Source organism: Telopea speciosissima, chromosome 7 (genome assembly GCF_018873765.1).
Source record: "Telopea speciosissima isolate NSW1024214 ecotype Mountain lineage chromosome 7, Tspe_v1, whole genome shotgun sequence".
NCBI classification, from domain to species: Eukaryota; Viridiplantae; Streptophyta; class Magnoliopsida; order Proteales; family Proteaceae; genus Telopea; species Telopea speciosissima.
In genome coordinates this window covers 25,429,159-25,550,062 of record NC_057922.1, presented here as the reverse complement: position 1 = coordinate 25,550,062, position 120,904 = coordinate 25,429,159, and the positions used below count along the sequence as shown (strand labels likewise).

General features: G+C 39.1%; 4 protein-coding genes and 1 long non-coding RNA gene across 10 annotated transcripts in view; 3 read left to right on the top strand and 2 right to left on the bottom strand.

Annotated features, from left to right (window-relative positions):
* Positions 1 to 8,276: 8,276 nt before the first annotated feature.
* LOC122668961 (dynamin-related protein 4C-like) lies at positions 8,277 to 10,534 on the top strand. Its single transcript, XM_043865561.1, has one exon. It carries the CDS (start codon positions 8,390 to 8,392, stop codon positions 10,430 to 10,432), a length of 2,043 nt encoding a protein of 680 aa, XP_043721496.1. The 5' UTR covers positions 8,277 to 8,389; the 3' UTR covers positions 10,433 to 10,534.
* Positions 10,535 to 23,992: 13,458 nt separating this feature from the next.
* On the bottom strand, positions 23,993 to 33,386 carry LOC122669618. Its single transcript, XR_006334055.1, has 3 exons — positions 33,245 to 33,386; positions 24,284 to 24,285; positions 23,993 to 24,006 (listed from the first exon to the last, which is right to left on the bottom strand). It is a non-coding gene; the product is annotated as an uncharacterized LOC122669618 (long non-coding RNA).
* LOC122669617 (phosphatidylinositol/phosphatidylcholine transfer protein SFH9-like) lies at positions 28,805 to 36,998 on the top strand. 3 transcript variants are annotated; one of them, XM_043866416.1, is made up of 14 exons: positions 28,805 to 28,965; positions 29,061 to 29,364; positions 30,646 to 30,745; positions 30,851 to 31,117; positions 31,217 to 31,294; positions 31,395 to 31,496; positions 31,579 to 31,628; positions 31,753 to 31,852; positions 32,152 to 32,259; positions 34,317 to 34,401; positions 34,842 to 35,236; positions 35,375 to 35,446; positions 36,477 to 36,656; positions 36,760 to 36,998. In XM_043866416.1, exons 1-13 carry the CDS (start codon positions 28,959 to 28,961, stop codon positions 36,528 to 36,530), a joined length of 1,722 nt encoding a protein of 573 aa, XP_043722351.1. In that variant the 5' UTR covers positions 28,805 to 28,958; the 3' UTR covers positions 36,531 to 36,656; positions 36,760 to 36,998. The 3 variants fall into 3 exon arrangements, with proteins under 3 accessions (XP_043722351.1, XP_043722350.1, XP_043722349.1); XM_043866415.1 differs by having other exon boundaries at positions 34,308 to 34,401; positions 36,770 to 36,998; XM_043866414.1 differs by having other exon boundaries at positions 34,308 to 34,401.
* A 5,195-nt stretch (positions 36,999 to 42,193) lies between these two features.
* Positions 42,194 to 85,858, bottom strand: LOC122667225 (chromatin modification-related protein EAF1 B-like). 3 transcript variants are annotated; one of them, XM_043863469.1, is made up of 24 exons: positions 85,700 to 85,858; positions 79,029 to 79,244; positions 78,762 to 78,816; positions 78,569 to 78,666; positions 77,007 to 78,477; positions 76,747 to 76,866; positions 76,255 to 76,530; positions 70,826 to 71,011; positions 70,249 to 70,329; positions 68,940 to 69,000; positions 68,278 to 68,855; positions 68,151 to 68,204; positions 66,848 to 66,905; positions 66,549 to 66,745; positions 66,367 to 66,420; positions 66,196 to 66,276; positions 65,863 to 66,000; positions 65,610 to 65,726; positions 47,035 to 47,135; positions 46,649 to 46,864; positions 46,175 to 46,547; positions 43,091 to 44,645; positions 42,707 to 43,042; positions 42,194 to 42,562 (listed from the first exon to the last, which is right to left on the bottom strand). In XM_043863469.1, exons 2-23 carry the CDS (start codon positions 79,169 to 79,171, stop codon positions 42,795 to 42,797), a joined length of 6,261 nt encoding a protein of 2,086 aa, XP_043719404.1. In that variant the 5' UTR covers positions 79,172 to 79,244; positions 85,700 to 85,858; the 3' UTR covers positions 42,194 to 42,562; positions 42,707 to 42,794. The 3 variants fall into 3 exon arrangements, with proteins under 3 accessions (XP_043719404.1, XP_043719406.1, XP_043719405.1); XM_043863471.1 differs by having other exon boundaries at positions 47,035 to 47,123; XM_043863470.1 differs by having other exon boundaries at positions 70,252 to 70,329.
* Positions 85,859 to 98,794: 12,936 nt separating this feature from the next.
* LOC122669712 (high mobility group B protein 15-like) overlaps positions 98,795 to 120,904 on the top strand; it is a 23,386-nt gene continuing 1,276 nt past the window's right edge. The window contains exons 1-6 of one of the 2 annotated variants that reach the window (XM_043866550.1): positions 98,795 to 99,095; positions 99,468 to 99,737; positions 117,886 to 117,964; positions 120,311 to 120,473; positions 120,609 to 120,734; positions 120,882 to 120,904. The exon at positions 120,882 to 120,904 is cut by the window's right edge and continues 378 nt beyond it. In XM_043866550.1, coding sequence (XP_043722485.1) covers positions 99,496 to 99,737; positions 117,886 to 117,964; positions 120,311 to 120,473; positions 120,609 to 120,734; positions 120,882 to 120,904 — 633 coding nt within the window. In that variant the 5' untranslated portion in view covers positions 98,795 to 99,095; positions 99,468 to 99,495. Of the gene's footprint in view, positions 99,096 to 99,467; positions 99,738 to 117,885; positions 117,965 to 120,310; positions 120,474 to 120,608; positions 120,738 to 120,881 lie in introns of both variants that reach the window. The other variant, XM_043866549.1, reaches the window with a different exon arrangement.

The window sequence follows — 120,904 nt, the reverse complement described above, 5'->3', positions numbered from 1 at the left end:
AAGTGTTAATTGCAAAGCAATCCTAATACACTCAAGTACAAATCCTTGAGGTGCAAATGTAATCGGAAAGCTGTGATTAGAATATCGAGACCGATAATAATCCAAATAGGCTTTTACGATTGCCCACGATTAATGGTTGTAATTTTTTGTTTGGTGTGATCCCATTGTTGCACCAACAACCGAGCTTGTGCGAATCCCACCCCCGATTTACAAGAGTTGCAGGAGGAGGTGCGGGTGCTACGAGAGGAGATACGGGTTTTGCGAGAGGTGTTACGGGGTTACAACAGGGTGCGAAGTGGAACAATTAGAATGGATGAAACGGAGAAGTTTGTTGCATCAATGAAGCTTGGAGTTTATTTTGTTCTAGTTTTCTTTGTTGGTGTAATTGTATCGTTATGATTGGCAAATAAATGTGAAACTGATGTACTTTTTTTTTTTTTTTTTGGTGAAAGTGAAACTGATGTACTTAAATCCCAGCATTAGTAATGAAAAATTGTACAACATCATTAGCAAATGATTCTACAATCATATTTAATCAACAAGATCTTCTAATTGGCTTTTTCCTCAAGTGATCATTATAGGACTTTATATTGAACTTCTTTCTCATCATTAAACTGAGCCAAGCAGCAGAACCACTATCACATACAATTTTAGATGAATTGCTGAAACCATCACACGGTGTATTCACAACTCAACTCCACCACCTCACCGCCCCTTACAAAACCATTTATGCAAGCTTTGGACAGCATTCCCTTGTATTAGTCTACTGTACCACAACATCTGGATATTTGGACAGCAATTCCCTTGTAAATAGGCTTTTAAAAATCTGAAAATTTGGACAGCATTTCCCCTTTAAATAGGCTATCTTAAACCTGGAAATTTGGACAGCATTCCTAAATTATCCAAAAAAAAAGTCTATGCTTCCAAAAGTATTTGTCTACCATACTTCAACATCCAACATATCTAAAAAAAAAATTTGTTTGGATCATCCACATCCAACTTAACATCATGTCCAAAATAAAAGTCTACCACAAAATCCAACATATCCAAAAAAAAAAAAAAAAAGTTTACAATCATCCACATCCAACTTAATATCATATCCAAATAAACATAAAAATCATCAAATTACAGCCTATGATTCTAATTTCTTCACTGCCTCCCTCCCCTCTTTGAACTTATTTCTTCTTCATTTCTCTTGCTTTCCTTTTATCTTCCTTGGCTTTCCTTTGTGCTTCAATCTTGGCCTGCATATTGTCATAAATGATGGTAGAAGAAGCTTGAGATCTGGTCAATCTTTGAGAGGTATTGACATCACATTTGCTCCCACTTCCCTTCTTTCCCTATACAAGCATGAATTCAATATTAGAATCCTTGTAATCATCACGATAACATAAAATAAGTATGAGTACTTAGGATAAAATCTTATGATTATACCTTTACTTCCTTCCCTTTAATTGGAGCTCTTTCGCATTTCCTTGAGTTGTGGCCTACCTCCTTGCAGCTGCTACATTTGACACTTCCAAATCTTTTTCTAAACTCTCCAAATGCTCCTTCATCAGGTTCCTTCCTCCTATTGATATGTAGTCTTCCCGGTAACCTCTTCAAGGGTGGAGGCTGAACAGCCCTAGGTGATGCTCGATTTTAACCGCTCCAAACCAGTAATGGGTGGATTATATCCTTGTAAGCATCCAAGTATCTTTTTACACTATAGTAATCATCACAATAGCTTTCCAATGTGTGCCTCTTGTAAAGAATACAACAGGTTGCATGCTTACAAGGTATTCCTGTACCTTCCCAAGCTCTGCAACCACAAGTGTGATTTTTCAAATTAACCTCATAACCGCCATCCCTATCTCGAGACTTCATACTCATCTAATCCAGCGACGGAGAATACACCCTCTAGATTCTTCACCGAGCAAATCCAACTTTCTCTTGATCTTTGGTGTGACTATTCCCTTAAAGGTGCAACCCAATTCATACCTTTTATGCATTGTTGACATCAATTGTTTCCTTATCTCATCAATTACAATCAGAATGGGCTTGTTCCTAAAATGGTTAATCCACTTGGTTAAATGATTCACTCATATTATTTGTTATATGGTCACTCTTGCATCTAAAATCAAATGCATGTCTAGCCCACATGTTGGGAGGATTTTTACTCAACCAATCATATGCTTCTTTGTTCTTGTCTTTCATGTCATTCATTGCTTTCTCAAAAAGAATGAATTAGATGCCTTAGATGCTTGACCAAAAAAGTCTTCTTAGTAACACACCTGGAAACCTTTTGTTGAAGTTTTGATACGATGCCTCTTGCAACATCTATGGTGATGGCCTGCAAATGTCTCATTAATGGCCTCATGTAGCCCCTACACAACATAAACAAGCAAAAATTGAGTTAATAAAGTGTATTTATTGTATAGTTTAATTTCTAAAATTCAAAATGTAAGATGGACAAAGAAAATACATACTTTTTGTTTATCGTATAAATGTGATGGTCATATCATCCATGTAAATGTGTAGAGCGGCATATAAATTTGTTAAGAAAACTGCCAACTTTCTCTACCTTCACTTTCAACCACACCATATGCAATGGGAAACAATCCTTTGTTTCCATCAACAACTATAGCAGCCGTGAGAACTCCTCCATACACACCCTTGAGATGGCAACCATCAAGACCTATAAATGGTCTACAACCCTCACAAAACCATTTATGCAAGCTTTGAAACAAAGAAACACTCTCTTAAAAATTGGAGGCCTGTGAATACACGCTTTGATGAAAATTGAGTCTAAAAGACTACCTGGATTTCTATCTCTCATCACTTCACCATAATGATTTAGTTTGCCAAATGACTCTGCATGACTACCTTCATTGGCTATACGGGCTTTCTTTTTGCTCGTACAATGAAACATAAGGGTATTACATTATACTTTTCCATAATATAAGCGCCATTGCCTTGGTCTTCATTTCGGATCCATCTTCAAGCGATAGGCAAGTTCTTTAGCAATCCAACCAGATGTAATAGACTTATTTGTGTACTTTCCGCACAACTATGCTCATTACAATATGACTTAATCATGTATGTGACTCCATCACTACTAGGTGAAGCATGCACTCTCCATGTACACTCCGGTGCCTTACACACAACAAGAACTCTTGCCTTTTCATTCTTCACAAACAGCTCTCAAAACCTTGTTGAATAACATAATCGTGAAGTACATGCTCGAAATGATCAACATTATCAAAAAGCATCCCAGTCTCTAAACTTAGTTTTCCATCATGAAATTTATCATTATCAAAGAAATGCCCATAATAGTCATCGACTCATAACCGAGATAATACATCATTATCATCACATTTCTCAATGTTTTCCTCCTCGAGACTTCTCCATTCCCTCATCACCCCCAAGGTCATCACATGACATGTCTTCCTCATCAAGATCCACATCCGTATCACTCTCTTCCAAACTATTCTTACCATCGCTTGAGCATTTCCATTCATCATCCATATCACCGCACTTGACTCATGAACCACAACATGATTCTTATTAGTTGCCCTGGTCTCTGTATCGGTCTTACCACCCCTTGTGTTAATGGCATAACTACTAGCTACCTGGGTCCTTGGATCACTCATGTCACAATCTCTATTGGTGGCTTTACCGCTAGATGCCTTGGTCCCTTTAACACTCATATCACAATCTTTGTTAGTCACATCATTACTAGATGCCTTAAAAGTAGCACCACCCCTTCGATTCGGTACTTTACCCTACTACCAAATCCACACCGATTTTGCCGATGCCACTACCAAAACCATACCGATTTTGTTGAATGCCACTACCAAATCCATATTGATTTTGTTGAATCCCACTACCAACCCCACATTGACTTTGCTTGGATGTCACCACCAACCCCACACGACTTTTGCTGAATGTCACCTTGTTGTTCCTTTCCATATTTGGTTGATTTTCCCAATGATCGATTGCACCAGGGAAGCCATTGATTGTATAAGTGTAGGTCGATTGATCATCAACATTAAGATCATAAACATACAAATTAATGACATCCAATTTTTCATTCAATGTAAACAATCGATATGCACAAACATCATCAACCACTTCCAAATCCTGGTTGGTAGGGAGTATACACTTGACTTTGAATGTCACAAGATGACCTACCGAAACATGCTTGATGACTATTGTATATGTCACATACCATGTCCAGAGATAGCCATCTTGATCTGGGTCTACCAGGATAGGTGTCGAGGTGTTCATGTCATAATGATAACAGATAGTTGCCCTAATCTCCATTGCTTGAAATTAAATAACCCCGTAATGTTTTAACGCATGGAAAATAATAAGAAAACAATTTGAAATCATATTCTTACAATTTATGGGGAAAAAAGAAGAAGAAGCAAGATGGAACATGTACAATCTATAGACCACAAGTATTCCTAGCTAGACATCTATTGACCATGCATGGTGATATTATATACATTTCTATAGGAAAGCATTGTCGGATGGCGATTGCCGTGCGATAATTGGTGCTGCAATTGGTGGATGGATGAACGATCGATATGGCCGCAGGATCTCAATCCTGGTTGCGACTCTCTCTTCTTCAAAGGAGCTATTGTCATGGCCTCTGCTCCCAACCCAGCTCTACCGATCGTTGGTCGTATTTTTGTGGTCTCGGTGTTGGTATGGCATCGATGACATCTCCATTATACATCTCGTAAGCTTCTCCGCTAAAGTCCGAGGTGCCTTGGTTAGTACCAATGGTTTCCTTATAACAGAGGCCGGTTTGTCTTACCGATCAACTTAGCATTCACCAAGGTAATTAAGCCATAATCTCGTAAAGTAGTAGTAATGATCTGGTCTTGTTTCTTTTGGTTTAGTGTTAATAGACAAGACAACTTTAACTAACCCATCGATTTGATGTTTCGTGCTCTGGGACATGGAGGTGGATGCTTGGAGTTGCAGGTTACCGGCTATGTTTCAATTTACACTAATGTGGTTTCTTCCGAGTCACCACGCTGGCTTTATAGAAAGCTTCACACTTATTTTTATTCCCGCTATTTTTGAGTTCTTCAAATGAGACCTTTTCAAACAATTTTTATATTATATATCTAGATAAGTTGAAACTTGAGCTCCAATTATCTCATAGATGATTAAGAAAACCAATTTTTGCTTCTTGTGTATTTATAATGTTATACGGGAAGGGAAGATGAAGCCAAAGCCTTACTCAAAAGAATCTACCCCGTGGATGAGGTGAAATGGAGATACAAGCTCAAAGAGTCTATTGAGACAGAGATCAATTGCACTACTATAGGTGCAAATCTTACCTAACCGTGTGTAGGATCAATCTTTTGAATGAGCTTTTATCACATTTGATGTAGCACCACCCCTTCGAATTTCTGCAAAATGGGTTGTCCCCAAATATTAGGGTTTGTCAATTTGTTTATCGATGGGATTAGAGATAAAAATTAGGGTTTATCGATTGGGCTTACCTTCGATTTAGCCGGATAGCATTTAAAAGAATATGGCCGGAGCTAACCGCTAACTTGTACGATGATGTTCTCTCGATTCCACGAGAAAGAAGATAATGATGTGTTCGAACAAGAAGAAGAAGAGATACATTTTCTCTTTCTCTTTTCTCTCTATTTGTTTTCTCTTCTTATTAGGCGGGGGTATTATTGGAATATTATAAATATAAGGGCAGTTTGGGGTTTAAACGAATATAATTAGGGTGATGTCATCACTTAACAGCCCTTTTTAACGGCAAGGGTACGGTTGATAGAATCTTGGGAATGCAGGGGAGGGGAGAGTCATTTCTCAAAACCCAGGGGAGGGGTTTGTCATTAGACCATAATCGAGGGGAGGGGGGAGTAATTTACTCTTATTTATATGATTGGGGTAGGTTGTTTTCAACCCAAGGCTATTGAACCTAACCCAATCTCAGGCCTAGAATCTAGAGCTAACCTAGCTCGAGGGCTGAAAATTCCAGTCTATCCCTGTCAAGCTCAAAGCTGGCTCATGTTTTTTGGGCCAAACTTGTACCCCTTGTATAACCCATCCTTTGGCTTCTTGGTGGTCGATCCATAGCCTCGATCGATTGTTTCCCTCTAGGGCTGCAAGTTTGGCCCTGACAGCTTGAACCCACCCTGAGTCCGAACAGGGCCTGGGCTAAAGATTTCTGGCCTTGAGGATGGGTCAGGGCTAGAAATTCCTGGCCCTGATCGGGCCGCGGTAGGGTTGAGGCCTTGGGCTCAGCCCAACCCTGATTTTGGGCCCTGATTTTGACCAGGATTTTGGCCTTGATTTCGATCCTGGTTTTTTACCCTAGTTTTGACCTTGATTATATATAATGATAATATGATATTAAATAGTTGTTCTCTGTGCCGTAGCCCAGCCTGCGCCCAGACACATGGGCCTACCATTTAGGGGGGCAAGATGGTCATTTCGTCCACTTCCATGTGTCTGGGCGCAACCTGCGACCCTGACACTGAGAACATTAATTTGGCCTTAAATATATTGTCAATGTAAAACCTAACATAGGTTTGTTATTTATCGAAACATAACATGACACTAAGACCTGACCAAAAAAAAAAAAAAAATGACACCACGACACCAACTACTGTTTTGGTTCTTTTTCTATTATTTTGATTTTTTTAAATAATAATAGGGTTCATAAATTTGACCTCTAAGAACATTATAACGGTTTGTGCCTGTTCTTCATCAACACATAATAATTGTATCCCGTCGTAGGATCTCTTGTACAGGATACCTTCGAGGAGAATGAATTATATTGCATATCTTCTCTAGAAGGGCCTCTTAATCAGGCTAAAAGGTATAGGGGACACAAAAGAAAAAATTTGACCTCAAATACAAGTCAAGGTTAGGGTTAGGTTTAGGGTCAGGATCAGGGTCAGCCCGGCCCTAGATGGCGAAATAGGGTCAAGGACAATCAAGGCCAACCCGACCCGGCCCTGACCCAATCAGGGCCAATCAGAGCGGGCTTGGGTTGGGCTTGGCCCGTTAGGGTCAGGGTTAGGGTTTTTAGGCCGTGAGTCAAGGTCAAGGTAGGCCTAGGCCCTGACTCATGGTTGGGCTGGATTTTAAAAAGCCTGACCCAACCCGACCCTGTTGCAACCCTATAATCCCCTCTGAATAAATTATCTTGAATTGTATAACGACGAAGAAACTATGTATTTTAAGATGAGGAATTGCGGTTCTATCATGCAGATGTTTATGCATCCTCCTTTCACATATTCAAATGTAAAATAGCAATGCAAATAAATTTACCCAAGTGGCAAAGTAAAGTTTTCAAAATTCAGGACTAGAGGAGAGTGCAAGATAGTGGTTGAAGGGTCGAAGCCTTGCATGGCAGATATGTAGATGCACATCAAAGGATATTTGATTCTCTTGATTGAATTAGACTATGAAAATTGGCATGTGGCTGATTTAGGCCATATACTATCTTTGCAATAGACAAATTTGCTACATTATCATTCCACGTGGCATAATGAGGATGGTTATCAAAGAGTGAACTTTTCCCATATAAATATAAAAGGAAAAAGAATGCTACCTGGTCGTGTGCAACGCGTGACTCCTGTGCCTATACATAAGGCCGCACGAAATGAGGAAACCACAGCCATGTTTTCCTTGGATTTTTTTAATCATCTATGCTAGAGACCGCAACTTAAAAGCCACACTTTAGGGCCCTTGTCCTTTGGTTTGTAATCCTTCGTTATTGTACCCTGCTGCTTCTTTTCTTAATTGACGAGGTTTTCTTTAACTGAGGCTCTGATGGTACAAGGAATCCCCGAAAGTAACTCACAACTCACAAAGAAAGTCACTCAGGATAAAAGGAGCCAACTCAAACTCTTGGCGGTTTCCTTTTGGTGACAAATCAAATGGAAAAGAGCAGAAACATCGTACACGCATTAAGCTCTATCATTTGAGTTCATCATCTAAAGAACAAAAAGGGCGGGGGGGAAGAAGAAGAAAGAAATCAAAATTAGAGTTTCTTGGTTACCAAGCAAACGCAAAACTAAGAGTAAATACACCATCAAGCAAGAGTTCAAGTCTTCACATAACAAAATGCCATTATTTACTATCTCCATTTTTCCATACTGTACTACCAGTCCTAAATGCTAACCCAAACCCAATAAGTTCTTCATTTCTCCACACAAAGAGAAGAAGAAGGTAGCTTTTTGACCTGGCTAAGAAAACTCTAAGAAGACCTATATAAACCCCACACACTAACACTAGATGGTATGAGAAAACCTTCCACTACCATTCCAATTCTTTCTCTACCTCTTCCCTCCACAAGCCCCAACTTGCATTCTCAGCTACTGCAGACTCTCTATATCTCTCTTACCCTTTTAAGGTGTTCATGTCACAAGACTCTGTGCCAAGTGGAACATCTCTTGAAAACAAAATGGCGAGGCTCGGTCTGGGTAGCTCCACTGATGAAGATGCAGAACTCATGTCCGAATCCACACCACTCTATGCCACTTACAATGACCGGATTCGGCCTCTGCTTGACACCGTCGACAAATTACGTCAATTAAAGGTCATGAAAGAAGGCATTGAGCTCCCTACCATCGTCGTCGTTGGTGATCAATCCTCTGGGAAATCCAGTGTTCTTGAGTCCCTTGCCGGCATTAGTCTCCCTCGCGGTATTGGCATCTGCACTCGTGTTCCCCTCGTAATGAGGCTTCAACAACATTCATCACCAGACCCAGAACTTCACTTGGAGTATAACAACAAAGAAGTCCCCACAGATGAAGCCCATGTTGCCCAAGCCATTGAAGAAGCTACTAAAGAGATTGCAGGTGATTCTAAGGGAATCTCCCATACCCCTATCACTCTTGTTGTGAAGAAGAAAAGTGTCCCTGATTTGACAATGGTTGATTTGCCTGGGATCACTAGAGTTCCTGTTCGTGGTCAGCCTGAAGACATCTATGAGCAGATTTCAAACATAATTATGGAGTATATAACTCCAAAAGAAAGCATAATTCTCAATGTCTTATCTGCTACTGTGGATTTCCCGACCTGCGAATCGATTAGAATGTCTCAACGCGTTGACAGGACCGGCGAGAGGACATTGGCTGTGGTCACCAAGGCTGATCAAGCTCCTCAAGGTCTGCTTGAGAAGGTAACTGCAGATGATGTCAACATTGGGCTTGGTTATGTCTGTGTAAAGAATCGAATTGGAGAAGAATCATATGAGGAAGCAAGAAAGGAGGAGATGAAATTGTTTGAATCACATCCCCTGCTTTCAAAGATTGATAAATCTATTGTGGGCATTCCTATTTTGGCTCAGAAGCTTGTGCAGATCCAAGCAAGTAGTCTGGCGAAATGCTTGCCAGACATAGTGAGGAAAATCAATGACAAGCTCAGTTTCAATGTTTCTGAGCTGAACAGATTGCCCAAGCATCTATCCAATGTGGCAGATGCAATGACTGCTTTTATGCAGATTATTGGGTCTTCTAAAGAATCTCTCAAAAAAATACTCATCAGAGGAGAGTTTGATGAGTACCCAGATGAGAAGGACATGCATTGCACAGCTCGAATGGCTGATTTTCTCAATGGGTGCTCACAAGAACTTGATCGAAGTTCGAGGGACTCTGCAAAGAAATTCTTAATGGAGGAAATTAAGGTTTTAGAGGAAGCAAAAGGGATTGAACTTCCCAATTTCCTCCCTCGCACGGCCTTCCTCGGCATATTACAGAGCAGAGTCAAGCAGATATCAAATACTCCAGTTGAATTCGTTGAAAAGGTCTGGAATTACATCGAAAATGTGGTTGTTCGTGTCTTGACATTCCACTCTGAGAGCTACCCACAACTTCAATCTTGTACCAGAAGGGCTGCACAGAATTTGATTTCAAAGATGAAGAACCAATCTGTTGATAGAGTGACGGAGATAACAGAGATGGAGAAGCTCACAGATTATACATGTAACCCAGATTACATGTCAAAATGGACCAAGCTCATGGCACAACGACCGAGCTTCATGGACAACTTGAAACGGAATCATTCGAAGTTGAAGATAGAAGATGTAGGTGAAGTGGAGGTTGAGCATCTTCGTGACTACAATCTGGCCATGTTGGAGAAAGCATTTGATATGAGAATGAGAATCATTGCTTATTGGGAGATTGTGTTGCAGAGATTGGTAGATAACTTGGCTCTTCATCTAGTGTTCAGTGTGCAGAACCTGGTAAACAGAGAGATGGAGAAGGAGATAGTGAATGAGCTGATGGGACCTAGTGGTGGTGGCATTGAAAGGTTGCTGGAGGAATCACCTTCAGTGGCCATCAAGCGTGAGCGGTTCAACCAGAGTATAAAGCTACTTAGGGAATGCAAGGAAGTTTTGGGGAACATTATGGATAGAATTGAAGCTGCTACCATCCACCATGTTGATGTGAGCTTCTGAATTCTGATAACCAACCCCCTTCATATTTCATCTCCTCCAGGGTGATCTACTATTAGTATTTGTGATGTGTTATTTGGTTTGCTAGTATGGTGTGTTTACTATTGTTTTCTGGTAAGATTTATTATTGTGTTTAGTTTTAGTTAATTACTTTTGGTAATTGAAATAGTTTATATGTAATAGCATTTTGAAGGTTTGGTTGGCTACCAGGTGGGTTCGTCCCAAATAGATTTGTGTTTGAAACTTTTGCCCTTTTTTTTAAAAAAAAATTCTTTATGATCTTAACCCAAGAATACCAGAGTATAGGGTTGTCAATTTTCCAGGCCCAGCCCGATCCGATTAAGCTCGACGTGTTTAATAATTGGGTGGTCCCGGTGTGGGGTCCTAGACTGTCGGGCGCCCAACCAATTACGAGCCCTAGCCCGCCTGGTTAAAACCTGATTTATTTTATATATATTAAAAATAAATTAAAAACAGTTAAAAAGGAACACACCTGAAAATACACATGGATTACCAAGAAAATCCATGGCATCAACACTTATTGATCTTAGAGTAAAACATTGAAGTAATCATCAATTTCAAGAAATAAACAACAGTTCTGTGAACTTAATTGTAATAGATAGCCTTGTCTTTCTAAAAACTTGATCACAAATTTGGGAATATAAAATTGGAAGAAAATAAGATTAATTATAATCATTCAGATGTAGGGAAAACGTATTTACCAAACTATATCTAGCTGTTAATCATGGGCTAGAAAGATATCAATGAAAGCTTCCAACAAAACACCTTTAATTAAGACTGTTTAGTTAAGGTCCAGTTAGGAGTTAAACAAGCCCACAGCCCAGTTAAGGTCTGAGACCAATCGAGCCGGTCCAGGCCCAGACCGATTATCTAAACAAGCGACCATGGTGCAGGGTTTGAGGGTTAAGCCCGGTTAGGCCTGACCAAACCCGACAGCTTGACAACCCTACCAGAGTATACGGGATAACAACCTCACAGCTATCAACCGCGTTATAACAATGGAAAATAGTTAGTGCTACTTTATTCTTTAAACCATGCTTCTCTATATTGATTCTTTCAGAAGACATACACTTCTTATTCTTATATGAGAGTCTTATAATAAGGTAATCATTATTATCCTAAATAATCCCAAAAATAAAGAGAACGAGGGAAGAGACTCTTAGAATGAGAAGCAACAATGTCACTTTAAAAGAAAGGAGAAACCAAATACAATTCTGGTCAGCATTGACCCAAAGAGTATCCCCCTAAACCCAAAAAAACAACAAAGACAAAAACAAAAGGGGGAGCGTAGGGCCCATGCATGCGCTGGTATCTCGAGGGGTGGGATGGGATTTCACGTGGCGTGGGGTGGTCATTCCCCCTCCCCCCCACCAAACAAAAACTGTATTTGGGTATGCCCTTGTGTCCCCACAAAGAACTTTTCTCCAAAACAAAATTATAAGACACTATATCGGAAGTGCCCTAAGTTGCATAGTTGGATGCCCACTTATGGAGTAAGTAAAATACCAAGAAAAAAAAAAAAAGAGGTTTAGAAATTCAAGACTATTCATGCAATAAACAGGAAGGTATTTGATTGGATTAGACTCTAAAATTTTAAAACATGACCGACTTATAACCACCCAACCTCTCTCTTGGCATGATATTATCAGTTTTGGCCCAATGAGCCTCACAGATTTAAAAGCACCATATCAAGTAGAGGAGGCTACTCTTTATCAATAACTCAGGATCTCCCTCTTTAATCAATGTGGGACTAAGTTTGCATCCTTTCACTGATCTCCCAAACGCTCTAGTATTAGGTCGTCTCTTGGTTGGGACACCTCACCGATCTCCCAAACAGGCCGGTACTATACCGTTTTCTTGGAGCGTTACATGACTAACTCAGATTCATTTTCTATCAAATAAACTATCAGAATTTCCACATCATCATTCCACATGGCATAATAAATTTTCTTTAACAAGAAATAATACTTTTTGAAGTTAAAAAATAATAATTTTATTTTTTGTTTCAAATGTTAGGTAAGAAATTACTAGCATTTTTCTAAACTTATGAATTGAAGAAAGAGATCAAAATTTCTTCCCAAAAATTCGTGGGTATTCAACATTTCAACTCTTTTAAAAAATTGTTTATAGATATGGATATTTTACGCAAATTTTTATAGATTATAATTGTGAATAACCATTAAAGACGCTGAAGCTTTAGAGCTGTGATAGACCTTAGTGCAGACACATATAATATAATACTAACTAGATGATGTTAAGCCCACATAATGAATAACTAACCAGTCCTTCATTTCATATGATGATACCTCTAAAAGAAATAGCTAATGTGGTTGGGAGGAGGGTGGGGGGCGATGTGCATCATGACACAAAGTTTTATAACTAACTATAGGTAGGCCTCCAATAATGAATAGTCATAATGCATATGAAAAAAATTTAGAATTTTTTAATGGGTTAAAGGTTCCGTACACGGCAGTGCGTGGTGCACGACAGTGCCTTCAAGGTTGGATTGGGATGAGAACCTATTTAATGTATACGGTCATGCCCATCCAATGGTTGAAAACACAACCGTGTACCATGCATGACCGGGTACAAAAACCTCTTCCTTTTTTATATTTTACTATTTTGGTGGTGCTATGGTTTTGGTAGATCTCCCTTCCTCATCCTACTATTCGAGAAGAAAGAAAGAAAAGAAGAAAAAAAATGTCTTGCGTTGAGTTTGCACGGTTGGATGAAGCTTCTTCCATGTGTTGAGCTCTTAAGCTCGCATTGCAGAGGATTTTAATCCAAGATTAAAGCATCAAAAGTAGAGAAAAATTCTATTACTCTTGAAAACAAAACCTATTCAGTCTATTCGATCACTCAAATATCAAAGATAACCCTAAGTCTGTACTATTGGATTGGTATGGTAGTGTAAATGATAGATTGGTAGTTTAATCCTTAGGATACAAAATATTCAATTAATTTACCCCAAGGGGTCAGATCAGTTGGCAAAAGACCAACTCCTCAAATAAGTGGTCATGAGTTCAAACCACCTTGGGCCTATCCCCATCCCCTAATTCCCCCCCCCTTATTATACAAGCTCCTAATCCAAAAAATATTCAATTAATTTTTAAAACCACAACTCTTCAAGTACTTAATTTATCTTATTTATTACCTTACTAATAACTCATATAAACATAAGTTTGACACCTACCTTCAACCCCTTATTTAGGTTGCTGAATTGAAATCCAACTAAATGGGCTTTCCGTTCATAGTAACTTCTGCTTCTCTTTTGTTTGTCCTCTTATATAGTAATTTTACATGTAAAAAAATCTTACTAGGCGTCACTATGCCTAGTGAAGTATAAAGCTTCACTATTTACCATTTGACCATAGAGGACTCCACATACATACCAATAATCAAATTTTAGTCCAAAGTAAATAAGAAAAGTTGCTCAAACTCATTCAAAGTTTTAACATTCCAACCTCCTTAGAACAATCCCATGCAATCTAGTCCAGCCCCCAGTATGCATAACAGATAAGCAAAATGTATTTTTAAATACTCGAATCGACAACCCCCTCCTTTCGTTTTTCTGAACATTTTATGAACAATTCCGTGATAAAATTTATCAAAGCTTTTTCCAAGAAAAAAATGGATGATCTCTTGTAGAATCTTCTCCCATTAATATTTTCTAAATTATAAAACAAATGATAGTTGATTAATTTTACAGTACAATTTTTTTTTTCGATTATTTCATACCAAAACAAACAGAGCCAATAAAATTGATTAAATTATCGATCAAATACGTACCCAATTGTTAAGAAAGTCTGTTTATACCTAAACTTTTTTTTTTTTTTTTTTTTTTCTGATGATGATATGGTTATACCTAAACTTGGTTAAACTGTTCAAATGAGAACTATAATCATCCTAGTACCCAATTTTTTTTTATCTCAACCCTACCTAACAATTGAGTCTCAGTATATCTCTCTAGCTAGTCATAATCAGATAATTGGGTATCAATTGATAACCATGCATGCAAAATGTTTAATAACTTTCTTAAGTAAGTAAATAAAAATTGTAGGTTGGGTCACAAGGAGAGGCCTAACAAATCCTTATCAAATTAAATGTGATTAAGAAAAAGCAGAGGTTGGGTAGAAGGGATAAGTCATTTCACAATTGATGTTTATATAAAAAGAACAATTTGTTGTCTCCAAAGAGGTGAATTATAACCTTCTTTTAATTGTCTTTTGTTTTATAACTTTCTTTTAATTGTTCTTTGTTTTATTCCTATTAGTTAATTAATAGAATAATAAAAAAACTTCAAAAGTTCTGATAAAAAAAAAAATCTTCAAAAATTGAAAGTTATTTAATACAATTTTCATGAAAAATAATAAGACTTACTCTTATTGAAAAAAATATGAGGAAAAGTTCTCCCTTGAGGACGCAGGGGCCACGCCCAGACACAGTGTGTGTGGGGGTGAGGGGTGTTGGGCAAAATGACCGCCCCACCCCCTATGACAGGCAAAAATCCCGCCCCTGAGATGCCAGCACGTGCTCTCATTGGTTGCCATGCACGCATGGCCCCTATGCTCCCCCCAAAAAATATATATGTTATCTTAAAAGGACAAAAAGTAAGGTTACAACTTACAAGTTCTTAATTCACCATTTTGATTGCAATGAGATTTTGTTTTCTTAATGGGAAAAAGAAGGTTGCTTGGTCAAGTCCCTTATGCCCAGACACATGAGTGGCGAAATGACCACCCTACCCACCAGATTGGATGCGTGAGCGTGTGCTTCCATTGATCTTTGCACTAACGCAGGAGCCATGTGATCAAGTTGCATTCTCTCTCCCTTAATTTAATTACCGCTACTTGATTTAAATTTGATATTTTTACTCCCAGTTGCATACCATTTTTTCCACAAACAAGGCGAGCTTCTGAACACAAAATGAAGATTTTGGGAGAGATGTTGTACAGTATATATTTTCAGGAGTGGATGACTTGGTCAAGTAGTGGACCTATCTAAAGTCTAAACCATTAAATGAGAAGAAGGTATGCATTAATCACATGCCGACTTCCATACCTTAATTTTATGGTACTTCATATACTAAAAAATATTTTTCTTATACTTTGAACCTAACTAATCATGCATTGATGAAGCATGTAAAATGGTGTTTTGAGTTAATCTATTTTTATACATATGGCTTGAAATTTAAGTATTTTGTTGCAATTTGTAAAGTAGTATCAATTCTAATTTGGGCAAGAGATCTTTTACTCTACTTGATCATATAGTCTCTACATCAGCACGAGGACAATGAGAGTGTGCGTATAGACATCAACATGGATGGGTTTTTTTTTTCATGAATGGGACGGTAATTTTTCATGATCCTCTTATCTGGGTGCAGGATTCAGGCAAACAAGCAACGTTTTTTTCCTAATTCTAATTTACCTAAAACAACTCATATTAGGGGAATTTAATAGGATTCAACAAACAACCCATTTACCTAAAATTAATATTACATGATATGCTAGCATGTTTTTTTTTTTTTATTTTTTATAATGGTAATCAAGAATATTATTCGAGAAAGAGGCATGAGGAGCTCAAAGCATCCAAATTACAGAGATCTAGAAGCCAAGGAGAGGAGATATGCCATCGTTAATTGATACAAACATTACATGTCGATAAATAGGTAGTATTATCAGAATTGGGATAATTTGACGTAAATTGTAAATAGCAAGACCGGATTTAAGGGTCTCAAAATTCAGCCCAAATCAATCAGGTCGACCAAAATAGACCAATTTAGCCCAAATCAAATCAAATAGAATCCTTTCATTTTGTTTTCGGGTTGGGTTATATGAACTGGTAGAAATCGAAACCAAAATAGATCGATCAAATGCCCCAATCGAATACAAAATTCAGGCTGAACCCGGTAGACAGTAACCTGATAAGAAATTGAAACCTCAAAAATATAAAATTCCCATTAATTTCCTTATATATACATGTTAACCTGAAACCAAACAGGACCGAACCCGTTAATAGCCCGATTACAAACTATTAAAAAAAACACTAATACACTAGGCCAAACCGGACCGAAAATTTTAAAAAAACTCTTTAACAATTTGTTTTCGGATTGGCTCAGTAATGGATTGAAACGATTCTTCTCAATCAAAACAGAACCAAATTGATCGATTAACACCCTTAACCCGACATATTGCCAGCTCTATATATAAGTAGCAAAGACTATGGGCTGCTCACCAGTCATTCTCTTCATCTTACTTTATTCCATGCAATATGGGATATTTTGAGAAGAAGTTTTCTGTACGACAGTGTGGTCTACGCTATCATTCCCATGTGTGTATCTCTTTCTTCGTCAAAATAAGGAGGCAGAGGTGTCTTTTCAAATGAGGAAGAGAGAGATAGACTCATGTAAGTGCTGGCATAGGCCACACTCCCGAACAGAGAACTTTCTCACATATATTAAAGGGAGAAAGTTCTTTGTAGGGGAGTGTGTGTCTTGCGCTCAAACATAGAGGGGGGCAAAATGACTGTCCTACCCCATGAAAGGTGGTAATGACCGCCCTATTGATGCTCTCATTTGCCCCGCATATGCGCAAGGGCCACACTCCCCCACAGAGAACTCTTGCCTATATTTAATTGAGAAAAAAAAAAAAAAATGTTGGACTCCAGTAAATTTGCTTGATCCTCCACCCTTTAATTAAGATAATGTGATTTAAATAATTCAATATTTAAAAAATATATATATTTAACCCTAGAATAGCATTCTCTTTAGTTACCATCAAGTACCATTATTAAAACAATATAAACGGTTGTTGCTACCTGGCATTGCAGCCATTAAATCATTAATTTTTAAACCCACTATCTAAACTAATCCAAAACATGTATGACAATGAAAGTACATGTTCTTTGGACAACTTTAGTTGTGACTAAATTAATGCAACTTTAGATTGATCTCAAAACAGGGAACCTTCCTGACCCAGTTCTCAAAAGTCGATCACCAACTTTATTTGTTTGGTATTTACCCAAAAAAAAAAAAAAACTTTACTTTATTTGTTTGGTTGGGTTTGGCAGTTTTAACATCAGCTAGCCTGAAAATCTTTATAGAGTTACATTAGTGCATGGTTAAGTTATTCCAATACAAAACAATCTAGATCTAATATTGCACCGGTTGATAGACTTTCTCATTTTGCTAGGATTAACTCCTTATTTTCTGACTGTTTGGAGGATCTTGTACATATTATGTTTGATTAGTACTGATTTTTTATCATTATCAAAAAAAAATCATTCCAATACATAGTTAAGGAGTCAATCTAGATTTGGAGGGCTAATTCGCCAGCGTACGGCCTCACACAGACAAGGGCAAAATGACCACCCCACCAACTACCCGAGCACCTTGCCTGGGTAGGGTCCATGCTCTGCCTGTGTGAAGCCACACTCCGACCGCTCTGCTGCCCAACTGTCGAGGATCCCGATTGGTAATCGAGGGAAGTGCAAAAGGTTTGTTCCCCGTCACTATGTCTAGTGAAGTATAACGCTTTACTATTTATCACATGACAATACATAGGTGAGTCCATCTTATAGAAGACTAGAAAATCATCTCATTGGTACAATTTTGGCTTTAAATGAATAGAGCTAGGAAGTAGTTAAAAGGGGGAATGTTTCCTGTGCCGAGGCGCAGGCTACACCTAGACACATGGGGGTGGGTGAAATGACCATCCTACCCCCCTAAATGGCAGGCCCATGTGTCTGGGCACAAGCTGCACTGCGGCACAGAGAACATCAGCCTTAGTTAAAATTATAAAAGATGTCATTTTGTATTTTATATTCATTCCCGTTTGATGGTATTTTGATAATTTTACTAAAACTTTGAATCAGAGCTTGAACAATTTTCCTTGCTTATTTTGGACTAAAATCTGGCCATTGAGATGTATGTGGGATCCTCTATCATATTGATTAATCAATGTATTGTCAAATGGCAAATAGTGAAGCTTTATACTTCACTAAGCATAGTGATATTGAGAGAGACCCAAAAAAAGAAATAAGGGAGTTTACCTAAATATAGGTTTACTTTCAAGGATTGACATAATTTTTTTTTCTTTGAGTAATAATTTTTATTATCCGAGAATGCAAAATCGACCTAGAATGCATTATGAGAATGCATATCAAACACAACCTTAATTTAATGGGTCTCAGTAAAAGTATAATTCATTTTTTAAAGGGTAAAGTACACGTACCCCCTCAGAATGCACCCAATATTCCTCGTACACCCCTAAGCGGCTCAATATTCCACGTACCACCCCTCAATATTCTACGTACCACCCCTGCTTTACAACCCAAATGCCATTTAAGTCCACACCAGGTATTAAATGCTATAAAAAGACCAAACTACCCTTTCTTCTATCTTTTCTAAAATTTGAACAGACCTATTTGCTAAAATTTGAAAAGACTAAAATGCCCTCACTTCCCCAAATCCTCATCTTCTTTTACATACCCCCACCACCACCACCATCACCACTCCAAGTTCTGAACTTCTTAATCGTACCTCCCTCCCCTCCCTCAACGGCTCAACCTTCTCAACTTTCACAGGTACCGATCTGTGTCACCCACCATAGTTCGTAACCGAGAACATTGCTTGAATCCACTCCTTCATGGGTTCAATTCCTTTACTTCCTCAATCTCCTCTAGATTTTTCATCTTTCGAACCCCACAATCTCTTGATCATGCTCTGCAAAGATTCATTTTTTTCCCCTTAAGAAAACTGAGTCATTTGCTACTTAACCTAGATCTGCTTGATTACCAGGATCGGGGAAAAAATTACTCAAAAGGGGAGAAACCCTCAAATAATGAAGGAGATCAAGACAATGTTCACTTACGATGGCAGCGAGAAATCTAGGTGGGGGTTGATTAGTAAGGGATCCACCAACATGGTTAAAGCCGAGGGGGAAATAATCTTGAATTGCTTCAAGCAGTACGAATCATGGAAGGAAACCTCTGGCCTGAAGGATTTTATGGAGATAGTCACTGATTACGTGAAAAAGTAGGAAATCAAGCTTCACTATAATCGCCTCATCTTACCGGTCACCATCGGTAGGATTCCGAAGGAGATGCCATGTGAAATTTGTCTTAATGGGTTCGCTTACAGCAACGGGAAAGTGAGGAAGAAAATTGAGAAGAGATTGTACCGTATCAGTCGTTCGGTTAGTAATTCCTTAGTGATGCTCAAGAAATTGAATATCGCCAACATCTCTTCCACTTCCAAGAGTAAAGAGGCATTTTTATTGATTTCACTAAAAATACCTAGCTAATGCACTCACTCTACCCGATTTCCAAAACCCACTCCCAGACCTGATTATTGAAACAGAGACCCTATTTTGAAGATGGGATGTTGTTGAGAGAGTTCGAAGATTTTACCCTAAATGTTCAATCCCTCACATTAAATTACATTGAAGCTTGAAACCCATCTTTAAAACCAAGCTTGTTGCCCTTCCTTAGGCTCTCATCATATGCTTCATTCTATCTTTAATTTCTCCATTTTCTAATGAAGCTGGAGAACAAGATAGTGTTTGGACATAGGAGATCTATTGGAACAGTGTGTTTGTTGCTGGAAATCGATACAGAGACAGAAAATGAGAGGAAAACCAATTTCAGGGAAAGCCATATTGGCTCTTTGCATTGTGAGCTTTCTTGCAGGATCACTCTTTGCAAAAAGGAAGTGGAATCATGTGGAAGGATCGAAGGTTGTTGCAGACATCGATCAAAGCAACGAATTACGATATGGTTGTGGCTAAAGATGGGAGTGGGAACTTCATTACAATCAGCGATGCTGTGGCTGCGGCTCTCAACTCAATGAGAGGGGAGGAAGTGGAGGAGGGGAGGAGAGACAGTGAGGTGGGGCTTCACGGTGGGATGGTGATGGTGTTAATGGTGGGGGGTGGTGGTGGTGGTGGTGGTGGGTATGTAAAAGAAGATGAGGGCATTTTAGTCTTTTCAAATTTTAGTAAATAGGTCACGGCAATTAGGTCTTTTCAAATTTTAGAAAAGATAGAAGAAAGGGTAGTTTGGTCATTTTATAGCATTTAATACCTGGTGTGGACTTAAATGACATTTGGGGTGTAAAGCAGGGGTGGTACATGGAATATTAAGCCGCTTAGGGGGGTACGAGGAATATTGGGTGCATTCTAGGGGGGTACATGTACTTTACCCGTTTTTAAATAGAGATCTAAAATCCATCTCACGTTCTCATTTTACTAGGTTAGAACTGAAATGATATTAATGAAATGGCATTCTTGTAATTTATAAATCTTTCAAAAGTAAGTTACTCCTCCCTCCCCTCGATTATGCTCAAATGACAAACCCCTCCCTTGGTTATTGCGTAATGACTCTCCCTTCCCCTGCATTAACAAGATTCTATCAACCATACCCATTCCGTTAAAAATGGTTGTTATGTGTTAGTAAAAGACCATATTACCCTTTGAAAGTTAAGTGTTAGAAAGAGACCATATTACCTCTGAGAGTTAAGTCTTACAAAAAGACCATATTACCCTAGTGTCTTAAGACATTCTACTTCTTTCTCCTTTCCCTATCGTCTTCAACCATTGGAAAAGAGAAACTCGAAGATGAGGAGTTGAAACCGCCAGCAACTTAAATCTCTTGGACCTACAACTCTTATCGGCTTGGATCTGCAACTCCCATCTCGACATGGACCGGTATCGCCCTTGATGAATCAAAGCAGTCCTGGCAAATGACGGCCTATTGACAGCGATCCAAATGCAGGCCATCGTTGTCGGTAAAAACGACCTGAATAATCCCTTTGTCCCTTTGTCAACTCGATTTCAAAACCCAAAACCACCATGAACAGTGGCAAAATTGGCTACTGCTGGCTGCAGAAAATGCCAACGACCCTCCTAGTAGCATCCTAAAGGCTGGAACAGAGGAAGAATCGTCAAAGCAGAATTCTACACTGGAACACAAGACTAAATCCAAATCTGATAACGGTGAGCCGAGATCTAAGAAACCCATTTCGCTCTATCTCTGGTCTTTTATGGGTTTTCGTTCTTTTAATCCCTTTCCTCATGCTTTGTCGTACCAAAAGGTTACGAATAACTATGAATTCCTCATTTCCTGCGATTTTACCAGTGGGTTTTTTTTTTTTTTTTTTTTTTTTTTTGTGAATTCTATTAAGATTTTGGTGCGGCATTTCCTGATCTATGCAAAACGAGAGAAAATTTTGTGGGCCTTTTGAGAATCCTTGGTTTTCGAAGGGTTACAGGTGAGGGTATGATGAGAGTTCTTTAGGATTGGAAGGATTTAGGGTTTTCTTGGATTGAGGAAAATTATTAGTGATGTAGTTAGATAAAAGTAGGGGCAGTGGAAATGGAAATCACCAGTTTGCGTTAGATCGAATGTGTGATAGCAGGGAGGACAATCAGACGACATTGTCCAATAATTTGCTTTTGTTCCCTATGTCATCTTCTTCTCTGACGGTGGAGTTAATTATATTGAACATCATGTTTCTAAATTTGATACCCCTACAGGCGTGGCGATCAAGTATGGTGTCGATGGAAAAAACAAAAACTTGGGTGGAAACCAGTTGGTGTTGTTTGATTGTTCAAATCATTTTGTTTTTTGGTTTCTTATTCGTATAGTTCATCTGGGTTGGGGGCAAATGGCGTTGCAGGTGGAAGAAGAAGAAGAAGAAGGGCATTAGGGAGGGTAATCTTGGGATATCACAATCATAAGGGTATTTGTGGGTTTAAATGAATATATTTAAGGTGATGTCATCACTTAACAGCCATTTTTAACGAAACGGGTACAGTTGATAGAATCTTGTTAATGTAGGGGAGGGGAGAGTCATTACGCAATACCCAGGGAAAGGGTTTGTCATTCGAGCATAATCGAGGGGAGGGGGGAGTAATTTACTCATCTTTAAACATATTTTTTTAAGGCAAAAGGTTTTGTGCACGATTTTGCATTGTACACAGACCATGTCTGTAACCGTTGAATGGAAATGAAGAATTGTGTATTGTATATGATCATTGCTCATCCAACGATCGAAAACACGATCGAGCACTATTCACAGCTGTGTACGAAACTCCTCCCCTTTTTTATAATGACTTACAATTCTTGGTTAAGGGTGAAATTTGATCATTGAGATGCTTTTGTAACCTTAATTAATAAAGTGGGTTAACCTATGTACCTATCTAAATTAATCTACCACGTGGTAAGAAATATTATAACCTGGTGATATGAAAACGGCAAGGACAAGATCCTATTATATTTTTTTTATTAATATAGTGATTAGTGAAAGATCACATTTGTGGTACATATATGTAAAACTAACCCTAGATTAAGAACATAAGCATGATCTGACAGACCACTTCCCTACTAACGACAGCATAATTAGGTATATAATTAATAACACTAAAATACAATTACTGTCTTACTTTGACCAAACAAATTAGATTTTTTTTTGGTAACGACCAAACAAATTAGATTACGGTTAAAACAAGATGCACGGTCCATTACTCAACATTTTTAATTAGGTCTTTAAATAATCTTGAAGCTCACAAATCACGTTAGCATCACGCGCTGTCTTCTTCAATCTTTATTGATATCTTAGCGTTGTTAATAAGCGTTTCTATTGGTCTCTCTTTTAGAGAATATATTAAAGAATAGAATCCTAATTGAAAAATCCATGGGTTTTTTCTGGAACAAGGTGAAAATAGTAAAATCAAACCCATGACTTCCTGGGAGTCTGTATTTTATTCGTAAAACACCAACTAATTGAGCAAGCAGTTGTCTTTCACATAGGGAAGTTGGGTCGAGGGCTTCTATCGTATTATTAATTTTTTGGGAAAGAGATCGCTATCTCGGCCTCTAGAGCATGCACGTTGTGCTGGCCAATGGAGAGCACGTGCAAGCATCGACCTAGGAGGAATTTTAGCCTTTTCATGGGGGCAGCGCGGGACTTTCACCTGCTTTATTTTGTATTTAGACGCAAAAGCTACACAGGGCACGCGACTAGATTGCGTTCTTTTTCCTTAATTTTTTTAAGGAAAAACAAAATTAAAGAAGAAGAAGATAAAGAAGATAAAGAAACTCTATTCTCCTCTTTCTACATTTGATGTTCTAGAAAGGCACCCTTTGAATCTAGCTGTATTTAATTTAAGGGGGGAAATACCAACATAAAAATGTTGTGTTAAGAAATTCCATGTATTATTAAAAAAAAAAAAAAAAAAAACTTAGTCTATTTTTGGAATGCAAAATTAAGCGAAAATTTTCCTTCATCATTGATTCACTGGTGATGCAATCATGTGATGAGATTCCCACTCATTATTAGGGGTCAAAACTACCCCTCTCCTTGGGCAACCAATTGTATCGATGCCCACGGCGGGTGAAGAAAAAATCCGTCCCAAAATTAAAAGAAGAAACTCTATGCTCCTTTTTATGTATTTAACGTTCCAATAACATACCATTTAAACCTAGATATATTCTATTTAAAGGGAAAAAAATGTCTCCGATTTTGACATCCCATATCAATACTTATTTTTGTCAAGTGCCTTCGGATTATTCTAGTCAATGGATGGTTTGTTAGCTCACATGCCAATTTTTTCTTTTGAGAGATTCTTCAAGGGTTGCTGTAATCATTTCATATGCCTTGTGTCTAAACGCAGGGTAACGCACCACACGTGTCCAGATAATGTTCTCTTTCTTTTAAAAAAACAAAAGAATCTATTTTTGTTTATTCAATCAAGATTTATTATGATACAACTAAATATTCGTTAAATGACAATATGAACAAAACGTTTTCAAAGTTGAAATGCTATAGAATATTACCACTTGATAGAAATAATTGATGGAGTCTAGAGTAGAAAACTCCTACGGTTGCAACAACCGCCCATAACTATATAATGTTTCTACTAACATGCATTCTTCACTTTCTATGAGGTTTACCGTCCCTTTTTTTTTAGGTTTTTTGGTGAAGGTTTACCATCCCCTTATTGTTAGAAGAAAAACAGGGAAAATTACATGATTAGTTACTTTTTGGTTTTCATTAATAAAAGTGTCAATCTCATGTTTGAGTTAACAAAAATAGACAAAAATGAGTTTAGTTTTACAAAATTAGACAAAATAGTCTCTCCCTCCCACACTTACTTTTTTAGATATTTTTATCCCTGTCATTGCCTTCTCGCCCAGGCATCCTCCGTTCCCTGCAACCCTACCCTTGTCCCAGCCACCGCCATTCTCTGCTACTCCAAGTAACAGAGGAAAAAAAATAGAGATTTTTTCAGAGGGGAACTGCCGAGGAAGGAAAGAGAGTCACTGTTTTGTCTAGTTTTGTAAAACTAAACTCGTTTTTGTCTATTTTTGTTAACTCAAACATAGGGTGGACAGTTTTGTAAATGAAAATCCAAAAATAGTTAATCATGTAATTTTGCCAAGAAAAAAATTAACATTGTCAATTTGTTTGGCTAACTTTGCCAGAATCCTAGCGTGCTGATCCAAGGCTTGCTCCTTTGAGAGAATGGTCATAGACTTGATGAGTGGATCATATTCTTTTGATGACATCTTTGGTCACAAAACTATTTTATACTCTTTATTTGCTTTCTAAGAAATGTATAGTTTTCGATTCCATTCCTAGCCTCTATGTGGGTCTATTATTCGATGCCTGGTTTTAGTGCACGATATTGGAAACGGGTATCGATGACCCGCAAAACTAATACGATACCGATATGGTATCGGCCTGGATAAGTTGTATTGAACACAAATGCCCCTAAATTTTCTTAAAAGAACGAGTTTTTTGACCATTTTATCTATTGTCCATATCGTACTATCGATACGATATTGGTACAATATCAATATCGATGACTAGCAAAACCGATACATATCGTCCGATACGAACAATACGATACCAATACTTAGAACCATGATTCTATGGCCCTTAATGGGCGACCTGCACAAATTTATTTTTTTACAACACAAATAACTGTAAAGGACAGTTCATAGCATTTATGTCCATTCATTAATTCGTAAAGCTAACATTTTTCTTACTAGGAATCTCAATTCTTGATTGATGTTTGTGTCTCACGGGTCCGGTCCACCTCAAAAGGATGCACGTATTAAGGATGATTGGATGGGAAGACGGGGGAGGTTTCCTTTTCCCAGTTTAATGCCCAAGACACCTAAAGGCTGGTTGTCCTCTGTGGCGTGATAGGGTTTGTAGCGTACCATTCGATAGTCTACAGTGTTTTGATATGCAGCCCAACATACAAGCTGTAGCCCCAAGCATTACGAGCCATTAGATGTGTGCTACACTTCCTATCGTGCTACAGAAGAGTCCAACACGATTGATATGGGATTGAGAGGAATATCTAAGACCATGACAACTCCACCATTCAATTTAGGTGACCTCACCATAGGGATCCACACCCCTACATGGGACCCACACTATACTGCCCTGCTCAATTTTGGCCCCCTCGCTAGCACACCCATATCTCATGAAGTCCATACAACAATGCCCATTAACCTATATCTCTTTTTATGTTGGTAATGCTTGAGAGGCACAGAAACACGAATTGTTGATTAATAAATAAAGGGTGTATGTTCTCTGTTTGGAAGCGTATTTGGGTACATGCTGCGCCTATAAACATAGCATGGGATAGGGCCAAGTTTGAGTCATTTAAGGGGTGAATCGATCATTTCACCCACCCGCATGTATTTGGTGTATTCTGCGCTCCCGGTGCAGAGAAATTTATCCCATAAATAAGTAACTTGTGTGACAAGCGCGGATGTTGTAGGAAAGAAATCCGTGACAGTAATATCCATGTGTTCCAAAGTGTTTATTGTATTTATGTGTGTATGTGTTGCCCATGTGACATGCTCTTTTGTTATTACTACTAATGTGATGGTGGACAAGGTTGACAGATTCTCACTCCCTCCCTCCCTCCCCTTTTTGTGTACCATAAGCCTCTTCATCATTTAATAATCAAACCGAACCTACCAATAAACTATTATGCGAATCAGGATCATCACAGCTTTGCCATGAAATAGGCCCCCATTGTATAGTTGTAGACTTGTAGTATATTTGTACCCTCATCTAATTGTGATAATCTTAATTTTTTTGGGATCTTTTTGTCCCTCTCAATTTATTTTGTAGGTAGGGGATCACTGTCAGATTGCATGACCCCTACACCAGTGTGGGAGCCAATGAAAATGCATGAGGCATCCAATAGACATGGGAGTTTTCATTTTATGGAAGTGGGGCAATCATCTTGCCCTTTCCGTGTCTAAGCACAGGGACCACGCAAACACAGCCTGATAATCATCTTTTTACCTATTTTTCAAATCTCCCAATAATTTCGGATTTTCTCTTTCTCATCATTTTAGAGCAATTAGGTATTCAAAATAGATATGTTATCAATACAAATAGGCATATATTAGACAGTTTTGCCCTTGTTTTGCTTTAAAAATTGGTTTTTGACTATTTTATCCCTGCTCTGCCATTCAATCGATACATGATCGACATGTTATTGGGATCAGTGGCTAGCGATATCGATTAGGTGTCAGGCGATCCGATATTGATATTGATACTGATACTGATACTGATACCTCAAAGTCTCAAACCATGCTCTCTGTAAGTGGCTGGAAGTATACACATTCATGGTTTGAGGTTATCGGTATTGGATCACCTATATTGGTGGAATGGTACGAACCAGAAGTAAAAATGTCCAAAAAAAAAAAAAAAAAAAAACCTATTTTTTAGGAAACCCTAGGGTATTTCTGTCTGATATTGGTGATCCGATCTGATACTGTATTGATATCATATTGATTTTTTAGATGGCTGACACGATGGACTAAATCCATGATATCTAATCTAACAGACAAGAACTTAATAGGATAATCTCCATATTTGATTTTGTCAAGTGTTTTGAAAATCAAATCGGAAACTGATGGAATTAGTCAATTTGACTTAATCCACCTATATACTCATTCCAATTAACACTGATTCTTCGTTAAATAGATTCTGGCCGGTTGATCAAACCTCACACAAATCTAAAACAAATTCTGGTCCGACCAATTTCAAATTGATGGAAACTAATCCCATACCATCATCATGAGTTTTTGAAACCTTCTTCATTCTAATCGTGCCTCTTCCACCCTCATGTGCATAGAGAGATTATCCCCATCATTGTGGATTCATAATTTCCTCTTTTACTCATTCTGGATTATACATACTAGAATCTCGAAGCCACTCCTAAGAAACAGAAGTTACAGTTCCAGCCGTCGGATGCGCGTTGCACTCATTGACTTTATAGAGCATACACATTTGACTCTTGAAGTCACACAAAAGCCGATTTGGCTCTCCTCCAATCGTGGCGGGAACTGAAAGATCTAGTCCAGCAAAAATAGGGGGTTTTGGTCATTTCATAGGTGAGATTCGCATGTAAAATGATTCAAACACCCCTATTTTTTGTTGGGCTGGATCTTGCCACAGTTGGAGGAGAGCCGAATACGTTAAATATAAAAATTCATAAGAACAGTTCCAACCGTTTGATGCGCGCTGCATTTATTGACTTTTTCAAAGGGGTTTTTTATCTTCTCATTTAAGCATCCAATCGTCCACTCCAATATTTAAGAAGATAAAAAGACGTCACTGCCCATATTTTTTCGATCGAATGCTCAAGTCAGGTGCAATGGATAAAAAACCTTCCCAAAGACGTAGGGTGTAACAACGCTACAAGTAGCACTGTTGGAGTGCAGTGCAGGACAGAAAAGAACCAAAAAATCCAAATCAAAAGCATGAAACGAACTCCACTCACCCTACGGTTACGGACGGCGGTATCTGACCATCACCCCCCGCAATATTTTCTCTCTCTCTCGAGAACGACGTGACCTCTTAACGGGGGAAGCTAGTAAGCTACGCTCACGCAAAGCTTTTTATAATATCACGCAGGAAGCAGAGTAAAAAAAGAGCGAGCTTAGTGCGCGCACTCTTCACAGACACGACACGTTCCGACAGATCGGAAACATCCAAGAGAGCGATTGAGATTTGAGAGAGAGAGAGAGAGAGAGAGAGAGAGAGAGAGAGAGAAGACAATTTACTTTCTTTTTCATTCGATTTGCATTCTGAGTTTGAGACTCTGAGACCTGCGGCTGATGATTTATTTCTCACAATTCTCTTCCATCTATCTTTTTTGTCCTTCTTTTATTTCTCTCTGATCTTTTTTTTTTTATTTTTCATGATCGATCGATTCCTTTGGGTTTCTAGATCGTATCTCACAACGAAGAAAGGCGGTGCTTGTTCTTAGTTTCTCATTGTTGATTCTTCTTCAAACGTTATTGAAGCTGGAACTTTCTTCATTGGCCTTGTTGAGCTCCTGGTGAATTTTGTTTGATTTGAGAGCCATGAAAAAAGAGAATCTTGTGGCAGATTGATGAGATCTAGTTCTTACATTGCAGCTTTTCCTTCTATTGCATTCTTTAAAATCGGATTTTTCGCGCAGAGTTGACAATGCCAGGTAATTCGAGTTTGAAGTTTTTAGTCTCGAATGGGATTGAGTTAAAAAGATCGTATTATTCTGATTAGCTGTACATTGATTATTTTTCATTTTAGGCGAGGGATTTTTAATTCAAGAAGATGAACGGGTGAGAAAATCCGATTATGAAATATCTGAGGACGAGAGGAGAAGGACTCGGATCGGATCTATTAAGAAGAAGGCAATGAGTGCTTCAACCAGGTTTTCACACACTCTCAGGAAAAGAGGCAATAAGCGAGTCGGCGACTGTCGGTTTCCATCTGTATCAATCGAAGATGTTCGAGATGCAAAGGAGGAAGAAGCGGTGAATGTGTTTCGTCAGGCTCTGCTCAAGAAAGATCTTCTTCCATCCCGCTTTGATGATTATCATACAATGAGAAGGTATGTAAATTTATCCATTTCTTCTCTTTCTCCTTCTGCTTCTTTTAATTTGATATTTACTATATCATACCAGATTAACATTGGGAATTTATTCTTTCTTTTTCCGATGATTGAAAAAAATGAATTCCTCATCATTTTGGTAAATTCAGTTCTATGTTGCATTATAATTGATAAATCTGATACCAGAGCATTATAATAGGTGAAGAAACTGACATGAAGCAGACCCCTCGCAGTCTTTCTATCTAACTATACCTGTACTGTGGTTTGGGTATTTTGCTTTCTTAGATCTAATTACTGTTCGTTTTATACTTCTGGAACAATCAAACTTTCGTTTTCCGCTCATGTTTTCTATTTCATCTTTTTCCTTTTTGCTGCCTTAAGACCCAAGTCTTATTGTTTTCCAAGTCCTCATCACTTTTAATGTAGAATAAGTAGGACGTCCCTCAATCCTTCGTCACGGAAAAACTATTCCTTGTTTTCTGATTTTCAACTAATCTCAAATGTGGAACTGAACTTGAGAAAACCTTTTCTTTTCCTAATAATTGATGAAAGTTTAATTCTTCTAATCCATTACCCCATCCTAGTGTTTGTTTTTGTCGACTGACTATGGTGTTTAGACTTCCTGAATGAGATAGCATTGGATGAAGGCCGTCTTCTGCTGTTGTTCCTATAAGTCATGGTTCATTCATTAGAAATTAGAAGTAGTTTGATTGCTAACTTATGAATGCAAGTGCCCATGCATCTGGAAATGGTAATTCCTATTCTTATTACTTGTCACATCAATTTCTTCAGTCCAATCCACCACCAAAGATGATGTTTAACTATCTCCCTGAGTCTGCAGAGCTCTCACATTAGCATGTACAGGAAGAAGGTGATCTGCTCGAGGTCTTCAAGCAACACACCTTCTCTTAGGGATCTATGTTCCATGGTTTCATGTGCTTCTATGTCTTTGGAATAGCATATTTTTTGACTAATTCGTTTAAACTCATTCTCCTCCCAAAGTTTAGGACCAGAACTAGAAATATTTCTCCCATGCTTTTGCTTTTCATTTTTTGTCCCGCAACGCATTCATTGACTTCTGTAGATATCTGTGGTGTGCATACTTTGATGAGATGCATGGATTCTGTAGGTTATTAATGCCAAATTGTATAGAAAAATAGCAGTATCTTAACCAAGTTGACTTTGTAAATGAGTAAGTTGTTCAAGGTTTAGTTCTTGTGCTATGTGCCATTTTCTTTTGTTGTTTTCTCCTAATTCACGGAAGGGTACTTGTTGATGCAGATTTTTGAAAGCAAGAAAATTTGATCTTGAAAAAACTGTCCAGATGTGGTCAGATATGCTGAAGTGGAGAAAGGAGTATGGGGTTGAATCTATTGTACAAGTAAGTTCATTCAAAATCTCATTTATTTTCCTTTATATTAGTGTAAAATCTGCAAATTATTTTCTACGCTCTAATGGATACTGTTCTGCAACAAACTGTGGTTAGGATTTTGTTTATGATGAATTTGAAGAGGTTCAACGTTATTACCCTCACGGTTACCATGGGGTGGACAAAGAGGGAAGGCCTGTTTATATTGAGAGACTTGGCAAAATTGAGCCTACTAAACTTATGGATGTTACCACCGTGGACCGGTTTTTAAAGTACCATGTTCAGGGGTTTGAAAAGAACTTTTCAGAGAAGTTTCCAGCGTGTTCTATTGCTGCAAAAAGGCATATTAACTCATCAACGACAATTTTGGATGTACAAGGACTGGTATGCTTTAAGGCTAATCACTAATATGATTATTCTATTGCCATGTGGCATAATATTTCGGATTTATTACTGATTTGCATGGCTTGATCAATTGGGCAGAACTGGATGAGTTTCAGCAAGGTTGCACATGAATTGATTACACGCATGCAAAAAATGGATGGTGACAACTATCCTGAGGTGTCTGATTCATTAAGAAACTGCTTCAAAAGTTCAAAATCATTTCGAGTTCTAGAGGAGTTCACCCTTTCTGTTACTAATACCAGTTCATCATATGCAGACATTGCATCTGATGTTCATTGTTAATGCTGGAAGTGGTTTCAAACTGCTATGGAACACTGTAAAAGGATTTCTTGATCCAAAAACTACCTCAAAGATAATTGTAAGAAGGCCTTGTCTTACTTCTAGTGTCTTCAACTTATGCTGGCTTTCTGAAAGTAATTGGCATTGATCTGGTTTCACAGGTTTTAGGAAATAAATATCAGAACAAACTGCTGGAACATATAGACCCAAGGTCAAGTTTTTTCCTTTATCAATTAGTTACTAATATTGTTTCACTATCTTCTGTTTGGTACATAAGAAAGAGCTTTTTGGACTTCTTTCCCCAAGATTCATCCTGTCATTTTGATTCTCAACAGCCAACTGCCGGATTTCCTAGGTGGCTCTTGTTCATGCCCGAATGAAGGAGGGTGCATGAGATCTAGTAAGGGACCATGGAATGATCCAGAAATAATGAAGGTACGATCCTTCTACTCATTGCTACTGTTAATTCATAAACTATGACACATGAACAGAGGCCTCAAGTACTCTCTTTATCACGTGTATGATCCCTATCAGCACAGCTGTTACATACTGGAGAAGCTAGATATTTAACAAAAACTAGCAGTATTTTTATGGGGACAATGTCTAAGTTTTAAGTACATGCCTCTAAGGTGACATGACAAAAAAATAAGGAAAAAAAAAAAAACAGTGGAGTTTGTAATTGACTATCTTTGCTTATGTTTGAGTTATTTAACCATTTCTTTATTTTGTTACAGATCTTAAGTAATGAAATATCCTCTGCTGAGTCAGGATCAGATGTTGAAGTCTCATCAACTGGGCTAAGAATTTCTAGCTTCACACAATTAACAACACTCCGTGAAGAAGTGAGTTTATGTCCCATATTTTTTTTAATAAGCATATTTATGTTTTATATTTTCCCTTAGGACCAACATTCCTATTTATATTTGCCATCAGAATGCAGGTATCATGTGTCAAGTATAATATTTAGGGAAAGTTTCTCTGAGCAAGTGGCGGAGGATACGTTACCACCCTCTCTCTAGTCTCCGTCTCTATCTCTCTCTTCCTCACATAAAATGACCTCTCTGCCCCTATTTACGAAACTCTTCCGTCGCCCCTCATTGGTGCACTACGCTATGCCTCTTGCTGAGAGAACCCTCTCCCTATGTTTATTTCTGATACTTTTTCTTTTAACATTTTTTCAAACCCCATTAAGTTGGGAAAAGGCTGAGGTTTTTTTTTTTTTTTTTTTTTTTTTGGGGGGGGGGTTTAATACTCGACCATATTATTGGTGTAACAATAACCAAGATTTGTAAAGTAGCATCAGCATAGGATGGTTTAGTTTAGTTTGAGAAAGTACTCATTGGGGAATGTAAGCTTTTCCTTGCATTTAGATATTCAATCCATCAGCAGACCACCTGTAGCTCTGCATCTTTTGTGGTTTGCTACTTGTATTGGTGATCCTTGTGATCTCCTAGCAAGCTTTCTACTGCTGATGCTGTTACCTTGCCCGAGTAGCCTAGGATGTTCAAGTTGGGTTAGTGCAATGCAACCAAGAAGGAACAAATCATAAAACATTTGCAGATGCTGGTCTTTGCCTCATGGTTCAGATTTTCAGTCACAGGACTGAGAACTTCCTAGGTTTCGGTACTTTGTATGAATTGTCATATTTTATGTCTTTCTCCCCTATCTCAATGAATAAATGCAGATATGAGACTTGGATCCCTTGTGTGTAGTATTGCAATTTCCTCAAAGAGTTGGTTCATTGAGTTATCAGGTTGTGCCTTCTGTTTCCTGAATGATGACTTTTGAAGGGAACACACCTACCTACAAGGAGATCTTCTGTGTGACTATTCAGAAGAAAAAAAAAGTGTATATAGAATTCATAACTTTATATTATTTTAATGTAAAATCCATGCTTTTACAATAAGTTAAAAGCATCATCATACCATGAGTAAGACTTAATATACCAACTTATATTCTCAATTGAAGAGCATGAACTTCTCGCTCAGTTAGTTGATTTACATACTGAAACACGCAACCTGACACTCCTCTTTGTGATCCTACCTATTCCTACTAAATTATTTTAAGAAAGAATAATCTGTCAGCCCCTAGATCCCGTTTACATCCCTCTTTCAGGTGTCAGAATTTGCACACACTGTCAATTAACCTTGAGTATTGCCACTGATTAGGCATGATACCATGCAACATTGTGCCTCCTATTCCTATTCTATCATTAAAAAAAAGTTGTTTCCTGTTGCCCCCTGCATATCTGAGAACCTTTCAGGTTAGGGGATTGTTTAGGTCACACTTGATGTCATGATTGTACACACAGCGAAGGTTGTAAATGGCTTACAATATATGTCAGCTATTTTCTGAAGGAAAAATAAATAAATATTCATGTTTGAAAATCGTCGGTTCCACGACTCAATTTGAACTTAGTAATTCAACAAAGCCTTCCAAACTACTTGCAATTAGCTCTAACACCCTCTTCTGCCATTTCACATCTTTAAATAGGTGAGTGAGGGTTTACGTGCCCTGCCAATACGACAAAATCTGCCTTTCATCTGGTTTCAGATCAACAGGGCAGAACAAAACATGGGCTGAGGTCATGTGGATTTTGAAGAGAAATTTTTTTGAAAACTGACTGGCCCTTATTTTGTAAACAATGTAGTGCTTTATTGGAAACTGACTGGTTTGCACCCAGTTGTATCATAAGACACATGTTGAAAAAAATTGTACAAAGTACTGATCCTATGCAAATGTACAGTTGGAAGCCTTGCTAACATCTTGAGTACATTCTTGTGATACTGAATGGTTACACCTCTCTAATTTCTGCATCTCCTTTACACCCCCCTCCTCCCAAAAAAAAACAGGAAAATAAATAACATCTTCTTTGCTGTTGGTTCCTACTGTTTCTCAGGAAAGAATAGATGATCTTTTAGCCCTCCGCAGCCAGGCTGAATCAGTTGGCATTGCCACCACAGTTGAAGATGTCAGTTCAGCAGGTACATGATCACCAGGAAACTTTTCATTTAATCAATCATTTGCTTCATGTTAATGCTTGCATCAAACTATGCAACATAATAATCTGCATAGATCATTATAGTTATTAAATCCATAGGATTTACTCCCCACACTAAGATCTGAGTGTTTTGCTTGACAATCATTTTTATCCTGCATAACTTGTTAATTATTGTTTTCTCCTCTTGGCGAGCAGCCAGGGTTTGGGGGTGCTCAGAACTTTTTATTGTAGGCTTAGGAGGGGATTTTCATTTGAAGTTTGTCCCTCTGTATGACCTTTGAACTCCATGGTTATTCTTTGTCTAGCAGTTTTTATTAAATACTAGTATAATGCTTTTGATATTGTCCTGTGTCACATACAATGTTTTCTTCCATGCATGCCTATTGCACATGTTTCTTATAGATTTTAGTTTTTTTCTGCCAGATGCTTCAATTGATAATGTCACGGAAAGAAGGCTGAAGAAGTTCATTTCTCGTTTAACAACTTTAGTGGCTCGGTTCTTACTTGAAGTGTTAGCTGTCCTACATATTGTACGTTTTGGGTTTGGGAAGATTGTTTCAGTGAATAATGCCAGTGAGCGGTTGGAAAACCAACGTATTCCAGAATCAGCTAATCCAAATTCTGAAGACCAACTTGCTTCACAGGCTGCCAGGGAGGACTTAATCCGTCCTTGTTTGCAGAGGCTACAAAGTTTAGAAGCATTGGTAGCTGAACTGACCAATAAACCAGTGAAAATCCCTCCAGAGAAAGATATCATGCTTCTGGAGTCATTGAGTCGTATTAAATCCATAGAATATGACTTGCAGAAGACAAAGAAAGTAAGAAATTTTCCTTCTCACCACCTGATTTATTGTTTAGTCGGCAGTTTATGATAATCATAGGTTTCAGCAGTTTCTTCATTGGAATTTGTTTCAGTCTAACTTCTGGAAATCAACTCTCCTCTTTATGTTTCATAGGCACTACATGCAACAGCATCAAAACAAGTGGAGCTTGCAGAGTCACTGGAGAATATAAAGGAAACTAACCTAGTAAGTTTATGTTCCTTTCAGGCCCAAAAAAAATTCCAGATTCCAATTCCATGAGTGCAAGAGATGTCTGTGCTCTTCCAGTGTGAGTTTAGCAGCGCTGTAAATGAGTTGGTCTAAGCAAACCAAAATTTCCCCTTCATGGCTTTCTGCATGCCAAGGTTTTCTGAGGTTCAGGCTCATCAGCTACCAACCAAAGCTCAAGCTTTGCTTAAATGAGCTGACCTAGCTAGGCTCATTAACAACTCTAAAGTTTAGATTTGGCTATGGGTTCACCACAAACTGGCCTTTGACAGAGTTCGGTGGCAAGACATGATCCATGCAGCCAACCCCATTTAGTTAGTGAAAGTGCTTTGCTGAATATACCATTCCCTCTACAAATTTTATAAGGAGTAGAAAGGGGGATGGAGAATGTTTTACTGAAATGCAAAAAGTTAGAAACAAACATGTTTTTCCAAAATAGTGATGGTATGTTGATCATTGCTACTCTTGGCTCCCATGGAGAACTCGATCCCAATCATATGGCTGGATTGTTTCCCTCAATCATATGTTCCAATGTACAACCAAAGAAACGCCTAATGGCAGAATATACAAAATAAATTTTATAAATATTAATTATGTTCCCTTCAAATATTTTATGATTAAACAAACACAGCGTAAGCGAGATGTAAGTACTAAGTACCCTTCTAAACAGTGGCCAGATTTCTCCTCTCTCCTAACTCTGGAACTAAGGACTTCTCTTAATTCATTGGATTCTTGAAAGAAAGTAGTGGACAACATCATTGTCAAAAATCATGTTTCCTTTTGTTCTGTAGAAAGTTTGTTCGGATGAAATCTGAAGAACAATTGGAAAAATGGAAGGAAAATCTTGTCAGCAGATGAAATGGAGAATACCTTATTCCTAAATGTAGATCTTTTTTCATTATTAATTCTGGTTAGAAGATAACTTTGTGGCATTTATCACATATTTTATTTCCCCAACACCCCTACCCCACAAAGAAAAGATTGCTGACGATTTACTTGTCAACCACAGAGAAAGAACTCTTGCTGGTTTAAGAATTGCAGACCTCCTCCCCCTGGAAGCTGAACACATTTGGAAACAGGATGGATGCTCCAAGCTGCTGCAGAGTTACCCTTGTTTCAGATTTTCCGAAATGCTGGTGGTGGTAACGAGCCTTGATCGAAGTGCCTGGATGAGTTTCACTGATTCAAGGTACATAAATCTGTGTAACTCTGATCTCTTGTTTTTAGTTGGTAATTGTTGTTTCTTTTCTTCTTATAAGTTATAACCCTTGTTTTCATTTTCAACTTTTCAGAATTTTTCAGGTGTTTGAAGTAGGCAGGAACACATACACATACACACACACACACACGCACACGCACTAACTCAGGGGCAATGAGGTGTAACTAAAATGATATACCAAGCATTCACGGTCATATGATGGCTGACTCTGCATCAAATTTCTTTGCGATGTTGTACATTTATCTTGACTCACTTCTTTTGTGTTCATTAAAGCAAAAGGGAATGGACTAGTTCACCACTTCCTGTTGACTTGTCTTTCTGTATTTCTTCCCCTTTCTCTTTTACTCTCTCCAGGTAGTCTGATGTGCCCTATGAAGTAATCTCCCGTCTCTGACCTCTCTCTGTGCGCACAAGTTTCATTTCCACATCACTCACCCTTTTCAACTACCAGGGCGTTAAAAGGAAGTCAGCCTTCAGCCTTTGCTTGGGCTCTTTTTTAATTTATTGCCACTACCCTTTTTTATTACCTTCTGAATTTTTATTTTTTTTTAAACTGTATGTATTGATGACGATAGATCTGTGCTTTTCCAGAGTTCAGAGCAACTTTAAATAAACAAAAAATAATAATTGGCCCTTTCCAACCAATAATTTAACTCCATCTTGACAGACTGAGCAAAGCTGATTGTTATATACCAACGTTCACTCGCGGACGACCTACACGGATTATTCACAGAAAGGAAAATTCAGATTTTGGGAGTTCAATATGAAAGATTTTTATAGGCAATCCAAGCATCAAATTTGAAGCCATAGCGATTCTATTTAATGGGCCAGGGTATGAACAACTGTTGTCTCCGTAAGAACTTCATAACATATGGTCGTCGAACATCTTTCATTACCACAAAATAAAAAGGAACATCTTTCAATTGATTTTTATTTTTATGATGTTCTATACCATGAGGTTTGACGAAGGATATTTTATTCCCAGGTTTGGAAAATTTTGCGTATCCCTTTGAGGTTTGCAAACGGTAACAGATAGGTCATTCCGTCATTAATGTACGATGTTAAAAACATGGGGTGAAATGACAAAATTACCCTTGCACCCAAAAAAAAAAAAACCCTGCAACTACTCATCTTCCCCACAAAAATCTGCAACTCACATATCTCGATCCTCAAGCACACCTACCCTGAAACCAATCAAATTGGATGGTAACTGTAATGGATTAGTTGAATCAACTGTTACACTATCAACCTCTTCCTTTTTTGGTTTTAATTTGTTCTTGTTTTCTGGGTTTTGTTTCATTTTTATCTATTAATCACAAATTCTGGATTCTTGATTTTTTATTCTGATTCTCTTCCAGTAGTCAATAATGGAAGAAAACGATACCCGAGGTTGTTTCGTTGGTGTCTTTGATGACGAGTCTGGTATCTCTCGGTTCATCGTCGTCGGCGGAGTCAGATTCATTGGTGGTCTTGTCGACATCGAGGACCGCTTGGCCGTCGAGATCTACGACCCTAGGATTGACATTTGGGAGCTTTGCCCTCCATTGCCGGTGGATTTCAGATATGGAACCTCTTCTCAGTGACTCACATCTGCTCTATTCAAAGGAAAATTCTTCATCTTTGGCATCTACTTCGATCTGAAGTTTAAGAAAATTCCTCTCTCTTTCTCTTCCTTCTAAACCTAAACCATGGGTTTAACCAAACATTTAGGTTACGATTGATCTTCAAAACAGGGGTTGATTTGGATGGTGGAACCCTTGGATTATGATTATCTATATGGATACTGCCTCCAATTAGGATCTCAGGTCAAAACCAAAGAGCAGCAAGGAGTTCAATCACTTCCTTCTCTGCCTGGTATTATCAACAGTAACACAAACAGTAGCTGGGTAGAAGAAGAAGAAGAGAAGTAGAGAATCAGAGGAGGGAAGAAATGCACGCAAGGCTCATGGCAACCATTGGTTAACCTAACAAAATTTCATTCCAAAACTCTCAAATCTAATTTGTCCAACGCCTATCTGCATCATTTGGTTTCCTAACTAGAGTAGGACTCTCCAATATCTCAAAATATTAGTCTCAGGTTTCTGATTTTGCTGAGATATTCTACTTACATGATCGAATTGTTTGGGTTGAGTTTTAAACATCTCTCTTTGAAACCTAATTTAGGGCAGAAGCAGAAGTGGAATGGGGAGCAAGACGAGTTGCAGGTGAGCAAAGGGTTCAGAGTTGGGGTTGGAGTGGATTCCACTTGATGACTAGGATGACAAAAGGTTAAAATCTCTCTTTTTCATGTCTTTGCTTCATTCCTGATGAGATTTCTCTTAGGAAGATGAGTTGCAGGTGGAGTGGATTTGAAAATTTTCCTAATTTCAGTGAAGGTTGAAAGGGTTTGAAACTGCAACTCATCTTCCCAATCGATTGGGGAGATGAATTGTGTTCAAGATATCCTTAATTAGTAACATTTTTATCATAAAAGTTGAAAGGATGATTTAATGGACGCCCATTGGATGATTCATTAGATTCCATCGTACTTAAACTATGGAATCCTTGATTTCCTATCCTCCAACTTGAAACACGGCCGATCAAAATTCCTTTAAATTTTATCCGTCTTTTACCCCCTTTTTTTTTTTTTTTTTTTTTTATCATAAAGTTGAAAGGATGATTTAATGGACGCCATTGATGATTCAATCGTAGGAATCCTTGAATCCTCAACTTGAAACACGAATTACCTAAAAATCCGTCTTTACCCCTTTCTTTCTTTCCTTACGAGAACAACTCCGTACAAAAGCTACTCTGAAAGATCAGGATAGCCATCAAAAACCAAACAGTATTCGATTCGCTGAACAAGATTGGTTGGTCAATTCGAATTGGGTCAAAAGCATAGAATCCAAAACCTTGTTTTGATACAGGTAGACATGGAGTGGATGAGCACAAGTTTTAAAGCCAATTTGAGGTGTGAAGAAGCCCTCCCCAAGAATAGTCAGATGTGCAAATGGGGGGATTGAATATTCTTATCTAAGTAATAGGCTATTATTATCCACTCTGATCAGTTGGAATGAACTTATTGATGCTTTTCATGAAGGTACTTAATTTCTCCTTTGTTTTTTTAAAATAAGATAAAAGATTTTAAAAAAAGTCATTTTTTAGACCAATTCGAATTCAATGACACTACCCTTAATAATAATACTTATCCCAGTTGGGCTTCAAACAAAAGTTCCAACTTTTGACTTTGACCGGTGTACTGTGCGCCTGTGCACGCTTAGCAGCGTGCTGGCTTTGGCTCTATTCACAAGTCATTGAGGAGAATAATATCATAAAATAAGACTTTTGCGTATCTTCAGCTCTGACAACCCCCACCATACTATTATTCACTTATTACCATCATACCCTATACAAACGAAAACAAAAACACACCATGAAGCATGGAGGGACCACCCACCTTGGTGATGTCGTTTTGGAATAATTAATCTTCAGATTCTACTTTTGGATTATCTAAATTTACTACAGGATTAAACTAAAGGGAGGCATTGGTTGTTGGTTTTCACCTGTTGACTCCATCTTTCTCCTTAAACTTCTCTTTTCTTTTCAATGTATGGTTCCATGACCTCATTGTGTGTTTGGAGCCGTAGGGTGTCAAAAGTTGTCCCTCTCCAATTGGCTTGATTTGACGCCCAAGATTGATCCAAAAAATGATTAAACGTATTGGGTTCAAACATTGACTGATTAATAATCAGGCATTTTCGGTGCAAGGTGACCTGACGGTTGTCTGATTTTTGGACTAACCAAATATTGTGATCAACTGTTAACTGACCATTTTATAGCCCGACTAATTGATTATCTGGATTGTCTTAAGCTTGATTATATATTGGAAACGAATCAACCTAATAAAAACATATCCATGCCCTGGCCTATGAAACCCCCCGATTACCTAAACAGATGAAAATGGTACAAGGCCTTAAATTGGTGGGGACCAATTAGGCCCAACGGCAATGGACTCACCCAAAAAATCAATGGGATCTTGAAACCCTACTGCAATCAAACACACCCATGCCCATAGAAATAGGTACATTTTTGTTTTTTCTTTCCTAATCCACACACACACACACACACACCATCATATCATAGGATTCGAATCTTGACTCTCCACTAACAATATCTAGAGACCGTACAACAAGGTCAAGGACAGTACCCTAATAGCAACGGAAGTAGTTGACCATCCTTTTCCATGCATGCAGGTGGAGATATATAGAGATGAAACAGACAATTTCCATGAGAAACCCGATCGTAGCATGCATCATTAATCTACCCATGGCTCAGGCCTAGCCATGATTCCATGGCCTGATAATGTTTTGGAATAATTAGGACAATATTGGTTTCTTTATTAAAAGTATGGTCAAATGTTCTCTGTGCCTAAGCCCAGACACATGGGGGTGGGCGAAATGACCATCCTACCCCCTGAATGGCAAGCCCATGTGTCTAGGTGCAGCCTGCGCTGCGGCACAAAGAACATCTACCCAGATATTATTACTTGGCCTTGTTTGGGCCAGTCAGTCCTGATCTTGACATTTCTTCTTAAATTTTTACTTTAACATTGCTGGTGTAACATGAACATGCAAAGCAAAAGCCCCAACCAGAACGACCCATACACAGACCATTGAAGAAACAAATGGAGAAGAGCTAGCCATTGGTTCTGATGGACCATTAAATTTGGTACTTGGTCCAGTCATGAGTCATGTCCATAGTTTCAAAAATCAAGAGTGGGATGAGAATTGGTCGTGACTGATATTCCCCCCCCCCCACCACCCCAATGCCGGTCAATGATGGTCAATTATATGGATATGTGGCAAAACTAGGAAAGATAAAGTAAACAATAATCATATTAAAGCTGATTTGGGAATAGCTCCGATACATGATAAGGTACGAGAAAACCGTTTGAGGTAGCATAGTCATGTTCAATGGAGACCTTAAGATACTCTAATACAAAGGAGTGATTTGATTCAAATTGAGTGAACTAAAAGAGCCAAACGTAAAACCTAAAATGACTCTAGGGAAAGTTACAAGGAGAGACATCTATAGCTTAGGTCTAGTATCAAGTCTTACCTTGAACAGAGCTGATTGGAGGGTAAGTATTCGTGTAACTAACCCCATTTAGTTGATGCCTAAGGTGTATGAACCACCCCCAACAAAAACTGCCACATGGTGGATAATCTAAACACCGAAATGCCCTCTCACACTGGTGTGTGAAGCCAACACCTCTTGAAATTTAACCCAACATTCTAAAAATTTTGGGTGGTAATCCGGGCCAGAAGCCAACGTTTTGACAGTTCCCGCCTATATGAGATGGAAATAAATTTACTATATGGGTTTGAAGCATGTCAGTCATGTTGGATGATTTACACAAGAAAATGTCACACTGACACATGGTGGCAGGCTGAAGCAGTGGCCATGTTAAACCTACTTTGGCTGCTGTCTGGCTGCCATGTGGAAGATTCTTGGCTCATCTAAATATCTTGCACAAATAACCCATCTACTTGAAGAAAAGCTTTGCTTAGAACAATTATCACTACCAGCTTAATCCAAAAACATAATAATACATTCACTACTAATGGGAGTCAGAAATAAACTAAGACTCCCTCCCTTCCCCTGTACACAGCAACTCGGGGCTAAAAGGGAACAAAGAGAAAAATAGGAATGAGACCCCTGTACATGTACCTCTCTGTAACCCTCTCTCCGACGCCTTTTATCAATAGTAATGTACAAGGAAGAACAATAAGATTTCAAAAACAATAACCCCCATTGCCTCCCTCCAACTCCGGTAAACCCCGCACCAGGACCCTCCTTCCATCTAACCAGTCCGACAGGGAGTAAACAGCCTCCATCTGTACATAACCCCATTACCCAATTAGTACCACATTTTCCACGAAAGTAAACAAAAGAATCCCACCATATCCCTTGTGTCTGATTTACTGTGGACATGTTAATATACAATTAAAAGAATCTGAATCATGAAATTAACTCTTTACCTGTACATTGCTGTTACATGGGCATGCAGAACAAAAGCCCAACCAGACCGACCCACAACACTGAGGACTGCTCAACCACTCCAGGGATTCATCCTGCTGATCCAGAATTGGTAGGCCTGGCATGCAGACCACCCTCCCCTGCAGGCAGATGCTGTAGTTGAGACTCTGGCGGTTGTGGTAGCTGCTGCTGTTGGGGTGGTTCCTGCTGGTGTTGCGGGGATGGTGGGTTTGCTTGTGAGGGTTGGGATGGGGGTGGTGGTGCAGGGTGTGCTGGTGGCTGCTGTTGTTGCTGCTGCTGCATCTGTTGCGTTTGTTGTTGGGGAGCCAGTGCTGGTGCTGGTGCTGGTGCTGGCGGGGGTAGTGGTGGCAGCGAGGGTTGTGACTGTTGTGGTGGGTGCAACCACTGTGTCCCAACATTGTGTCCATGACTGGACATGCTGCCTGAGAATTGCCTCTGAGCAAAACCTCGGCTAGGAGAGGACATGGACTCGGTTCCTTTAGTATTTGGCAGAGATGAGTTTCCAACAGCAGCCAAGTTGGTGACTGCATTTGGCGAACCTGCATCATATAATGGTTCTGGTGCCTTCCACTGTGAAGTGCTTGCATTGGAAACAACAGGTACGACACTGCTCAATTCAGTAGAGGACTGAGGCATTGCTGTGCTGGTAGCCATCTGAAATGCATTGTTCCCAGGCTGCTGGGTAACTTGAATATGCTCAACTGGAGACTGCAGAGGCGGATCAGAGTTCATTTGTCGACTCTGTTGAAGCATTCTTTGGATGGCATGTGGTGGTTGACCTGCCTGTCTTTGCTGAGGCTGTGAATGCTGCTGCTGGTGGGAAGAAGCCATAGACAGTGGAGGAACTGGTTGTTGGGATGGTAATATATGACTAGAAGAAACTGATGGGACCTGTCCTTGATTGCAGTTATCCGGATGAGAAGGCACCTGTGACAGCTGCTTTGATGAAGGGGGTGGTGGATGAGGAAACATCTTTTGCTGTGGCTGCAACTGATTTGAAGATTGGGGCATCAACTGTTTACCAGGTTGAATGGAATTGGAACCTAAGCCAGTATATAAGCCCTGTCCTTGCATCAGATGCATGACCTTTTCACCCTTCTCAGCAACTTGATTTCCTGGAGCCGTAGGAAACCCGTTCATATGGGAGGGATCAATAGCAACGTTCTGATGAATCATCATATTTCCTCTACCCAATCCCTTCATAAGTTTAGCCTGCTGCTGTTGCGATTGTGACTGTTGCCGTTGTTGAGGGTGATGCCTGCTAGGCTGTTGAAGCTGTTGCTGTTGCTGCTGCTGCTGCTGCCGTTGCCGCTGCTTCATCATCTGATTTGGGAGGCTAACACCACCAGCTTGAGGGTTTCGACCATGCCCATGAGGTTGTAGGTGATGTTTTTGCTGGGGTTGCGAAGAGATGGGATTCATTGGAGAAGATGGAGTCAAGGGATGCTGGGATTTCAGAGGGGGCATTGATACTGGCTGAGAGGATACCTGTTGCTGAATCTGAGAACTATTTTGTATGGAAGATGATATGGGATGTTGAGAGTGTGATTGGGGATGCGGCATCAAAGGATTGGAGGCAGCAAACTGGTGCTGTTGTTGATGCAAATACCGTTGCTGCTGATGCAAATGCCTCTCTTTAGCAAGCCGAAGCATATAGGCCTGCTGTTGTGGGTTAGTAGCATGGCTGTTTCCTTGGAGGCGAGGGTGGTGCGGGTTGCTCAGAACATGGGATTGTTGTGGGGGCATCTGATGTTGCTGATGTTGGACTGGAAATGGCTGAACTGGTGGAGGGATTGTCTGATTGGAGAATGCGGTACTCAGCCCATTATAAGGGGGCACCCCTTGGCTGCTCCCTTGGGTGACCTGCATCTGAAGTTCTTGCATCATCATCTGCCTCTGATCCTCTGGATTCTGACCAGGCTAAAACAGAAAAGAAATGCTATAATCAGGGAACTGAAACTCATATATCAAAATTCTGACATCAGATGAACGATTGATCGACTAGTTCAGGGAGAAAAAGACACAAGCTCGGAACAGAACCACCACAAAAATAAGCATTGTGTCACCATTTACAGTGACAATAATAAACGGTATAACGTTGCCAAGCAAATTTAGTGCTGCAGATGCCATCAACACAGCTTTAATTTTTATTTATCTTGATGATTTCATATTTTCAGATGCCATCAAGTCAGCTTGATTTTGTGTTTATAATAATGATTTAATATTTGGTTAAACTGTGGCAGCGTAGATATGGTTGCCAAACATCCCAGTTTATCTTGGCGTGTGGCTGATGATGTGGCAACTTCCAATTGTATGGATACGAAGGGCCCCTTATGGATTAGCCATATGTGAAATTTTCTGGTCCAATTCAATCAGATGACCAAATTGTATTTATTTATTTGTGTATTTTGCATGTCCTATAATTTTAGATCCTAGCTTTGACCTTTTAACCATATTTTGAACTGTTCTCCATGTTATAACTCAAACTGAGCTGAGATTTTATAGGTAGAAAGGGAATGGCATGAATATTTGCCCCAAATTTGAGAGCCAGATGAATTTACAAGTGAAAGATATTTGGTCTTCTGGATATTTAGTTATCACTTTCTTTTCCTGATAAGTGCACAAGGTCGCTGACATGTAAGAAAGGGCGAACTTCTAGAGATATTTTATAAAAATAATACAACTTAACAGTCAACATGTTTTGTCAGACAATCAACATGGATAATGGTCCTCTCAGGCCTGAGTTCAGGTTATCAGACGACAGGCCTCGACCAGCATTGAAACTGGAATCAAAAACAAAATTTCAACAACATTTCATGATTTAGACAAAAAGTCCAAAGAATTCCTAGCCATCTTCCACCTTTTACTGCTTACAGTCTTTTGTTTTTGTCTCTCTTCCCAACTTTTTTCTTATTTCTTCTATCGCTTCTCCTTTTTAATCCCTCTTCATTTCTTCCTACCCCATAAAAAATTCATATAATATATCCTTTATATCACTCTCATCACCCTCCAAACCAAGGAAAAAAAAATCCCAAAAATTTTAGGAATGGTCAATATTTGAACATTTTGTCTCACTTGATTGAATGAGTCAGGAGTTTAGTAGCATCCACAAAACTCTTCCATGTTATGTCAGCACATGATACCTATATATGCTGACATAATATGCAAGAGTTTTGTGGATGCTACTTTATAGGTTTCCTGGCGACTATGCACCATGTTCTGTGACCTATTTCGAGTGTTGAGATTTTCTGTTTAATGCATTGGGGCCCCTTTCATTATATTTTATATATATAGATTGGAGCAGACAGTAAGAATCTTTCCCATAGTTGTAAATGGGGCCGTTATATATATATACCGATAATGTTAACACACTTTTATTTTTCAACCCGAAAAGGTATTATCAAACAGAAACAAAAAAATTACTGTAGTCCAGCAGAATTTAAACATACCCGCATCAAATGCAAACCATCACGGGGTCCAAGCATAGAGTTTCCTGGTGCAGAAACAGCTCCAGTGTGCATATTTACAGGGCTTGGCATCCCTACCCCACCAGGAGGAAGCATACTTCCAGAGTTCAGCATAGCTGCTGAACCTATTCCCTGAAATCCTGGTCGAGGCATTGCCATGCCTCTATTCATTCCACACATCATACCCATTCCATTTCCACCAGGTAGCATACGAACACCACGATCTGTGCCTGGCATAGCTCCAGGAACGCTCATGGCAGGCTGCTGGATGTTTCTACCAGAAAGCATTTGATTATACTGTTGAATTCTTTGTTGTTCATCAACCGGTAGAGATGCTGCTCTTGGAGCACCATATCTTTGACCATCCCAACAAATAACAATCAATCAATACCAGTACAACAAATTAGAATTGAAAAAAGGAAAAAAGAAAAACTGATAATCCCAAGCACAAAGTACCTCGTAGGAGCACTCAAGCCAGAAGATGGTGATGGCAAGCTATTGCCAAGAGTCATACCAGAAGACCCTTGTAGCATGGTATTTGCACCAGAAGTTGGGAGAACTGGTGCAACAGAACCCTGATTTGAAATCGCTAAACCACTATTATGAGACCCTTGATATCCAGGGGGAAAAACATCTGAGCTGGATGTAGTGGCATCGCAGAGATCAAGAGGCCTTCATCACATTCAAAGGAATCAATTAAAAATCATATTATTATGAGAAAAAACACACATGCAGCAATATAAGTGCATCAAGTGCCCAAAATCATGAATGAAGGAGTACGTGAAGCAAAAGTTCAAATTCTTAGCAATTTTGTCAACTCAAATGCACAACACCAAACTTACGTTAGAGGACCTCCATTCAAGTTATTTGGGCAGACTTGGGAAAGTGCAACAATATGAGAATTGTGGACTGGTGCCATTTGCTTCCGTTCCTGATTATCATTCTTCAAAAAGAAAAAAAAGGCAATAAAAATAATCAGTCAGTCAAGAACTAGTTTAAGGGATGTAAATGAAGGTAGCATCAAATAACTCAGAAGCCACCTTAGTACAATTGCTCGCAGATCCAAAAACTAATGAATCCACACATTGTAAAACTATTAATTCTACACTTTTACAATGTTTTTATACATGTTTTAATGCAAATACTTAGAGAGCAAACCACTTAAATCCATGTTGCCCGAAAACCATGGAAAGAGGAATTCTCAGTCTGAGAACACATGGAGCACGGACAATTGGCAGTTCAGGAGTTACAACGTTGGGCCACTAACAGTGAGCCAATTAATCATGCAGATGGAAGAGAATGCATAACTACATATTTAATGGCTTAGACACCACAAATATACGAATGCCTTATACCGTCATAGACAGTGTTGTCAAGTCATGTCTGTAAATGAATTTCATTTACTTAAGATATTATTCATAAATAAGCAAATACACCCTATTTGAATCCACCCTATTTGAATCCAATAAAAATAGTTAAAAAATAAAATTCCAAAAGGATAAAAAGTCAACCCACCAGTTCAAGATCAAAAACTGGATTTTCAGCGGTAGGTAAAATTTTCAAACTTTTTAACACTGGGGTTCTCTCAAGTCTAAAAATTCTATAAATCTTAATATGGCAAAACATTGCTAAAAACCAAAAAGTGCAGTAAAATATTCATTTGTTTTGATATCTAAAAAAATAATTTCATTCAGAGTGATTTTGACAACATTCGCATACACCAAATAAGGTTTGACCGGAACATAACTCCTTCAATATAAATCAGATTTAAGCAATTTGTATTAGTTGGAAAGCTGGTTTTGTGGTCTACCTAATACAAAAAGTCTCGTGTAAAAATCAAATCATTTGACTAGTCAAACTTCATAGAGAACAAGACCATTTCTCTAAATCGAGAGCAGTTCAATTACTTATAGATCATATTTTCTAAAAACAATATAAACCAAATGTGAGACTAGGTATACCAGGACAATGACCAATTCCAAGAACACTATAAACCAACTGAAAGTTTTGATTGTTTCAAACTTCCAATAGCTTGTTTCTTCAGTTTTGTTGTCTTCTAGTTCTATGTTAATTTTTTATGACTTGATGTGGCTTAATATTGATTTTTGATGACTTGATGTGGTTTTATGTTGATTTTTTAAGTTATAAGGTATACATTGTAGCATACTTGTTAAATTATTTATCCACCTATGTCCCCCTTTGGATAGTCCGCCGTGTTAGAGCTCCTGTATGATATACATATTGTTTCCTCCCTTTCCTAAAAGGTCGGCCTTTTAGAGGAAGCGGTTTCTACATGGTATCAGAGCAAGCAAGGGTCACGGTATCGAGTCCCCCTGGGAGCGGACAGGTGTTAAATTATTTATCCACCCGTGTCCCCCTTTGGATAGTCCACCGTGTTAGAGCTCTTGTATGATATATATATTGTTTCCTCCTTTTCCTAAAAGGTTGGCCTTTTAGAGGAAGCGGTTCCAACAATACCATATAGAAACCGTTTCCTCTACAAGGTCGGCCTTTTAGAGGAAGCGGTTTCTACATTGTATCAGAGTAGGCAGGGGTCACGGTATCGAGTCCCCCTGGGAGTGGGCAGGTGTTAAATTATTTATCCACCCATGCCTCCCTTTGGATAGTCCTCCGTGTTAGAGCTCCTGTATGATATACATATTGTTTCTTCCCTTTCCTACAAGGTCGGCCTTTTACAGGAAACGGTTTTTACAATACTAAATAATATTAAAAAAGAGGGGAAATAAAAAATAACACTTGGTCGCCTAGGTGGACGCGTTTGTCGCATAGGCGGGTGCATTGTCGCCTAAGTGCTTAGGCACCCCTCCACCACCTTGGATCGCCTTGCCTCCTTGACAACTATGATCATAGAACAAAGCATGGAAAGAATCAACTAGCCTGAGAATCTCAGAGTGGTTATCAACCCAGATTTATTATGCAGATTGGTTATCAAGAATGAAGCATGTTAATTTATTATGCAAATGGGCATATAATATAGAAATAAGATAATAAATGGCCTAGAAACCACAAAGATTGGATATATATTGAAGATTTGAAGGGAATGCTAGAGAACTTCTCATTATCATGTGTAAACGGACTACAATGATGAATGGAACTGAAAGTTGGGCAATGAAGAAACAACATGTAAATAAAAATTAGAGTAGCTAAGATGAGGATGTTGAGATTGATGAGTTGTAAAACTAAAAAAGATAAAATTCGGAATGAACAAATTAATGTAATTTGAGAGTAGCTCTGAAACATGATAAGAGAGGGTCGTTTAAGGTGGCATGAAGCATGAACATGTGCAAAGAACATCCTTGATGATTCCAAATGGAGGAGCTAAAAGAGCAAGGAGTAGACCTGAAATGGTCTTGAGAGAATTCATGGGTTAGGTATACAATTGAATGGTGAAACAGGATCTGGGTAGCCACCCCCAATTTAGTTGGGATGAGGCTAAGTTGAGTTGACATCGGACACACTACCAGCAGCTTAGTTACATAGGCACAGAAAATATTCTGATAAATTTGGAAACACTCATAATTATTTATATGGCATAAAAATATATTTAAAATATTTGAAATCAAAATTTAGTATGCACAACAATGTCCAAAAATCATTTTTCTTTTGCTTTTGCTAAGTGGGTGTTCATATTGCCAATTCTAGTGCCTTTGTGTCTGAAGCAAGGTTTTGACTTCATATCCTTATCCATGAAATATAGCAACTATGGGAAGTACCGGAGAGTGAGAACTAGCCAAAGTAGAAGTTAAAAACATGCCAATTTTATCATGATTCATGAAGTTGGGCAGCTAAAGATCAAGAACTACAAAAATGGAATATTAAATGCCAAACAAACTCTCCTCGACAAATAACAAGACCTTTTATTTAAACTCTTGGAACGTAATCCAATTACAAATAAAAGGTTGCTGACTTATGTGTGCAAATTTTCATCCTAGGCTTTTAACTCAGTAAAAAAATCGATCTATATAAAAACAATGTGATAATCTGTCCTCTAAAAAAGAAATTATTGAATGAATTGATCGTAAATTACAAGATTATTCAAATTTCTAACAAATTATATCCTATTTTGGTTATAAAAAAACAAAAGGAATTAGAATTCAGAAATAGGATTTTAGAGACCCTTTCTTAAACCTAAGCAATCTTTTCGTAGGGGTTTGCCCCAATTAGATCGAGGGAGATTAAAACCAAATCAGAAAGAGTTCCCAGATTATAGTAAGATCTTCTATTTGGTTGATCCTATATTTCATTATAGTTCTATGACTCAGAGTTTCAGTTCCTATTGGATCCCTTTGAATTGGATCTATTCATCAAAAAGAATCGATTCGATACATTTCTTATGTATCCATGGCGACTCTCGTTAACTCTACTTGGGCTTAGTGCAATTTGAAACTGGGATTTTCTCAGCCCCATCGGCGAACAAAAAAAACAAAGACAACAAGGAACTCAAGCCCACAGATCAATTTCAAGGAGCTTCTTTCTCTCCATTCAAACTGCCCAGGCAACGACAGCTTCTGCCTTCCTTTTCTCTCACTCCTACAAGAATAGTACTAGGTGAGCTATCTTCTCTGTCGTCTTATCAACCCAGTCGATTAACCTTTGTTACCTTTATGAGCTAGGATGCAGGTTGCCCTTCCAGAAGCCAAGGGCTTACTCACTCTTCGGTCTTTGGACTGATCCGTAGGCGGGGACTGATGCAGGTGCACTACCTTGGACCAACCCAAACCCATTTGGGTATCCAGACAGAGATGAACCAGGTCCAAATTGGGTCTTTGGCTAGTATGATATTTTAGGGTTTTTATTTATTTCTATTTTGGGATTAACATGCAATATTTTATTTTGATAGCTCAAGTAGAAGATAGCTACTAGGATATAATTTCCTAATTAATTTGAGTTTCCAAATTAGAATAGGTTTCCTTTTCATGTTGGGTTCTTTTTTATTTAAGTACACATAACCATGTAATTAGAACTCAAAATAGAGAACGGATTGAATAGGTTTTTATGAAGAGCCTGCGTGGCTAGGTGTGTGAGCGAACTCTCCCTCCCCATCCTTCCTAGGAAGAATAGCGATTTGGTTGGTGATTCTGAGTTGCCCTATTTGAATCAGCAGCTTGGAAGGGTTGATGGATTGGGCAAGGCTACAGAAATGGCTTTAGCTCACGAACCCACTCACAAAAGACTAACTCAATCTCGCTCCTCGTCCTATCTTGAGGCTCATGCCAGGCTTAGTCAAACTGTCGAATCCCTTATATGAATATGAGCTAGCTCACTCATATGAACTCCGGAAGTAAGCACTATGTTTGCTCATATACGAAATTGAGATTGTTGGACCAATGCTAGCGGGATGTGAGCTTACCTCTGCCCCTCACCTCCTGTTCCTTGGAAGAATAGCGATTTCGTTGGTGATTCTGAGTTGCCCTATTTGAATCAGCAGCTTGGAAGGGCTGTTGGATCGGGCAAGGTTAGGAGGGGGGGGGGGGGGAGAAGTTCGCTCACACACCTAGCCATGCAGGTTCTTCACAAACAACTATTCAATCCATTCTCTATTCTGAGTTCTAATTGCACGGTTACGTGTACGTAAATTTTAAAAAAAAAAAAAAAACCAACATGAAAAGGAAACCTACTCTAATTTGGAAACTCAATTTAATTAGGAAAATATATCCTAGTAGCTATCTTCTACTTAAGCTATCAAACAAAATATTGCATGTTAATCCTAAAATATCCTACTAGCCAAAGACCCAAATTGGGCCCGGTTCATCTCTGTCTAGATACCTAAATGGGTTTGGGTTGGTCCAAGGTAGTGCACCTGCATCAATTCCCCTGGTGTTGAGAAAAACTCGACCTCAAGTTTTGTAAAACGAGAGAATCAGCACCACTCAATCGGCATCCACAAACATTGGCTTGATGGGGAGATGATCCAGCGCATGTCATGATCAACCAACACAATCTTCTAATGGTCGTTAGCAAACGACATCTCTTCGATGGGAATCTGATTATGGGATTTCACAACTGAAATGACCATCGATCAATTCTTCAACCGCAACCTTGATCGGATTGTTCACTTCAGCTTGATTGTCACGTTCTTTGACCACCTCTGATCTGCCTTCTGAAGATTCTATCATGCTTGACACCTTGTCATAGAAGGTGTTATTATTATTAGCAAGCTCCCGACAACCTATCTTCAAATCAAAAAGTGTTGTTTGCAATTTAGGGAATCCACCTTTAATCGAAAGGAGCAAATCGTATCGATCAACCTCCACGATGTAGCCTCAGGTTAAACTCTATTGTAAATAAATAGAATCTCTAAGGGCTATTGGGACTACAGAATAAGGACGGACGAAATAATTTTAAGAATTAAAGATGGAGGGCAAACTCAAAAGTAAAATTAAATAAGGGGTAAAAGAATAAAGGAGAACATAGGCATAATTTGGGGAAAAGTTAAAGAAATTAAATAACAAAGGGGAATCATGGGTAATGTAGTCCTAGATGGATGATAGAATCTACTAGGAACCAGGTAAAATCAGACCCTTGCAACCAACTAGCCAATTGGCAGTTTTGGGGCTGTTTAGGTCAAAACCAGGGTTAGGTTTTGATGAATGGGGGTAAATTTTATATGGTAATGCTAGGCAGGTCTAGGGGAAACTAACAGTGAAGGTTTGATCAAAGTTTGAACAGAATTTCAAATTTCAGAAAATTAGGGTTAGGGTTTCTGGTTTTGGGAAATAGGAAAATAGGTGAAATTAGGGTTTAGGATGGGAATTCAGGCAGGGGGTTCTGGTCGAGTGTTAATGGTAGGAAGAGAGAGATTCGGTTGTAGTTTGATGAGGTTTGGGTGGCTGGTTAGGGCAGGATGGAAAGTTTAGGGTTTTGGAGTTTTACAGAGATGAGGGAAACTAGGGTTTAGCTGTTGGGATGGGGCAGAGGCTAAGGTTGAGTGTAGGGAATGTTGAAAAGGGGCTGTGGCTGAATTATGGATGAGTTTTGATAGTTGGTTAAGGCTGTAATTACATTAGGGTTTAGGGAATTCAAATAAAATACAAAGGGGGATGTAGGGTAGGCTGTAGAGGATTAGGAGAAGAAGGTTTAATACTGAAACAGTAAAGTACTCACTGGATTATGCAGGTTCTTCAATGGCAGCAGCTTCGAAGAACTAGAAGAAGGACCTCCCGATCTACAAGATGCAAGGAGTCGATCGGAGTCCACCAATCCCTTCACCTTGATGTTACTCACAAGGCACACTCACGTGGAGCTCAACAGCAGCAGCAAAACAAACGAAATTTTCGAAGTCTAAATTGTGGGGGAGCCTCCCACGTTTTCATTAATAAATAATATGGCCCAAGGCCCAATCCTATTACAAATCTAAAAGCTCTCCCTCAAAATTGTGGAGGGAGGCTAATTAAATTAAAAAAAACAAATAACTTAAAAGATCCTCTAAGGACCAATAGAAATAAAACAAATTCTAGCCAATAGGTAAGAGTCACTTAAATTGAACCAGTCAGACCAATGGCTCAATTTAACTACAAAAAAAACACCTAAGTACAGAAACTGAAAACTGAAAATTAAAACTAAAACTAAAATAACTAAGGCTCCTAGCTAAGACCCTATGATTAGGGTGGCTTCCTCAGCTCGTGGATGCTTGGCTCTGTATCAATGAGGGGCAGGGAAAGGGAAATAACGAAGAAGAGGGGACTTATCACAGTGGGGGAGAGCTCACGGTAATGGAGTTCGACTGGGAGTGGGCTTCGTCAGTGGAGAAACTCACGATGATGGAGAACTCACGACAGAAGAGGGGTGGAAAACATGAGGAGCTTGGTCCTCTACCAGCAGAACAATCAGCAGAGACAATGGCATAAGTAGCAAGCTGTGACAAGAGTTCGAGTTGTTCCAGCGGTTGGGGAGCTTGACCCGCACTTGGACTTCAACAAGGGACTGCGACATCGACCAAAGAAGGGATCTGCGAATTCAATGGTGGAAAGCTTTGAACCAGGTATGTATCCTCCTTTTTCTTTGGGTTTGCTAATTCTTGTTCTCTCTTATTCTTTCGCTCTTCTTTTTCTTTTTTTGTTTTTTTTCAATCTGTGGGAAGGGGGAGGGAAGGTTCGAAGAAAGGTGATGGTGGTGATAATGCTGGAATCGACGGGAGGGATTGGTTGTTGGAATCGAAAGGAGTAGTGGGTCTGGGTTTTTTATTCGACCTCTGTTTCCACATAGTCAACTCCTCTCTTTTTTTTTTGGTGGGAATTGCTCGGGGGTTGCTGTGGTTGGGGTTTCAGTGGAGTCAAAGGGGAGGAAGAGGGGTAGTGGTGCTGCGGAAGATGGGAAGGAGATGGGGTACTGATGCAGATCGAAATATAAAGAAAAACAGACCAAAAACTGTTCTCAGTACTATTCACGTGAACAGTATCATAGCCCATATTTGCCTTGTGTAGGGATGCTTTGTAGAAGATCTTGTGGGCCCATCAAGTGGAGAAAGATTCTATCTTAATGCTGCCATAGTTTAGTTTCTATTTTCAGTTTTACAAAGTATATTTTATTTTATTTAGGTAGCTTCTATTTCAGTTTGTTACTATTTTTGTTTTTAGGAGTTTCTATTTTGATGTATGGCAGCTAGATTTATAAGAAGTTACTAGTTTGGTTGTAAGCTACTTGGTAGCGAACACTTTCGATTTTGGGCTCAACCCTTGAGTCTATATAATGTAATGCCCTTAGAGACCTCCAACGGTTGAAGATTGAAGAAAATAGAGAGCTATGGCTTGACGCTGTGGGAGGCAGTGGCTGTGGGATGCAGCAATGGTGAGAGGCCATGGATGAGATCGTGGACTGAGAGAGTCCCATATCCCGCATCTTCTTCTTCCATACCCTTTAATGTTCTTCTTTCATATGTAAACAGAAAAGAAAAAAAAAAAAAATTTAAAAAAAAAATTCAGCTGTTCAATTTTGCTCTCCCTTATTTTATTGATCCTGCTGCAATTGATCTCACACTGTTTTTCCCTGGTTCGAGTTCGAGTTTGCATTAGGTACTGGTGTGACGGTAGAACAGAAATGGGGAAAAAAGAATATATGGAAGAAGGAGACTGGGATGAGAGAGATAGAGAAGGTGATGGATCCTTCAGCTCTGATACCAAATTGAGGGAGGGCCAGTAGGGAAGAAGGGGGTAACCTTAGAGGGGTCTCAAAGTTGCAGGGGAGGGGAAGAAATCACATAGGAGGAAGGGGGGGGAGAAGTTGGCACACAAAGCTAGCCACGCAGGCTCCTCACAAACAACAATTCAATCCATTCTCTATTCTGAGTTCTAATTGCACGGTTACATGTACTTAAATAAAAAAAGAAATCCAACATGAAAAGCAAACCTACTCTAATTTGGAAACTCAGGCTGTGTTTGGTACGCATTCTTGGAATGCATTCTAGGCCAATTTCGCATTCTTGGATGATAAAAATCGGTCGAGAATGCATACCAAATACTGCCTCAAATTAATTAGGAAAATAAATCCTAGTAGCTATCTTCTACTTAAGCTATCATAATAAAATATTGCATGTTAATCCCAAAACAGACATAAATAAAAATCCTAAATATCCTACTAGCCAAAGACCCAAATTGCACCCGGTTCATCTCCGTCTGGATACCCTAATGGGTTTGGGTTGGTCCAAGGTAAGGCACCTAAATCACAGACTAATTATTGTAATTTGTTCCAACCCAAGACATAAACAAAGACAAAGATAATCTTCTAAAATAATAAATAAATAAATAAAAGGTTCTAGCTGCCTTCACCTGCTACCTATTCAGTGGAATACCTCTGTCTTACGATACCAATCCGGGCACAGCTTAAGATCAATGCGACGGGCTATTCCAAGGCTCAAGATTCAGAGATGGCTTTTTCCATTAAAATTATCTTATTAGTATATCTTATTAATTAGAGGGTGGACCTTGGTGCAACGGTAAGGTTGCTCCATTGTGACCAAGTGGTCACGGATTCGATTCTCTAGAAACAACCTCTCCGCGAAGTGGGGGTAAAGGCTGCGTACATTATGACCCTCCCCAAACCCCGTAGTGGAGGGAGCCTCGTGCACTATGTACGCCCCAAAAAAAAAAAGTGGGCAGTTACTTTATTACAAAATCAACAATATCTTATCTCTCTGCATAAGATAGCCCATTTATACAGAATGGTAAAGAGGGCCCCTAGTGGGCGGGCCTTGGTGCAACGGTAACGTAGCTCCATTATGACCAAGTAATCATGGGTTTCAGTCCGGAAACAACCTCTTTGTGAAAGCAGCGATAAACTGCGTACATTATGACCCTCCCCAGACCCCGCAGTGGCGGGAGCCTCGTGCACTGGATAAAGGAGGCCCCAATGATCGATGATCATAAAGGTCAATAGAAAAATGAAGGGCTATTTTGATCCTTACCAACTTGATCTTGTTGCCAAATATAATAAAAAATAAGAATAAGAAAACTTTTTCTTTTATTTTAGAAAGGTTTTCTTGCCCCAATAGTTATACATCACTAGGATTTATTTTCCTAATTAATTTGAGTTTCCAAATTAGAGTAGGTTTCCTTTTCATGTTGTGTGCGAACTTCTCCCCACACTAAGCCACGCAGACTCTTCTCAAACAACTAATCTATCCATTCTCTATTCTGAGTTCTAATTGCACAATTACATGTACTTTTTATAAAAAAAAGAAACCCAACATGAAAAGGAAACCAACTCTAATTTGGAAACTTCAATTAATTAGGAAAATACACCCTAGTAGCTATCTTCTGCTTAAGCTATCAACATAAAATATTGCATGTATCCCAAAATAGAAATAAATAAAAGCCCTAAAATATACTACTAGCCAAAGACCCAAATTGGACCCGGTTCATCTCCGTCTAGATACTCAAATGGGTTTGGGTTGGTCCAAGGTAGTGCACCTGCATCAATTCCCCCGGTGTTCAGAAAAACTCGACCTCGAGTTTTGTAAAACGAGAGAATCAACACCACTCAATCAGCATCCACAAACATTGCCTTGATGGGGTGATGATCCAATGCATCTCATGATCAACCATCACGATCTTCTGATGGTCGTTAGCAAACGACATCTCTTTGATGGGAATCTGATCATGGGATTTCACAACTGAAATTGGACCATTGATCAATTCTTCAACCACAACCTTGATCGGATTGTTCACTTTAGCTTGATTGTCACGTTCTTTGACCACCTCAGATCCGAAGATTCTATCATGCTTGACACCTTATCATAGAAGGTGTTATTATTATTGGCAAGCTTCTGACAACCTGTCTTCAAATCAAGATGTTTTGTTTGCAATTTATGGAATTCACCTTTAATCGAAGAAGCAAATTGTATCGATCAACCTCCATGATGTAGCCTCAGGTTTTGCTTTGTTGTAAATAAATAAATTCTCTAATGGCTATTGGGACTACAGAATAAGGAAGGCCGAAATAAGTTTCAGAATTAAAGATGGAGGGCAAACTTGAAAATAAAATTAAATAAGGGGTAAAAGAATAAAGGAGAGCATAGGCGTAATTTGGGGAAAACAAAAAATTAAAGAAATTAAAGAACAAAGGGGAATCGTGAGGGGATGGGAAAGGGAAATTACGAAGAAGAGGGGACTTCATAGTGGGGGAGAGCTCGCGGTAGTGGAGTTCGACTAGGACTGGGCTTTGTCAGTGGAGAAACTCACGATGATGGAGAACTCACGACAGAAGAAGGGTGGAAAACGTGAGGAGCTTGGTCTTCTACCAGTAGAACAATCAGCGGAGACAATGGCGGAAGTCGCATGTTGTGACAAGAGTTTGAGTCATTCCAGCGGTTGGGGAACTCGACTTGCACTTGGACTTCAACAAGGGACTGTGACGTCGACCGAAGAAGGGATTTGAGACTTCAATGGAAGGGGGAGAGAAGGTTCAACAGTTCAGGGGGGTGGGAAGGAAAGGTGGTGGCGGTGATAATGCTAGAATCGCCAGGAGGGATTGGTTGCTGGAATTGAAGGGAGGAGTGGGTTTGGGTTTTCGATTCAACCTCTGTTTCCACATAGTCGACTCCTCTTTTTTTTGGGGTTGCTGCGGTTGGGGTTTCAGTGGAGTCAAAGGAGAGGAAGAGGGGTAGGGGTGCTCCGGAAGATGGGAAGGAGATGGGGTACTAGTGTGACGGTAGAACAGAAATGGGAAAAAAGGAATATAGAGAAGGAGAATGGGATGAGAGAGATTGAGATTAGTTGATGAATCTTCGGCTCTGATACCAAATTGATGGAGGGCAAGTAGAGAAGAAGGGGGTAAACTGAGAGGGATCTCAGAGTTGCAGGGGAGGGGAAGAAATCACATAGTAAGGAGGCGGGGAGAAGTTCGCACACACACCTAGCCACCCAGGCTCTTCACAAACAACAATTCAATCCATTCTCTATTCTGAGTTCAAATTACACGATTACATGTACTTAAATAAAAAAGAAACCCAACATGAAAAGGAAACCTACTCTAATCTTGAAACTCAAATTAATTAGGAAAATAAATCCTAGTAGCTATCTTCTACTTAAGCTATCATAACAAAATAGTGCATGTTAATCCCAAAATAGAAAATAAAAATCCTAAAACATCCTACTAGCCAAAGACCCAAATTGCACTCAGTTCATCTCCGTCTGGATACCCAAATGGGTTGGGTTGGTCCAAGGTAGTGCACCTGCATCACGGACGAATTATAGTAATTTGTTCCAACCCAAGACATTAACAAAGACGAGGATAATCTTTCTAAAATAAAAAAGATGGGTTCTAGCTGCCTTCGCCTACTTCCTATTCAGTGGAATACCTATGTCTTGTGATACCTATCCGGGCATGACTTACGGTCAATGCGACCGGTTATTCCAAGGCTCAAGATTCAGAGATTGCTTTTTCCATTAGTATTATCTTATTAGTATACCTTATTAATTAGTTGGCAGTTACTTTATTACGCATATCAACAATATCTCTATTCTTTGCATAGAATAGCCCATTTATACAGAATGGCAAAGGGGGGCCTTGGTGCAACGGTAAGGTTGCTCCATTGTGACCAAGAGGTCATGGGTTCAAGTCCGGAAACAGCCTCTTTGTGAACGCATGGGTAAGGCTGCGTACATTGTAACCCTCCCCAAACTCCGCAGTGGCGGTAGCCTTGTTCACTGGGTAAAGGAGGGCCCTATGATCGATGATCATAGAGATCAATAGAAAAATGAAGGGATATTTTAATACCTACCAACTTGATCTTGTTGCCAAATATAATAAAAAAAACCTTTTTCTTTTATTTTAGAAAGTTTTTCTTGCCCCAATAGTTATACATCACTAAGATGGACTCCACTATTTAAGTTGAGAGTTTTTTGGAAGATGACCAAAGTGTAAAGAAGGTTAAAAACCTCTTTTTTGTTTTTCTTTCCTTCTTTATTTACACTTTAAATTTACTATTTACTTTATTAGTTTCCTTATACTTAGAGATCATGACATGCATCTAGATCATTAAAAAAAATGTGGGAACAAAAACAAACAAAATAAATAGGAATTATTTACACTCCTGTCTTAAGAATATACTGATTCTCTGCTAGCTGATTTGATATTTCTACTGCTGTATATGTGTTACCTCTTCTTGTTGTATTAGTGTGGGCATGTTGTATCATTAATCTCAAGGACCTATGTTTGACAGTGCAGGAAGTTTAACATGCTAAAACTCGTTATATGTATGTTCTATCGTTTCTAGATCACTCAAGACTTTGAACCTGGATATATGCTTGCTTAATTTTTTAGACTTATATTATCGCATTAACTACTATATAATTTTTTCATTCCTCTATTTCCTATTACATATCCAGTTATTCATCTACTATTTAATTGTTGCCTACTATCTTGCCATTCCCTGTCTTGCTCTAGTTTAACATCATAGAACCCATTTTATTTATGTTTGTTATTGAATCCAGCTGTTTCTTTGTGTTAGGCCTGATCTGCTGTAGCCTTGATAGCATTTTTATATGTGTCATATGGTATTACCTGCCCCTCATTTTGATGTTAATCTGAACTATTTGTTACCTTACCTTTCACTATTTGTTTAGTTTAAGCACTGCTTTACCATCTCTATGCCCTGCTTTGCTTGTTTATGCATCTTTTTTACTTATTGAAAGTGTCTTTTAATGCTTTAGGTGTGTCCTCTTCTTTCTACTTTCTACTTTCTAATTTTTGTATCATACTTTTCTAATATATATACCGAGCTTCTTATAGTGGTGCGTCAGGTTGGGAGCCGGCACTTTAAATTAACCTGCCACTCTCTTTAGCAAGGATCCTTTTGCTTTATGATTTCTTTTCTCTTGATCTCATGTCTTTACGTCCTCATTCTTTTAGGGCATCCCCCGTAAGCGACGCGCCGTATCGACGCCCGACCGTGGTGATGAGTAGACAAGGGCAAGTGAGAGGAATATTCCAACCAAGTAGTGTAGGATTAGATTAGCTTCCTGGAACATTGGATCCTTAACGGGAAAGAGCCTAGAGTTGGTTGTTATGAGGAGACGAAGGATAAATACCGCCTGTATCCAAGAGACAAGATGGAAGGGTAACAAACCTAGGTGTTGGATGACTTCAAACTTTGGTATTCGGGTGATTATAGTAATAGAAGCAGAGTGGACATAATTGTGGACAAAGACCTAAAGAATGATGTAGTAGAGGTCAAAAGAATGGGAGACAGGATTATATCCATCAAACTGGTATTGGAGAAAGAAGTTGTCAACATTGTTTGCGCATATGCGCCCCAAGTTGGATTGGATGAAAGTACTAAGCGTCAATTTTGGGAACACATGGATGGTTTAATGCAGGGTTTTGGCCAGGATGAATCGATTTTTATTCGAGGGGACCTGAACGGACATATTGGGAGGGATAGAGGATACGATGGTGTACATGGCGGTTACGGGTTGGGGAGAGGAACGAGGAGGGGATCTCAATCCTAGACTTAGCGGTAGCTTATGATCTTTCCATTGTGAACACTTTCATTGAAAAAAATAAGGAACACTTAGTTACCTATAATAGTAGGATTCATACCAACCAAATAGACTTCTTCCTGACTAAAAGGGTAAACAGAAAGGTATATAAGGATTGTAAAGTTATCCTTGGAGAGAGCCTAACCACCCAACATAGACTGATGGTCCTAGATGTGTGCCTCTGTGATAGCAGGTGGGAACCTTTGCACCCTAAGATAAGGTGGTGGAGGCTAAAAGGGGAGTCTCTAAGGACATTTACTGATACGGTCAAACAAAGAAAGTGGGACTTTGAGGGAGACACCAATACGATGTGGAATGAGATGATGACTTGTATTAAGAGGGTTGCCAAGAATGGGCTAGGGGAAGCGAAAGGTAGCTGTCAAGCCCCTAGGGAGGAGACTTGGTGGTGGAACGTTGAGGTCAAGCTACCATTAGGACCAAGAAAGATTGTTTTAAGACTTGGCAAATGACCAACGAAACAAAGGATAAAAATAGGTATATTGATGCCAGAAATGAGGCTAAGAAGATTGTGGGGATGGCTAGGGCGAAGAAATATAAGGATCTCTATATCAACCTAAACATAAAAGAAGGGGAAAAAGCTATTTATACGATAGCTAAGATGAGAGAAAGGAAGAGTAGAGATTTCGACCAGGTCAAGTGTATCAAGAGTGTTGGTAAGGGATGAGGACATTGTGAAGAGATGGGATGATTATATTTGTGACCTACTAAATGGAGATAGGTTGACTAGAAATGAGTTGGACGATTATATTATTCAACAAGACACCAGTAGCTATAGATATGTACGAAAGGTTAGTGTGGCAAAAGTTAAAGAAGCCTTAAGAAAGATGAAAGTAGGCAAGACACCAGGCCCATATGAGATGCCAATAAAAGTTTGGAAAACCCTAGGAGGTCATGGGGTATATTGGTTAACCAAGCTGTTTAACAGGATTATGAACACAAGGAAGATGTCAGATGAATGGAGGAGAAGAACTGAAGTCTCGGTCTACAAAAATAAAGGTGATATCCAAAGTTGCAATAACTATAGAAGTATAAAGCTAATGAATCACACTTCGAAACTTTGGGAGAAGGTTATTGAAGCCAGTTTGAGAAGAGAGACTCATAACTCGGTGAACCATTTTGGCTTTATGCCAGGTAGATCCACGACAGAAGCTATCTACTCATTGAGGCTGCTCATGGAAAGATATAGAGATAGCAAGAAGGATCTCCATATGGTCTTCATTGACCTGGAAAAAAAGCCTATGATCGAGTCCCTAGAGATTTAATCCAGAATATTTTGGTGAAGAGACGGGTATCGAGTATATATGTGGATGTAATTCAAGATATGTATGAGGGAGTGGTGACTAGTGTGAGATCTATAGGAGGTCAGGGTAAGGAATTCCTAATTACGATTGGGTTACATGAGGGATCAGCCTTAAGCCCTTACTTATTTGCGCTTATCATGGACGACCTAACCAAGAGCATCCAAGAAGAGGTACCATGGTGTATGCTCTTCGCCGATGATATCGTTTTGGTGGATGAGACTAGAGCAGGGATTAATACTAAGTTAGAGCTTTATGATCTACCTTGGAAACAAGAGGCCTTAAGATTATTAGAACGAAGACAGAGTATATGATGTGTAACTTCAGTCCATAGTTGTCAAGGCGTCCCCTAGGCGCCACCTTGGCATCCCAGTGGAAATCTTGGGGGCAAGGCGCTATTTTATTTTTTACTGTTTTTTTTTTATGTTCTATTTTATTTGTTATGTTTCTCTTGGATTGTGTACATTATTACTGTACACTGTTTTACACCGAATCACCTAAAGGCAAAAAAATATCGAATGAAACACTCGACTCTGGCTACTCTTGGTCTCACGCCTTCGCTCAAGGGAAGAAATGAAACCTTTGATTCCTGTCATAGCTCTCGTCACCAGTGACTCCGGCAACCAAATGTAATTCTCCTTCTCCTTCTCCTTCTAGTGATTTTTTTTCTTTGTTCTCCTTCTTCCCCTCCTCCAACTGACCATTCTCTGTTTTTTTTTTTTTCCTTTTCTTTATTTTGATTGTTTCAGTTATTTTTCTGCTCAAGCTCCAGCTCCAGCGACTCATGCAACCACAAACATGGCTCCGGTGACAACTGCAACCCCAGATTTTCTCCGGTAAGTTCTCTTCTTCTCTTCCGCGATTTGTTCTCTGTTCTTCCTCTTCGTATCTTTATCCATTTTTTTCATTCTTCTTTTCCTCCTCCAACGTCAATTCCTCTGTTGAGTTTTTTTTTTTTTCCCCCTTTTTCTCTATTCTGCTTGTTCTTCTTGATCAGCGGCTCCCTGACTGCAGTAGATTCTTCTTCCTGTTCATCTTCTCCTCCTCCTGCCCCTTTTTTTCCCTTTGTTCTTCTACTGTATTTCCCTCCCCCCCCCCCCCACCCCTCTTTTTCTTCTCATCTTCCTTCTTCTTCTATATCAGTGGCTGCTGGTGATGAGGTCAGTGGCTGTAATTCTCTTGTATGTGATATTATTCAAATCAAATTGTGCAGCTGTTAGTATAAATCATGTAATTTTGTCATTTTGCGATTATATGTTATGTAATCTGAAATTATTTGATTGTGTTTCACTTATTTTGTAATGTTGTGATTATATGATTATGCACTTGAATTGTGGAATATAACCTCATCAGCAGCATTTAGGTTCAACAACTCATACACGCCCAGGGTACCTATGCTGTAAAGTGTAATGGGCTGTTAAATTAGCATATATTGAATGAGTTTGCTATTGCTGTAAAGTGTAATGGACCATTTATTTATTCATGTATGTGTAGCTCACTCATTTTTGCTAAGCGCTTAGGAAGGACCTCGAACGCCTTGGATCGCCTAGCACCTTGAAAACTACGGTTTAGTCATTCTATGATGGATACTGACATAGTGATATGGTGTGAATTGGAGAGATACCGCAAACCGACTATTTTAGATTTCTAGGATCAATCATAGTAAAGAAGGTGACATAGAGGATGATGTTTAGCAGAGAATTAAAGAGGGATGGAAGAAGTGGAGAAGTGCGTCCGGAGTGCTGTGTGACCAACGTATTACTTTAAAGCTTAAGCGCATAGCAAGCATCTATAGTTGGGGGCTGAAGGAAGATCACATAGAATAGTGAAGGTGTGAGTATTCTATATGGTTAGGTGCTTCCCCACAGGTCAGCTCCGCTACCACCTAAAAGACTGCAATTAACCTATTCGATAGAATTCTCTAAGAAAAGTTCTATAGGACTGTTGTACGACCAGCTATGATGTATGGGGCAGAATGCTAGGCAGTTAAGAAGTGTCATATTGAGAAACTTTGTGTGGCAGAAATGATTATGGTAAGATGGATGTGCGGAAAGTTCTATAGCACAGTTGTGTGACCGGCTATGATGTATGGGGCAGAATGTTGGGCAATTAAGAAATGTTATATTGAGAAGCTTTGTGTAGCAGAGATGAGGATGTTAAGATGGATGTGCAGAAAGACTAGGAAGGATAAACTAAAGAATGAGAATGTTAGAGCTGACTTGGGAGTTGCCCCAATCAATGACAAGCTCCGAGAGAGTCGTTTGAGATGATATGGCCACGTTCAACGGAGGCCTAGGGATGCCCCAGTAAGGAGGAGTGATATAATCCCTATTGAATGAGCTAAAAGAGCTAGGGGCAGGCCTAAAATAACCATAGGAGAAGTTGTGAGGAATGACATGCATAGTCTAAGGCTTGTACCAAGTATGAACTCGGATAGAGACTATTGGAAGGCAAGGATCCATGTAGCACACTCCATTTAGCTGAGATTTTCCTGACTTACTGGGCGGTCCTCTTTCTTCTTTCCATTTAGCAGACTTTTTTTTTAAACCCTTGTTTTCCCTACTTTGTTCTGTTTGGATCCATATAGACAACCCCATTAAGTTGGGATAAGGCTGGGTTTGATGTTGTTGTATAGCAGAAATTGACCTACAGATGAGATCTCAAAACGCTCTTCCTGGACTAACTGCCAGAAAACTACGTTGAATGAACCTGGATACTCACTTTAGATTCCTTTCGTATTGGTTTATACATTCCTCTTACTCTCAACTCTAGGGATATTTTTTTGGTTGGGGTATATCTTTTAAGTTTGAATCTTCTACAATCTCAAGTGCGAGAAAGTGTGGATTGACAACAACTAATTGCATATATAGTGGTATTGGACCCGCTCCTCGTCTAAGGTACTGGCATTGAGAAATTACGGCTCTTGGTCTAATTCTTTTTTGTAATCAAAAGATATGGGTCAAAATTTCTATTGATATTGATAGAACGAGTATTTTATTGAAGGATTAAGTTATTACAAGTTATTACTAAACAAAGAAAAATTAGAATTTGAAAATGAAAGAAGTAAAATATTATGCTTCAAGATGCAGTTATGAACCAAACCTGGCTCCTACGAGAATGCATTTGCTGACCAAGCAAAATGATTTTCTCAAAATGAGACTTAAGAGTATCCTCTTCCATCGGACCCTGCAAACGTTGAAACAACTGTCTGGCACTGCCCTGAATTATGAATGCACCACCAACAGATAGGATCAGTTAATTCTTCAAGCTGCAGTTATGTAGGTATAAAGTTACCCCATAACCAGCATACAAAGAAAAAGGATGCAGAGTACAAGTTAGAAAACAGAAAGCATGCCTTTGGAATGCCAGGTAAAGTAGATGGATAAGGTTGAGATGACCCTGAATCTTCAGCACTATCAGCGCCATCACCACCATTCCTATCCATTAAATTTTTGTGACGCTCTTTGCACTCTTTAGGTTTCCGAAAGATGCACTGGAAACGTTGGACAGGTAAATAAAATTCAGCACCTTTAATCCCCAAGGACAAAAGCAATGAATATATGCCAAAAACTATAGAAGAAATACGACTGAAAGCAATGAGCAATCAAAAAGCTAGTGAAGTAACTTAATACAGCACCAAAAGCAAGGGTAAGTCATGAGTGACATAAGATTATAAACATAGTTGTACCTTGAACTGTAGTGTACTGTTGATAGCGTCACTTACAAGCTCCCAGTTTGGACCCATGTCATGTACAAGGACAACAAGTGCCTACATTAAAAAACCAGAAAATATTTAAGAGATCCATTCCTAGTTTTAAAAACCCCTCAATTCTAAAATCATTGAAAGGATCCCAATAACCTGATCTTCAAATAGTGACCATGGACTCCCAGACCCTGACTGCCCAGCAGGCACCTGCAACAAGGAAGGGGGGAAATCAAACATTTAATGCCAAAAGATCATGTGAATGAAGAAATACTAGAAAAGAAACCAGCATCAAAGTGAACTAGAAAATCTCAACAGGCTGTCAACATAAAGCAAACCTTCAGTGCCTTGGCTTTCCTTCCCCGATCCCTACCAGCAATCATTTTCATTAGCTTATTTGGATTGGACATATTACTCATTTGGGAAGCCACTGGAGAAGGAATTGACCCAGTCACTGGAACATAGTTCTCAGGAGAAGTATCTGCTAATTGCTTCATGATCTTAGGCTTCTTTGCGACATGTTGGCCAAAAAGACCTTCAGAGAAGGCATTCATAATTCAAGTAAATGTAAAAACATTTTATGAATTTATTAATCTTCCTGATTACAAGCAAAATACAAAATGAGAAAGAGCATTACCACTGTTTCCATTAGATTCAAAATGATGACCCTCTGTTCTCTTTTTGGAATGATCCCTCTGCAATTAAAAGGCACAATATGAATACTACTGAAGATATTGCATTACCATATGCCCAAACACCTAAAAAAGCACATACAGGAAACGAAAAAATGAACCATAGACAAGCAACAGGAAAAAGACCAAAGAGCTAACTCTGATAACACACAATTCTGTACAGCATCCTTCAGTTTCTATACCTCATAAGCATAAATTTCACTAGCAACACCATTTTAAGCTCCACAAATGTCAATTGTGTGCTTGCAACCAAAGAATCAGTATGAATACAATTCACTGATCTTACTGGGTGCACATTCCAACTTAGAATCATTTTCATGTTCTACACCCCAGGCCACATGTAACCAAATCATGCTTTGCCAATTTATTGTAAAAATTTATGCATTTGTTTAAACACAAAATGGAGGTAACTTCAAAAAATTTCAAATGTTTGGCAATGACACCTGCTCGTTTCTGAAATAATTACACTTCCATCAGTTTTAATTAGGAAGTCCAAGGACAGCAGTCAGAAGGTACTGTCAAAAAATCTTAGTTCCCAAATTGGACAAGTGATGAAAGCCTCAGCCTAAAAAACTAAAAATAAAATAACAATAAATAAGAGAAAGTCAAAAAAAAAAAAAATCAAGGGATACACAATGGAACGCACAGTGCACCAAAAACCTTGCAAGCTAGGGTAAAGTTAGTATAAACTCATTAGTTTAATCTCAAGGTTCTTCAAACAAGACAGACTAGGAATTCTAGTTTCATTTTAAAACTTGAGATTTCTAAATGTTTGAGGGGTAATTCTGTGATGGGGATTGGGGTTACTTAAGAGGCTCGGGCAACTACTATGCTCCTTTCTTTCTCATGTAAGCCACCCCAGTTTACTAGAATTTTTTTATTCTTTACTCAGGAGCAGGAAGAAAAAGCACACATGGGACTAGAAACACAGCATTAAGTGATCATTCCCATTGGAAAAAGTGTATAATCTAGGCAATTCTGACAGATTCTACACCATCCTGAAAATCATACCTAACCAACAAAAGGAGGGGCAATATACTTGATGCTTTCTCAAGGACAAAATAAGATCCCCCTATCAGTTGATTGGGGAGCTTTCATAATGAACCATACTTAACAGTAACAACTAAATGCTTTAAATTTTGTTGTTCTAAAGGGAAAATAACAAATCAACTTTCATATGCCATTGGTTAAACCAGAAGCATCATAAGAAAGAACACAAGAACCAAATAAATAAATAAAATATGATACCTGTTCACTTTGAACCATGGAATCAGATTGCCATCTCTGTTCATATAAAACACCCTGCAACCATATAGAATTCAGGCAATCTAACAATGACAATAGAAAAGAAGAATCCAGAATGATAGAACCATACTTTTCCAGAGAGAATGGCAGCTTCTGTTGAATGGATTGAGTTCTTATAAAATAAATTCTTAGCTTTCTTCTTCTTTTTAGGTTTCGTTAATATATCTGTATAATCAAAAGGTAACTGCTTGCCAAATTCTCCTGTTGACTCAGCCTCCATTTCTTTCCTGAACTGGGATCCACCATGTAGTGTGCTTAGGTCATCCTGAAAAGAACTAGTGTCTCCACTTGAAACATCTGTTTTGTTGGTAACCTGTACACTCCCAGTAGCTGCAGCACTAAAAGGACATAGAACACGCTGCCTGGATGCAGTACGCATACGCTTCGTTGGAATTGAACCAACAGCGAGATTGTTAGGTCTTTTCCCCATTAACGATGATGGTTGTGTGGCTAGTTTATTTTCCATGCAGTGCCCATAAGGCAAATCAGTTCTGCCTTCATATGATCTTGGAGGATATGATTTCAGTAACGTTTTCCGCTTCTTCTGAACAAACTTTGATGGTTTTCTACCTCTAAAGTTTCCAGGAGAATAATACGTTCCAGTTCCTCCTTCATCCTCTTCATATGCATTCTCTCTGGATCCAAACTCTGAATCCAAAATAAAGTCCATCAAGTGCATGACATTGTTAAACTAGCAAGTAAGAAGCAACCACAACTTCTCCTGACAAATACCTGATAAAGCATCAAACATAGATGTCTCAACTTCCTCTAGTTGCATATTGTTGCCAGTTTTCTGAAATTTTCAAAAGAAATCGTATATGGTAAGCTAATGAACTATATGCAAGAATAAAATAAGAAGCTCTAAGCATTATATTGCCAGCAGCAAAATATTTTTGCAAAAGGTCTGTGACCATCTGATATCTCTTCTATAAAGTAATTTGAAGGGGCTTTTATTTTCCGAATTTCAAAAGCATCTTTAGCACTTTCTTTTCTTTTCTTTTTTCATTTTTTTTTTTTAGGGGGGTAGGGGAGGTTTACATTTATTTGATTCTCCTGAACTTTTTTTAAGCCTATGCAATGTCATAGCAGGTTCAAAGCAAAAGTTGTTTGCTTCTCAAAGAGTTGCTGCATAAAATTTTTTCATTTTTCATTGTGATAACTTACAGCAGATAATTCATTTAGAGTAATCAAAGTCCTTCCCAGAAAAATCACATTAGAAAATCAGAAACTGTACCAAAAACAACCTAACTACCTCAAGGAATTGGAGCAGGCTTAAAATAACATAGATGTCAGTCATCAAAACAAAACAATATCTTACTGTCCAATACTTAGATTTGCTTAAACGAGTATGTCCAAATAGAAATTGATAGATATAGATATTGGAAAGGATCTTAACACATAGATCAATCCTGTTTCAAAATCTGAGTATCTATACCTAATTTTTCTTTCCCTCTTTTTTTTCTTTTTTTTTTTTTCGTGGGGGTGGAGATGTTCTCTTAGAAATGTATTAGTTTTTTCTCCAATGATATTATATTCTTCTAAAGATCTGATGCAGAAATGCTATGTTAGTGACCATATACTATACTGAAGTCATCATCTAGATCCTTACACAGCATGCATGGGTTGATTGGGGGGGAAAACAAGAAGAAAATAAAAAGAGGGGACCTAAATAAAGCCAATTTACTCGAAACAACAAATGTCCTAAATAAAGCTAATTTTCTGCAGAAGGAACCCATATTCCCCCAATGACCCCTTTGAATTTATACTTCATGAAATAGCTTCAACTTGCTAGAAAGTTAAAAAATAAAAGAAACAAATGAAAAGGTATAAACATTGATTTCTATGTTGTTAGTTGTTACACACTGCTGCTATTCAGGAAGTTTATAGTTGTCAAGGCATCAGCTAGGCGATTCCTAGGTGCCCAGGTGCCTTGGTCTTATTGGTTTCACCTTGCATCTAGGCCCCCTCCAAAGCCTTGGGTCGCCAAGATGCCGTGACAACTATAGCATGTATGTAGATAACACAGTGACAAGCACACAATTACCTCATGAACCCAGTGAGATTCAATGGACTTTCTGTACTCTTCCATTGCACCAGGGAGAACAGTATAGAAAAGGCTTTCCTGCCAAGAAAAGAATCAGCACATAATGGTCATATGAAGTTGTTATTGAATACACAGACGGGGGGAAAAAGTAGAATACAAGTCATTTTCTGAATGTGTAAAATTCACGAATCTTTAAATAAAAACATCTAAAGAATAAAATGGTTTTCTAAAATAAGTGAGAAAATTTTATTATTTGATTATTTTAAAAAAAATAAATAGCCTTGTGACCAAGTGGACCTTGGTGCAATGGTTAGGTTGCTCCATTGTGACCAAGTGGTCACGGGTTCGAGTCTCTGGAAACAGCCTCTCTGCGAAGCAGGGGTAAGGCTGCGTACATTATGACCCTCCCCAGACCCCGCAGTGACGGGAGCCTCGTGCACTGAATACACCCTTTTTTTTTTAAAAAAAATTAGGGGGGAAAGAAAATTTCCAATAATGAGACAACATCAACTTCAATTAAAAAAAAAAAAAAATTGGAAAAGAAAAAGAAAAGATGCAAGTACAAGGCCCATACTCTAGAAAAATGTTCCTCCCTTTCCAGAATGCCCAAATCAGATATTCTGTCAGGAGTCACTGGTGCTTCAGCTTGAAGAGCAGGATCATGGAAACTATTACATTTCAGGAACCTCACTGCATATCCCTGAATTGCAAGTCTGGAACTCTGGTCAGAGTTTTGCTCTTCCATATTTTTGCTTGTTTCCTGATAAAACACAGCCACACATGTAAGGCAAACAGATCTATATTTTGAATAGATAATCATTCAATCCAATAAACAGAAGGTGAATATTAAATTCATTGAAAGGGCATTTGCATCATAACAGGACTGATCCAGAAGAATAAAATAAAAACAGATCTCAGAGAGGTATAGTAACTGCTACATAATGACCACATATTTATATTACAAAATACTTGTAGGCAAACTCAGAGTGGAACCACAATACAACTTTAACTGCCCATCTTTCTACATCTCGCCTTTAACGAGTCAACCATCCTTCCTGTCAGAGAAATATGAACCACTTGTTTCTCCATTGCTTCACTTTAGATGATTAAGAGGTCGAGCCTCCTTTTTAGCTTTAGAAGATGTTTCTGAGATGTAAGATCTTCACACGGATGAGAACCATCACAAATTCTAAACATAAGATGAAAGGAGATTATGGAGTGTTCATTTCCTTTCTTTAGAAACATGTTTCAAAGGAAGTGTGATGCGAACACGGGATTTGGAAACCCTATTTGGGTCGCTATAGGCCCACCAAAGCTAGTAAAGGCTCAAAATAATGTGGTCAATGGTAATTTCATAATTATAGAACAGTCCAGGCCCTTAAAATAAAGTAAACCAAATAGTGAACGAATCAGGAATTAATTTTAAAAGAAACACGATAATTATGGAAATTGGCATAGAGAAGAATTAAACAGAATTACAAGTTAAAAATCAAGGGGGATGTAGGTAATATAGGAAAGAGGGGCCTTAAATGTAAATAAGAAAACTTAGCTTCTTCTTCCTCCTCAAGATTCTAACAGAACTGTGAACAGTTGCCATGATGCAGGAGCAGTTCTTTGGACCGGGGAGAACCTGTTTGAGAGTTCCAACCGAGAACTGGCCCTGAATTGGGATTTGGGTCTAGTAGGATATTAGCAGTTTATTTATTTATTTGGATTTATCTTGTAATCTTTTGTTTTATTGGGCTAGAGTTCCATTCCATTTTTAGTTTTAGAGTTTGATGTCCATTATAGATTTCATTGGGTTACATAATTAGGAGATAAGAGTTAGATTTTACTTCTATTTCAGTTTTAGAATACAATTAGGAAACTTTCATTCGTTTTTTACAAATATGCTTTTAACCAATTCATTAGACAAATTTCACAATGGAATAGAAAATTTAATTTGGTTTGAGTGCCTGTGAAGCTTGTGCGGTCTCTCCTCTCTCCCTCTTCCCTGTGATCTGGTTTCCTTTCCCTTCTTCTGTTACTTTTCTTCTTCTCCTCCTTTTTTCTTTTCTATTTTCTTTCACCACCTGTTTCTAACAGTACTTGCAGCCCCAAACATTGAAAATGATTCCCTTTGATTCTCATCGGGTCAGTTCAAGATTTAGGAATGATTCTGACATTATACAAAAAAGATCCAGCTTGTGTATTTTGGGGATCTAAATCTGATCACAGTTGAGGGTTTCATCCAGATTCTCAAATCTGCCATCTTCCTTACTGCCAGCAAAGAATTCTGAGATGCCATTCTGCTATGAAGGTGAATGTTAGGGTTTCTTATTACCTGAATCTCAGAGAACCTTCAATTGTGCTTCAAAATCTTAAAGCCCCAAGTCGATTGGGTCTTGGGTAAAGGAGGTTTCCCTTCGAACCACCATTCCATCGCTGCTGGTCTTCTATTCCAAGGTAGAAGACAAACTCCCTTTTCCCCCATTCTTCTCATTAGTCCTTTATTTCTCTGGGTTTACAAAACCACCCCTCAATTCCCTCCTTGTCCTTTAGTTATCTTTGATTCCAGTTATATCTCCCACCTTTGAATCATAATTACCTCCATATCTCTCACCATCTAAGTACATAGTCTACCCCTTTCATAATATCATAAATTCTGTCCTATTGCTTGTAATATAAGAAAACCTAAATAGGGTTTTGTGACCGGATTCCACATCAAGCCATGGTAGAACAAATTTGAAAGGGGAGAAGATCTCCTTCATCACTCCATCTTTGGACTAGAGATCCTAGGGTTATGGTCTTCACCCATAGGCCTTCCAAATCCAACCGACAGTCGACTTGGGAGCAAAATCAACTTGAAGAGTGAAACAATTTAAGAACTTGAGAACCAGAACGGGTGAAGAAGAAGAAGAGAGTTGAGAATGGGAGAGAAGGTGGGACTGAGTAGAGACTAGAGACTAGAGAGCAGAAGTCGATACTAGCAGTCCCCTCCCCCCTCCCCCAAAGCCTTATTTATATCTGAAAGAGTACATAGCAACAGACTCCTATTTGTAATAGGAATCAGAAATAGAAACTAGTTACAACTCAAATAGACTAACCTAGAGACAACTGCTAAACACACTAGGACCCCAAGACACCAAGTCACGATACAAGGGAAAACTCCCTATATCATATTACAATAATTAACAAAGAGATATCTGGTGGCAGAAGTTCAGGCTAGCCCTTGGATCTGTTGAAATCTCAGCAGAGATAACTTTGGGTCTGGATTCCTGAGTTTCAAATCGCCTTAGGGTAGTGATTCAAACCCCAAATTTTCAAGCCCAATCGATTACCTATCAAGGGCTTCGAAACAGTTCTTTTGAGGGTTACAGTCACTGTCCAACAGAATATCGATGGCAACAAAAACAAAAGAGAAGGAATAATAGGAGGAGAAGAAAAAAGAAGAAATCGAATATAGGAGATCAAACCTGGGAGGAGGGACCCCGGTCTGATTCGACGAAGAGGAGGAGAAAACAATAAGTAGCAAAAGGGGTTGCTGGTTCGAATGGACAGCACTAGGTTTTAGGTTAATTCTAGGGTTTAGGATGGGAATTTGGGAATGGGTCTTATATGACTTTAATATGCAGGTCTAGAGTGCTTTAATGGAGAATTAGGGTTGATGGATGGAGGGGGGTGTGGATTAGGTTAGAGGAAGAAGGGAATAACTAAATTAACAAACAACTCACTGGATCTGCCGATCTGCAGTAGCAGCAAGTTGAGGAAGCTTGATTGAAGAAGAACAAGGACCTCCCGATCTACAAGATGCAAGGAGTCGATCGGAGTCCACCAATCCCTTCACCTTGATATTACCCACAAGGTAACCTTGATATTACTCACAACGTTCACTCAACAGAGCAGAGCAGCAGCTATGGCAGCAAACAAAAGCTTTTCATTAATTAAATTCGTCTGTAATGCTGGCCTCCCTTACAAACTTATATAGAAGACTCAAAAATAGACTTAGACACTAAAAAGGAATGGCCTAACCATAACCCTAACCTATTAGGTAACTTAAACTGACTAGGAAACTAGAATACTAAAGGAAATAGATTCAAAACATGGCTGGACTTACAGAGTCCTAATCCAGCCCAACTTACATCACATGACCACTTAAGTTGTCACATGACCACTTAACCAAGTCACATGATCACTTAAATTGAACCAATTGGATGCAACCAATTTGAACTGGTTCAATTAAAAAACATAAAAATAACTAAGTATTGGGCTAATCCCGTATGCAACCTATACACCTAGATTTTAGGCCCATAAAAGTGGCATATTACATTAGAAACCCATGGGATCAAAGGCCCAACATGTATGTAACCCAACCCTAGACTTATTCCCAATGAAATAAGCCCTATTTGATGATGAATCTGCATCACCCAAGTTCATTCAATTTTTTCAATCCAACTGAGAATATTAGCTTACATACCCTTTTATAGAATTAAACAAAAAGCCCTAATCCTATCCTAAAACTGGAAATAAAAGTTAACTCTAACTCCAACTCTATCTACGACTCCATCAACAGAAATTTTAAAATAAAAAATAACAAAAATAACTCAAAGAGATAAGTCCCTATATCCCATGCATAAATGCATCAAAGTGCTGGATTTATCAAGACAAGTCGAAGGAGTTATCCCCAGGCAATTGGGTGATTCCATCTGACTAAAGGAGATTCATAGCATTCTCTTGACAAACTTGTTCGGCGTTAAAGGTACCACAAAGACTTAGAGAGCAATTGTCAGAAAGGAAGCTAGTCACTTGTGAAAGGTGTCTTACCCAACTTACTTTCGAAGCACGCCCAGAAATAACACAGCATCTGGCTTAAAGTGTTCTCTGGACTGTGGCATCAAGTATCATAGCAAAGTGAAGGCTCAATTTTTACTGGAAAGCCAGCCATTCATATCTCTCAAACTCTTCTCAATGGTCCACCAAAAGCGGAAGGCAACACTTCCCACAAGGGTTCAGCATCATTAAAATAGCAAATAGCCTAACATAACTGGCCTTTGTTAAGAAGTATTTGATAAATTAATACTAATACTTGTTATAGTCAGACTCTTCAATGTGTCAAACTGCTTGTTTGTTAAGATAACAAGCAGTCTTGACTGAAAGGTCAGATGTTATGGATCAGTAATTGTAAAAGCAAGTTTAGTTCTTAATATAGAAAACCTCACATAAATCAATCCTTCTCCCAGTTATTTAAAAAAAATTAAAATAAAAACACCATTAATCATGCAAGTAACTCCTGGGTTAAAGGTAGCAACTGCAGTTCAGTTTGAGCACTGAAGGGGAATTCAGTCAGTCATGGAGTGGATGGTAGTGCGGAATTCAGGATCTTGGATATACTCTCTCTCATACGATGCGTAGGGCAAGGACGATGTGGTCTCACCGGAATATCTCAAACCAGTGGCAACCCAGATCAGGCACCTTTCCAGCAAATTTTGTTGGCCATATAATCAGCTTTTTTAGGAGTCCATTATACATTGCACTTCATTTAGGAAAGTAAAGCAGCAGTAGGATATGAGTTGTGGAAATTTCCTGTTTTCTGTATTTAATGACTATTGTGCTGCTTCCAAGCATAGTTTTCACCCTGTATGTTACTCTTCCTGTATGATGCATTAGGATTTTTTTTCTTTTCCTTGCTTTGGAATTAAAACCTATAATTCATTAAAAAGAATAACATATATTTAGATAAAATTAATTATAAAACGAAGCCATAAAAAGTTCAATGACAAAATCACATCTACAAATAGAAAATCATAGTGGAAGGATCACTATGGCATTCCATTAAGATTGACTGAAATATAGAAACAAGGAAAATCACAATATAGCACCAGAGGCACCAAACAGATTTTTGCAAAAGCACAATGGATGGACCAATATGACATTCCATTAAGATCGACTGAAATATAGAAACAGGGAAAATCACAATATAGCACCAGCAGCACAAAATAGATTTTGGCAAAAGCAAACCACTACCATATTATGTTCTCCAACACGGTCTCCAATGGCTTCACCCGCATTAAACTTCTTTGATCCAACTAAAGCTGCCTTCCATTCTTTAAGCATAACAGTTGGATCATTATTGTTAAGAAATGTCTTGGCTGAATGCCAGAACTGCATGACAGCCTTCGCCACGATGTGAGCTAATTTTTTTTGCTTCCGACATAGATTCTGTTCATTAAACCTCAACCGACCAGTAAAAGCAACCATATGACACATTTGGGCGGCAGAAGTTATCTTCCAAAGACGCTCCTATTCACAGAATTGAAAGTGAAAGAAAGCAAGAAGTTAATTCTTCCAAATCGAGGTAGTCAGAGATTTAACAAATCCAACAGTCTAAATTAAATGCCAAAAAAAAAACTTTGATGAACATAATCTTATTTAAAGGGAGGGGGGAAAAGATCTACATGACATAAAGTATGCCAACAACTAGATAGGTCCATCTCTTTCCAATTTTTTAAAGCATACCTGCATGAAGTCATTTGCCAACCATGCCATTTCCTCAAGGACAAAGTCCCAGTGAGATTTGCGTCTGTAATCGGAGTGCAAATTTCCCACAGACAGCTCAGCAATCCTCTTACGCTTGGCCTGTAACCAGAATGAGTCAGACTGTTGACTACCAAAAGAAATTTTATTATATTAATAAAAATAAATAAATAAATAGCACTCCCAAATCAGGAAGAAAGGTCCAACACTGGAGACTAGAATACAGAAGCATCAGAAATTACTTCTATTGTCTGTGCCTCTTTCAGAATAAAATCTTCATGCTCCTTGCTCAACACTTTTAGCTGGTTCCATGTACAAGTTTGAGGCTCAGAGGCAGCTACAAGGCCCCTCCCACAAAAACTGGGATCCAGAAGCTCACAATAGGAGGAAACAGCTGTGCTTGAAGGTCCACCTTGAGGAGAGAAACCAGGCTTTTTCAAATTGGAATTATCACCCAATGAAGTATCAAGCTTATTCTCTGTTTTTGAACCAACATTTTCACCGGGTTCCGCCCCCTCAATGTCTGTAGGAGGTCTCCCCTCATTTTGCAAGCAAGTTCTACTATCACATATTTCTTCCTCAAATTTGACATCAGAAACATTGTTGCTGAGCTTTTGCTGAACAAAATCATGGATGTCATTGCTAACACCAAAAGCATCAACAGCTTTGGTCTCACTATTTTGTTTGACCAAATTGGCATTGGCAGTGGCAAGACTCTCTCCAAAGATTAATTTCTGTTCTTTAGAATTTCCATTAGCATGGATTTTATTCAGACAAGGATCACTGGAAGTATTCCCATCTAAGCCATGGGTAATCTGAGTGCTAGAGGATTCTGAGTCTAACCCCTTTGTACTCAAGGTTGTAGTTCCATTTTGATCTTGGTTTTGCATGCCTTTCTCATCTCCAATTGAAGTGTTGAACCCATTAACAGGATGATTCTCTGTCTTTGCAGCAGCTGTAGAAGGGTTGCAAGCAAGAACAGCTGAAACTCCCTGTTCACCCAAATCAGGAGAAACGCAAGCAGTGGAATCAGGAACTATATCATCATCCACTAGCAGTTGCTGATTATCATTGCCATCCTGCAAGTCTCTAGAAGCCGTAACTTCAGGCCCTTCCGGCAGACGAACTTTTGGCAGGACTGTAGCTGTGTTAATAGCCTGCCCAGCATCCATTTCCATATCAACCTGATTATCAGAAGCCACGGTCTTAGAAACCAAACTACCATTTGGACCAGTTGATTTTGAGTTAGAAATGGAAGGCACAGTATGGTCCTTTTGGACCTTTGCTTTGCTTATTGACCCCTTTGCATCCCTTGAACCATGGCGAGCAGAAGGTAACCTTGAAGGTCCATTACCATCAACAGGTGGAACTATATCAGTTGAGCAAGCCCAAGCACTGTCACGACTTGATCTGGACCTATTCCTTCGAGCATATGCTTGACTTTTCCCAAGGCGCAATATCGCCAAGTCTTCAGAATCCTTCACATTATGGTTCCCATCTAGCTGAGAGAACTGTTCCGAAGGAGCAATGTTACTTCTTCTGCCAGTATGTTTAGAATTTCTCTTGCCCTCAAGTGGATAATTTTCACCATCAAAAAGCAAGAGATTATCACCACTATTTGGCTCCCGACTTTGAGGAACCCCTGGCCTGCCACTACTATCAACAGAATCTCCATGAGGTGAGGCAGCCAATGCAAAGCTACCCTTCGCTTCACTGTGACATCACAATAATCCAACCGATAAACCAAAACCCTACATATTTACTAACAATTGATCTGACAACCTATTTTAAAAAAGGACTATACCTGGTCACAAATTGCTCAGCAGGCTGATCAGTCAAAGAAGTAGATTGAACACTGACTGAGGTTGCAGGCCTGAGTTTAAAATCCAAGGGATTACCACCCTGAAAGAAAGAGAGCTTTGAACCACCATACAGAGCTAATATAAAATTCAAAAGTACAATTTAAGAAAGTATAATAGGGTCCACAACAATCATACTTTCTCCAGAAATTCTAGCTCCTTTCTCCGCTCCTCACGAACATCATACTCCTGCCTGTAATCAACAAAATTATAGTTTTTGGGTTTTACATTAAGAGAACACCAGAAGAAAACATGAAAGAAATGTAGGCATTAGGCAAGGATTTAGGTATCTGTTTTTGGGATCAGTCTGTCTCAGCCAATACTGGTCCAGATTAGGCCAGATCAATAGCAGACAATATGCCTGATTCGATACTGATACATTAGAACATTGAACATAACTGTTACCTCAACTCTGCTTGAGCCTTCTCGATTGCTGCTCGGCGTGGAGAGAATTTAGTATCAATACCAACTCCACCATCAATGACCCCTCCCATGGAGTCAACCTCAGCATTTACTAAGAGTGCAGATCCAGGGCTATGTCCATGCATTCCTTTTATGCCTACTCTTCAATCTCTACAGAAACGTTTCCAACCACTTGGATTCAAAAACTCCCTCAAAAGCCTAAATTCAGAAATAAAAACCAGCAGACAAGATTTAGCAAGAAGGTGAATCCAACAAGAATTCACTATGATCAGATACACGCATTTCAATTTCATATTCTAGGTCACTCATTGACTGAATTAAGACAATATATTGCAAATTAAATGAGAAAAACAAATAATTAGAAGAGATGCATAATAAATAGGGAAGTAACCTGCTCCATACCCCCTTTGGATGAGGGACTGCATGCTTTGCCATAGTCCATAGGCACTGAGCAAAAAGATTGTGATCAACACAAGGGTTGAATAAGGTATCACCTAAGTGAGAATATTATCCATTATTCCTCTTACCAATATGAATGCATAGACAAGGCCAGGAAACAGCTTATTAATGTAGCAATGTACAAAAACTCGTTATATCTCGGTCAAGATCTCGAGAATTTCAAGTATCTCAACCTGACTGAAACGAAATGCATGTTCGAATTGAAAAAATGCAATATCTCGACCGAAATTTCGGTCATTTTGCGAGATTTCAAGACTTTGTAACATCTCGCCGAAATATCGGCAAGATGTTACAAACCCACTTTATAAAAAGACCAAATCTCGTGACTCTCGGTTGAAATTTCGAACAAGAGCTCACAAGGCTGCTATTTTTCGATTTTTTGGTTCTATTTCTTCCTCCTTCATTTCTCTTTGGTGATTTTTGAACTGGCCTTTGAATCTTTGCCGCATCTACACCAGAAGCACTTGGAGAACACAAGATTGAACCTTCTTAGCACATTTGTGAAGCTTTTCCACTATTTCAGGTAAAACCATTTTCTCCAAAAATAAACATGTTTGTTTGTGATGAAATTAATATATGTCAAATACCGGAGGCCGATCTACAACCTCACGGTGTCAAAAAAAAATTTTGTATATATATTATTTTTATTTTTGGGGGTTATGTACATTGTATGGAGATCCATTAAATATATGTTAGACACTATTGGCCGATCGAAATTTGTATGTGTAATTAACTAAGTTATACATTAGGATTTGACCGTATACTTCCAATCAATGGTGCAAATCCAAAACACCACTTTGGGTGACTATTTTTGCAATTTGAACATTTACATGTATTTACATAGCCTAAAATAGGGTTTCCATGAAGTTTCAGGCCTTAACTTGACCTAAAACCCACCGAAATGACCTACAGAAACCTTGCAGAAAAATACAATATTTCGACCGAAATTTCGGATATTTCGGATATTTCAGTCAGACCGAAATACCGAAACGAAACGAGATTTTAAACCTTGTACTGTAGAAGGGGTTCAACTTAGAACCACTCTATAGTAGGATCGATGATAGGTTGCAGTAGAACATCAATTTAGAAACAAAATCAAAATTTGTAACTTAGTAAATAAGAACCAAACCAGCCATGAGAAGGCAACCAAACTTGGATCGAATGTTGCTTGTATGGAGAAGAAACACTGCTGAAAATCACACTCAATTCTGGTGATGGGATTGAAAGATATGGAGGCAATACCAAATTAGATGGTTAAGCCTTGTAGGCCACACCAGCCATCAGCTTGGGCTCAAATCTGGATCGAGTGTCGGTCTTGTTGAGAGGAAGCTCTGCAGCAAATTGAATGTGATTCTGATGGATAGAAGTGGAGTTATGAGATGGAAATGAAAATAGAAGGTTTAGACTTAGGGTTTAATCCAGCCAGCAGAATTGGGATCGAGTGGAGTGTTTGGTGGTATGGTTCTGCTCTACAAATCTCAACAGGTTCTGATGGAAGGTGGTAAAGTTATGGAACTCTGAAGTTGCAGCAACAAATCAACTAGCAGGAACAGCAGCAGTCTTCTATTACTTGAGTATAGCAACAGCAGTCTTAGGAGTCAACTGAGGATGGATTCTGATCTTCAGGTTGAGTTCTTAATGAATTGTTGCAATCACAAACAGTAGCAGCAGCAAGGAATATCGAGCAGGGTAGGGAAAAGATAGGAGAAGAAGAGAAAAAGGGTAAGGAGATTCGGCTCTCTCAGCCCTAGGGGTTTTAGCTCTCACCACCCAGGCTCCCTGCCCTTCATTTCACTCACAATGGACAAGAGAATCTCCATGCATAAAGCAAGCTTTCATTCATCTACTAAAATCGTTCTGAGGCTTCTAAAAGCCTTTACAATAAATAGAGGGCTTATACTTGCTCCTCAAGAAACTAACTTGACTGGAAAATAGAAACTAAATCTTGCAACATAAAAATAGAAACTAATTGAAAATAGCAACTACTAAGGCTTTATAGAATCAGCCTTCTAAACAAGCAAGGAAACAAAAAATAGAAACAGACTGAAATTAGAAACTACCTAATATACTTTCTAAAACTGAAAATAGAACCTAAACTATGGCAGCATTAGGATAGAATCTTTCTCCACTTGATGGACCCACAAAATCTTCTAAAAGATATCTCCACACAAGGGAAATATGGGCTGTGACACTGTTCACGTGAACAGTGTTTTTGCCTCTTCTTCTTCATTTGTTGTTCTACATCACTTATACTCCAAGGATCCAAAGTACAAAAACTAATAAAAGGGCCCCATCTGACAATTAAGAACATTCAAACTAAAGAACAACACTAAGGCAGTAGGAAATTGACAAATGAAAACATCCTAAATGTAATGCCCGCATTTCCATTTTAATGTTTTAATATTGATTTGAAATAATTGTTATTATTTTAATGTCTTTTGAATTAGTTTATTTATTTATGATGAATAGTGCAAGCACGAGGTGGCATGCTTATATTAATCTTAGTGATTAAATATTGATCAATATTTGATTAGTATGATTAATTAAATTTATTCTATTTATTAGGGGGATTAATGAGGGGATTTGAGGTGGCGTAGCATGATTGGACCATGTGTCCTACTTACGGGCTGCCACATGGTGCATGGAGAGGATGAGGTGGTGGCATGGTTAGTAGCCACATGGCATAGAGGAGAGGTGTGTACAGCTCCAAACTCCTAGGGCTGTGAGTGCACGTGGTGCACTAACCTTACACGCAGAACATGAGGACTTTTGTTGTTTTAAAAACAATGTGTTAATATGAATCTTTTGATGTAATATAACTTACTGATAACTATGTTAAACCTACAGTTCTTGTCACCAGCGTTTGTTTATACAATGCATTAATATCCAACTCCAGTGTTATTAAGTCTTCTGTTGTGTATGTGTTGTATATGGGAGTTGTGATCTTTAAAAACAACTTATACTCCAAGGATCCAAAGTACAGAAACTAATAAAAGAGCCCTATCTGACAATTAAGAACATTCTAACTAAAGAACAACACTAAGGCAGCAGGAAATTGACAAATGAAAACATCCTAAATGTAATGCCCCACATTTCCATTTTAATGTTCTAATATTGATTGGAAATAATTGTTATTATTTTAATATAAGCACGAGGTGGCATGCTTATATTAATCTTATTGATTAAATATTTATTAGTATGATTAATTAAGTTAATCCTATTTATTACGGGGATTAATGAGGGAATTAGAGTTGGTGTAGCATGATTGGACCATGTGTCCTACTTACGGGCTGCCACATAGTGCATGGAGAGGATGAGGTGGTGGCATGGTTAGTAGCCACATGGCATAGAGGAGAGGTGTGTACAGCTCCAAACTCCTTGGGCTGTGAGTGCACGTGGTGCACTAACCTTACAAGCAGAACATGAGAACTTTTTTTGTTTTGAAGACAATGTTTTGATATGATTCTTTTGATGTAATATAACTTTTTGATAACTCTATTACACCTACAGTTCTTGCCACCAACGCTTGTTTATACAATGCGTTAATCTAAATCCAACTCCAATGTTATTAAGTCTTCTGTTGTGTATGTGTCGCATATGGGAGTTGTGATATTTATATGAATGTGAATGGTGATCTCTAATCAGCACCCGTGAGGGCAGTACCTTATACCCTGTCCAGGTTTGGGGTCGTTACATGAAAAGTATTAAACAAATATCTATCTGCTTACAGAGCATTATCATACTGTATTAATTTGTATAAGCAAGGTAACGGAAAATCTATGGCATCATTGCCTGCATGTCTGTTCGTAAATTTTGTGAAAAATGCCGACTGATCCATAGGGGGGGCATTATCGTCGTGTTAATTTGTAAAAAAAAGGCAACAGCCTGCATTTGTAGATAGACACAGAGAAGCTGATATACCAGTGAACAGATAAGACACTTTGATGCAGTAGATATAGATACCTGTATATATGCAACTGAATATAGACAGGTAGATGAATTGACTAATAAACACTTAGATACAGTAGATGCAGTAGACATAGATACCTGTATATATGCACCTGAATATAGACAGGTAGATGAATTGACTAATAGACACTTAGATACACTAGATGCAGTAGATATGCATACCTACATATAAAAAAAGGGGTACCCAGTGCACGAGGCCCCCACCACTCGGGGTCTGGGGAGGGTCATAATTAGATATACATACCTACATATATGAATCCAAATATAGACGGGTAGATGGATTGACTAACAGACAGATAGAAAGATATGGATAGGTACACCAATATGAAGTACTGAGTAGAAGAATAATACTATAATAAATGTATTTAACCTCACACATGTAAGTGTCTGGACGCACAAACATGCACGTGCGCGTGTGTGTGTAGTGAAAGGAAACAGAATGACAGTTGTTAGTTAATTTGCTGTTATTTACAAATAATACCCGCACATGTTAAATTATGTGCTGTATGCCTTATTTTCAATGCTACATAATTTTAAAATATATATCTTATACAGTCACACCTTCCTTACAATTTGTATATTTTTCTGTATTTTGTTCTAGTGTAATTTATTTGATATGTTTATATTTAACAATCATTAAAATACATGAATGAGACATAACTATAAGAATATTTATTTATATGCCGATATTTTCAATATCTTAGTGGACTTAAACCTCAACACATCCCCTCTATTATTTTTCAGTCTAACATATCATGGCAATGAGATTCAGAAACAATTCAAGAAGCAGTTTCTAACATGCTGGCAACCATCCTAGTAGATTCTAAGCAGCACCTCGTATTTGCTCACAGATCAACATGAACACCCTCAGATTCCATTCTAATGATACACAACATAGTCAGCCACAAGAACATGTTTTGTAGATACATTAATATGCAACTCAAAGAAAATACTGAAACTTTTTAAAAAATAAACTGTGTACATTGTAATAACAAGATACTGCAGTGAGCTCAGAAGATGGATATCATTTAACCAAGAGATCTTTTCACACCCAAGACAGACATCAACCTGTGCAATGGCATCAGTCCTATATAGTCACACACTCATGCACACAACCACACTGAGAGAGAGAGAGAGCTTAGTCCCAAGTCCCATCCAATTAGGCTGGTTTATGGAGTAATTCTCCTTTCATAAGTCCACTGAATGGTAAACACGCTCTCTTTACATTAACTATTTGAGCAGAGATATACAGAACCTCCATTTTTTTAGTTTTTCTTAAGGAGGTTATGTAGGCTTCAATATGTCATTATACATGTCCATTTTGTCCTTTAGTCAGAAGTTATACCTCTCTTTCCCTTTAAATGCTTAGAATCAAACTTACAGGAGCAAAGCAATATATACATATTTGATATTAATATTTAATGATAGGGAAAAGGCTCTCTGAGCATAAGGCGTACACTTCGCCTCCTCACATTCATTATTATATCAATCGTTATAAGGAGAGAGAAACAGTATTTAAAAAATGAATGTGAGAGGGTGTAGTGCACCCTGCTTGCTCAGAGAACCCCTCTCCCTTAATGATATATATAATTGAGTGGTCTGCTTGCATTTGGTAAAGGATTCTTAAGCTGAGTAGACTTCACTTCAGCTAGGTAGTTGTATTACCAGTAAATGAATGGATTCTCTAAAACCAATATGAAACAATCTTCAATGCCTCTAAAAAGGAAGATATAAACGTAATAACTGATGCCATACGAACACAACTTACAGAGAATAATCAAAAGGTCAAAGAATAACTTTGCATGGAAATCATTCTGCAACAAGGAACGTGAGTGAGGAAGAAACAGAGTTCTCAGCATTCAAAAAACGAAGATACTCAGTTACAAGCATGTATAGTGAAGATAAAAACACAACCCAGAAGAGGGCATTGTCCCTTGATCCAATTGAGCCCATGTATCCCCACTTCTTGGCGCTTTTGCCACTATTTAGCCACGAAAGCCAGAGAACGAGGAGGAATTGAATTGAACTTACTAACTATACAACCCCACACGACCATAACAATAACTTAAAATTATGCTTATGTGTTGTTTGAAATGGCCAACAATGTACAGAGAATTCGAAGCGAGTATTTTCCAGAATTAGGGAAGAATTTCAGAAATATGGCGATCAACCGAACACAATCACAAATCAAATAGAGCAACAAACATAAGAAATTCACAACGTACCCCATAAATTACGCCAATCGAAATCGTCCTGCGCAGATTAATTGATTGATTTTATAGTTGTATAGTAGAATTACAATTGATCTGAGCACCTGAAACTGAAACCCTAGAGTCCTTCGTTGCTTTCGTTCTTCTGTCCTTCTTCTCAATAACTAGGAGAAGGAAGAACGCGCGGGCCGTGTATGTATTATGGATGCCAGTAACTCGACCCGACCCGTAAACCGATTTTCTTATACTCGTATCATGTTGGTGAATCTCTGCCTGGTTCATACTTATAGGTCCCAATTCGAGTTATTCCTCTCGTAACTCGACTTGTATAATAGATAAAACCTGAGTGAACCGTGTGGTTTTTCGTGAACCGGTTTGGTTTCTGCTGTTTAATCTTTAAACCAAACATTTGCGGGTCGGTATTCCTAGATTGACCCGCATATCCCTTTGCAGTCAAACCCGGTTACAGCTCTCTCAGGATTCCTAGTATAAGTATGAAATATGAACATTGCCAATTGACCATGATGGTATACTTTCTCAAAACTTTATTTTGAATTTAAGGGGAAAAAAAGTGCTAATTATGGATTTTTTTTTCTTCTCAATCCTGACTATTTTCAATCACTTAGGCTCTTTTTTGTATCATTTTTATTTTTGTTAATGACCTATTTAAAAAAAATCGTTAATTAAAATCATTTTGATCAAAAAATGAAAATCGTTTGGTAATAACTACACATGATTTATTATAAAATGAAAATTAGGTTTGGTATGTCTATGCACTAATAATTTTTAGGGCAAGAGATCTCTACTTGGTGGCACCCCCTACACCCTCTCACAAGATACTTTGAAATGACACCCCTATCTTTTGAGTGGATACCCAGGCGCGCTCCCCCATTGATCTAGATGTTGATGTAGAGACCATGCAACCAAGCAGTGATCTCATGCCCTAATTTTTATTACATTTTTTTAAGAGAAATGGCCCTAGACCATGGAAAGTTAACTTTTAAGAAAAATGGGCCCAACACCCATATATAGTATAAGTGATGGGTGAAGAGTTGCCCCCTTCACCCATCTCCCTTCCCAATTTCTTTCATTTTCTACTTTTATGTGAATCAAATCGTAACACTGAAACAAAGACAACTGTTAATTTTTTTTTGTAATTCATGAGTGTATGACCTAAAACCAATGAGACTGTTGGCCTCCAACAAACTAGCTGCAGATGCTACCAACCTTGTCCTCTTGTAACAAATGGCAATCGGGTTCGTGCCCTGTCGATCTCCCCTGGTCAATCTCTGTGTTAAATTTCTATTTCTTAGTAACTAACAATGTTCACTTACACAGTTATATATACATAACCAAGAAGAATCATAACCAACAACAGATTCACATGGATGGTTACAAGAGAATTGATACTGTGTATGGGCCAATTATGAGTAACCACATGGGAGAGAACGACTCGTATTGTAGCTGGTTTGATACCCGGACTGAATGTGTCATTAAAATCATTTCTCGGGCGTTGATGAAAACTTTTAATAACTAAACACGCCTTATAGCACTCAATGGACCCAATTGTTGTCCATTTTAAAGGAAATAACCACTTGCACCCAATGACATTTTCTGTAGAAGAAGGGGGCACCAACACCCAAGTACCATTATGTAGCAAGGCATTAAATTCATCTTGCATCGCGGCTCGCCATGGAGCAGATTTCATAGCTTCTGTGTAACAAGTAGGCTCATCAGTAGGGGCCAATGGATGTTTGGTAGCAGTCAAGTTAAGGTGAGCAGGAGGTGGTTTTAATGAACTAGTACGAGAACATGTGGACATCGGGTAGAATATGGAAAAATTGACTCCACAAAAGAAATATGACAAGAGATAAAAATTCGATTATAGCTAGCATCAAGCACTTGTAACCCTTATGATTAAGGGAGTAACCAAGGAAAATGCAAGGACAAGACTGTGGTTCAAGTTTATGACAGCTATAAGGATGCAATCACGGGTAACAAAGGCACCCAAAGGTGCACAAGAAGGAGTAGTCTGGAACAACATGAAAAAAGAGTTTGGTAGGCATTCTGTTTATAAGATAATTGCAGTTTAAACAACATAAGTCCAAAATTTAGTCGGTAAGTGAACATGAAATAAAAGAGAAAGAGAAGTCTCAATGACATGTCGATGCTTACATTCAACAACACCATTCTGAGCCTGGGTGTGAGGACAAGAGACCTGGTGGAAAATTCCATGAAGAACAAAGAAAAGACAACATATCTTGAAACTCTCCTCCACCATCAGTCTAAAGAGACTTGATTTTACAACAAAATAAATTTTCCACCATAGTCTTGAAAGTGGAGACGATAGAAAGAGCATCTGATTTAAGTGCAAGGGGATATACCCAACTGTACTTGTGATCATCAACAAACAAAATATAGTAACGAAATTTATCCAATGAAACAATGAGAGTTGGTCCCCAAAGATCACAGTGTACCATCTCTAAGGGATGAGAACTAATAGAAGGTGATGTTTGAAATGGAAGTCTATGTCTCTTAGAACAGCAACAAGCATCACAAAGTGTAATTGGACATTTAGTAGAAAATGGCAAAGCAAACCGATGTACAACAAACAAAATGAGAGCATAGCTAGAAGAGATGGTAGCAGAAGAGAGTTGCATAAAATAGAGGCCATTATTACTCCAACCTTGATAGACAATCTTCCCGATTGTTGATCCTTAATAAATAAAAAAGGAAGTGTGAAATTCAAAGTATACTTGATTCTCACAATCAAACTTATGCACAGATAAGAGATTAATTACAATGGATTCCAGGAACACAAAGGAAACTTGAAATGTTAAAAGATCAAGTAGGAGAGAGAAATTTGCAAGAACCAGAATGAGTACTTTGCAGACCTTGACCATTACCAACTACAATCTGCTCAAGGACAGTATAAGGATAACTTATAGCAAGATTGCCAATGTATGCGGTTAAGTCATTATTAGAACCAGACTCAATGATCCAAGTAGCAAAAGAAGTGGTAGAGTACATACCCAGATAAGCATGATTAAAACGTTCAGAACAATGAGCAGCAATGTGACCATAGGAATTACAAATTTGACAGCACTCACGAGGCTGATGAGCAAAAGAAGACTCATTGTAGGTAGATGGTGAAGCCTGAGTATCATAGCCATGAGACTAACGCAAGGCAGAATGATCGGCACTAGTGGCCTGGTGAGGCTGGTAAGAACCAGTAGAACGAAAACCAGAATGTTATATAGCCTGATGAGGAGAATGGTGCTGATTTGGACCACCACGAGAGTTGCCACGGAAATAAGAACCACGACGAGAGTAAGAGCCACAATAGAGACCATTATCGCGAAAGAAACCACGAGAGGGCAAACCATGAATACTTTGTGGGCGAGAAGCAACAACATTAGTAGTGGTTGTCAGCAATGGTGATGTGGAACCATCAACAGAGAGAGACTAAAAAAAACTCTCATGACTCAATATGATACCACTGAGTTCAACAAAAGTCACCGGATCAGCACAGAGATGAACGAAAGTGGCAAAGTCGCAGTATTCGACACCGGCCACTCAGGGCAGCAAGAACAAGATCCTCATCCTGGATCCGAGATCTATTGCAGCCAATGTATCAACAATAAAACGAATGGGTAGTAAATAATCAACGATAGTGTCAGTGCCCTTGGTGATTCAAGCAAGCCGATCTTTGAGATCAAGAACACGACTATGTAAAGAAGGCGCAAAAACGCGAGCAAGGATCATCCAAGCCTCCTGAGAGATAGAAGTGCTAACAATGTGAGAAACTGCAGACTTAGATAACGATGAGATCAACCAACTCAAGATCAGTTAATCTTGACGGTCCCATAAGGAGATCGCGGACAAATCTGTGGGAGTTAAAGAAGCAGAAGAAGCCGATCGTGGGAATGAACCATCCCATAACCAAGCAAATTATACCCTTTGAGCAAAGGAATGAACTGCACGTGCCAGAGCATATAGTTTATAGAGGTAAGTTTCAGCGACAGTTGCAGTGAAACATTAGGAGCAACAAAAAGAAGAAGACAATGAAGTTTCACTAATAGAGCTAGTTACAGAGGGTGACAACACCATGACAGGACCTTCAGAAGCTGTAAGAGAAAAAACTCTGGTTACCATGTGGAATTCACTATTTCTCATTAATTAACAATGTTGACTTACACGATTATATATACATAACCAAGAAGGAATCGTAACCAACAATAGACTCATGTGGACGGTTACACTATGGTTACAAGATAACTGATACTGTGTATGGCAATGTACATGACTAAGGTAGTTTATCACTTACACTCCGCTCTCCTTACCAGTTCCATATCTTTCGGTGGATCCACAACGAGGCAAAACGATCTTGAAACAACCAAGATCATAACCTCTTACCATGAACAAAGCATCTGTTGGCAAAATCATAGTTGTTCAGCTTTGAGAGTAGTCACGGACCCAAACAACTTCATTTGTCGTTCACAGTCAAGGATGACAAGATGAGGTTTATGTATATGATGACTAATGGGAAGAAAAATATTGTAAAGTATGAGGAAAGGGAAGGAAGCGGTGTAGGGGTTGGCGGTGTGTTGCTAGTGGTGGTAGAGGAGTTGATGTGGTGGCAGGTGTGCAACGATGGGTTGAACAGTGATGAGTGTTGGCTTACAAGGAGAGTGTTGGAGTTGTAGAGAAGGGAGGTGGGCAAAGGTAGTTAAGGGTGTTGGAGTTGCAGAGAAGGGCAGTGGAGGCTATTGGGTACTAGAGTTGTGGCAGAAATATGTGCGTGAGAGAGAGGGACAATAGTAGTGACAGAAAAAGGAAGGGAGGTTCTATGAAAATTGAAATTACTTCTTTACCATCAGTTTCGAGCTATTAGAGCACGTGTTCATTAAAGTTCAACGCAAAAATAACAAATAAAAAAAAAGTTTTTGCCCATTATTCATACTAGACTCTTGAGTCTATTATGATTTTTGGGGTTTTTTCATATGTTTTATATAACAAGAAGTTTCAAAAATGATACCAAACACATGAAAAAAAAAAATGAAAAATTATCAGCAAATTAAAATGAAATATGATACCAAAAGACCCTTAATGTATCTAGTAGTTGTTTTATATTATGGATAAAAACAATTTGATCTGGTTAATATAAAAAAAATTTGAGGGGAAAATATACCTATTACTTTACATTTTAATTGTTGTTACCATTGAATGAACATAGTATTGCTAGGGAAAAATTAGTTTGCTAGATAAGTTTGTGATTTTAAGTGTCTTAATGCATATTTATTTGATGTGTTTTTTAGTTTATCAAACAAAAAGATTAGGGGAGTGCAAGCATGTGTGGCAATCAATGATAGTGCACGCATTGGTATCTCGGGGGGATTTTCGTTTTTCATGGGGGGGGGGCGGTCATTTTGCCCCCCCACTATGTTTGGGCTTGGCCTTCCCCCCCCCCCCCCCCCCCCCAACAAAGAACATTTTCCCAACAAGATATTATATAAAATATAACCATCAAATCCTCTAATAACATAAGAGACATGGAATAAACAATAGTTTTCTAAAATAGGTTTCATTATAAGTAAGAGTGTAATAAAAAAAAATTTAATTGGAAAACTATGAGAAATCTTGGCCTGGGCCACATAAGCACCGACCTAGGACTGTTGTGGGCCCAGGGCCCACTAGGGTTAGGGCATGAGGAGGGAGGCCACTTGGTGGTCCCTATATATATAAAAGAGGAGAAAGGGGGGCTGCGATTAGAATGTGATCGCAGCAGCCTCTCTCTCCCTCTCTTGACTCTCTCTCTCTCTCTCTCTCTCTCCCTCTCTCTCTCTTCCTTTGATCACACTTCTTGCTCCCTTGGATTTGGAGTGTGGAATCTCCATTGCAGAAACCTAACGTGTGTGTGGATCGTCGTGAAGCTTGCATTGTCAAAGTTCCTGCGGATCGACGTTTAGGGCAACCAAATTCTTTCCGTTGCGTGGGAAACATCAACGAGGTAAAACCCTAACCCGAGTTGTTTCCATTCTACAAAAACTAAGTTAGCATATGAGAAGAGAGAGTGTATGATTAATTATGGAACAACATATCTAGAAATTTGCTACAACTAGGAAATTAACTAAGCATTGGGGGATGGAAAGCGTGTGATAATTAAGAAACTTACTTATTACAAAATAAGAAATCAAAATATTGAATTATCATACGATAAATGGCTATTTCAAGCCGTTTGAACTATAAAAGTTGAAAAAAAAAAACAACTTAGGAGATCAAAAAGAATTTTGGGAATTTGCTTGAAAGGGGTGAACAAGAGAGGATTTTGACATTCAATAGAAAAATAAACTAGGAAAGTTCTAAAGATTAGAAAAATATATTTGGGAAAATGACTTACTATACAAACAAATAACAAAACAAAAAATTCCTCCATGGAAATTGGCGATTTTATAACATAAAAAATCCAAGAAAAAATGTAGGCTCAGCATTAGAGGTGGGAAGCATTGAGATCAATATACTACCTTTTCCTATTACAGTAATTTAGCAATAATGTGCATTAATTTACCCAAGATTTGTTCTCATGATAAGCTTTTCATGATGGTCCAACTTTTTATCACGTGGTAAGTCGGATAGGGCTCAAAATTTGTGAACAGGTAGAGCTCAAGATCCCAACCTATGTTTTGAGTTTTAGCCAAACTAGAGCTTACCAAGTTATAGAATAAAGTTCTAAAATTTTAAGAACTAAAAGTAGATACATGACCATCACAGATGACTAAAAAAATACAAGATTCATGCCAATGCATGGACTAGTATTTGATTGAATTGGGTCTTGAAATTTGACATTTGGTTAATCGAATCTTAGACCTATCTATCCAACTACTAGAAATGCCACATAATCCTGCCAGGTGGTTAAAATTGAAAATTATTCATTTTTCAAAGGTTTGCATAGATACTTACTATTTTCACAATACATTTATGTCCTCTAGTTAGCTTGTGGTTCTCCAAACAATGATCCAAACTCTTTGGTGGTACAAATCACACAATTTTATTAAATTACCTAGACAATTGACTATTGTGAATTATTTGTCTGATGTGCATGAGTCTTTAGTCGACATTTATGCTGATAAGATAGTAAAAGAATTGCCAAAATCTGTAACATATACAAAAACTAAAAGAACAATCTAAACATTATACATATGGATAAAAGTCATTTGTGGGTGTAGACACCCCATTTTGTCACCCCATTGCCTCACTTGGATAGACCGAGACTGACCCTAGAGACCATGACCATAGCTAGAATATGCTTAGACCTCCCCCCTTGGTGTTATTTATGGTCCAAGTTAACCTTTCAAAAAATGGCACCAACTGCTGTTTTTCCTGAAAACGACATTGTTTTTCTTCATCTCATGCAATATTGTTTCTTATCCCACGACCTCAGTTCCCTCTAAACACTTTTTAGACACCGAATAAGACCCTAGAAACCTTCCTTTGGCTGGCGGAAGTGATTATTTTCCATCCAAGGTCAAGATTGACCTCTTTTCTTATAGCAAGAAGATCCCACAAGAATGAAAGTTGATAACTCATAACTTTCATGGTTTTGTCCCTAAGGCTATAAATAGGTGACCCCTTACACGTTTTAAGGGAATTCAGACTATTAAATACTCATATGACACGTATTATCATGCATTAGAGCGTATGTTGGAGCTTGAGTTGCTGTGTTGATGCGTCAGTTCCGACTTGAAGCTTCTTTAACTTGAGTCTAAGCCACTCAAACCACTCTCTTCCCTTCACGAAAGTTGTAGGCATGTGAGTCTTCTTTCTTTCAGCCTTTATTTTTATTTCTCGTTGAATTTATATCCCTTTTCTACTGAGTACACATCACTGCTGCCCTTTATGGGGCAACAATGTTGTGCACAACTGTATGGATTTCTGGTCAGGTTTCGCAAGGAGTCCTCCACACCATTATTTTCCTCACTATTTTCTTTCTCTTTTGATTTTATCATGACTTTTGTCGTTGTTTTAGTATTTTTTTCTTATTTTATTTTCAGTTCATACTGTTTTTTATGGCTTTTTTCTCCATTTTCTTTAATCGTCGTTTTCTTAATTTAACTTTTTTCTCTTTATTTTTTATTTGATTATTTTCATCTATTTATGCTACGTTTGGATGTTTCTACTACTGTTTTGACAGTTTTCATCTTTGCTTTGGGTTCCAAATTCATTCCCCTACCCTTTTTGTGTTTTCAGTATTTATAGGCTAGGTTAGTCACGAGGGTATTTTGGTAAATTCCCTTGCATAAAATTTCATTATTAGATTTATTTTTCCTGATGCAATATGTTTAGGATATTAATACACATGTTCATAATGTTTTCTATGATTCTCATTGTTCTTATACTTTATGTTGATTATTTTCATGCCTTGATGACATATATGAGATGAATGTTGAATCTGTATATTATTCCAACATATTTAGTATAGGATTCCCCTTTGATCATACCATTTATGTTTTAAATTTCAGTATACTAACCTTGCTGGTAAAGCTGGATTGAGGTATGTCATCCCTACTTCCCCTTTTGTGATGTATATGTGTGATTTCAGCATGTTTGTTTCTTTACTAATTTGGCCCATTCAAAATACATTGACCTAGAGTAGAAATCCAATTTTATCAAGTGGACTGGGATGCCTAACACTTTCCCCGAACCCCAACCTTTGGATTTGACCAGTTTGGATGGAATTATTTTGTTTTATTTTTAATATGGATCCTAAACCCTAATATAGGTGGTGACTCCTTATCAATTGAGACCTTGAGGGCTGGTTTTCATCCAAAACCATTTGTCCTCATAGTGGGGAGATCGCTCACGCCCAGACACAAAGGGGAGCAAAACAACAGTCCGCCCCCCCATGATGCCAACGTGCACTCTCTCTTTGGCCTCTGCACCCGCGCAAGGTCATGCTCCCCATAGATAATGGCAACCTTATACATATTAACAAATCTTGAGAGTCCTTATTTTTTTCCAACCATCCAATTCAATCTCCTAGACACACATTGAATTCTAGCTCATTTGTTTGAATCCATGCAAAAGTGACTATAGCATAATATATATTAGGAGAAAGTTTTCCTCTACTGGGCTGGAAGGTTCATCGGACCATCCTAGGGTTCACAAACCAACATAGGATTCTAGTATTTCCCCAAAATACCCTCCCAATTCCCTATGTGCATCAGATGTGCCGTAGTCAATGGATTCCCATTCATTGTGACTGAAGAAAAACTTGGTCCTAGGTATTAAGTAACCTTAAAAAAAAAAAAAAAAAACAAAAAAAATTATCTTCATCGTAGGAGTTGGTACGTTTGACAAACCTTAATTTTCCAAGGGAACTTTTATTGTAGCAATTAAAATAAAATTTCTCATTTTAAAACTTATCATTAATAGATTCTAACTTTACATTAAATCTTTATCTGACTGGAGAACCTAATTCTCCTTCCTCTCTATCTCTTTTATATTCCATTGTTTTCTCTCCCTAGTTTAATGCGTAAAAATTGCTAATGGAAGCATCAGTGTAGGTATTGCGACCTTGGAGCGGATTTTTTTATTCCCGCCTTGCGATTAGGTCTAATTTTGGGGTCCCTTGGCGATTGGGGGATTAGAATGAACAAATGATAAAAAAAAAAAAAAAGAGTTGCCACCTAGGATCAGGGGCCTAGGACCCTAAAATGGTATCTCCATCCATAATTAGTAGAATGGGCTACGCATGATTCCATATGATCTTGTCAAAGTCTAGGTAAGAGGTAAAGTTACGAGAGTGGGAAGGTGTTACGCACCCACCTCACCTAGTTGGATCGGTCTTTCTACTAGATGCTAAAGTTCGAACATTCTTTTAAAATAACACATCCTATACCAACATGCAAGGCTAGCATATGATTGATCATCATGCATTGATTATATCAAAGGAAACTAAATATGTTATCTTCATGCATGCATGCATGTTAATATTTACACTAAAACATGTTTTTTTTTTTTTTTTTTTGGGTAAGAACTAAAAGATGCTACTTTATTGGTCTACACTGTACTAAAGGTGAAAAGGCACAAAAGAAAGTCATATATGAAATCGACCTCAACAAAGGGGCGAGTAGGAAAACTGTATTGTATCAAAAGCTACGTGCAAAATTTCTCCTGGCTCAGGTGGAGACAGACAAATGCCTTATTTCTCTCTTCTTAAGGATGTCTGTGCTTTGGAACTTCAAGAAAAATGGGATTTTACGATAAGGGATGCAAGTTTGAGTCACTCGGAATGCGGACATAGGGACACTAATGCGAATCTCGAGTTAGGGGTTTGGCCGAATGCAGAGGTGGATCGATTGTGGGACTTACACGTTCACAAAAAGTGAAAAAGGGGGATGACCTACACTCCCCAAAGCTTCGAATCCTCTCACCAACAAGGGAGGGGGTCCTCTATTTATAGGGGACCCCAACAATTCCATGGGTTTGTGGAGGTGTACGTTGTAATCCGTGACACCACTGAAAAAAGTGGTATGCGGTGCCACAGGCTTATGAGACCTGTACTCATAGTACCGTGTGGATCTGGGAATTACATACGGTACAAGGTACAGATGCGGTGTTGCGGGTACGAGTGTCGTACATCTTCGACATGAGTTTCGTCCTTTGGGTACATATCCAACTTTTTCTCACATTTTTTTTTATGTTACTATATCGGTTTATTTACCTTCTTATTGCTCTTGAAGTTTTGGGCTTATGAGGTCCTAAGGGTCCATTGTAACCTGGTCTTAGAAGGGGGGGGGGAATGATCAAAACACACCTTTGCGTTTGGGAGGATAGACGGATATGACCTGTAGAGCTTAAAATAAGAGATTGAGAAGTTTCTTGCTGGACATGGGAGCTTGTGAGCCACTTTCTTGTTGGATTTGGGAGCTTCCTTTGTTTTTGCTACCACTGACGAAACCCCGTTATCCTATGAAATCAAGAACAAAGTAGGTTACCACTAAGTCGTAGAAGACGATGACGAAGGAGGAGACCGAGTTGGACCCATTCAAACTGTGGTGCTGCCCACTTGGAAAAGGCTGTGCCTCGTTCATGCGCGGTAGAGTCATCAACATTGTGTGTTGGATTGTTGGGCCACAATAACATGCCTCATTCTTCTTCAACCTCCTGATCAGCTGACCTTCAAGAAATTTGACGATGTTACATCAATCCATCGACAATGAAGCAAAACCCACTCATCGATCATCTTTGTTCTATCTCTACTCTCCATTGTGTAGTCTATTGTTTACCCAAGTTTGTCTTCCTTGCGCTCTCTCTACTCTCTCATCCTCCCTATGCAACATTCATCTCTCGTCCATCTCACTTGCTACTCACTGAGCCACTCTCAAGTCTCTTAGCATATTTCCATCCAACCAAACAAAGTGGGGTGGGATACTATAGTAAAATTTTATCCATTTTTTTAGCTTTGCATTGTTTAACCCCCCACCCCCCACCCCCACCAACATGTGGGAGTGGGATCCATTCCCACACTCCCTACCAGCGAGTTCGATTTCTCAGAACATACATGTGAGAGAGAACCAACTGTTTGATTTCGCCATTTAAAGGGGAAGAGGGATATTCATGGAAAGAAATTGGACAGATGGTTACCTCTCATATGTACGTTCCGATTATGTGCAGATGACCCATTCTCAATACCAACAACACTTTCTAGCATACACGGTTCTACCAAATTCATCCCTTCTTTAGAAAATGCTAAATCAAGGGCAGATTATAGGGCATACATTGACGGTATAGCCAAAAAAAATCGTTCGTGATAGTACGATAACACCTGCTGCCTGTTTCGAAGTGGGTCCCACCAATAACTTTCACGCCTAACGAGGTAGAGATTATACGTTTTCCTTCGTCCTCATTGGACAGGACTGTACCTTACACAACTGTGGCGTTGTGGGGAATCTGGCGCTCATACTCAAATTGCAAACTCAAGACGAGGAAGAGAAGAAGTAGCAGATCTTCTGGTGGGGCCCAACTTACCCTTATCCTCTACCTACCAACGAACCAACCAACCAACTGCCAAGTTTACCGTTAAATAGACATAACTCAACTCATACGTTTCACATATAAAAAAGGTAAATAAAAAATAAAAAGAAAAATTAATTAATGATATAATAAAAAGCAAAACGGTAGGTGATAATAAAGGCATAAAATATTCTTAAAATAGGGTTTGGCTGGTCAAAGATTTGTTTTCTGAAGCCTAAAAAAGGTCTTTTCGTATTTGAAAAGAAAAAACGATGGAAATAAAAATAAAAATAAATAAATTTTTTTGTAGCCAAACGGTGAGGACTTAGTCTAATATGTTTGTGAAAATGCTTAAATGGTCTGTATTAAATCCAAAACTACTGCTGTTACGCCACCACACGTCGTTTCCTTCTTATCTATCTTCCCCCCATAAATATAATGATGAGATCGAGACATGTGCCGTTTAGTCTGGGGAGTCATTTTGACACGATTTTTGCTAATCTCTCTCTCTCTCTACCTTCTTTTCTCCTTCTCACACAAAATCTTATCTTTCACCATTAATCAATGTTTCTTTTTTATTTCTCTAAGTCTCCCTTTTTTAGGGTTCCCTAGTTTTCAAACCTTGTATTGTATATATCTATTATCTCTCTTTCTTTCTTTCTTTAAAACTGTTGTCTTAAAACTTAATGGTAGGTTTTGTGTTTTCTTTTCTTCTGATACCGTCATAAAGGGTGTATACTGTATGACTGACTCTACACATTCATATTTCTTCCTTCTGGTTAGTTTTTCTTTCTGCTTCTTCTTCTTAAGTATTCATTTCATTTCACATACTGTAATGTATATTACAAGACCATGGAATATATACAACAGGAAAAAAAAAATCATTTTTGTTGGGTTTTGGCTTCCATCAAAGAGGGTCAGAGGGAGGAGGACATTTTGATTGGAAATATCAAATCTGTGGTAATGGAGGTGGTGGGGGTTTGGGGGGTGTGGGGTGGGTGGTGTTTTGGGAAAAAAAAAAACAAGTAATGAAGATTTCTTCATAACTGTCATCCTCAATGTGTTTTTATGGACTAGTGGGTTGAATATTGTCGGGTCTCAGGAGAGATATATAAATACAAGTACTTGTCATGTCAGTGCTTAGCAGGGTTACTAATGGCTGGAGACGCATAACCTGTGTTGGCATTGTGGAGTCTCATCTCGGCAGTGTCCCTAATGGTCTAAGGAACCATAGGCAGTCTCTTCTTCTGTCTATCTAGTCTGGCCTATGTTTTCTGATCTCTGTTTCAAGGCTTGAAGGAGGGCTTTGCAGGGAGTAGTCTTTAGGGTCGATTCATGGCTGCAGTGCCAGTTTTGTTGTACGATGGAGACTTTTCGGAGTCTGAATCTCTATGTGGTTACTGGGTCTTCGGGGGCTTGTTCTTTTGGGTTATTACGTCTAGGGTTTCTTCTGTTCTGTTTTTCTCTCTGTGTTTCTTCAACATGCCGTGTCTAGCTTCTTTGGTTGATGAGGAGAATAATCGCTGCTCTATTCTGGTATTGGTTTACGGTTTTGATATTTTTTATGCTTTGTTCTTCTGGTTTACTTTGAGCTTTATTATTTTGATTTTTTGGTTTGATGCACTTTCTGTTTCGTGCTCATTGGTTTGGCCCCCTGGTTTATCTGTTTGTATTCGCCTCTGGTTTTGCATGCAATAATTTGTAATACCCGTTTTGGCTTTTTGGGTTGTTGATGTTTTTGAACCTCTTCTTTTTCTGATACTTGCAGTTACAAGTCTCAGAACCAATAACAGTGCATGGGAGACATGGTTGAGAGGGGAAGAGGAACGGAGGAACAGGGTCCGAGTTGTAGGAGAGATTTGGCGATGGTGTCATCTTCTTCTGCATGTTATACAAGTCCATTACCCGTTAGAGAGGCACCACCGAACTACCGTCCATATCCATCCCCACTTGCGAAGTACCAGGATGTTATAGCAGACCGAAAGCTTTTCATGGATTCCCTGGAGAAGCTCCATAGTACGATGGGAACCAAGTTTATGTAAGGCTGAAAGTTATCTTTTTAGAAATTTCTTCATGTTTTGGTTCTAATTTCTGCTTGTACTTCAAATATGAAACAACATCAATGTCGACCAAGGTTGAAATGGTGAGGAAGTTCAACGTTGATTGTAAAGTTTAGGTCTTTAAGCAAGATACCACTCTGCTTGATCTCATGTAGGATATTCGATATATTACAGACGGCATGGCGGAAGAGTTGCTTTCCCGTACAGTTTTCCTTTTTTTTTTTAAAAAAAATTCTTTTTAAACAAATACAGATTTGTAATATCTACCCATCTTGGTGATCCTTATCGTAAAGGTAAGCTTCATATTTTGTTCAAAATAGCTCCCATGTAGAAGTAAGTAGAGGACCGAAGTAAACAGAGGACTTGTTTCCCGAAAGTTTTAGAGTGCATGTTGGGGCCACAGCTGCTACATCTAGACAGTTCATGGTCGGCCTGCTCAACTTGCAGTTCATTCAGAATTTTCTCTTGTTTCTCTCTTCTTCTTGGTTGACATCATCACTAATTGGGTTATAGATTGCTCTTATGTGTTTTAATTTACTTCCACATTTCTATAACTTTAGGGACTCATGAATATTACTGTTGTTGCATTGTTCATGGTGATAATTGTAGATTAATATGGGCATGGGAATTTTGTGATGATTGTATGTAAATCATGTAAGCAGAAGAGTAATAGGCCTGTCCCAAACTTCTCTATTTCTGTACTCTTCTGAAAACTATCTTCATGTAACAATCTCTAGTTTCTATAGTAATTCCCACCCATTCAATTTGGTGCGTGATGAAATATTATTTAGTGGATTGAGTTATTCTGGATACTAAACTTGGCAAAAGCTGGCTCTATTGATGTTCAAGTTTAGCTAAGAAGGTTATTAAAGATGTCCTAGGCGAGTCGAACGTCATGCCTCCAGGGAGACTTGGTTGTGGGATGATGAGGTTCAAGCAACCATCAAGTCTAAGAAAGCTAGTTTTAAGACATGACAAAAGGCTAACGATGTGGAAAAAGGGATAAGGATGTGGAAGATCTAAAAAGAGAAAAATTTGCCAGAAATAAAGTTAAGAAGATTGTGGGAAAAGCAAGGGCTAAGAAATATAAAGATCTTTGTAACAATCTAAGCACAAAGAAAGGGGAAAAAATAAGATAACTAAAATGAGGGAAAAGGAAGATTAGAGATATCGACCATGTTAAATGTATTAAAAGTGAAGATGGTAAAGTACTAATAAGGGATGAGGACATTAAAGAGAGATTGAAAGATTATTTCTACAACCTATTAAATGGAGACATTTCGAGTAATAGCGGAAGACTGCATTACCCATCACAACGCTGCATGTTGTTGATATGTAAGAAAAATTAGGGTGTTTGAAGTAAAAAAAACTTTAAGGAGGATGAAAATAGACAAAGCAGCAGATCTAGATGAGGTCCCAATAGAAGTGTGGAAGAGCTTAGGAATTTGTGGTTTATCTTGGTTAACCAAACAGTTTAATAAGATAATGAGCATAAGGAAAATGCTAGATGAATGGAGGAGAAGCATTGTGATTCCGATCTACAAAAATAAATGTGATATTCAGAGCTGCAATAATGATGGAGGCATAAAACTAATGAGTCATACTATGAAATTATGGGATATGATTTTTGAAACCTACCTATGACAAGAAACTACTATTACGGAGAATCAATTTGGTTTTATACCAGAAAGATCCACATCAAAGGCTATTTATCCAACTCATGGAAAGATTTAGAGATTGCAAGAAGGAAGTCCATATGGTCTTTATTGACCTAGAAAAAGATTATGAAAAAGTCCCTAGAGAGTCAATCTAGCAAGTTCTATAGAAGAGAAGCGTTTCAAGTAAATATGTAGACATAATTAAAGATATGTATGATGATGTGGTGTCTAGTGTAATAAATTCTGGGGGTTCAAGCTAGTGAATTCCTAATTACAATTGGGTTACATTGATCAGCTTTAAGCCTTTATTTTGTTTGCACTTACCATGGATGATTTAATTAGAGGCATTCAAGATGAGGTTCCTTGGTGTATGTTTTTTGTTGATGATATTGTTTTGGTGTGTTAGTTACACTCGAAAGGATAATGAGGTGGTGAAAATTGATGAGGAAGATTCCAAAAAGTGATTATGTTAGGTATCTGGGCTCAATCATAAATAAAGAAGTTGATATAGAGAATGATGTTTCACAAAGAATTAAAATAGGATGGATGAATTGGAGAGGTGCGTTTGGACTCCGGAGTATTGTGTGATTGACGCATTCCTTTAAAACTTAAAGGAAAATTTTATAGAATAGTCATATGACTGGCTATGATGTATGGTGCGGACTGTTGGGCAAAGAATCATTATGTAGTAAACTAAGTGTAGCGGAGATGAGGATGTTGAGATGGATGTGTGGTAAAATTAGGAAGGATAAAGTAATAGATGATCATATTAGAGCTGATTTGGGAATAGCTCTGATATATGATAAGCTACGAGAAAGTCATTTGAGGTGGCATGGCCATGTTCAACATAGGCCTTTGGATGCGCCAGTGTGGAGGATGACTTGATTAAGATTGAAAGAACTTAAAGAGCCAGGGGCTAACCTTATATGAACCTAGGAGAAGTGGTGAAGAAAGACATGCCTAGCTTAGGCCTTGTATCAAGTATGACCTCGGATAGAGCTTATTGGAGGGCAACGATCCATGTAGCCGATGCTATTTAGTTGGGATAAATCTGAGTGATAGTTGTTGTTGTTTAGCTAAGTAACTCTACGTTGAGATGTTGAGTTGCCAGTTTAAAGCCACTTTTGCTATTGGCCAGATGGGATTGGGATGTTTGGTTGATCCCCCTCATTGATTCGATAATCACTTTCTTACACTAATTTTGCCAGGGTTAGGACAAGATGACCTAACCCAGTCTCATCTTGACTCATCTTATGTAAGAAGCTAATACTATATTCAACATTTGCATGACCAAATTCTTAATTTTCCATATTTGATGAAGAGAGAACCCCCAATAGCAATAATGCTGTTTGGGTAGGGGGTGTGCTTGTTGGTTATGCAGTGGTTTAGTAGGGTAACCTAGGACTTTGGAGGCTTTCTTATTTTATTCGTTGAATTGGCCTTCTTACCCCTACTTTGAATATCTTGTTCGGATGGAGCACAGTTCAGCCAAACTTATTGAGGGAGGACTTGTTTGTTTCACTGAACCAGATCGACTGGTGCTTCTTGTTTATCGCATTGCTTTGTTGGTACTATAGTGTATTGTTTGTGTCTTTGGATTTCCAAATCAAATCAATTATTCATCCAGAAAAAGACGTCTGAGTAGTTAGCTTGTGAAGTAGCCTAGGTGGTGGCTTGGTGCTTTGTTGCCTAGGCAATGAAGTCGTGTTATATAGAGGGGGGTTGTATTTTTGTAAACACTAAACATATGTTGTAGAAGACTTCCATTAAATTTTTCTTCTTTGATACATTAATGGGTTAGCAAGGACATTGAATTGGATTAATGGGTCCGAGCTGTCAGTTTTGAGTTAATCAATCAGGCATGGCTCTCTAGGTGAAAATTTGTTTCAGACCAGTCAAAGCTTGTTTCAAAATTTCACCATGTGCTTGCAAAAAGCTTGTTTCAAGTTTTTATGAACCAATTGGCTGTAATGTCATGTTACCAAGCTTTGACATCCGAATTTCAATTGGTTCTTATTTCTTGGATGCACTAAATTTGTGCTTTTCATCTCTCTCTCTCCCCAGTTTGAATCATTGATACTGCTGTGCATGCCAAAACTGGCTGTTAAGATGTATGTGTTGCCCTACATTCTCTACAATCAGTTTGGCACAGGTTAGTTGTACTCGTCAAGTTGTCATAGCATGAAAACTTCTGTTGCTATATCCTTGTTCCTTAGTCGTAATTACCGACTCATGTGAGTTTTCTCAAGTATGCTCTCGTAGGCCCAAACTTAAATCCTTTAGTGGTTTCAGATGCACTAATCTTTGTTATTGGTTTGTGTCCAACAATAAAGGTGGTGCTTCTTGAAGGAAGAAATCCAAGCTACTTAAATTGTGTAAGTTGGAAGATGCAAGTCCTTAAAGACGGATCTCATAATTCTATGGGGTTATTTTTTGCTCATTGGGTGTGTCTGGGCATTTTCTTTTCAAGTTTATTTTCCTTAATTTTCCCATTCTTTGTTTTTGTCATTTTGTCGAACAACTTCCTTGGTTTGGACACATATCTTTGTGGAGTTTCCTTCCTTTTAAGCTGTATACTTGTCCTGGACTTTTCAAGTGCTTATCAAGAAAAAAGTAAAAATGATACAATGTTCCATAAGGCTGGAGTCCTTTATGAATTGTATTTGATCATTTACATTACTGAAGAGGAACTTCTTATCAAATTGAAGACCTACTTTACATTGTTGATAGAAGTTGGTTTTTGAAGTAAATCATTGTAATGTGGTGATTTAAGCAGAGTGTTCCTTTTTTTCTGATCGTTCATGAGGTTCGTGGAAATGATGCAGGACATTTGGGGGTTGCTCTTACTAGCCCTAGCCCAGGCCCAATTAGATACTCCAAGGAATACTATCTCAGGCCCAAGCCCTACCAGCCCTGCATTTCGTTTTTATTTCAGTTATTGCTATAGAAGTAGTTATTAGAGGACAGGTATCGCTGTAGAAGTAGTTGTGAGGGAGTTATTTTCTGCAAATTTTTTTGGGAAAATTACACTGCCACCCCTTGAGGTTTGTATTAAATACAGAGTGATCCCCTGTGTTTCTAAATTATACAGGACTAATATTCCCCTAATTCTCAATTTTTTTCTTTTTACTAATTTTACTCTTGAAACAAACTTAATGGGACCCACCATCCCTCCTCCTCCTTCTTCTTCTTCTCTACAACCCTACTGGCCCTACCACCTGCTGCAACTCAATCCCACCCACCCTACCCTCCTGCAACCTAACAACACCACACCCTACCCTCCCTGATGATCAATTCAACTAACTACTACTATTGCTTCTTAATTTCTTTTGTCGCCTCAAACTTCTACATTTCTCTCTTGCTTAAAACCAACGGTAAGTCGGTAACACTCTAGATCTCACATATCCATATCTTAATACCCTATATTTGCTGAAACCCTATATGCTCTCTCTTTCCAATTATTTCAAAATCTCTTTAAATCTCTTACATGATTTCTTTTTTCCTTATATATAGGCTAAAGTAGCAAGTTTCTTCCTTAAATCCCCCCTTGCTCAGCTTCTTTGCCTTACAAATAGAAAACCTGAGGTTGCTGTAAGAAACATGGGGTTATGGGTTTGATACCAATTTCATTTTAATTGTTACTGTTGCAGTACTGCTGATCTCTTCATGTGTTCACCTTGTCTCTGCTAAATTAGAGCCGAGTAGTAGATGTAATCTCTACCAAGGTAGTTGGGTGAATGATTCATCTCCTTTCTACAACTCATCGAATTGTCCATTTATCGGTATTAATCTTGCTGGGATTCGAGAGCTGCAGGTTCAGATTAAAGGTGTCTCCCCATGTCTTCGTTTCAGCATCGAAGAAGCAGATCAGATAGGAATGCTTCTCTAGCAGGTAGAGTTTGCGGTCGGTGGCGCCAGTGGAGATCCAAGTGCTGGTGGCGGAGTCCTTGAATAACGACGGCATGGATTGACACATGTCCCATCTCCCGGAGTCGATGTCGTACATTTCGACGGCGAGTGGGTCATCGATGAAGTCGCAGGTGCCACCGGTGACAAGGACGCGGGAGTCGAGGCGTGCGACGATGGGGTTCTCGCGCCACACAAGTGGCACTTTCACATGGTGCCAATTCAAGTGGAAGGGATCGAAGGAGAGTGGGACGAAGGTTGCAGCGGTGGTGGGGTGGTGGTTGAAGAAGAACAAGAAAGAAGAAGAAGAAGAAGAAATAGTAGTGGGTCCCACTTTTTTATGTTAGAAAAGTAAAAAATTAGAATAGGGTTATTTTAATTGAAGGGCAAAGTTGGTATTTAAAATATATTATTTAACACCGTTCACTCACCGTCCACTTAGGGGGTCTGGTTGTATATTTTAGAAACACAGGTGGTCGTTTTGTATTTTATATAAACCTTAGGGGGTGGCACTGTAATTTTCCCTTTTTTTTTATTTTGAGTTTTTAAAAGACTGTATTTTGAGAAGGAATGGGGAACAGAATTGAATAATGGAAAGAATGAATTGAGTTTCTGGCTTTGTGCGTGTGCACTCTCCTTCCCCCCCCCCCCTCCTCCTTTTTTCCCCCTGCAATTCTCATTTTCCCTCTTCTTCTTCTACTGCTTCTTCTCATGGTTTCTCCTTCCGCTGCAATTCTGATTTTTTTCCTAGATTCTCTTTCTTCCTTACCCCTTCCCCCATTATCTGGTATCAAAGCCCAAACCTGGGTTAATCTCTCTCTCTCTTTCTCTCGGATTCTTCTCCCTTTCAGTCTCTCTACCCCTCTTATCTTTCTTCTCCTATCTAAGTTCTCTTATCTTGTTCCCTTCCTTGTTCTGGAAACCCCAAGCCAGAACTCCAAAATACTCATATACAACTACCTTATCCTCTTTACCATAACATCCATTGAACCCCTTTAACGACACGATTGCAACAACCAATCGTTCCATATTATTCCATCTTATCCCAAGTTGGAATGACGAACAGCACTGGAGATGCTGCAACAGTAATGGTGTATGGCTTCGACATTCCACTCAACAATATTGAGAGGACGTGCTGTTTCAAGATTTCATCTCCTTTTCTCGTGACCAGAGCTTTTGAACGGCATGGATCTGCAGCAGATGGACTGGTTTCCCGGGTTTATCCAAACTCAAGGTCGAGTTTTTTTCAAAGCAAGGGAGAGTTGATGCAGGACATTTGGGGCTACTCCTACTAGCCTTAGCTCAGGCCCAAGCCCAAGCCCTACCAGCCTGCATTTAGTTTTTATTTCAGTTATTGCTGTAGAAGTAGTTATTAGAGGATAGTTATTGCTGTAGAAGTAGTTGTTAGGGAGTTATTTTCTGCAATTTTTTTTTGATTTGGAGTTTTTAAAAGATTGTATTTTGAGAAGGAATGGGGAACAGAATTGAAGAATGGAAAGAATGAATTAAGTTTCTGGCTGTGTGCGTGTGCACTCTCCTTCCCCTCCCTCTCTTTCTCATGGCTTCTTCTCTTTTCCCCCTGCAATTCTGATTTTCCCTCTTCTTCTACTGCTTCTTCTCACGGTTTCTCCTCTTCCCCCTGCAATTCTGATTTTCTTCCTTACTCCTTCCCCCATTAGGAAAGGTTAAGTTTTTGTTTGGGGTTTGGTAATGTGAAAAGATTGCCTCTAAATTGTGCCATTTCTGCCCAACAATTTGAGTACGCACAAAAAAAAGCTAAGCTGCCTCTGTTTTCCTTGACTGTCACAGCAAAGCCAGCACAAATGAATGAGCATTAAATGTATAATCCCCTTGCAAGTAAAAAATATAGAGGAGAATGCTACACCATGTTGTATTGGAACCCAGGAGGGGATCTAGAATGAGGTCGGAGAAAGATGCTGGCTGGGTTAGATCTGATGACTCGTGGCGTGGGGGTCGGGCTCCCTCTACTCGTGGCAGTGGTAGAGGTTGGGTTGGATCAGGTAGGGGAGGTAGGGTGTCTGAAGGCCCGTTCTGGGGGGGGTTGGTTTCTGCTACTGCTTCTGTGGAATCTTTATACGTCTCGGGCAAGGAGTTTCCTTCACTGGGGTCTGTTGGTGGGGGAGGTTCTTCTTCGGGTTTGGGAGCCACTGTGGTCACTCCATTGGTCCTCGACTCTCTAGGGGAGAGAGACGATCTTCTAGATTTGGCTGGTGTATTTGCATCCCAAGTGCAGAAGCCTCTGTTTGAGGGGGTTGCTTCTGTGTCTCTGCTTTCCTCTTGGGGACTTAAAGGGTGTTCTGTTGATGGCTTGGATGCTGCAAACATGGTGCTTTATGAGGGGGTATCTCCACCAAAAGCATCTTGCTCTCCCCTGTCCTCTCATCTTGCTGTGGAGGGATTGAAGGACTGTCCTTGGTCCTCCTTATTTGGTGCTCGTCCCTCTACTCAAGAGGTCCTTTCTTTATACTTTGTTGCTCCTTCCTTGGAAGAGGGGAAGCAAATTGTTCACTGTGTTAGAGTTGTTAGAATATCTTGTATAGGGGTAGTTCTGTCATTGTCTAGTTATAAGACATGACTAAGTTGTATTTTTACTTTATTGTCGTATTTCTCCTTACCTCCCTAGGGAGACTTGTGTAATTTGGAAGACTTAATGAATGAAGCTAATATGTGTGTTGAGAATCACTCTCAACACGCACAATCGATTCTCCCATTCTCTTCTCTCCTTCTCCTTCTTCTTCTTCTTCTTCTTCTTCTTCTTCTTCTTGCTGTAAACTTCGTCCCTTACCAGATTCGATCTACCTTTGAGTTTCAACTTGGTATCAAAGCCAGGTTCTCTGGTTTGAGAGTCGGCTGAGCTCAGTCCTCATCTTCTCCTCTCTTTGGAACCCTATAAATGTAAAGGGGGTTCCATTGAGGCTGTATATGTGAAACCTATACTCCTTACAGCTTGGGAGTGGTATTCCCTAAGTTGGAGAGAGTTTCGGAGCTCTTGAAGGTGACTTGAAGCTATGGAGGAAGACAGCAAGTTACCGCCATCTTGTGAAGCTTCTTCTTGGTTCTCCTTCTCTTCTCCACATCTTGGCATGAGACCTATTGGAGTTGCATCGCCTAGGGGTGTTGTTTCAGACCCCGAAGCTCTTGTTTGTTGAAAAAGAAATGCTGCCTTGCTGCTAGATGTTTTGAAGACTTGAAACCAGGCTCTGTTTTTTCCGCCAGCCTAGGAGTGTCTCAGTTTCGATTCTGCCTTTGGCAGCTTGGATGACCTTGGAACTTGTCCCATTTGTGTCGTATGGCAGTGCTTTTTTGAAGCCCTAAGAGCCTGCCCTTGAAGGTGGAGGGTCAGAGGACTGCTACTGTTTTTTTTCTACTGCTACACAGGTATCGGCTGCTCTGTTTTTTTGTCTTCTCTGAGGTCTGCTGTATTGGATGGCTGAATGTGATAGTATTACATCTTGATACACTTATTGGGTGTTATGGACTAAAGGTTCTTGGCTACTAGCAGAATTTGGTTTGAGTTATGCAAGTTTTTGCTCTCCATATGCTTGCTGTTTTTTAGGCTTGGCCTCAGCCTTGTGGGTTGGTTGATTTGGGACCATTTTTTGTATTGGTCTGTCTCCTTGTTTTGGGTTGAGTATACTCCCCACTTGCGCAAACAATTTATATTGATTGTTGAAGTATTTGCCTATTATGTCCACTGTGTCTGGACAAGATTCTGAGGTCAGTGGACCAATTACAGCCGGCAGCCCAAGTGGTGGTTTCCCAACCATGGCTTCCTTTGATAACCCCAACACCCAGATCTCAGTTGTGAAGTTGGACAATACCAACTATTTGGATTGGTCCCGTTCCGTGAAGTTGTCCCTACGTAGTAGGGGGAAGTTGGGGTACATTACTGGGTCTATCACAGCTCCTGCTACTACTGATGCAGGCTATCTCAAGTGGGAGACTGAAAACTCCACTGTCATGACTTGGCTGATCTTTTCCATGAAACCTGAGATAGGTCGAAGATTTATGAGTAAGGAGACTACTAAAGATATTTGGGATGGTGTATCCAGAATTTTTTATAGAGTTGGAGATTCCATGAAAGTGTATCAAATTCTCCAAAAAATCATTCATATGAAACAGGGTGATAGGAGTATATCTAAGTACTACAACTCTGTTATTAGCTTGTGGGAGGAGTATGATCATTATACCAATCTCCAGCTTGTCCAATGCCGAGGATCGGCAAAAGTCTACAGAGCCAAGAAAAGGAAAGGATCCTTATTTTGCTTGGTGGTCTTAACTCTGAATATGAGCCCCTTCGCCTGCAAATCTTAGGGAGGTTTCCATTTCCATCTTTGGATGATGTGTGCAGTTATTTGCAAAGTGAGGAAACCTGGAGGACCACTATGGATATTGTACCATCAATAGAGAGGTCTGCTCTTGTTTCCAGTTCCCAAAAAGATTGGAAAAGTGGGGGGAAAGGCCGTGAGAGATACAAATGTGACCATTGTGGCAAGCTTGGACATACCAAGGACCGGTGCTGGGATCTTCATGGGTAGCCCCCTGGTATGTGTGGTAGTTCATCTCATGCCCGTGGAGGCAAGCGAGGGGGAGCTAAGGCTCATTCTGTGACATCTGAGTCCGAGCCACCTGGACCGTAGCCTGTTCCTGATTCCCTCTCACAGGATGATATTGCAGCCCTACGTCGGTTGATGTCTCTCCTTGGAGGGTCAGCTACTGGTTCTAGCTCTGGAGGGTTGACTACTTCTGCCTCAGCTCTACAGGTCTCATCTGCTACCCCTACTGCACCCACTTGGATCATTGACTCTGGAGCCTTCGATCACATAATTGGTATGTCCCAGTACTATGATTCCTATTCCATTTGTTCTGGCCGGGACATGGTAAGGGTTGCTGATGGTTCCCTTCCCTCTGTCTCTGGTAAGGGTAATGTGCGGGTTACTCCTTCTATTTCCCTTGAGTCTGTCCTTCATGTTCCCGACTTTGCTACTAACCTATTATCAGTGAGTCACCTAACCAAATCAGTACATTGTTGTGTCACTTTCTTTCCTTCTTATTGTGTCTTTCAGGATTTGGAGACAAAGAGGGTTATTGGCAGTGGGACTGAGAAAGGAGGACTCTATCTTCTTGAGCCACAGTCACCTGCTCAATCTACTGCTGCAGCTTATGTTTGTGGTCGGCATGACCGGAGTGCTTTGGAGTCTGTTATGCTTTGGCATCAACGTTTGGGTCATCCCTCTTTTGTTGTTATGAGGAGACACTTACCCCACTTGTTTACTTCTTTTCCAGCATCTTATGTTTTTCAGTGTGAATCTTGTATTTTTGCTAAACATTGTCGCACATCTTATCCTTATCGTGGTAATAGATCTACTGCACCTTTTTCCCTTATTCATACTGATGTTTGGGGGCCTTCTCCTACTACTTCCTTATCTGGTTTTCGTTATTTTGTTTCATTTGTGGATGACTATTCTCGGTCTACTTGGACTATTTTGTTAAAACAAAAGAGTGATGTTTGTGATGCTTTTAAGGAGTTTTATCACTTTATCAGTACTCAGTTTGGTACTTACATCAAAATTGTTAGATCTGATAAGGGGGGTGAGTACATGTATGGGGGGCTCCAACAGTTCTTTTCTGATAAGGGCATCATCCATCAACTGGCTTGTGTTGACACCCCACAACAAAATGGGGTGGCTGAACGCAAAAACCGCCATTTGCTGGAAATCACCAGGGGTCTTCTCTTTGGTATGCACGTGCCTAAGACCTTCTGGTCTAATGCCCTTCTTACCGCTGCCTTTCTTATTAACCGGATGCCAAGTCCACTCCTTGGCTCCAAATCCCCCTTGGCTCTTCTTTCTCCTCAATCCTCAGTTTTTTCCTTGTCTCCACGCGTCTTTGGTTGTGTTTGTTATGTACATGTCAACAAATCAGCCCGCACCAAGCTTGATCCCAAAGCTCTCAAGTGCATCTTCGTAGGCTACTCTGATTCCACTAAAGGGTATAAGTGCTACCATCCTTCTTCCCGAAGGCGATTTCTCTCCAAAGATGTCACCTTCTTTGAGTCTATTCCTTTTTTTTCATCTTCCCCTCGCCATTCTGTTCAGGGGGAGAGTATTAGCAGTGAACAGAATGCGGATGTCATTCCCTTCCTATCTCCTTTGCCTACCTCCACTTCCCCATTTCTATTTGATATAGGAAAGTACAAAGAAGTGGATGTTGTGGATGATGCTGATGTTGATGGTATTGGTGATGGTGATGCTAGCAGACAAAAGGAATACAAGGGGATAAGATTCAAAGAAGATGTGTATTCACAAGAGGTGAATGCTTGTTGAAGGAAAAAGGGAAGCAACCATGGTACAAGCGACCCTGCCAAAACCCCTCTTTGGATCCACATCCTCAGTCTCATCCTCTTCAGTCAGGTAATCCCTCTCCTTCTGAATTAGATCTTCCCATTGCTATTAGAGAGGGGAAGAGAACCTGTACTAATCCCATAGCCCAGTTTGTTTCCTATGACTCCATTTCTCCTACAGGTGTTGCTTTTTCCACTGCTCTTGAGTCTTCTTCTATTCCCAAAAATGTTACAGAGGCCTTATCCAATCCAAAAGGGATGCAAGCAATGACTGAGGAAATGGTTGCTCTAGAGAAGAACAATACTTGGACACTTGTTGATCTTCCCAGGGGGAGAACTCCAGTTGGATGTAGATGGGTTTATACAATCAAGTATAAATCCGATGGTACAGTGGAAAGGTACAAAGCTCGGCTGGTTGCAAAAGGGTATAGTCAGGTGTATGGCATTGACTACCAGGAGACTTTTGCCCCTGTAGCCAAGCATAACTCCATCAGGGTTCTTCTTTCAATAGCAGCCAATAAAGATTGGCCTATGTACCAATTAGATGTGAAGAATGCATTTCTTCATGGAGATTTAGCAGAAGTTGTGTATATGCAGCCTCCACCTGGTTTTAAGTGTCCCTCAGCTGAAGAGAAAGTGTGTTTGTTGAAGAAAGCTCTCTATGGCCTAAAGCAGTCTCCTAAGGCCTAGTTTGAGAGATTTAGACAAGCCATTCTGAAGAATGGGTATTCTCAGAGTCAAGCTGACTACACCTTGTTTATCGGAGAGGTAATGGTACGATTCTGCTCTCATTGTCTATGTTGATGACATTGTGGTGATGGGAATGATGTTGCTGAGATAGATAGATTGAAGTCTTATCTGGCTAAACAGTTTGAGATCAAAGACCTTGGAATCTTAAATTACTTCTTGGGTATTGAGGTATCTAGATCAAGGAAAGGGATCAACATTTGCCAAAGGAAATTTGTCTTGGATCTTCTGAAAGAGACAGGGATGATGGGGTGCAAACCAACCACTTCCCCCATTGATCCGAATCATAAACTTGGTGATGAATGTGGTTCTTCTCTTATAGATGCAAGCAAGTACCGAGGTTAGTTGGGAAACTAATCTATCTCTCCCTAACTTGACCGGACATCTCTTATGCGGTTGGAGTGGTGAGTCGGTTCATGCATGCTCCCAGGGTGGACATCCGGATGCGATATATCGCATCATCAAATACTTGAAATCCTGTCCAGGAAAGGGCCTTCTATTTGCCAGGCATGACCATTTGCAGATTGAAGGCTACACAGATGCTGATTGGGCTGGTTCAGTCTCTGACAGGAGATCTACTTCTGGGTATTGTACCTTCTTGGGTGGTAATCTAGTTACCTGGAGGAGCAAGAAACAACCAGTTGTTGCTCGATCTAGTGCTGAGGCCGAGTTTAGGGCTATGGCCCATGGAGTATGTGAGCTTATATGGCTAAAACGACTTCTTCACGATTTGAGCTTTGAAACTGAAGGGCCAATGAGACTTTATTGTGACAACAAAGCTGCCATAAGCATTGCCCATAATCCGGTTCAACATGATCGAACCAAGCATATTGAGGTCGATCGTCACTTCATCAAAGAGAAGTTGGATTCTGGGTGCATTTGTACTCCTTTTGTGAAGACAGGTGATCAAGTAGCCGATATGTTCACCAAGGGTCTCTCTTCTAGTCTATTTAGTACTCTATTGTGCAAGCTGGGAATGATTGACATTTATTCTCCAGCTTGAGGGGGAGTGTTAGAGTTGTTAGAATATCTTGTATAGGGGTAGTTCTGTCATTGTCTAGTTATAAGACATGACTAAGTTGTATTTTTACTTTATTGTCTTATTTCTCCTTACCTCCCTAGGGAGGCTTGTGTAATTTGGAAGACTTAATGAATGAAGCTAATATGTGTGTTGAGAATCACTCTCAACACACACAATCGATTCTCTCATTCTCTTCTCTTCTTCTTCTTCTTCTTCTTCTTCTTGCTGTAAACTTCTTCTCTTATCAGATTCGATCTACCTTTGAGTTTCAACTCACTGCCCTAGTCATATTGTTTCAGAGGAGTTACACCTCTGGGAGAAAACTTGTGTTGGTCATTTCGTTGGATGTAGGCCATCCTATGAGTATGTGAAGGGCTTCATTGCTCACCTTTGGAGATTAGTAGGGCATGTTGATGTAAAACTCACAAATGAAGGGTTCTTCATCTTCCAGTTCACCAATGGGGAAGACAAACTTCGTGCTATTGATGGAGGGCCATGTTCCTCCAAAGTAGGCCTCTCATCATCCGCCCTTGGGATCTTTTCTCCCCTCTGAAGAGAATGGAGTTCTCTTCCCTTCCAATCTGGATTCGTCTTCCGGGGCTTCCGTTTCACCTTTGGACATGCAATGGATTGAGTCGCATTGGTAGTGCCACTGGCACCCCGTTGTTTTCTGATTGCCTTACTCTCTCAAAGGAGAGATTGTCGTTTGCCAGAATTTGTGTTGAGATCTCAGCTTCGACAAACCTCCCGCATTCCATTACCATCTACCCAGAGGATGGTTTCTATTTTGAACAAGAAGTGGTGTTTGAATGGGAACCCCCTGTTGTCCCACTTGTGTTTCGTTTGGCCATTCCTCCTCCCAATGTGGGAATACAAAGTCGGTTCCTCCGATGCAGAGTAACAAACCATCAACAGGAGTCAACATTCATGGCCATCATCCTCGATCTTGTAGTCGTAGGAATCAAGTTGCAAGTGTCGGCGCTGGTAGGGGCAGCAACTGTTCACGAAGATAGATTTCCAATCGTTGGAAACTTAGCCATTCCTGGGACTGATGCGAGTTGTCAGCTGTGCTGCAGCCCCAGTCATTTCCTTTCTCATACTTCCCTTGGTATTGGCAAATCTGAGAGATTGGGCTCGATCCATTCTGGGATAGTGTACGACCTGATAGCTGGCATGCAAACTTCTTCTCAATATGGTAGCGAGTTTCTTGCCAACTCTTTTGATTTGCCAGCCTCCTCAGAAGTGGAGTGCAATGAGGTTTTATCCCCCTCCAATAAAATCGGCTCCTTATGGTTATCCTCTTAGAGATGCCCAACTAAGTGAGACAATGTTGAGTGTTGAGGTGGCATCTCCATATATGGAAGTGGTCCCAAAGAAGCGCAAGAAGAAACATTCAAAAAACCATAGCAAATCCCTCTACGGTGATCGATCCTTGTGATGGGGATAGACCTTTGAGTATTTTATTGCTTTCTTCTAAGGGAGTGGATAATATTGCGGACCCCACCTTAGCGTACTCATCCTCAAAAGGCATCAATGTGGTTGTCGAGTTGGGAACTTCTATGGGTGAAGGCGGTCTTTTGGTTCATGACGCGAAAAATGACTCATCCAATCTCGCTCCCCCAATGGGAGATCCGATGTGTGCTCATGCGGAGGAGAGGATTTGAGAGACCTCAGGCAGAGATGATGACCTATCAATTTTAGACCACTCCAACATTGATGTTGGTGCTCCATCTTTAATGATTGGTGGGGAGAATAAGTCTATTCGGCAGCAACACCTTCGTTACGGCTCCTCAGATAGCAAAATGGTGGGATCTCACCTTGCAACCTGTAGTTATTTCTGCCATTGGGGTTTCTCCCCCTCCTATTGAAGAGGGCCTTCCCTTAGCGCTGATCCCCTCCTCTCCCCCCTTGGCTGTACCGCCAGAAAGGTAACCAGTCCTCGGAAGCGGTGGTGGATGCAATATATTACAATCCAAAGGAACTAGATTCTGTGGGCGCACAAAAGTCTTCTGGTCGTGGCAACAGTATTGCCACTGTCTGCGACTATAAGTAAAGGCGCGAAGAAGAATGGTAATAGGAAATGGGAGCTGTTGCTCCAGCAAATGGCCATGCGAAAGGTGTTGACAATTCCGATCTTCGCCGGAAGATCAAATTAGCTAAATATGTCTTTACGAGTAGGTAGCAGTTTCTTCATGTACATATAGTAGCAGTAGACTACTATTGGTAGAATAGTGGAACTAGAGTAGTGTGACTATAGTGCTTGGCGTGTCTGCACTGTGTCTGTGTAGGAATCTGTGTACACACATCACATTGGCAAGGCTCATAATTTTAAGTGTCCAGGTAACATAGCCGAAGGGGTTGGCAAGGCGATCTTGAATGGAATGAAAGTTACCTCATTTGACCTGTTACCTTTTGTGCATGGCTTTTAGAGAAATACTTTATGTTTGGTGAATTCCATTGGATTTTTCTTTTTTGTCTTGGATTCATGTTGGTACCTTCAATGTCCTCATGTTCTGAGGAACCATTGGGCGGACAAAATAATCGATTGCCAACGCATTGGCAACTCTCACCTCCATGGTTGTAATTCATGGTGGCTGCAGGATATTACCTTTTAGAATAGAGCAAAGAGATCAACCGGCATATCTAACTACAATCAATGCCTTGATAGCCGATGGACGACCATGGTATGCGAACATTGTGGGCTTCATTGAAGAGAGAAAATACCCAAAGGATGCCACTCAAAAGGACCGGAGATTCCTAAGGAGATATGCTACACAGTTCATACTAAACGAAGGCATTCTATAGAAATGAGCATACGAAGGAATACAGCTAGTATGTGAGGATGCAGAACAAGCACAAAGTGTAAGTGAACAGACACATCTGGACATCTTTGGTCCACATATGAATGCTAGGATGTTAAGAAAGAAGATCCTACGGTTAGGGTATTTCTGGAATACTATGGAAGTGGACTGTGCAAAATACTTAAAGAAGTGCCACAAGTGTCAGAATTTGTGTCCACACTTGTCAGATTGGTGAAGCTCCTAATTTGAAGTGTCCGGGTAGCATAGCTGGAGGGGTTGGCAAGACGATCCTGAATGGCATGCAAGTTGCCTCATTTGACCTGTTATCTTTTGTGCATGGCTTTTAGAGAGAGATTCTATGGGTGGTGAATTCCCTTGAATTGTTCTTTGTGTCCTAAATTCATGTTGGTACCTTCAATCTTGTCATGTTGTGAGCAACCAAGGGGCATCTACAGTATCTATATATCTTTTACAGATGATGTGACTATTAATCCAATTGGAGTACAAAATATGTTTTTAGGGGTCCATCTGATTGTAACCAATTAGATTGCAACTTCTGTTGTAACCTAAATTATATTACCCTTTTGAAGGTAGCTCATGGGGTCAAATGGTAACTTGAGTTTAATTTGTGTAGTCCGATAAAAGACCCCAACTTGTCCACTGCTAATGTAAAACTAGGACGAGTTGATTGTGTGTAATTCCATAAAGACCCCAACCTTTTTATGTAGCAACAAAGCTCGCTACTAATAAACAATTCTACAATTAGGTAGCAACTTTTGAGCTTCATTCAAATTGTTGAAATTATCAACAGCTAAATCACCCACTGGAAAGGAGTTAAACACATTACATAATGTTGATCCAGTGACGTTGAAACATGTGGAATTGGGTCTTGGCTAAGAAATGTGATAAATGTAAAACTGCGATGTGTTTGTTAGTTGTATCACTTACATATCTGTAGAAAAAATGCATGAACATATGTAAATAACTTGTACGCCCCCTGGAGGTTTTCTATAGGATTAGATTTAATCTACATTTTGGGTGTTATGTGTAGACTTTTAGATTTCTCTCCTTTATCCTTGTTTGCCAGAGGAGGAAAATTGTTTGCAACTTCCCTAGACCGTAATTTCATAAAAAACTAAATAAAATCCTTAGACCATAATCTGAACCAATAGAATAAGAAAAGTTACAAACAAATAAGAAACGTAGAAAAGGAGATAAAAATATAGGCACACGTCTTTGTCAGAGAAAGGTAGGACCAGAACCACTTGAAAGCTTCCATGGCTATTATGACTTCTTATTCATCCAAAGCATCTGTAGGGTTCGGCACTGGAAGGAATTTAGTAAAGCAAGATATGATGCAAAAGATTTTGCATGGATCCATCTGGATTTTTTTACTTTCTCCTCGTTAATTCTTCTATTTTCTTTCTTAGAAAGTAGCATGGCCTCCAAAGTTGTTGTTTTCTTAGTAACGTCTACTATATTAGTGAGTTCTTTGGGAAAAAAAGCTGGGGAATGATGGTATCCTTGTGTAACCTGTTCTTTATCATTAGTTTTCTCCTTATGAGTGTGTTGGAACTTACTTTTGCGCTATTGACATTCCATTTTTTTGCATGGCTATTGTATTTTTAGGATCCCAATAATAGGTGGCAAGGAACTAGACTTACATCGGCTCTTTGTAGAGGTTACGTCCCGTGGTGGTCTCGAACAGGTTAGATGAAATAATCTACTACATGCTTCTTTTCCTCTATGTATAATTGATTCTGTTTGGTTAATTGGTCCCATCAGTTTTCTTATTACTGTATTGTATAAGAAGTTCGTCAGTTTTGGAATTCATTTTACCACCAATTATCCATTTTCTATTGTATGATGCTGGTCATTTGAAGTACCATTGAATCAGATTTCAAAAAGGGGGTAAATTATGGTTGACATGTCCATTTGTTTTTAGTATCAACAGTGCAGCTGAAATTGAATATGTTATTTAGCAAAATTAACTATAATCATATAACACTGGCCAACTCAGGTTCTGAATTGAAAACGTCACATGATTGCTTGTTGAATGAGGTTGGATACTTTTCTTGTGTGAGCTGGTCTAGCTATGGCAGCATTCATTTGAGGACAAATTTTATGCTCCTTTTTTCTATTTGAACTTGTATACATGGTAATCTATCTTTACTTTGAGAAGTATGACATACCTTGCTGGAAAGCCCTCTGCTCTTCTTTTTCTCTACCTAGCAAGTGTTGGTAAACCATGGCTTATGGATCTTAAATTTTTCAATGAAGCTGCCAACCACAATTGATTCGTACACTGGCCTCAAGGCAAATGAGAAACAGATTTGTGTTTGATGCAGTTTAAAGAAGAAAATTGCCCATGTGTTACTGTTCATGTGAACAGTGATCGATGTGCTGTTTAGCTTTAGTTATGAACCCCATATGGTCAGCTGGAGTGGAATATTAAATGCTGCCAATATCATATCTTTAGCTGCAATATTGTTTAGTTGCTATTTCCCTTAGTTTCTATTTCAGTACTTTCTATTATCTTGTATGGCTATTGAGTCAATAGCTTGATTGTTAGAGTTTCTATTTTCCAGCAAGTTACTATTTAGGAGTTAGTTTCTTTTTCAGTTGTATTCGCAGCCAAGCAAAATCTCCACACCAATGGGAGTTGCCTATTTTGTAGCTATTGATGAGTTGATTATAAATAAAGAAGAGGGGCCCCTATTGCCCCAAGCCCCCAACGATTTGAAGAAAAGAAATTAAGCTTATTGCTTAGCTGAGAGAATCAGTTGCCCTGTGAGAGAGCTATGGTGGGAGACCATGGGTGTGAGACCCCTCCTATCCTTCTTCCTTTCCCTTCTTCTCCAATCGATCTCCATTCTCTCTCTTGTTTCTATAACCTGCAACTAAGCAACGGGCCCTTCTCTGAAGTTATTGTTCTTCTGAGGCTCTTAAACAACCCACACTGCCACTGAAGATTCGTGACTGGTCTGAGAGCCAATTCATACCTGTTGCTGGTTCTTTTCTATTTTTATACGGCTGATTCAAGCCTGCTGTTCTCTGCAACCTGAGATCCAATAGAACTGCAGTTCTGGGGATCTATTCCCCTGTCCAAAACCTCCACTCGATCACCAGGGAATCCGGATCTGAGGCATGCTGTTTGGAATTTTAGAGACCTCCAGAATAGGCCTGTGGTTGATTTGTTCCATAAGTTTCCTGCTGCAGCCTGGAAGGCCTGTATCTCTGTAACCTCTCACCAGATCAGGGGAATATTCAAAGCACAACATCACCTCACATAGGATCCAAATTTGAGGCTGAATTGCTGGTTTGAGTTTATCCTCTAACCTTCTAATTCTGCGACTCTTTTGAGTTATTTCTGCAGCCATTACTCCCTTTGACCTGAGGTTTTCAGGTTTGATCAGTCCTTAGAGACCCATATAAGACCAACACACCTACCCGCAGATAAAACTTTAAGAACAAGTACTTTGTAGTGCTTTTTATCTCTTTGATCTGTGATTCTGTGTTTTTCTGCCAATAAAACAGTGTTCTTTTTCTTTTGCCTCCTTTTTTTTTATGGGGAAGGAGGAAGTTGTTGAAAAACAGAATTCTTACTTCTACCACTGAGGGCCTTGATGAAGACCTGATGCAAACCAACTAGTGGCCCATGATCCTTTTTCACTTTGGTTTGGGGTTTGGTACAGGAAGGCATGAAACTGAATGTAACCGTAACTAGTTCTTTACCAACTCTTGTTATAATTTGATTACAATGTATATGTTATTTCTCATCTATGGGTTTTGGATAATTGAACTATTGTGCTCTCCGTCTGCTTGTTATTCTACGGCTTTTTATAGTCCTCACCTGTCTTACGGCCAAAACTTGGTGGTTTCCTTTTACTTCATTGGTGTGGCATATTTCAAGACATGGACTAACTTAGCTTGACAATTAAGGTTGGCTGAATGGAAATAGATGCCAAAGAAGGAAAACTAGGTCTATGGCATTCTTGTTAAAAATATAGTTGTCTCATTTCATATTACTTGTTGCTTTTCCAAAACAATGCAGGTCATTAGAGAGAGGAGATGGAAAGAAGTAACCGCTGTTTTCAGTTTTCCCTCTACAGCTACAAATGCATCTTTTGTCCTGCGCAAGTACTACATTTCCTTGCTTCATCACTTTGAGCAGATCTACTTCTTTGGAGCCCAAGGTTGGACCTCACCACCGGCTGGTGAGAATATTGAACTTTTGGTATCATTGTAGATGTTAATGTATCTTTACCGTAAATGTCAAAAAGAAAACAAGTAAAGGAGAAAGGAAAGTTGTGTGCTTAACCTACAATGACTGTTAGGGATATCTGTTGCAGTTCCTTTGCAGACTTCTCCCGTGCCAGTTCAACCTCAAAGGTCAGTTGAACCAGTGCTACCATCAGCAGAAGCTCAAGCGAGTATGACTGTCAAACGAAGGAAAAGTTGTGTGGAGTTCTCAACTGGTGGTTTGTTCTTCTCTAATGCTTCATTTTTTATGTGGATAAAAGGTTTCAGGCCATCTATTTATCCATAATATCTTGCTTGTTTTCTTCAATGCTGTTTCCTACCATGTTGAAGATATTGAATTATTTCCTCGCTTGTTGGTGCAGCAAGTACATCTCCGCCAACGGGT

Coding starts and splice junctions, on each gene's coding strand:
- LOC122668961 (XM_043865561.1), top strand. CDS start 8,390: ATGTCACAAGACTCTGTGCCAAGTGGAACATCTCTTGAAAACAAAATG.
- LOC122669617 (XM_043866415.1), top strand. Junction 30,746..30,850: donor GGGTTGAATCTATTGTACAA/GTAAGTTCATTC, acceptor AACTGTGGTTAG/GATTTTGTTTATGATGAATT. Junction 35,447..36,476: donor ATATAAAGGAAACTAACCTA/GTAAGTTTATGT, acceptor TGTCAACCACAG/AGAAAGAACTCTTGCTGGTT.
- LOC122667225 (XM_043863469.1), bottom strand. CDS start 79,171: ATGCATGGACATAGCCCTGGATCTGCACTCTTAGTAAATGCTGAGGTT. Junction 68,856..68,939: donor TATGTTTGATGCTTTATCAG/GTATTTGTCAGG, acceptor TTTTGGATTCAG/AGTTTGGATCCAGAGAGAAT. Junction 66,001..66,195: donor ACAGTACACTACAGTTCAAG/GTACAACTATGT, acceptor CAACGTTTCCAG/TGCATCTTTCGGAAACCTAA.